General features: G+C 43.7%; 2 protein-coding genes, 1 long non-coding RNA gene and 6 pseudogenes across 5 annotated transcripts; 2 read left to right on the top strand and 7 right to left on the bottom strand.

Moving 5' to 3' along the window:
* Positions 1-16,964: 16,964 nt before the first annotated feature.
* Gm46679 lies at positions 16,965-18,827 on the bottom strand. The gene is made up of 3 exons (XR_001782766.1): positions 18,749-18,827; positions 18,239-18,365; positions 16,965-17,159 (listed from the first exon to the last, which is right to left on the bottom strand). It is a non-coding gene; the product is annotated as a predicted gene, 46679 (long non-coding RNA).
* On the top strand, positions 23,565-24,057 carry Gm14728 (predicted gene 14728; annotated as a pseudogene).
* Positions 41,789-42,616, bottom strand: Gm14725 (predicted gene 14725). The gene has a single exon (NM_001081476.1). It carries the CDS (start codon positions 42,559-42,561, stop codon positions 41,872-41,874), a length of 690 nt encoding a protein of 229 aa, NP_001074945.1. The 5' UTR covers positions 42,562-42,616; the 3' UTR covers positions 41,789-41,871.
* Gm14726 (predicted gene 14726) lies at positions 51,002-51,772 on the bottom strand (annotated as a pseudogene).
* Gm8401 (predicted gene 8401) lies at positions 68,662-70,397 on the bottom strand (annotated as a pseudogene).
* On the bottom strand, positions 73,911-78,641 carry Gm6038 (annotated as a pseudogene).
* On the bottom strand, positions 80,537-81,098 carry Gm14729 (predicted gene 14729; annotated as a pseudogene).
* Positions 84,349-90,763, bottom strand: Gm14727 (annotated as a pseudogene).
* Positions 90,764-110,993: 20,230 nt separating this feature from the next.
* Positions 110,994-128,421, top strand: Tmem185a (transmembrane protein 185A). 3 transcript variants are annotated; one of them, XM_017318471.2, is made up of 7 exons: positions 110,994-111,196; positions 117,880-118,056; positions 120,818-121,020; positions 123,088-123,171; positions 125,153-125,329; positions 125,860-125,983; positions 126,882-128,421. In XM_017318471.2, the coding sequence occupies exons 3-7, from the start codon at positions 120,847-120,849 to the stop codon at positions 127,124-127,126; spliced, it is 804 nt and encodes a 267-aa protein (XP_017173960.1). In that variant the 5' UTR covers positions 110,994-111,196; positions 117,880-118,056; positions 120,818-120,846; the 3' UTR covers positions 127,127-128,421. The 3 variants fall into 3 exon arrangements, with proteins under 3 accessions (XP_017173960.1, NP_001344679.1, NP_001028500.1); NM_001357750.1 differs by having other exon boundaries at positions 120,813-121,020; NM_001033328.3 differs by lacking the exon at positions 123,088-123,171 and having other exon boundaries at positions 120,813-121,020.
* The last annotated feature ends 15,758 nt before the right edge of the window (positions 128,422-144,179 follow it).

Genomic DNA, 144,179 nt, shown 5'->3' with positions numbered 1-144,179 from the left:
ATTGGGGGCCAATATATCAAAATTAGCATTAACTGTGGTCCCAAGTAGTGGGCTACAGGTGATTTGCTTATTTGCATATTTCTGAATTTTACACATTTTTCTATGGTACACTTTTTAAATTTTTTTTACATTCTATATTTTATTCCCCCATCCACACTCCATCTGCTCTGCATCCCACACCTCCTCCCCACCCCACCCTCTTTTCCACGTGGTTGCCCCCACTCCCTACCCCACCTGACCTCTAAACTCCCTGGGGTCTCCAGTCTCTTGAGGGTTAGGTGCATCATCTCTGAATGAACACAGACCTGGAAGTTCTCTGCTGTATGTGTGTTGGGGGCCTCATATCAGCTGGTGCATGCTGCATGATTGGTGGTCCAGTATTTGAGAGATCTCGGAGGTCCAGATTAATTGAGACTGCTGGTCCTCCTACAGGGACACCCTCCTCCTCAGCTTCTTTCAGCCTTCCCTAAGTCAACTTTTTAAAAACCTACTTTATAAATTTGCTTTTAAAATTAGAAAATAAAGCAATAGTTGTTCTTCTACTGCCTATCTCTCTTCCCTACCACTTAGACCCTTCCCCAAGCCTGCCCCACCCATCTCTTTTCCTCGGTCATGTTTCATGTTGTCTACATTTCCAATTCTGTTGCGATGATTTAAAAGTAATTTAAGGCAGAAGGGTTTATTTGGTTCACAGTTCCAGGTTCTAGTCCTTCATTGCTAGGAAGTCAAAGTGGCTGGAACTTGGAGCAGCCAATAGCAGAGGGCAATGCATGAACACCCTCAGCTACCTCTTTCCTCTTATACAATCCAGGCTCTGTCTTCTCACCGAACATGAATGAACATGTTCACAGCGGTACCTAATCTAGACAATCCCTTGTTGGGCTTTCCTTCTCAGGTGATTTTTAGATGGCATCAAATTGACAACTAGCGTTTACCATCATGCATATACTCAATACATATTCAAGATCTAGAATTTTAGGCTTGCATTTTTGAGGAAAGACTAAAAACAGAGACGAACATATTAAATTTGCTGACATTGTGCTGTGAGGTATTTTGGTCAGAGCATTATGCTCCCTATAAGTAAGCCCAAGAGTTGGTCCTAGATGAATGGGAAAGCATAGATTAAAACAAGCCCCCAAAGAAGCAATATTGTGTTGTGTGTTTCTGAATTCTAAAAAAGATTTATTTTTCTTTCTTTTTCTTATTAGATATTTTCTGCATTTACATTTCAAATGCTATCCCCAAAGCCCCCTATACCTTTCCCCCCCGTCCTGTCCCCCAACCCACTCACTCCTGCTTCCTAGCCCTGGCATTCCCCTGTAATGGGGCATATGATCTTCACATGACCAAGGGTTTCTCCTCCCATTGATGGCTGAATAGGACATCCTCTGCTACTTATACAGCTAGAGACACGAGTTCAGGGATATTGGTTAGTTCATATTGTTGTTCCTCCTATAGGGTTGCAGACCCCTTTAGCTCCTTGGGTACTTTCTCTAGCTCCTTCATTAGGGGCCCTGTGTTCCATCCAATAGATGATTGGGAGGATCCACTTCTGTATTTGCCAGGTGCTGGCATAGCCTCACAAGAGAGAGCTATATCAGGGTCCTGTCAGCAAAATCTTTCTGGAATATGCAATAGTGTCTGGGTTGTATATGGGATGTATCCCCGGGTGGGGCAATGTCTGGATGGTCCTTTCTTCTGTCTCAGCTCTGGAACTTTGTCTCTGTAACTCCTTCCATGGGTATTTTGTCCCTCATTCTAAAAAGGAATGAAGTATCCACACTTTGGTCTTCCTTCTTCTTCAGTTTCATGTGTTTTGCAAATTGTATCTTGGATAGTCTAAGTTTCTGGGCTAATATGCACTTATCAGTGAGTGCATATCATGTTAGATGCTGAGAAAGCATTTGACAAAATCCAACACCCATTCATGATAAAAGTCCTGGAAAGATCAGAAATTCAAGGCCCATACCTAAACATAATAAAAGCAATATACAGCAAACCAGTAGCCAACATCAAATTAAATGGAGAGAAGCTGGAAGCAATCCCACTAAAATCAGGGACTAGACAAGGCTGTCCACTCTCTCCCTACCTATTCAACATTGTACTTGAAGTCCTAGCCAGAGCAATTAGACAACAAAAGGAGATCAAGGGGATACACATTGGAAAGGAAGACGTCAAATATCACTATTTGCAGATGATATGATAGTATATATAAGTGACCCTAAAAATTCTACCAGAGAACTCCTAAACCTGATAAACAGCTTCAGTGAAGTAGCTGGATATAAAATTAACTCAAACATATCAGTGGCCTTTCTCTACAGAAAGGATAAACAGGCTGAGAAAGAAATTGGGGAAACAACACCCTTCACAATAGTCACAAATAACATAAAATACCTTGGTGTGACTCTAACTAAGGAAGTGAAAGATCTGTATGATAAGAACTTCAAGTCTCTGAAAAAAAGAAATCGAAGACGATCTCAAAAGATGGAAAGATCTCCCATGCTCATGTATTGGCAGGATTAATATAGTAAAAATGGCTATCTTGCCGAAAGCAATCTACAGATTCAATGCAATCCCCATCAAAATTCCAACTCAATTCTTCACAGAGTTAGAAAGAGCAATTTTGAAATTCATCTGGAATAAAAAAAAAGCAACAACAACAACAACAACAAAAAAACAATTAGGATAGCAAAAGCTATTCTCAAGATAAAAGATCCTCTGGTGGAATCACCATGCCTGACCTTAAGCTGTACTACAGAGCAATTGTGATAAAACTTCATGGTACTGGTACAGGGACAGATAGGTAGACCAATGGAATAGAATTGAAGACCCAGAAATGAACCCACACACCTATGGTCACTTGATCTTTGAAAAGGGAGCTAAAACCATCCAGTGGAGAAAAGACAGCATTTTCAACAAATGTTCCTGGTACAACTGGCGGTTATCATGTAGAAGAATGTGAATTGATCCATTCTTATCTCCTTGTACAAACCTCAAGTCTAAGTAGATCAAGGAACTCCATATAAAACCAGAGACACTGAAACTTATAGAGGAGAAAGTGGTGAAAAGCCTCGAAGATATGGGCACAGGAGAAAAATTCCTGAATAGAACAGCAATGGCTTGTGCTGTAAGATCGAGAATTGACAAATAGGACCTCATAAAATTGCAAACCTTCCTTAAGGCAAAAGACACTGTCAATAAGACAAAAAGGCCCCCGTCAAATTGGGAAAGGATCTTTACCTATCCTAAATCAGATAGGGGACTAATATCATATATATATATATATATATATATATATATATATATATATATATATATATATATATAAAACTTAAGATGTTGGACTCCAGAAAATCAAATAACCCCATTAAAAATGGTGTACAGAGCTAAACAAAGAATTCTCAACTGAGGAATACTGATGGCTGAGAAGCACCTGAAAAAAAATGTTCAACATCCTTAATCATCAGGGAAATGCAAATCAAAACAACCCTGAGATTCCACCTCACACCAGTCAGAATGGCTAAGATCAAAAAATTCAGGTGACAGCAGATGCTGGCAAGAATGTGGAGAAAGAGGGACACTCCTCCATTGTTGGTGGGATTGCAAACTTGTACAACCACTCTGGAAATCAGTCTGGCGGTTCCTCAGAAAATTGGACATAGTACTACCGGAGGATCCAGCAATTCCTCTCCGGGGCATATATCCAGAAGATGACCCAACCGGTAAGAACACATGCTCCACTATGTTCATAGCAGCCTTATTTATAATAGCCAGAAGCTGGAAAGAACCTAGATATCCCCCAACAGAAGAATGGATACAGAAAATGTGGTACATTTACACAATGGAGTACTACTCAGCAATTAAAAACATTAAAATGAATTCATGAAATTCTTAGAGAAATGGATGGATCTGGAGGATATCATCCTGAGTGAGGTATCCCAATCACAAAGAACACACATGATATTTTTCTTTTATATGTCTGTCTGTTCTCCCTGCATGTATATCTATGTACCACATGTATGACTGGCACCCATGCAAGCGAGAAGAGAGCACTAGATCTCCTAGACCTAGAGGTACAGATGACTGTGAGGTACAGTGGGGATTGGGGGATGGAACCTGGGTCCTCTGCAAGAGCAGAAGTACTCCCAACCATTGAACAATTTCTCCCTGCCCCCATGCATGATTTTTTAAAGTCTCAAAAGAAAAGTCTGGAAACAAGCATACCAAGAGATTAAGAATGAGCAGCCTGGCCGGACGTGGTGGCGCACACCTTTAATCCCAGCACTCTGGAGGCAGAGGCAGGCGGATTTCTGAGTTCGAGGCCAGCCTGGTCTACAGAGTGAGTTCCAGGACAGCCAGGGCTACACAGAGAAACCCTGTCTCAAAAAAAAAAAAAAAAAAAAAAGGATCGGCAACCTGTTGATAGGAACATGGGTAATACACTTTTATATGTATGGTTTTCTGTACATGTTGATATCATCCAAAAATTGACAAAAATCCAATGAAACAGATACAATAAATATTTTTCCTCTTTAGTGTTCAGGTGCGTTTGGTCGCTCAGACCACGGGAGAACCACGGGAGAACATAACAAGCTGGTTTGAAGCCAGCATGTACCACTCCTTTCTTCCCGATCTCCAGAGCTGAGAGCATCAAGGAACTACTAGTGCAGTAATGCAAATGATGCTGTTCTTTCTATTCAGTGTACACCTGAGAAGCCTCACGAACCAAGGCAAGAAGCTCTAACCCTTCTGAGTCTCTGATCATGCAGAGTCAACCATCCAAAGCTTTTTCTTCCCCTTCTCCATGGCGCTCGCTTATGTTACATACCATCTCTGCCACTCTACTGTGTGCTCCTAAGGGCCTAGCCTGGTTTTAACTCAAAGCTAATCTCTGTGCCCACTATAGTACCTTACTCAGTCAATAGATATTTATGAGACTTTTAAAAACAAGTAAGTATAAAACAGTGCCTGACTTGGGAGGAGAGAGACATGGATACCAATATTTCAGACCTGTCAGCCTTTTTTTTTAAATATTTTTATTAGGTATTTTCCTCATTTACATTTCAAATGCTATCCCAAAAGTCCCCCATACCCTCCCCCCAACTCCCCTACCCACCCATTCCCACTTCTTGGCCCTGGCATTCCCCTGTACTGGGGCATATAAAGTTTGCAAGTCCAATGGGCCTTTCTTTCCAGTGATGGCCGACTAGGCCATCTTTTGATACATATGCAGCTAGAGTCAAGAGCTCCGGGGTACTAGTTAGTACATATTGTTGTTCCACCTATAGGGTTGCAGTTCCCTTTAGCTCCTTGGGTACTTTCTCTAGCTCCTCCATTGGGGGCCCTGTGCTCCATCCAATAGCTGACTGTGAGCATCCACTTATGTGTTTGCTAGGCCCCGGCATAGCCTCACAAGAGACAGCTATATCTGGGTCCTTTCAATAAAATCTTGCTAGTGTATGCAATGGTGTCATCGTTTGGAAGCTGATTATGGGATGGATCCCCGGATATGGCAGTCTCTAGATGGTCCATCCTTTCATCTCAGCTCCAAACATTGTCAGCCTTTATGGTAAGCACAAACCTGTCTTCAGCTTGTTTGCTTCTTAAAACTCTGCATGGCTGTAGTAGTCTCAGAGGTAAGATCTCCCTCTAGTGGATGAAGGTGGGCATAGGCAGTGACAAAAACAGCAAAGAAATAAAAGCTGGTTCAAGCAGATCTTTAATATCAAAGTGTGCAAGCTATCATCATAAGTGGAATGGTGAAGACCAGACAAACTAAGGCCACAAATACAATAAGTTCAATGTGGCAGAAATATATAAACTTATCTGTGACACAACAGCTTTCTTCATTTTAAACTAAACGAACATACCGCATCTAATTGCAAGAGCCTTACAAATTAACTCCAATGGTCAGGATTCACGGTACTTCCTTCAAGTTGCTATGGTTAGTGTTATAGCTGTGAAATGATTCTGACATTCCTAGCAGCATTTTCTCACTTAATGTAAGAATGATAAGCATTTTTTTTCAATTGTGAGAAAAAAATCGGGGAGAAAACTCCTTTCTTGAAGGGTCACATAATAGAAAACATTTTGCATTACAAATACTTAAATGTCTGGGTGGTGGTAGCACATGCCTTTAGTCCCAGCAATCAGGGGGCAGAAGCAGGTGGATCTCTGAGCCAGCCTGCTTTCTAGAGCATGTTCCAGGACATCCAGGACTACACAGAGAAACCCTGTCTCAAAAAGAACTGAGCAAACAAAACCCCCAAATAAGAAAATAATAATAAATAACAATTTAAAACTTTTGTCCAGATTGGGAGTATCCTCAGATGCCCTTCAAACAAGACATTATATTTGGAAAAACAAATCCATTGAGGAGAACTCAGGAATTTGTACCTCTCAGCACCTGATGTGGGCTACTTCAATGTTTACTTTTGTACTGACTAGTCAGTCTACTCTCTTTAAAGTTTCTGGAGCTTTGATATTTCATAAGTTCTACTCAAGATTATTTTTGGAAAATTCGCCCAATCTATCCCCAGAATGCTGCAACTTTTCCAATAATAATAATAATAATAATAATAATAATAATAATAATAATAATCACTTAAGCTGATTTATATACAAAAACTGTAAGGGCCAGAAGAAAGAGAGTAGTGCTGCAAAATGCCATTTTCTAAGCAGTTAGAACCACAGCAGCCCTTCCTACTAGCACTGAGATCATACCACCTGAACCTTGTTAACTGAGAAGTGATTCATCCAGCCCTAACACTGACTCCAAATCTATTGGTGGCTGACAGATTCCCAGTCTCTGATGCTCAGTTCCAAACCTGGGTCATTCAGACTGCTCTAGTTAAACTCTGTTCATCACAAAACAAAACCTAGTAAATATGGGAAAGAGATATGCCAGGGAGATGTAAGGCTAGCAAAAGGTAGGCGGGAACTAAGGTAGGAGAAAACTAAAGGATGGTAGGGGAGAATAACCACAAAGCATCATATACATGTATGAAACTGACAAAGCAAGATTTATTAGTTTTTTAAAAAGACAAGATTTTTTTTGGAACAGATTTTTTTTTCACATAATTTGTCCTATTTTACTACATTTATACCATACTGTGAGCAACCATGGCTTCACCATTACAGATTCAATCAAAATCAACTAACAATTTTGTGAATCATTTAAAGATTCTGTAAGATACTCTGGAATGTCTAAAGATGAGCTTGATGTTCATCCTTGGCCAATATGTTCCCCTCTGCTTAAGTGTATCCACCTACAAAATAAAGATGAATTCTGTGCCTATTCTATCCCAAGTCTCTCAGCCTGGATACTATGAGAGCACATGATATCTATAGAAAAAAAAAACCCTCTATTGATTTCCCCCCCAAAAAAAAAGTTCTATGTAACAAAGATTAAATAATTTAACTAACTCTAAAATCCTCTTTTCCTAGTAAACATTCTAAATATTACCATCAAAATACAAAATACAATTATATTATCTTATAATACAGACATGTAAAATTACTTTAGGTAACAGAAATAAATGCATATTGCTAAACTTACATTTGTAGATTGCAATGCTTGGTAAAGTATAAATCCAACATCCAAACATAATTGCCTTTGGAAAATATTGAAGGAACTGGCCTTCAAAAAAAAAAAACTATCTTTAGTTTCTTTGAACAAAGAAGCCCTTTTGAGGTACTGCTGTGAGTTAAGGAGTTTGAGAAGATAATGTTATAATTTCTATTTGATTCCTGGCTGCAGTGTTTCCTTCTGCAGCAAGATTAGAAGTAGAGCAGTGGGAGGAGGAAACAGAAGGCTCTCTTGTTGGGAGTACAGCTTGTCCCTACAAAGCTATTTCATTTGCAATCACAATTCAGTGGATTCCTTTTGATAGAATTCATTTATTGCAACTGTCTTTATGAAAGCTTTAACTATTTGAAGCAAGACTCAAAGGAGAATCTCAGTGTTAACTCTAACTACAAATTACAGTTCTGTGAGTCGTCAGACTCCCTGACCAAAGGGAAGGTGAGCAAACATCTGGCTACTGTTTTGCCTGTAGGTTGAAAAGAACATCCAAAATATACTCAGAAAGATTTGAAGGGTTAGAAAATAATTCTAGAACAGTATTTGAATGATTGCATCCCACACAAAATTTATATTTTGAAATCCCAGCTCCTAATGGTGTCAGAAGAGGTGGAGTCTCTGTGGGAAATTACAAGGATAGTGCTCTTATGAATGGGATTTAATAGCTTATCTGAAACAGGAGAGAGAACTAGTTAATTCTTTCTGCTATGAGAGGAGAACACAGCAAAATGACAGCAATGAGAATTCCCAAATGAGCTGTCATCAGGATTTGAATATTGTGATATCTAGATTATTTCCATTATTTATAAATGCATTATATGAATATACACTTAAGAGTTTCATGTGTTTAAAACTGTGCTCAGTGAAACAAAGTTGGAAGCTATGACCTACTGGAAAAGTATAGTTTATGAAGGCTCCACTAAGGGATTCTTGCTTTAAAAACCTCTCCTTCACGCAACCTCTACAGTTTTTCTGACCCTTTAATATTTTCCCATTTTTCAACACAGTAAACTACATGCCAGCATCATGAGTGTGGACTTCTCAGACTCCAAAATTCTTTTAAAAATTCACTCAGTTTATAATTCTGTTACAGCAGATATAATATGCTAAGACAGTAATCCACCCAGTTACTTTGTACATTTAGAATTTATGTATGTACATGTCTGGCTGGAGTATATGCCATGTGTGTGCAAAGGAGGCCAAAGGAAAGCATTAGATCCCCTGCAGCTAAAGTGATGGAGAATTGTGAGCTTCCTGACTTAACTGGGAACCTAACTCAGAAGCAAGAGAAGAGCAGCAAGTACTTTTAACTACTAAGTCACCTCTCCCCAACTTGCTCTTTTATTATAGTATCTACAACTGAATAAGGCAGAACCCAAAATTTGAAGACGTGATAACTGGAAAAGACCTCTGGAGAGCTTTATTGTAGTCTTTTACAAATAACAGAAGCATTTTGCTAATTTTCTGTTGACTTGTATTAGTTTCTTTTCTTGTGACTAAGACCAAATGTCTGACATGAAGCAACTTAAGAAAAGGTTTGTGTTGCCTCACAGTTCATGCTATATGATCTATTATGGTAGGAAGGCATGGATGATTGCTCACATCTCAAGAGAATGGTGGCATTCAACTGACTTTTTCCCTTTCCTCTTTTTATTCAGCTAGGGATCCTAGACCATGAAATGATGACACTCACCACAGTATTATAGCCTAAAGTGTGTCTCACCAATACCATAGGTATTTCATAGTTTGATCAAGTTGATAATTAAAATTAAAGTATCACTTTTCAACTTACATGCTGAAAATAAGTAGTGTAAATAAGCTGCACACATTTTATTTTATTTGCAAAACGAAATAATTCAAGATCCTATGACTAGACAGGTATGTGCACCACTCCTGAAAAACCAACACATAAGAGACTAAGGCAGTAGAATTGTAAGTCTAAGACTAGTCTGGGCTAGATGTAAGATCCAGGCTCAAAAGAAACTCATGGACTATTTTCCCCATATAATAAGGTTAGGTAAGGTGGTGGTGGCCCACATCTTTCATCTCTGCACACAGGAGGTAGAGGCAGGAAGATCTCTGTGTGTTTGAGGTTAGCCTGATCTATAGAGTGAGTTCCAGGAAAACCAGGAATATGCAGAGAAATTCTGTCTCAAAAAAGGGGGTTGGTATAAATATATTTTAACTAATGTGACAGTGCTAAACTGTTCTTCCCACTACATAAATATTTCTTCTTCTTCATCCTGTTGTGTAACTTCTTAAATTGCTAGGTACTTTGGCTTCCTCAGAACCATCGGTCACTTTGATCTTTGAATGGAAGCATCTGTTTGTTTTTACAGTGCAAAGTAGTGAATATAAATAGTCAGAATGCTAGACTAATAGTGTACAACTGAGATGCCTCTACAGATCTTGATCTTTTAGAGTCTTCTTTAAAAGACTCCAAAGAAAGCCTGAAGGAAGATGGACTGACACTAGGCATCCCTTAGGAATTTCAGGGGATTTAGCTATAGAGCATTCTATACTAAACTAAGACAATATTCAAAGCTGACTAGACATACAAATAGGATGTCACATAGTTCACAGACCAAAAGATAGACAGAACCAATCATGAACCAGAGTTCTTGTATTATGAAATCTTTCACTCCTCAAACACGGAAGTTCAGAAGTCCAGATATTACTTTACAGTACCAATGAACTGGCAGATAGGCACTGGCAGAGAGATGACTCAGTAGATAAAGGCACTTGTTGGTTAGCCTGACCTGAGTATGATTCCCAGAACCTACATGGTAAAGGGAGAGAATACATTCCTACAAGTTATCCTCTATCCTCTGACCTCTACATGCACATCATGCCATGCCATGTGCTTTCTCTCTCTCTCTCTCTCTCTCTCTCTCTCTCTCTCTCTCTCTCCAAATAAATGTATTTTTTTTTAAAAAAATAATACTCCCCTAACTCTAAAAGGGCTCTTCATGCTGAAGTTGTTAAGGAATAAAGGCATATGTATGGAATATTTAGAAGATCTTTGCATTGAATGATACATGAGATCTGGCTTACATCCTGGGACCTAGAAGCATTACTACTAATAAAATGCTGGTCACAATAGTCCCTGCCCAGATGCTACGCTTTGAAATTCATTAATTACTTTGCTCTGCCTATTACAGTTGATCCTCCCATGCATCATATAAAGCCAACATTGTTGGGATGATATTAGGTCTTACGGAATTTATATATTAAAAAGTAAGTGGCCCATGTCAGGAAACTGGTGAACTCCAAATACTCCTTTTCATAGTAATACAAAGACTGAGACAAAAGACAGTATTTACTTTTTCTCTGTGGCCCTCTCACACTGTCTAGTGAATCCCTAGTGTACAGACATTGCAGAAAGCACAATGTAATTCCTTGAAAATTTTTATGTATACCTGTGGAAGATAGAGGTATTTTGGCATTGTGATAAAAAGCATGATAATCAATAGAGTTAACTGTTCTCTTGAGAGACATCCTCTTCTATGGTTGATTCCCCAAAGAACATTATTTCTTAATGTGCCGAGAAAGCCTAAGTTTGAATCTTTAAAGTAAATGTATGATCATTTGTGTGTTAATAGAACAATAAACCTCCCAAGAGGAAATAATTCTGAGTGACAGCCTGCTTTCATCAGGATTTTTATGCACAAAACGACCATAGGGTAGTAGAGTTCCATTCATTCAGACTATGTGTGTACAGAAATTAGGACTAATCTATTTTTGAAGTGTCTATAAAAACTGATTTAAAGGCCCAATTAATTTAGTTTTATATTTTGTTTTTACCTTTCACACCATAATACAGAGTTAAGAGAAGCAATCTATACTGTAACATAGTCTTCCTCATTCTTGGTTATATTTGTTCCCCATAAAAGTCACTTTTCCTGAAGAGTTATCATGATTTTATATGAAAAGGAATTTCTATTTTTAGATGCATTGCTTCATGTTTGTATACAAATTAAGGGATTTTATCAGGGCATCTTCATGTGTTTTGTCATTCTACCTTGTTCTCCTATTTGTTCTTTCTTTGTGTTATTGTACTTTGTTCTCATGTGTTTCCTTCCCCACTGCCCTTTCTTCCTGCAGTAGTCTATTTTCACTCTTTTGTTATTTATTAATTGAAATTTAATCTTTACTATATTCATGCTGAAGTAGTTTGAATGAAAATGGCCCACATAGATTCATAGAGGGTGACACTGTTGGGAGGTGTGGCCTTGTTGGTGGAAGTGTATCATTGTGGGTTCTGAGCACCTTTTGCAAGGAACATGGAGCAGAGGACAAAATGCTACCTAGCTGAGAGACAAAAATGCCTAAATATTTTGGTTAAGACACTAAAGATGACATTCAGCTGTGTTTTTTTAATCTTATAATAATATTTATTTATATTTTCACTTGTTTTTCATTTTTATTAGGTACTTCAGCTGTGCTTTTAAGGAAAAGGGCAGCTCAGACATGCACAGGGCAGGCATGGTGGAGTATAGCTACTATATAGTCAAAGGGAATTCTCTCAGAAGGTCAGAGACAAGACAGCACATAGCACAGCAGAACCCTGAGCCATGATACACCATAAAGATAGAACTATCTTTGAAGTATGGCCTTGACATCTGAACACAAGAAGGCTTGGTAGTTGAAATGCTTCGGATGGGGATCAACAGGGGAGGTTTTGCTATGTTCAAAGTGAGCCTGTGGATAGAAGAGGCAGTATATCCAGCATGTAGGCAGTCTCAACCAGATTCACAGGAAGAAGGTCAGGCAGAAGATAAGAACTGTCCTCTCAGGAAGTAGCTAGGCTTCATGGTCTGGAGGAGGGGCCCATTTTCTCCTAGGCATTGCAGGGTTTGAGATCCATACCTTGACTCCCACAGTATTGAGCGCACACTGTAAGGGAGCACAGGAACAGAGCACAGTGGTCCTGAAGGAAGACTGGGTCCCCAACTGCAATGTGGAAGGCTGGAAATGCAGGCATGGGGGAAGCTGGACGGTGCTTGGGCCAACTTTGATCTAAGGAGTGAAAACTAGATGAGTAGAGATTTGCTTCCCCTTTGCAAAATAGGTCTTAACAAGATTAGAGCCACTGGACAATAAGGACAGTAGACCGAAAAGAAAGGCTTGCTGGCTTAGAGAGCTCAGCCTTGTACTGAAAGACTCGGCCTTGAACTGCGTGGATCTCAGGCTAGAGTTTCTGCCCTTCTTGCAGCCCCTATGACCTCTGTAGTGCCCTCTTGGAAAGCATGCTCGGGACTTAGGTTAGGTACTAGTGGCACTGTCTTTGCCTCTTTGTATCTTACACTTAGTATTGGGCTGTGGGGAGACTTGGGGGTCAGGCTATAGAGTAGCAGCATGGAACCAGACGTTCTTGGAGTAGGGAAGATTTCATGGAAAGAACATAGCAGAACCTGTGGTGTGCACTCAGAGCTTGTGAACCACGTCCCTAGGTACTAGATGCCCAATTTCCAGGAACTGCCTTGTACAGTGACAGTCACCTTCCTCAAGGTCATATCTGTACACAGGAAGCCTTCATCCAATGCTTTAACTTGAAGCCAAAACTGTCCAACTGCAGATCCCAAATTGGGACATTTCTGAAAGACCATCTTGCCTCAGAACTTCTTTAAAGTTGACTGGCAGATAGGCACTGGCAGAGAGATGACTCAGTAGATAAAGGCACTTGTTGGTTAGCCTGACCTGAGTATGATTCCCAGAACCTACATGGTAAAGGGAGAGAATACATTCCTACAAGTTATCCTCTATCCTCTTCCCGAAAGGTGCATGTGGAGCCCCAAGGAATGCTGGGAACAGAACAGGGGATGCAATCCTCACCAGTCCTGACCTCTGCGGAGCTACTGCCCTGAGTTACACGTGGCAACAAATACAAAGTCAGGCACACCTTGCTTGCTTCCTTCACGTGTTCCACATCACCTTCTCGATGGTCCTGGTTTTCATTCCCCTCAAGTTCTGTCTAGGTCTCCCCCACGTTCCTCTCTCTATCTTTCTGAGCCCAGACTTTTCCCTCAGGCTATTGATTGGTAACCCAGCTCAGCTCCTGATGGGCAGAAGGTAGTAAGTAGTATCTGGAGCACACAAGACCAGGGTTAACTGCTAGCAGTGGGCTAAAGCAGAGATTCTAAAAGTATCCACCAGGGGACGCCAACGCGCAGGTGTTCAAGTACTCACACTGAAAGGCAACAGATTTCCCCACTTAAAACATAAGCTAAAAACCAAATATTTAAACCGCAAATGCCTAATCAGATCTTTGGAAGTATGTCACCACTGTCACTAAGTGAGCAGGCTCCCTCTGTCACCATCGCACTTACTGCACTTGCTGTTTTCTCAGAATGAAGGGGGCTTTTCTGGTCACAACCCTTGGCTCTCTAACACTGACCACGGAAGGGTTTCTGACTTTTCAACCTGACCTATCCTTCTGTTCTAAACCCTCTCAGGGAAGCGCAGGAGTGAAAAAAGCGCTGGTAAATGCTGTCCTCTGGACATAGCATTGTTGTTACCCATTGTTACCACTGTAGCTCTACTGGTTTGCCTAAACCATACTCTCCAAAGGCTAGGCTTATTGACATTCAGTCACAGGAGAGGGGACTGAGGACATCTGATTCTCACCTCACACTATAGACACTCCCCCTTGTCACACTTCCCAGCTGCCTGTGGTCTCAGGAGGTGTTGGAGCATGGGGGAGGAAGAGAGGAGAGACTCTATCTTTGAAGCTTTGGAGAAGTGGCCATCTTAGCTGGGGTAAGACTTTTAATGGTACAGCTGCTTGAAGTCACTCATACTCCTGTAAGGAGATCTAGTAAAGGCACTGCACTCTAGTGATGTCCCCGGAGAGCAACCACTAGTGTACCAGAGTCTCATCTTCCAGAATGCCTATGCCCAGGTATACTGAGAGATGTGTGTCTCCACTAGCAAGTGAGAATGGAGGCTCTCCAGCTAATTCCTGGTGGCACTCACTGCTCTGGACACCTCCTTGAAAGAGGGAAGCATAATATACAGAAAACGGTAGCGTGGGAAAGCCTCTTGTCCAGTCATAAGAGACTTGCACTGGAACTGAAGAGATGGCACAAGAGTTGGGTGCTTCCTGCCCTTGCAGAAGACCTGGGTTCGGTTCCCAGCACCCACATCAGACAGGTCACAGCCAACAGATGTACATCCCGCTTCAGGGAATCACCCACCATCTTGCTGACTCCGACAGAACGAGTACACACGTGCCATATACCCACGAAGCCACAGACACAGAAGCATGCACACATGTAAAATAAACATTGAAAATAAAGAAAATATGTGTCTATGAGCTTTCCTCTCTTCCTCAAGTGGAGGACGTGGCCTGACCCTAGCATGTTCATGATGGGCCTGTGCAGGTTTCTCTCAGAAACAGGAACTGCCTTGACCTTCAGAAGACCACCTGTGGGTTTTCTGCCTGACCTGGGGATGAGTCAAGAGAGTCAGCTGGCCATGGCGACCTGCCCTGCTCAGCCCAGCTCAGAGTAGTCTCGCAAGACCACTGCCCTCTGAGGGCACCTTGGCATAGATGGCATGCCTTAGAAGGGCACAGCATGTGCTGGTGGGAGGGACTGATTTCTGCTTCCCCTTGCAATATCCAGCATGTGGCATAAGCCCATAGCCCTCCATTTGGCTTTAATATCCCCGTGGCTCGGCTGCCAGGCTGTTGCTGAGGACCTGTGAAGGTTGCTTGGTTGCATTTGAGGCTACAGCTGTATTGATCTTTGGTGACATTCCCCTCTGCGACTCTTCCCTAACAACAAGGGCTGTGTACACTAGCCAGGTATCCCTCCTGGCCCAGAGGCAGCCTGAGACCACCTGCCGGCTATGACATCAGCTCCTCCTGGAAGTGCAAACAATGTTTTCAGCCACCTCTTCCAGCCAGCCTTTCTAAACAAAAAAGCAAAGAACAAAAATAGATGCCACACACACACCCCCAAAAAACAAACACAAACCCCAAATCCACCACTTTTCAACCGATTTTGTGTTTGCAGGGGTTGGGGGGGGGGCTGTTTCCTTTAGAAGCTGCTGGTGGTTCTTGGACTCCTTGGGGGAGGGGAGGAGACTAGCTGTGGGGCAGCAATGCTGTATGAAGTTAAGTTTGGGGCCCGATTCTCTGCCACATTGATGATCTCTCTGTAAAGTATGGGTGGGGTGCACACCTCATGAGCAGATCAGAGATGTTGTACTGAAAGGGCTGTTTGAGGTCTACTGTCTGCCCTGTGAATAAGATCAGAAATTGCAGTGTGTGTGTGTGTGTGTGTGTGTGTGTGTGTGTGTGTATGTGTGGTGTATATTGCATGTACACACTCAGGTAATTACAAAGCTAGGCACAAAGTGTATACCCTTAAACAATTGCATGCAGTAGCTCTAACTGCCTAATCTCTAGCACTCTATCTTTTACTTCCTTCGCCATCTTGGGCTGCCTACCCCTTAGTCTATGTCTGGGGCAGGAGCTAGCAAACTATGGAGCTCCCTGCCAAGGACTTCCAGCTTTCACCCTTCCTCCTCTCAAGACAGACCCTTTAGGATCTCAGAACCCTGGGATCCTGCTCACATTTTTGCTCCCAGCTCCAGAAGCCCACACTGAACAGTGAGTGGGTGAATGTCTTTCTGCAGCCAGGAGCTGTGAACAAGCAGCCAGGCACTAAATGTTTGTTGGGTGCCAGCATGTATGTTGTACCCAGGATTTGGTTTTTCATGGTACCAGGTAGGCCACCAGGACTGGCCAAGTCATGCAGCCTCAGAGTGGTGCAGAGAACCTGGCTGATGTACTTTAAGGTCTGTACATGCACCTTACTCATGCAAGGCAGTAGGGAATCCTATGGTTCCCACAGCTGGATTGTCATTTGTTCCTGTACCCTGGCTTTCCCTACCCACAGCCTCTTAGCCTCATGCCACATGAGGTTTGTAAAATGAAGCATTTGCTAATTAATGCCCTGGGAGAGCACACACGGAGCTCCCCCACTTTTCAATGTTGCCTTGTTCTCCTGCATAGAGATAGAGATACAGGGCTGCCCCTCAGCCAGTCAGCTAGACTACTCTTTACAAACTGCCTCACTTCCCACCTTTTCCAAACACAGTTTACAAGAACCCTCAGAGATCCACAATGTCCTGAACTCTGATCACGGAGTGTTCAGAAGGTCACTTCAGTCTGGGGTCTTCAGAGGAGAGCTGTGTCAACCATGATCAGGCTCTTGTCCTGTTTGAGACCATCACTCCTTGCCCCCTTACCCATCCATATGATGTCAAGTTTACCAGACAGCTGGTATCTGACCGAGTGGGAATGAGAACAATCCTCCATGATGTTGTATCAGGCTACATGGGAGAGGGTGGTAAAGAGGCACCACTTACCTTCCCAGGCCAGAAGGCAACAATGCAGTCCTGCTCAGAATCCCACGTTCCATCCTTGATGAGAAATCACATGAAGTTTCCCTGTGACCGAGGCATTTGTGGAAATCAAGCAAGGCAGATGAAGATGGAGACTCTCCATTCACTCGGGGATTAGCGCCTCTCCTCTTCCCTCTGATGTGGTGGTGTCACAGGATTCCAGCTACAGCACAGTTTAAATAAGGCACTGAGACAGACAATAAGAGCATGTGCAGACTTCAACGTAAAAATCACTTACTATCCAAAGACCTGCAGTGTCTACACTGAAGATGCTCATTTCCATCACCTGTCAATTAACCTTCATAACATTACTTCACTGAGCAATAAAAAAGGAAACTCTCTAAAGACACTGAAACTTGTGGTCAGACACATGGCTCCGTGGTTGACAGTACTCGCTGCTCTTGCAAAAGACTCTGTTTTGCTTCCCAGCAGCCACTTGGCAGCTCACACAGTCTGGAAGAGCAGTTGCAAGGAATCTGACACCCTCTTCTTGCCTCTGAGGGCACTGCATGCATGTGCTGAATACACATACATGCAGGCCAAGCACACATACACAGAAAGGTAAGTAAATCCGCAGCAGAGATTAGTGAGCATGGCAAGGAACCAGGGGAAAGCATGTGGTGAGAACAAGGACCAGTTTGAAAACAGTTTGGCAGTACCTTAAAAATCAAAGGCTTGCCTAATAACACTAGTCATTCCACACAGAGCGATTTACCCTGAGAGAGAGAGACAGAAAGAGGCACACACAGAGAGAGAGAGACAGAGACAGAGACAGAGACAAAGACAGAGACAGACAGACACAGAGACACAGACAGAGAAAGAGCGCTCACATACACCATAAAACAGAACAGCACCTCAGAGGCCTGAGAAACTAAAGAGAAAATTCCAGTGTCTCTGGTATAGTGTTTCCAAAAGCTGAGGGCAGAAGCACTAAACTCACTACAAGGAACAAGAAGAGGAAAGTTACAAATTTTGTCAAAAGACACGAGTTGACACATTTCAGAATCAGAAGATTAAATCCAAATAAATGTACAGGCAAATGACATCAAAGGTCTGAGAACAAAGGAAGAATGCCTTAGAAGCAGTCAAAGAGAAAGGATTCTATATCGATAGGCCTAAAACACTTAGAAAGATGGGGGCTTCTCATCAGAGACCTGGGAGCCCAGGAGGAAGAGGGAAGAACCTGAGGGAAAGGTGAAGAAGCCTCCCAAGTTATCTGCCCAGAAGGCAAAACATCCTCACCCCCACTCCTGCTCCCTCAGCAGGACAGAACTTCCACCATGGAAGGTGCTTGCTTACCGCCCCTGCTTCTGATCACCTTTCATCTTCAGTTCCCAGTGAAGTTGGAGGAATGGGCCAGCAGATGGCACTGTGAGCAAATGCACTGCTAAAGACCATGGGAAAACACTGCCTAGTGGCATGTCATCCTGCAGGAGGGCCTTTCTCCTAAAGCTTTCTGGAAGCATCATTTGCAGCCCCTTCAAGACCACCCTCCCTCATCACCTTAAACCCACCACCACCCTGTCCTTCTCCTGCTCCCTCTGTTCACGTTTCATCATTGAATGATCAAGGGGACAATACATCCAGCAGCCCTATCAGCAAAGTACGCACCTGCAGGGGGCATCTAACAGGATCCTGCAGCCTGCTGATCTCACACTGCTGTGTGTCTTTATGCTGGAAGACAAGCTCTCCTGAATCAGGTTGTGTACGCACCGGTGCCAACAGATCTCAAGATGCCCTCTAAGTACTTACCATGGATGGGGGTAATTACCATCCAGACAGGAGACTAATGCACAAGGGGCCAGTGGAAGCATCGCCTAGGAAGTGCACTGTGGGGAACGACATACCACAGGGTTAAAGATGAATCTGCTGTGTGAAGGCAGCCACGGGGGCATCCTAGTGCTTCTCAGCTGACACCCACTTTCTGCTTTCCAAAGTACCCATCATTCATACGTTCCTGTCAGTCAGTCAGCCAGCCAGTCAGTCAGTCTATCATTATGACCCCCATGGCCCACTGTGTTTCAGGTACTAGAAGGATGTGACATGGACACTGAGGCTCAACAGAGTACAAATGTTAGAGAAAGCTTTTTTCTCCTGCCTGACTCACTGATCAAGACTGTCAGGTTGTATCCCACCCTTCCAACCCTGCTTCCCTTCTCCTATATCCAGGTGAAGTGGATCTAATAAAATACTTTGCTCTACTAACTTCTGTGTCTTCTTGGATGACCCAAGATGATACAGTTGCTTCTGTAAGCTCTAGGAAAGGTCGGGGTCAATTAAGGCTTGGTACAGTATTACATTGATGCTACGGAGAAAGAAAGCAATATAAAGTCACATGCAGCCAGCTACAGGCACAAGCTGACTGTCTGGTTGCTACAACTCCCACATTAGAGATTTGTTGGAATAGCTATCCTGTGGAGAAGTGGGCCATTAGCATTTGCTCCCAGGATTTGCCATTCCTGTGACACAGGCTGAAAGAGAGCCTCTGGGGATTAAGATCAGGGGCTGGAAGATCCCACTGTGAAACAGGATTTCCTGCTCTGAGGGCATAATGCAAAATTGCTGGTAGTGATGGCCTGGAAGAGTAGAGGCCAAAATGGTTCATAATTAGTATACTTGAAAGGCTCACATGGCCTTGGCAGACAGGAATGTTGGGAGAGCATCACAGCTAAGGGGTAAGATGTGTTGGAAAACAGTTTGATTAGTTGAAGCCAGAAAAGGGCTATGAAGTAAAGTCCTAAAGGAAGCCTTAAAGGAAGTAGGACGTCAGAGCTATGCATGAGAAAGGACATTAACCTCATTCAGCGTCTTACCATGGGAACTTTGTTGGCCTAGAGTGACCATAGGCAATCTGATCTCACTGTGTACAAAGAAAGTTTGTGATGTTTTCTTTTCCTCCTCTTCCAGTTTCCTGTTTCTCCTTCTCACCTCCTACTTCTTTCTCATCTTCTTCTTCCTCCTTCTCTTTCTCCTGAGCTTCCTCTGACTTCTATTCTTCCTCTTCCTGCATGTCCTCATCTTCACTTGTAGCACTAACAATATAACAATATAACAATAATATAACAAAAATATAACAATATAACAGTACTTGAGCTACCAGTATTGAGAGTGTGGTTGAGAGTAGAAACAGTTGGGAGAAGAAACCCTCCACCATAGTCTTCCAAAAGACCTATATCCAACATAAGTCAATATGAGTGGCCACTTAGAGGAGGAAGTATTCACGCACAGGGGGTTGGTGAGCACTGTCACCCTGCCCCCAACAAAGCAGTGACTATCTCTGCTTAGGGTGTGCTCTCTAGTCAGATTTAGAAACTCCTTGACTCCAGAGGTAGCATTAAGATCACCAGGGAGTATAAAGCTGCAGCATCAAAGCCATGAAACCTGCAAAGGGCCCTATGGTTGGGCAGAGGGGGTCATTGAAATCAAGGAAACCAGAATAACTAGCAAGGCTGTTGCAAACAATGTCCTAGAAATCATGGTAATGGACTGACAACTTGTCCTTTATATCCTCCCACCACCAGCCCTAAGTCATGTAAACAGACGAGTGGAACCACGGCAACACTAGACCACTTCATATTATTTGAAGGCCTTCTTCTGACAAGCTACAGAGATGGTGGCTTATTTAAATAATGATAGAAGTATCAGAAGAATGAAGATGGAGATACAGGTAGACCAAAGAGCCTGAAAAGATTTCAATCAATATATTTGGCCCCCAAATTCAACAGAATAGTTGAACTTTTGCCTCCTCAGTTTGTGTCCTGGGTACCACAAACGACCATATGGAGTGCAAGTAGCATGCCATGTCTGGAAGATCACTGGAATGCCACTGCATTCCACATATACACACATTCCACATTCCACCCATACACAAGCAGTGTGCCCTGAAAACCATAGCAGCTCTAAGTGGTGGCCTTGGAGTAGTATCACTGATCTGAGTGTCCTAGAAATATATCTCCTAAACACAATTAGTAAGAAAGGTAAAAAATGTAGAAGAGCTGGGAAAGAGAAACAAAGCTCACCATCATCATAGAGATTACCAATGACTCAGGACATCTCCAGCTTGTGTGGGATGTGAGGTCATGTGTTCCTAATGGCCTAAAGAAAAAAATGTAAGGATGCAGGACCAGCAAGACAGTGCAATGGATAAGGACATTTACTGCCAAGCCTGATGAACGGAGTTAAAGCCCCATAGCCCCCATGATAGAAGAAAGCAGACTCCTCTAAGTTGTTCTCTAACATGGGTTCTGTGACCCACACTTATACATAGATATGCACAATAAATACATTATTGAAAAATGCAAAAGAAAAAGGAATCATGTCTAACTGGTGGGTTTAGTTGTCTATGGGATCACTAAGCTCATTCTGTGGCATGAACAAAGATCTGAAGCACAGGAAAAAGAGCAGATAAAATCATAGAGAAAGGGAAAGGGACAGCTTTACCCATTTAGGATGAGTGAGGTTGGCTTGGCTGTTTAAAGGGCATACTGAGTCCTCCCCTTTCTCCCACTGGCCCTGTCTACATATATGTCCCTGTGCATTCCAGTAGTTTTTCAGAGTCTTCTGGAAACAAGAAGCTACCATCTCAGGGAGCCTGCCTTCACGTCCTCTGTCCGCTTACATTTCACTAACTTTCCTTCAACACAGACCAGTACAGGAAGTTCACAGCTGGTTAGAATGCATAGAACAACTTTCTGTGGAGTGCCCTAACTAACACATCTAAAATACAACCCTACAACTAAGTCTCAGTTAACAGAGGGGCTTGAAAGTATGTAAGAGCGAGAGGAACAAGATACCTTTTGCAGGACGACATTTTCTATATATGATGTGGGCTCTACACACCAGTGAAATATCAGTCACCTACACAAGTTCAGCACAATGACAACACCAGGGGAAATCTCACAAGGCACTATATTTCTATGAAAGCTACAGGTAATTAATGGCTACTGAGAGAGGAAGATTCAGTCTTCTCTAGGGATGAGCTCCCTGATAGATTATCTAATATCCCAGTCATCCATAAACCCATACACATATGAGAAACATCAAAGGAACTCAGCAGGTTGTATTTTAATGTGTGTGTATAACTAATTCTAAATATAAATATATACTTACATATAACATTTATATTTCATATATTTAAACAAGTATATATATATATATATATATATGAAGAAATTCACCTTCTAGCACAGATGAGACACCATGAATGTGTAGATGCTTTTCAAATGCACACTAGGCCCTATCAGCTTGACCTATGTTAGTTGTCTGTAGCTAAACAGATAGAAGCTTTCCTTAGAACAGATCCCATGAAAGCCAAGCTACAAAGATCTGAACAAGGACAATACCAATAGACATGCTAACATGAAAGTTGGAAATTTCCCCAGGACCCTACCCCTAGACAAAGAACTATAGGCAACTAAGGAATGCTAAGAGTGGGAGTTACCATTCCCTAGGGATGAGCTCCCAATTGGTTTTCCAATGCCAATACCCCAAAACATATATGCAAGCAACACAAAATGGAATCATCAAGTTGTACTTGTATATATATGCATATATATGCATAATAACAATAACAATCAACGAGAATGAGGCCGTAAATTTGAGAGGAAACAATGGGAGCCACATAGGAGAGGTTGGAGGAAGTAAAGGCAATAGAGAAACAATGCGATTTCATAAAAATAAAAATCACTGTCATGAGCCCTAAGAATGATTTTTAGAGGGAATAAATGGAAATGAGTGACAATTTCTGTTTTGATCCACAGAACAAAGAGATTTATTTGGTGGCAAGCTGAAGTGTACATGGAAACTGAAAGCACCACTGAGGATGTGGCCATATAATCACACAACAGTGTTTAGAATAATCCTACCATCAAGTAACTAGAGGAATGTGGCCATCTTATCCTACTTGGGCATAGTAATGCTCAGTAGACAAGCTGAACAGATTATAGGGGAACCCATTCCTAATTAGTATCTACACGAAGAGACACTATCAAACAGAGAAGCTGTTAGAAGAAACCAATGCAAGACTTAGAGAGGGGTGGGTGAACAAGTAGAGGGTAAATGCAAGGGTAGACCACTATGCCTAAGAGGTACTGTAATCTAGCAATCTATATATCAGGAGGACTCATGCTAAGACCCAAGCTTGTTGTAACTAAGGGCTAGTCTTTGAGCTCTGAGTTAGGGAAAGAGTAACAGTAACTATTCCTCCTATTGAGGAACATAAGGGGCAAAGATGTTTCTCAACTCATACAGGATCCATGGTAAGATATATATTATTAAAAGGAGAGTTTTCAGCATATATTTGCATAAAAATAGAAGATCTGGGGTCTTCCCAGCTACCTATCCACTCACCACATATGCTTGGCCTGGCTTCCCTCTCCAGACTGGCTCTGAGCCATCTTGTTGACATCACATAACAAAGTAAGGGAATGATGGCTTCAACAGATGTATACTGAGAATCTAGAACTTTATAGTCACTATTATTGGGTATTCCTACTAGAACCAAAGGCACATTGTCTTGATAGGACAGGGACTTGTGGTCTGCTGTCCAGAGCACCCCTGATGGAGCATCATGTCTAGTCAGAATGTGGAAAAGGATTGTGAAGCCAACAAGATCCCAGTTGTTGATCAACAGCATGAGAACAAGGTTATCCCTAGTACTTTACCTGATTCAGAGGCACATTCAAGAGTAAGTTTGATGAAGCAAGATTACCAAGATGTGTTACAATGTCAAGCCTTAGAAGAAAACCCCCCAGCTGAAGAACAAAGCCAACCTATAGACAAAGAGGAAGGCAACATTGACCTTCCCAATCTGCCCTTCCCCAGGAAGCTATGGACCATAGTGCAGAATGAGTCGTTCAAGTCAGTGAATTGGACTGAGGAAGAAGACACCATCATAATTGAAATAGACCTTTTCCAGAGAGAAGTCCTTCACCACAAGGGGGCAAAGATTTTTGAAACAGATAGCTTAAAGGGTTTTATTCACCAGCTCAAACTGCATGGATTCAGGAAGATATGCCCTGGGAGCCATGTGGTTTCCTCTGGAGAGAACAGGAGAGTAATGGTAAAGTACAAAGAACTTTTGTGTTACACTTTTAATGACAGAAACATACACATCCCCTCCTCATGACACAAAGAATATCAGTTCTTTACTTCCAAGGATAACTGTTTCAGCAGTAGATATTACTTACTGAAAAGTGAAAACAAGACTTTGAATGTCATGGCTTTGTTCTTAAATTACATAGGTCCCACCTAAAAGTCTACAGACAAAATGAATGGCTATAAGAGGGTAGTAAATGGCCAGGCATGGTGGTGCACACCTTTAATCCCAGCACTCTGGAGGCAGAGGCAGGAGATTTCTGAGTTTGAGGCCAGCCTGGTCTACAAAGTGAGTTCCAGGACAGCCAGAGCTATACAGAGAAACCCTGTCTCGAAAAACAAAAAACCCAAAAAACAAAAAAGGACGGTAGTAAATGGTGTATGCGTGCATGTGTGTGTGTGTGTGTGTGTGTGTGTGTGAGAGAGAGAGAGAGAGAGAGAGAGAGAGAGAGAGAGAGAGAGCATTACAAGCCAAACTTAGAAATCATTTATCCTTAATGAGGTAATGCCATAAGACACAAGGGTACTTGCCAACTCAAGTTATTTTTTTTTCATCACAAATTAAGACACTGTGGCAGGTGCATGTAATGTTGTTGGGGATCAATGCATGTTTCATCTCAGTATAGCTAAAATATTCATTTTGTTTCAGATGTACCGCAACTTCAACTTTCAAAGGGATAAGCCTGTACTCCTTCAATATATCTGGGGAAAAGAAGACCAGGGAAATCTCAGCCACCAAGCAATCTGCGTACCAATTCCACTTAGTGCTTATCAAGACCCAACTTAAAAAAAAAAGATGTTACCTACCAGATGTTCTCCACGATTCCACCATAAGCCTGAGGAAGAAGATGATGAAGAGTCCAAGAACAAAAGGTCCAAAGTCCAGGGACCCAAAGGAAATCAAGGCTTTGTGTTTTCTAATGTATGGGCTATGAAAACAATTCCTGGATGTTCACTAGGAAAGCAGTCTCTTGGGGAGTCAAGCAACCCAATTGGGGAGGACAACTCAGGGAATATTACATGTGTGCCTCAAACTGCTCCTGAAATCCAAGGTACAGAAGAAATGCCCCGTGCCAACTCCTCATAGAACTCCTTTTGGGTTCTATGATGTCTCTGTATAACAACTGCTGTTCTGTCATATTGTCTGCCATCTCAGAGAGACCACCAAATGAGACCCCTGATGAAGAAGAACAGGAAGGGTCCTCAGATTATAAGTGTGTAATCTGCCAGTCCGTAAAGAATAGTCATCATTTATGAACTCACGGGCCCCAAGAGATCAGTAGAAAAACATTTGTAATGGTTAATCCATTTCTTGGTATCAAAAAGATGAATCTCATGGTGGTAAATAAATGATCTAAATGACAATCTAGAATCTGTGCACTATGTGACCCCCCCAGTGAAATTCTGTTGCCTTGTCTTCTACATCCTTGCATTTGCACTGCTGGTTCCTGAGTAGCAGCAGTGATTTACATGTTCAGCAAAACATTTTGGCTACTGAGGTGGAGAGCAAGTCTAGCAAGATCTGCTCCCTGACACTTATCTACTGGCTGTGGATCTGGGCATGTCTCCTCACACTACTGACATGGATTAAAGCAGGAGACTCCATTCCCCAGGGCTCCTGCCTCCAGAAAGTTACTGGGCAGCAGCTAAGGGTGCCTACCAAGCATCCATTAGCCCTGTATAAGCAAACTTCAAACTAGCTGACTGTCTGCTAAGGTATGAACAGTACTACACCCTGACACCTGAGATATAGGCCCCTTTTCTCAGCACTTGGGGGTGGGAAATTGCCTGTCATGTGAAGAAGAGAGACTTTAGAAGTATATCAAAAGAACCTGCAAAATGTTATTTAAAAATGTCTACCACCTAAAACTTCTTAACCAGTCTCAAGGAGTCATAGTTATACTTAAGAGTTTTAAGATAAATACCTGGATGAGGCTCCTCCCTCCTTGCCTGGGGGAACCTCTACATAGGGATCTTGCACTGCAAAACGATGGGACATGGTTGGGTTTCTCAATGAATTCTTCTTTTCACCACAGATTTGCCAGAATATTGATGTCTACTCAGTGCCTGAGCCCGGACTGGACTATCAACATGGAGAAACACACATGGTGTGTGTCTGTGTGGACAGAATACATGGGCAGACAGGCAACTCTATATATCTCTACCATCCAGACAACAGTAGACCAAAGTAAGCTTGAGCACAAAGGTCATTTTCTGGTAGGTTTCCATTTCTGTAGATGCCAAGGTGCTTGGGTGTGTGTCCTCAAAGTCAGAGAGGCGAAACAGGAGGGAAGTCCCCCCCCCCCCATCATCCTCTGCATGAGAGCATAGCAGTCTGGTGGGTCTGGGAACACAAACAGTGTGCTGTGCTCTACAAGCCAAAGGCAGCTCAGTGCTGCCTTGGATTTAGAGTCTGCACTGCAATACTGAGTTGACAGGGCTGTCATTTAGCTGCTGACTTTGCACCATATCTGCCACCTCCTCCATGCCCACAATGGTCACACCCTCCTCTCCAGGGCACCAAGCTCTAAAAGCCACTCCAGTAACTCAGTGTCCTTGCTGCCTGTCACAGGCATTGAAGTATGCACACACAGACCAATGCCATGAGCAGACTCTTTCCAGACTTTAGCTCTAGGAACACAAACAGGAAATAAGGCCTAGAATGGAGTAGTAACTACTCCATGAATGTTTTAGGAGGATACAAGACACATTCTGCAGGTCACACTAAAAGATATCCTAAGGACTCCTTCCTAAGCTGTCAGCAGCATGCCCTTCTCACTTGCAGGGAGCATCTGTCACCATGCTGTCAAATCTGCACCCTAGCCAGGGCAAGGACTCAATCCCCTTACAGGCCATTGTCCACTTCTCTATTTTATGGTGTTGCCATCTCTATGAGCATTGTGATTGCTGACAGTACCATCCTGGTAGGGACTCAGCATGGAACAGCAACACAACTCGCAGTCTGATTCATTTGAGGGCAAACCCAACCTAAAGCTGTTGGGAGGAGGAACTAGCAATGCTGCCCTTCCTCAGACCCCTGGGTCAGGACAGAAACACATCACAGCCCATCTCTTCAGACTCAAAGCCATGTTCCATGTTACCTGACACTCCATTGAACTTGACGATGCAATGTCTCTCCTTGCACAGGACAAATGTATACCCACTTGGTGACATGATTAATGCAAAGGGCTGACACTGAGATAACTGGTACCTATCTACGGGATTCTGGGGGAGCTAGCAGGACAGGATAGACCCTTGTAGACAATAACACTGAGAGGACAATGAGTGGTCAGTGATGACAGAGGTCACCATTCCCTAGGGGAATACACAGGAGAGAGAGACCCCTAGGCCTACTAGGCAGGGGGCTTTAGAGCTTCATGAATTGGCACTAGCACAGAGGGACATTCTTTGTGCCTCTGATTTTCATGCTTGTGTCTGCTTTTCATGCTTGTCTATGTCACTGCTACCAGTATTCTTAGCTCACTAGAAGAGATATGAAAAGAGATGTCTTGAGAAACAGTCATGATTGCCTCAACCATGACTTGCTTCTGGAACACATGAGGCATCTGTCAGCAGGTGAGAAAATATCTTCAGTTAATGGATTGAGATATTCTCCCAGGAAGGCAGGATCTAACTTGAGAAAAACGACCTCTAGCCAGACTGAAGACATCTCTTCAGATACAGGAGCAGAAAGGGTTTGGTGCATTGACTCGTGTTGACAATAATGTAATTGGCAAAACACATGAGGTATTATGTCACAGGCCACACAGACCAGCAGTCCTCAAATCTTGTGTCTTGGTGAGCTCACAACCTCATGGAAAATATGGCCTCGTTCATGTGAAGAACCAAGGAGGCTTTCAGCCTGTGTGGACTCACACTTAGAAGGATACTGGGTGTAAAGATCTGGCATGAAGCATGGGCTGGCAAGGGTGGCTTCTGGCCAGTCCTGCATGGACCCTGAGTCACACAAGAGGGAAAACTACAGGTAGAGGTGGGTTTGTGGAGGTTCAAGGTCACAGGCTCTAGGCCAAAGGTTCCTCTTTCTCAGAAAGAGTGTGTCCCAGAAACTTAACTCGAGGGATCACTCAGTCTTTAACCATGGGCAAGCAGTCTACCATTTCCATGCTTCGCAGACAGATTTCCAATCCAAGGGTGAATGGCTCTTATACTCAGGTGAATGAATGTCTAGAGCCAGGGATGAGCACACATGGTCAAGTTCCGGCCCACGTGGTATGACTGCTGATGTGGATTCCAATGCACACCCCATCCCCAGTTGACTGGAATATCCAGACATAAGCTTGGATGCTTTCATCCAAACTCGGACAGCTCTTATACAAGAGGTACAAAATGACACAGCAACACGTGTACCTGTACCTACACATAAGTATATATATACCTGAGGCCCCAGTGTGGGAAACCAAAACATACTCGGCTAAGCAGGCCCAAAGCCATCCCTTCCGCATCAAGACTGGAAAGTCATTTATATGAGCTTGCAGTAGTCTGAATTGGACTCTAGGAAAGTATGTTGGACATAACAGTCTGTGGGGAACTCTGATCATTCAGTGCTGGGGCAAGCTCTGTATGTAGTACGGAGCCAGGAAGAAAAGAGAATTGAGAAAATGCACAGAAGATCAAAAGAGACAGGATGTAGCCATGCAAGGGCAGTGCTGAGAGTGATGAGGCCTTGCTGAAAGGTCTGGAAAAGGTACAGAGGAGAGCTGTGGCCTGATGTAATGAGTTGAGAGGTGGGGCTGTGGAAGGAGTAAGACAGGACAATGAGTACTTGGAACAGCTGGGGTCCAACAGGAGCACTAGCCCTGGCTGGAGTGTTGAGGTAATGTGGGGGGTGAGGCTCTGAGTCTCGATATAGAGGTTAGGGTAGGACATTAGTGACATTGCTGGACAGGGATATGGGAATATGTTTGGGGCTGAGTGTAAGGATGGAGAACTGGAAGGGCTGAGGAAGGAAGAGAGCTGGGCTGTGAGGTCTGAGGTAGGAAGTAGAGGCACCACTGTGAATCCTGACCCAGGGAGGCAGACATATGGAGTACCAAAGAGAGGTTGTAGCTGGGGTGTGAGGTAGGAGTTGAAGACAGTCCATGAATACTGACCAAGTACACAAGATCCATGTATTGGCAGGAAGGGACCTAGGAAGTTTAAGGGAGTTTTGCTTTGAACCCTGATACAATGAGATCTCTGAGGGAGAGTTGAAGTCTCTACTGGAGGAGCTGGGCAGGCCTGGGAGTTCTGAGGAAGGAGTTGGAAGGAGTTTTCAGGGCTTCCAGATGAAGAAGGGCAAAGTCGATAGTGGTAGATTAGGCAGAAGTGCAGGGCAGAGCTGTGGATCCTGAGATAAGGAGTTTGGAGTGAGGCTGCAGACAGAGGAACAGATTTGGAATATTTGGGTTGAAAGAGGATTGTGGGCAGTCCATGTGCGTTGATGTCTAGGTGGGGAGAGGGCTTTTGGACCAGGTACAGGACTTTGCATTGTTAGATATACTGAAAGTGTCTTGTAGAACTGCTGGGTTGACTTGGAGGAAAACTTCATAAATGCTGACTTGACAAGGGACTGTTCTCTCCTTCCTAGTGGGATGCACCTCTCCTGCCCAAAAGCCTCCAGAAAACAAGGTTTATGGGATGGAATGAGAGGAGGAGTGAGGCAGAGAATACTTTCCTTAGGAGAGAATCCATGAATGTTGCCAGGGCCTTCCATGTCACTGGGTACTTTTTCTACCTCTGCTAGTCTCCTGCAAGGTTCCTCCTTCCTTTGATGGCTCCTTCCTTTTGCCTACCACTTGAACACCACTGGTCATCTGATCAGGAAGTAAAAGCTCAGTTCTCTCTTGTAGTTGTGGTTCCATGATGGGGGAATCAGTACACCACATTGCAGGCTGCAGATAGTGGCATTTGTGTGCCCTTGAGCAAAAGACCAGAGTACTCCCTCTGCCTTCATATTTATATAAAAGCGGTTTACAGCAATGATGTAAATGACCTTCTTGATGAAGCCCAAATCCCCTTCTCCTCAGGGGCTTCTTCCTTCATTCCACTGATGGGGTCCTGGCAGGGACTCCATACCATTCCCTCCACTCATCTCCCTAAGGTCAGCCTTTGTTTCACTTTGCTCTTCTGTAACTGAGAAAGCACTGACCAAAGGCAACTTTAGGAGAGGACTTACTTGGCTTAGATTTCTAGATCACAGTCCCATCAAGAAGGATAGCCAGGGAAGTAACTTTAAGGTAGTAACTCTGGCAAAGCTGGTTTAATGGCAGTCAACAACTAAAGCTACATAGCTATTGTTGTGATAATATTAAGTGTGTTTACAAAGCCTTCATTCAGGGGTCTGTTTCTTCTTAATCCTCTCCACATAGTGCTTAAGAAATGAGGTAGATGTCTAAGGTGTGACTCTGAAGGTGACTTGTGTTTTTTTCACTCACCTTTTCTCCTTCACTTACAGAATGCTACGCTCTCCAGTCGAGTCAGCTTGACAGGCGGAGGCTTGGAAGCTTCTCATGAGGAAAAAAAGAGTTTCATGAAAGCTCTCCTCCTGGAGTCTGGCGTTCTCTCTAACCCATATATTAATTTTCCATTATGTATGGATCCACATGCTCTCTATTAGTATTACCCTATTATAAGTGCCTTTTAAGATTGAATTCTGACATAGCTAAAGCCTCCCCCAGTGTTCCAAGATCCCAGAAAATCCTGTGAGAAAGCAGCAAGGAAGTTTAACCTATTCAGTAACTAAATAAGCATTACAATGGACGAAGCCAGTGGCTCAACTGGTCTGCAGAAAGAGCCTGGGAATCTCACTGAGATAGAAATCTTTAGTACAGGCTACATTCCATACCTAAAGCAAGCTGGTTTACTCTCCTGACAAATGGAGATTCTCCAGATAAGATAAGAATTAGCAAGGCCTAGAAATTTAGGGGTCTGTGACATTACATTATTCTTGAGGCCTGCCAAGAGTAAAACCCCCTGGTGCTATTAACACTAAAGTGTGAAATTCTTGCCTGTCACTAGGCTGATCCTAGGCAGGACTGCTAATCTCTATTGTAAACATTTACTTGGTTCCTGCAATTCCTTTAGAAGTCATTCCTTTGTATATGGTAAACTTCAATGTACCTTGCCTGATGTGACTTGCAATCCCTGGTATTCTCTGTACTATAAAAAAGTCTGATGCTCGACCTGACAATACATTTAGATTCAACACAACCTCTCCTGTGTGCATCTGTTTGTCAGTTCATCCGATGCTTTGCCCACCTGCCCGAGAGACTCGTTCCACACAGACACAGGGACCCAGAGGGTCTGCGGCAACAGAATAATTTAATTTCTCTTAGGCAAATTCTTAAGACTATGAATTACATTTAATATAACCTTTATTAGCAGTGCAAGCCACTTTCATGTCACCTCAATAAAATGTCTTTAAGAATGTTTAAAAGGAAAAGTGTTAGTTGGCTCCTGGCTCTGGAGATCCAAATTTGGTTGTCACATTTCTTCAAGTCTCTGGGGAACAGTACCACATAGGCATATGAATATGTGGTAGAGAAAACTGCTGTTATTCAAGCCAAGAAGCAGAACAAAGGGATATGGTGGGTGGAGAACCCCCAATTACTTTTCTAGGCATTCCAGGAGGCTTAAAGACATCTCACCATATCCCCCTCCTAGTAGTATTACCCTATGTGTCAGGGTTTTAATACATGAAACTTGGTAGAACATTCAACATTTCTTCTGGTCTTCCCATTGTGGAGGATTAGGTTTTACACAATGTTTACACTCTAGTTCCCTGTGCCTTAAAATACCTTTGTCAAAAATAAGCCAAGGGATAGCAGGCATCTCCATCTCCTTTTCAGTAGGCCATTTTTTGAGAAATGCTTCAGACAACCATTCAAACTTCTGACACATTTTCTTTTTTCTTTTTTCTTTTGCATGTTCTTTTTTTATTAGATATTTTCTTTATATACATTTCAAATGCTATCCCAAAAGTTCCCTATAACCTCCCCCGCCCTGCTTCCCTACCCACCCACTCCCACTTCTTGGCCCTGGCATTCCCCTGTTCTGGGGCATATAAAGTTTGCACTACCAAGTGCCTCTCTTCCCAGTGATAGCCGACTAGGCCATCTTCTGCTACATATGCAGCTAGAGACACGAGCTCTGGGGGTACTGGTTAGTTCATAATGTTGTTTCACCTATAGGGTTGCAGACCCCTTCAGCTCCTTGGGTGCTTTCTCTAGCTTCTCCATTGGGGGCCCTGTGTTCCATCTTATAGATGACTGTGAGCATCCACTTCTGTATTTGACAGACACTGGCATAGCCTCATACCAGACAACTATACTAGGGTCGTGTCTTAGTCAAGGTCTCTATTCCTGCACAAACATCATGACCAAGAAGCAAGTTGGGGAGGAAAGGGTTTATTCACCTTACACTTCCATACTGCTGTTCATCACCAAAGGAAGTCAGGTCTGGAACTCAAGCAGGTCAGGAAGCAGGAGCTGATGCAGAGGCCATGGAGGGATGTTTCTTACTAGCTTGCCTCCCCTGGCTTGCTCAGCCTGTTCTCTTATAGAACTAAGACTGCCAGTCCAGAGATGGTCCCACCCACAAGGAGCCTTTCCCACTTGATCACTAATTGAGAAAATGCCTTACAGTTGGATCTCATGGAGGCATTTTCTCAACTGAAACTCCTTTCTCTGTGGTAACTCCAGCTGTGTCAAGTTGACACAAAACTAGCCAGTACAGGTCGCTTCAGCAAAATCTTGCTGGCATATGCAATAGTGTCTGGGTTTGGTGGCTGATTATGGGATGGATACCCGGGTTGGGTAGTCTCTGGATACCCCATCCTTTCGTCTTAGCTCCAAACTTTGTCTCTGTAACTTCTTTCATGGGTATTTTGTTTCCTATTCTAAGGAGGAATGAAGTATCCACCCGTTGGTCTTCCCTCTTCTTGATTTTCTTGTGTTTTGCAAATTGTATCTTGGGTGTTCTATGTTTCTGGGCTAATATCCACTTATCAGTGAGTGCATATCTAATGACTTCTTTTGTGATTGGGTTACCTCACTAAGGATGATACCCTCCAGGTCCATCCATTTGCGTAGGAATTTCATAAATTCATTGTTTTTAATAGCTGAGTAGTACTCCATTGTGTAAATGTACCACATTTTTCTGTATCCATTCTTCTGTTGAGGGACATCTGGGTTCTTTCCAGCTTCTGGCTATTATATTAAGGCTGCTATGAACATAGTGGAGCATGCGTTCTTATTGCCAGTTGGAACTTCTTCTAGGTATATGCCCAGGAGAGGTATTGCTGGATCTTCCGGTAGTATTATGTCCAATTTTCTGAGGAACCTCCAGACTGACTTCCAGAGTGCAAGCTTGCAATCCCACCAGCAATGGAGGAGTGTTTCTCTTTCCCCACATCTTCGCCAGCATCTGCTGTCACCTGAATTTTTGATCTTAGCCATTCTGACTGATATGAGGTGGAATCTCAAGGTTGTTTTGATTTGCATTTTCCTGATGATTAAGGATGTTGAACATTTTTTCAGGTGCTTCTCAGCCATTCGGTATTCCTCAGTTGAGAATTCTTAGTTTAGCTCTGTACCCCATTTTTAATGGGGTTATTTGAATTTCTGGAGTCCAGCTTCTTGAGCTCTTTGTATATATTGGATATTAGTCCCCTATCAGATTTAGGATTGGTAAAAATCCTTTCCCGATCTGTTGATGGCCTTTTGGTCTTATTGACAGTATCTTTTGCCTTACAGAAGCTTTGCAATTTTATGAGGTCCCATTTATCGATTCTTGATCTTACAGCACCAGCCATTGCTGTTCTGTTTAGGAATTTTTTCCCCTATGCCCATATCTTCGAGGCTTTTCCCCACTTTCTCCTCTATTAATTTCAGAGTCTCTGGTTTTATCATGTAGAAGAATGCGAATTGATCCATTCTGACACATTTTCTTAACCGTGCAAGCTTCCATAGTAAACCTAGAATCTCCACTCAGAGTTTCTATGTCAATAAACTCAGCCTGATTTAATTTTTTGTTTCTCCCACCATTATCTCACACCTTATAGATCCATTCCTGCACATGTTCCCCAGACTTCTGCTTGAATGAATTAGCAAACTCATTAAGATCCTTAGTAGTGTAGTGCATTTCCTCATGGAGTACACTTTCTACCTTCCCTCTAGGGGCCCGTGTTGCATTGAGTCTGGTTATAGGTCTAGAAGAAACTATTGGTGGACCTTTAGGAACATCAGTATTTTCTTGCCTGGCATTTTCTTCAGCAAAAGTCACTCTGGTTTATCAGACTTAGAGGGATTAATTTCTTCATGTGGAAGAGGCTAATATCTTCTTATCAGTGAGTGTATATCATGTTAGATGCTGAGAAAGCATTTGACAAAATCCAACACCCATTCATGATAAAAGTCTTGGAAAGATCAGGAAATCAAGGCCCATATTTAAATATAAAAAAAGCAATATACAACAAACCAATAGCCAACACCAAAGTAAATGGAGAGAAGGTGGAAGCAATCCCACTAAAATCAGAGACTAGACATGGCTGCCCACTTTCTCCCTACCTTTTCAATATAGTACTCGAAGTCCTAGCCAGAGCAATTGGACAACAAAATGAGGTCAAGGGGATACAAATTGGAAAGGAAGAAGTCAAAATATCACTATTTGCAGATGATATCATAGTATATATAAGTGATACTAAAAATTCCACCAGAGAACTCCTAAACTAGATAAACAGCTTCAGTGAAGTAGCTGGATATAAAATTAACTCAAATAAATCAGTGGCCTTTCTCTACACAAAGGATAAACAGGATGAGAAAGAAATTAGGGAAATAATACCCTTCACAATAGTCACAAATAATATAAAATACCTTGGTGTGACTCTAACTAAGGAAGTGAAAGATCTGTATGATAAGAACTTCAAGTCTCTGGAGAAAGAAATCAAAGAAGATCTCAGAAGATAGGGCTGGTAAATTATTAAGCTAATACCAGGTTCTTAAAAGAGTCATCCTTACATTTCTGCTCCTCTAGAACCACTTCTGGCACCAACTTCTGTATTAGCCGGGTTCCTCTAGAGTCACAGAACTTATGGATAGTCTCTTTATATTAAGGGGATTCATTGTAATGACTTATAGTCAGCAGTCCATCTAACCCAACAATGGTCAGTGAATGGGAAGTCCAAGAATCTAGTAGTTACTCAGTCTCATGAGGCTAGTTGTTTCAGCTGGTCTTTTGTAGAAGTAGGTTCCAACACATGTTCTGGCAAATAAATGCAAGCAGGTGAGAACAGTGAATCTTGTTTCTTCCAAAGTCCTTATATAGGTCTCCAGCAGAAGGTGTGACCCAAATTAAAGGTGTGTACCGCCACTCCTGGATCTGGGATTTGCTTTGTTCCAGGCTGACCTTGAACTCACATATCTCCTTGCCTTAGTCTCCTCAGATTAAAGGTGTGTACTATCTTGCCTGGGCCTAAACTTTTCATGGACTCTGTGTCTCAAGATCTCCATGCCAAGATTCAGGTCAGAAACTTGTGTCTTCCAGACTCAAGATCTGGATCATAGGTGAGCCCTCCAATTATGGATTGTAGTTCATTCCAGATATAGTCAAATTAACTACCAGGAATAGCCATTACATGGGTCTTAAGGTGGAACTATTCCTGGTGTTTGAAGGAACTGCTAAATTGATTTTCTGAGTGGTTGTATCAGTTTGCACTCCACCAGCAATGGAGGAGTGTTCCTCAGGCTCACAGTTAGCAGAAGGATGTGGGCCCTCAGATTTCAACAGGTGTCCAACAAGCTGGGGGATTTATGATGTTTGTTTCTGAAGTTTACCTGAGGCCAGTTAGCTATTCTGTGTCCTGTTGCACTACATATCCTCTGGTATGTCCTGGAGAACTGTAATAGTAACACCACCCCAGGGTCAAGAGGACTGGTAGAGCATTGTAATGGAAATAACAGCCCCCTCTTTTGCTCTGGTTCCCCTCACATGAAGTACTGCACCAGGACCTTGACATGTCTGACATGTTCCAGTAGTCCTGATGGGTAGCCTATCAGACCCTCTCCCCAGGTAAAAAGCGCTGAGGCTCCCAGCATGGGGATTTCCCCATCTGTGCCTTACTGGTTATGGGGCTGTGGGGAGCCCAGGCTTTCTCATCCTCCCAGCCCAACACCAACCCACCAGCTCTCAGCACATCCACCAGAGCCAAGTCTGGTCTCACAGGTACCTCTGATTTCCCAGATGTGCTGGAATAGCCTTGGGGAAAGATCCTCTCAGGATCCCTAAAGGTGACAGTTACACTCACAAGATGAGTAGAATCAGGGAGGATGGGGGATTCCTCAATGTGAGGAAAGAATGGGAGTATCAGGGACAGAGATGTTCACAGAATGTTTTGGGGACAGAGCCAGGAGACCAGGAATTCCCAGCCGAGGGACTGTCATATGTTAGCTGCTGCTGAAGGGGTAGTCTGAAGTAGATCACCAAGTGTGACAGGAGAAGGATGGGAAAGGCAAGCCTAGGACAGACAGCATAAGAATTATGTACTTATTATCCATGACAAGTCCTGAGCTAAGTGTGTAATAACCTATCTTCATGGGTATAGGTTGTGGTAGGCAGACACCTACAGAGCTCACTGTCTTATACAGAACTGAAAGCAATGACTGCTCCCCCTCCCCCAAACAGGAACCTGTAATTTCAGCATAGAACAGTAGAGTCCCCTTCTGACAAGTTTTATCTCAACTTGGCAAAGATTATTGTTGTCTGAGAGATGGGAATCTCTAATGAGAAAATGCCTCTATAAGATCCTGAGGCAGGCTATCCTGTAGGCATTTGCTTAATTAGTGAATAAATGGTAAGGCCTATCCATTGTGGGTGGAGCCTCATCTGGCTTGGGGACCTGGGTTACATATGACAGCAGACTGAGCAAGCCATGGAAAGCAGGCAATTAAGCAGAACCCCTCCACAGCCTCTGCATCAGCTCCTGTCTCCAATTTCCTGCCCTGTTTGAACGCCAGTCCTGATTTTCTTCAATGATAGACTATGATGTGGAAGCGTAAGCACTTTCCTCCCCAAGTGGTTTGTGGTCATAGTATTTCAACTCAGCAGTAGCAACACTAACCAAAACAGAAATTGGCACCACAAGTGGTGCACAGCTGTGACAGACCTGACTATGTTGTTTAGGGGAGGGTTGTGGGACATGAGAAATTTGGCTAGAAAAAAAAAATCTATTGAGCTGCCTAAGTTTGGTGAGCTGTTCTGTGGTAGCTTGGAAGATAAGAAAGCTGAGAACAATGCAGAGGATGGAGGCCTGGCTTGTGAGGTGCCAGAGAGCAGTCACAGGATCACTGAAAGACTCTATGGAGGCCTGGTATATTTTAAGAATCTGTGGTACTGATGATCTGGGACAGACTGATTGGCTGTGAATAACAGGGAGCAAGCAGCACTCAAATGAAACGTTTCCTATACTGGGATACTCAATGCTGGTTGGCTGGAACTGATAATTTAGTGGGGATCACCAGCATCACGGAGGTGAAACCCTCTGTGAAGTATGCCCTCAGCATTAGCACTCAGAAACTCTGCTCCAGAGGTGGCCAAGGCGCCACCTTGTCCTGGCAGCTGAACTTGGTAGTCAGCCAGGTGGCACTAGATTTCATGGCATGGATTGGTGAGTCTGGAGGGCTTTGGGGGCTTGGTAGCATATGACAGGACTGGAGACCCTGAAGAGAGGCCAAAATTTGTTCTCCACAGCTTTAGATGGGATGGGATGAATGGCCTGTTTAAGGCTGAGCATTCAACCAACCATTATTTACTCTGGGCATCTTGATCAGCCGAACCTCTATATTCTTGATTAAGGAAGAGAGTGCATTTACATATGGGTACAATCATAAGTATTTAGACTGAACTTTGGTACAGTCCTTATGTTTTTAAAGCATGAGAATTTTAGAGAGGTTGTGGGACTCCAGCCCACTGTGTCTCCTTTCCTTCATGCTTTGAATCATGCATGGTTAGTTCTGTCAGAACATGTAAGCCTCACCAAAGACCCCAATCATACAAAAAACATGGCACTGAGACTCTGTCTCAGGCCTTTCCTTACAGGAACACAAAGTAGAATAGTTCAGGTGGTAAGGCCAAAACAGAGTTCCCAGCCTAGGAATTCCCAACCCAGGAACTGTCATAGAATAGGGGCTGCTGAAGGGGTAGTCTGAAGTTGATCACCAAGTGTCTTAGTCAGGATTTCTACTCCTGCACAAACATCATGAACAAGAAGCAAGTTGGGGAGGAAAGGGTTTATTCAGCTTACATTTTCCACATTGCTCTTAGTCACCAAAGGAAGTCAGGACTGGAACTCAAGCAGGTCAGGAAGCAGGAGCTGATGCAGAAGCCATGGAGGGATGTTCTTTACTGGCTTGCTTCCCCTGGCTTGCTCAGACTTCTCTCTTATAGAACCAAGACTACCAGCCCAGAGATGGCACCAGCCACAAGGAGACCTCATCCTTTGGTCACTAATTGAGAAAATGCCTTACAGCTGGATCTCATGGAGGCATTTCCTCAACTGAAGCTCCTTTTTCTGTGATAACCCCAGCCTGTGTCAAATTGACACAAAACTAGCCAGTACAATTTCTTTCTTCAGACTTGAAGTTCTTATCATACAGATCTTTCAATTCCTTAGTTAGAGTCACACCAAGGTACACGTGTTGCTATGTGTCATTTTGTACCTCTTGTATAAGAGCTGTCCGAGTTTGGATGAAAGCATCCGAGCTTATGTCTGGAAATTCCAGTCAACTGGGGATGGGGTGTGCACTGGATTCCACATCAGCAGGCATACCGTGTGGGCCGGAACTTGGCCATGTGTGCTCATCCCTGGCCCTAGACATTCATTCACCTGAATATAAGAGCCATTCACCCTTGGATTGGAAGTCTGTCTGCGAAGCATGGAGATGGTAGATGTCTGGCTCATAGTTAAAGACTGAGTGATCCCTAGAGTTAAGTTTCTGGGACACACTCTTTCTGAGAAAGAGGAACCTTTGGCCGAGAGCCTGTGAGCTTGAACCTCCACAAACCCACCTCTACCTGTAGTTTTCCCTCTTGTGTGACTCAGGGTCCATGCAGGACTGGCCAGAAGCCACCCTTGCCAGCCCATGCCTCATGCCAGATCTTTACACCCAGTATCCTTCTAAGTGTGAGTCCACACAGGCTGAAAGCCACCTTGGTTCTTCACATGAACGAGGCCATATTTCCCATGAGGTTGTGAGCTCACCAAGACACAAGATTTGAGGACTGCCCGTCTGTGTGGCCTGTGACATAATACCTCATGTGTTTTGCCAACTACATTATCATCAACACGAGTCAATGCACCAAACCCTTTCTGCTCCTGTATCTGAAGAGATGTCTTCAGTCTGGCTAGAGGTCGTTTTTCTCAAGTTAGATCCTGCCTTCCTGGGAGAATATCTCAATCCACTAACTGAAGATATTTTCTGACCTGCTGACAGATGCCTCATGTGTTCCAGAAGCAAGTCATGGTTGAGGCAATCATGACTATTTCTCAAGACATCTGTTTTCATATCTCTTCTGGTGAGCTAAGAATACTGGTAGCAGTGACATAGACAAGCATGAAAAGCAGACACAAGCATGAAAATCAGAGGCACAAAGAATGTCCCTCTGTGCTAGTGCCAATTCATGAAGCTCTAAAGCCCCCTGCCTAGTAGGCCTAGGGGTCTCTCTCTCCTGTGTATTCCCCTAGGGAATGGTGACCTCTGTCATCACTGACCACTCATTGTCCTCTCAGTGTTATTGTCTACAAGGGCCTATCCTGTCCTGCTAGCTCCCCCAGAATCCCATAGATAGGTACCAGTTAATTCAGTGTCAGCCCTTTGCATTAATCATGTCACCAAGCAGATGAACATTTGTCCTGTGCAAGGAGAGGCATTGTATCGTCAAGTTCAATGGAGTGTCAGGTAACATGGAACATGGCTTTGAGTCTGAAGAGATGGGCTGTGATGTGTTTCTGTCCTGACCCAGGGGTCTGAGGAAGGGCAGCATTGCTAGTTCCTCCTCCCAACAGCTTTAGGTTGGGTTTGCCCTCAAATGAATCAGACTGCGAGTTGTGTTGCTGTTCCATGCTGAGTCCCTACCAGGATGGTACTGTCAGCAATCACAATGCTCATAGAGATGGCAACACCATAAAACAGGGAAGTGGACAATGGCCTGTAAGGGGATTGAGTCCTTGCCCTGGCTAGGGTGCAGATTTGACAGCGTGGTGACAGATGCTCCCTGCAAGTGTGAAGGGCATGCTGCTGACAGCTTAGGAAGGAGTCCTTAGGATATCTTTTAGTGTGACCTGCAGAATGTGTCTTGAACCTTCCTGAAACAGCCATCTTAAGGCCTACCAGAGGAGCTGGGCAGGGTTCCACAGACTGGAATAATTCCTGCTCAATCCTGAGCCTTTGTCACTGTTTGTGGTCCTAGAGCTAAAGTGTGTAAACTAAAGTCAACTCATGGCCTTTTATTGTGTGTACATGACTGTGTCACACTCCAATGTATGTGACAGGCAACAAGGACACAGCATGGCTAGAGTGGTTTTTAAAGCTTGATCCCTTGCCGATGAGAGAGAGTCCACTGTGGGCATGGAGGAGGTGGTATATCTGGTGCAAATTCAGCTGCTAAATGACAACCCTGCCAACTCAGTATTGCAGTGCAGACTCTAAAGCCAAGGCAATATTGAGTCACATTTTGTTTGCAGAGAACCACCCACTGTGTTTTTTCCCAGATCCATCCAGACTGCTATGCTCTCATGCAGGGGATGACAATAAGTACTTCCCTCCTGCTTTGCCCCTCTGGCCTTGAGAACACAGACCCAAGTATATTGGCACTCATGGAAATGGAAAACTACCAGGAAATGACTTCTGTGCTCAAGCTGACTTTGGTCCTACTGTTGTCTGGGTATTCGAGATATATAATGTTGCCTGTCTTTCCCTGAACCTCACAGAGACACTCCATGCATGCTTACCCATGTTGACATTTCAGTCCAGAACCAGGAACTGAGCTGACATCCCTACCCTGGGAAACTTATGGTGAAGAGAAAAACCCATGGAGAAACCCAACCATATCCAGTCTTTTTACAGTGTAAGAGCTCTACTTAGAGGATCGCCCAGGCAAGGAGGAGTGAGTCTCACCCAGATATTTCTTAAAAATCCAAAGTACAGCTCTGGTTCCTTGGGGTGAGTTAAGAAGTTTTAGGTGGTGGACATTATGTAGTAATATTTTGCAGATTCTTTGCAATGTTTCTAAAGTCTGTCTTTCTCATGCATCAGGCAATTTTCCACCCCCAAGAGGAGGGGCTGACATCTCAGGGGCCAGGGTATAGTACTCTTCATCCCTTAGCAGATAGGCACCTAGTTTGAAGTATGCTTATTCAGGACTAATAGATGCTGGGTAGGCACCCTCAGCTACTGCCCTGAAACTTCCTGGTAATATCTACTGAAAGTAGGGACCCAGGAGAATGGACTCTCCTGTTCTGAGACACCTCAGTAGTGTGAGATGACACCACTAGGTCAGTAACCACACCCTTCTGCACCATGATGCTAAGGGCATAAAATGCTGCTGCTGTCCATGAAAGGGCTAGGCTGACCCAAGTGTGTGGCAGGCTCGGCTTGGGAACAGTGTCCAGGCTTAGAATCACACACAGACTCTAGGCTCAAATTTAAGATCTTAATTTACTGCCACAGGGTTTATTTTTTGAAGTAAGAATTAAACATTTTCTGTTACAGAGAAAAAGGTAGTTATTCTCAGGCAGTACCTCTCCCTGGGCTGAAGAGCATACGGATGAATTTGAATAGAGCACAGATTATACAGTTGTTTTCCGTGTAATGATCATCATCGTCTTCACACTCCTCCTCGTACTCCTCATACTCCTCATATTCCTCTTCCTCCATTGTATAATACTCTTCTTCCTCATCCTCTCCTTCCTTGTCTTCTTCTTCCTCATCCTCCTCCATCTCCTCCTCCTCATCCTCATCTTCCTCCTCCATTTCCTCATCTTCCTCATCCTCATCTTCCTCCTCCATCTCCTCCTCCTCCTCCTCTTCCTCCTCCTCCTCCAGAGTGTTCTCCCATGCAGTTATGACTGAAAGGGCAGCGTTCAGGATGTATCTGCATGGGTCGTATGAAGACAACGTCCGGCCATATCTAAGGTAACATGAGTGGCTGGTGCGCTCATACCCAGGTACGTCCATATCAATAGTAGCTGAAGGATATTCTGTGTCATTATACGAGGAGACAAGTTTACATGGTTTATGTGTAGCCTGAGTTGGACTTTCGGCTGGGGCACTTACAGGTATGTTGCTCCTTTTATGTGGTCTCAGAGGCCCCATGGAGGGGTTGCCTGCAGCTGTTGTTTGGTTGGTAAATGCCTGCTCTGGTGTGATGCCGTCTTCCATGGCCATCCGGTCTATTCTGGATTGTGCAGCATTAAACATAAATCAAGACATTCTAGACTGCCTGACTTTCTAAGACAGTTGTTCGACCAGTAGTGGCCACTGAGTGCTAGCTAGCATCAGGAGTGTGGCAACCATCTGATGAAGTCATCATCCTCTTTGTTTGTCACATGATGTCACAATGTGGCCCAAGGGCAGTCTGGAGAGGGAGCCATGTCTCAGTGTAGGGGAGTTGTCAAAAAGTGAATAAAATTGAGCAGATTTCCAAAATAGTTTCAGTGTTCTAACAGGCACATGAACTGACCCACATGCAGTTCCTTCATGAACTGACCAACAGATACTATTTCTTCTTCCATTCCTCAAGAGGTGGAGATCAGGGGGCCACAGGGATCAGTTTCTTTCAACTCTGTTTTGCCAAAGGGCCAGTGTGAAATTAGTCCAAACTTCAGCAATACTGAGACTACTCAGCTAAGATAGGTTGCTAGAGGACTCTACCTTCCAGTTCACATGGTCTAGCCTTGCTTTCACCACCTACCTGTCCCAACACACACTCCTTTCTTTGTTAGCATTGGTCTCTTCCAACTGCTCCTGCTGGCTGGCTGTGTCTGTTCACATAGGTCCTAGTAAGGAATGGTTTTCACTACAAGTTGGAGTAGTGCTATGCCCAAGTAGGACAAACTGAGTATACTTTATTCTAAACACTTTTGTGATTAGAGGGGCACACATCCTTTGACTTTCCATGTACACTTCCGTTTGCTACCAAATCTTGTTCTGGGGAGCACAATAGAATTGGCACTGCCTTTCCTCTCTTCTCCATAGATGACATTTTGCTATTCAGTGGCCCACTAGATTTTGTGGCCTGACTTAACCATATTCAATGACCCTGAGGAAAGTTGCTACTTGCTTAGCTAAAAGGAACTATGGAAATTCAAATGTGAAAGGTACCAGGGTGCCAGATGAGTGTGTGTGTGTGTGTGTGTGTGTGTGTGTGTGTGTGTGTGTGTGGTAGAGTGAGAGGACCAAAAGACAGTCACCCTCCACCACAGGTGAGTGACTGAGACTTAAGTCATCTCATCTTTAGTATCAGTATATGTAGGGAGATACAGGCCTATATCAGAAAGCCACAACCCAGACCTAAAGGATCTTTTCTCTTTATTATGTGGTACACTTTGGTGTATCTCAGGGGCAGCCCTTTGTTTCAAGCTGGTGTGGTGGGGGTAAGGGAGTAGTACAAAGAAGGATTTTCATCCTTTATCTCAAAGAAGGAAATGAGGACTGGAGGAAAATGTTGTACCCAGGTCTTTCAGCCCAAGGTCAGTCTAGAACAGTAGGTTTAGCCCAGGTCTAGACTCAGGCTTGCTCCATTGTGATGGAACTTTTACATACTTCTGAGCCTTCATTTAAGAACTTTGATCTGGGGCTGGTGAGCTGACTCAGCATGGACAGCCAAGCTTGACACAGCCCTGTGCTCTAGACTGAACCAATGTGGTGGTGGGAAGACTGTATGCATGCATTTCCTTTTAAGACCCTGCACTTACAAGGCAAGAAATGAAACAGAGCCCACTGGAACGATGTCCCTGGAGGTGGCTTAGATTTCTTAGATTTCCTAAATACAAACTTTGTCCCTTACTAACACAGCAACATCTCTTTTGTTTTAGAGATAGAGTTAATTTTCTTTTTAATAATGTTTTCACTTTGAATAGAATTACGTCACTCCTCTCTTCCCTGAGGTCCTTCCTGCTACCCTCCCTCCAGCCCCCCAGTTCCCTGCTCTCCAGCCCCTTGCAGTTACCTTCTTTGGAAACAGTTCCAGCCTCACTACTATCAGGTGGATAACCGCATTTGTTTAATGATAGTTCCTATGCCCACTCTTTCCTCTGTAACCCAGGACTGCCAAGCCAGATAAAGCTCCACCCACAATGGATTGGCCCTCCCCCATCATTCACCAGTCATACAAATGCCATATGAGCATTGCCTGCAGCAGGGTCCTATGGAGGCATTTCTCACTAGTAGTTCCCTCCTCTAAGACTTTGCCAAGTTGAGATAAAAAGACTCAGAACACTGCTCTACTGCTCTCTGCTGAACTGTTGGCAATTACTGGTTCCTGGTCAGGGGACCAGTTTTGTATAATAGAGTGAGCCCTGTTGGTGTTTGCCTACCACAACCTATACCCATGTAACCTTATTACACACTTGGAGGACTATTCTAACCATAGCTCAGGACTTGCCATGGGTAATAATAAGTACATAATTCTTGTGCTGTCCTAGGCCTGCCTTTCCCATCCTTCTCCTGTCACACTTGGTGATCTACTTCAGACTACCCCTTCAGCAGCAGCTAACATATGACAGTCCCTCGGCTGGGAATTCCTGGTCTCCTGGCTCTGTCCCCAAAACATTCTGTGAACATCTCTGTCCCTGATACTCCCATTCTTTCCTCACATTGAGGAATCCCCCATCCTCCCTGATTCTACTCATCTTGTGAGTGTAACTGTCAACTTTAGGGATCCTGAGAGGATCTTTCCCCAAGGCTATTCCAGCACATCTGGGAAATCAGAGGTACCTGTGAGACCAGACTTGGCTCTGGTGGATATGCTGAGAGTTGATGGGTTGGTGTTGGTCTGGAAAGATGAGAAAGCCTGGGCTCCCGACAACCCCATAACCTGTAAGGCACAAATGGGGAAATCCCCATGCTGGGAGCCTCAGCACTTTTCACCTGGGGAGAGGGTCTGATAGGCTACCCATCAGGACTACTGGAACATGTCAGACATGTCAAGGTCCTGGTGCAGTACTTCATGTGAGGGGAACCAGAGCAAAAGAGGGGGCTGTTATTTCCATTACAATGCTCTACCAGTCCTCTTGACCCTGGGGTGGTGTTACTATTACAGTTCTCCAGGACATACCAGAGGATATGTAGTGCAACAGGACACAGGATAGCTAACTGGCCTCAGGTAAACTTCAGAAACAAACACCATTAAATCCCTCAGCTTGTTGGACACCAGCTGAACTCTGAGGGCCCACATCCTTCTGTTAACTTGGCTTTAACATATGCTGGCTAGGATATGGAGCCTGGCAAACATTCCCCCATTGCTGGTGAAAGGACAAACTTGTAAAGCTACTCTGAAAATCAATTTTGCAGTTTCTTCGAACAGCAAGAATAGACCTACATCAAAACCCAGTTGTACAACTCCAGGGCACATACCCCAAAGATGGTCCACCCTCCTATAAGGATACTTTCTCAACTTTGCTCATAGCAGCCTTACAAAGTAATACCTAGAAACTGGAAACAATCCAGATTTTGCTCAACTGGTAATGGATGCACAAAATGTGGTACATCTAAACAATGAAATATACTAGTCAGCTCTTAAAAACCAAGATATAATGAACTTTGCAGGCAGGTGACAGAACTAGAAAATGTCATCCTGAGTGAGGTAACACATACCAGAAAGGACATACATGGTGTGTACTCAATTATAAGTGACAGCCATAAAGTACAGGATACACAGGCAACACTCCACAGAACCAAAAAAGCCAAATAACAAGGAGTAAAAAAGGATGATGGTGGAATCTTCCTCACAAGAGGAAATGAAATAGATGTTGGGCATGGATGTAGCAAAGGTATTGGGTGGCCAAAAAGATGGGAAGGAGAGAGGTGTGGGTCAGGATCAGATGCATGGGAGAGAGAATCAAAATTGGTCTTGGAGGGGCAATTGCTAGGATGTGACAAAGAACTCAGATAGAGGGAATCCCCTGGGCTCCTTAAGGGGTGACTCACACTGAGGCTTCTAGCAGTGGAGTATGTGGATCTTGAAGTGGTCATTTCCTGTAGCCAGGATGAACTCACAGTGGAAGGACAAGGACAGCATCCCACGCACAAAAACTTTGACTCAAAATGTGTGCTCCCTACAAGACATGAAAGGCAAACATGAATCAGAGACTGAGAGAATGGCCAACCAGTGACTGCTCCAAATTGAGACCCATCCCATGGGCAAGGACCAATCCCTGACACTACTAATGATGCTATGTTTGCACATAGGAGCCTAGCATAGTTGTCCTCTTAGCTGCTACACCCATTAGCTATTGGAAAGAGATCCAGAGACCCACAGCCAAACATAAGATGGACCTCGAGGAGTCTTGTGGAAGAGATGGGGGAATGACTGAGGAACTTGAAACAGATAGAGACTCCAGAGGAAGACTCACAGAATCAACTAGCCTGGATCCTAGAGGCTCCTAGAGCCTGAACTGTTAGGAAATATAACGCAGTACAATGAGTTGACAGCAGGAGAACCTGGCAGGCCCTGGCAGGGTTTCCCTCTAAGGAATCACACCATGTGACAGGCCTACTATGCAAAAGTTTTATTGAGGGAGAAGTGAGTGATGACCTGGAAAGGGGTAGAGGCAGAGAAGGAGGAGGGGAGAAGACAGAAAGAGAGGAAGAAAGGCTGGTCAAGAGCTCCTGAGAACAGGGAGAAATCCTAACCCCTGGAATAGGCAACAGGTGGGAAACTTAGGCTATTGATGGACAGGGGAACTTATTGGGATGTAATCCACTTGACCCATAAGAAATAGGTCTGAGTGGATTTCCTGAAGCTTAAAATGACCTTTCTAAATTTACAAAAAAAAAAAAGGAGATTTTTAAACACGTTAAGGGCTACTCTTTATTGAAGTCCATGATATAGAAAAAGGTACTGGAGATCATCTTTATCCTAATGGCTTGGTAGATATTTTTTTTTTCTTAAAAACATGAGTATTCCTTAAGGTGAGCTCAGCAAAGACAGAAAAATTCTGTGGAGCACAAGGGGTAAGAAGGGCTTTTCCATCGATCCAGAAGACTGGGTGTACATGATGAGAAACATATGAAGTCTATATTTAAAGGACAATCTAAGGAAACTTAAAATCTTGAATTTGTGACTATGATAGTTGGTCATGTATTGGAATGTTTATCAGCATTTGGCTAATAGTTTCTCAGATTCCATTGATTGTTGTTAAAACTCTGAACTCTCAAAGACTTAATACAACAGTAGTATAGCAAGCAGAAGAAATTTGAAGAATTTTTGTACCTAAAATTATTTTCCTATCACCACCCAAGATTTTTTTTAATATCCAATAACATTCATACTGCAATTACCAACCACAAAACACTGGGCTAGAGCCTCAAAGATTTTTTTCCTATCCAATTATTTACCACCAGACACATGTGGTTGGTCATTGGGAGCAGTCACTACAATATGAGTTCTTTGCACCACCAACCAAAGAGCAAGTAAAGGGTGGACCTAGGACCCTTGCACAAATATAACAGATGTACAGCTTGGTCTTTATGCAGGTCCCCCAGCACCTAGAGCAAGAGCTGCCCATTAATCTCTTGCCTGCCTGTGAATCCCCTTCCCCTAACTGGGCCACCTTGTCTGGCCTCCAATGGAGAGAATGTACCTTGTATTGTAGTGACAGCAGGTACCAGGGCATGGGGGTTCCTATTAGGGGTGAGGATGGAGGAATTGGGGCCACATCTGTGTGAAGGGGCACTATGAGAAGAGAAGATGATCCTGAGATATAAAGCCAATAAATAAATAATTAATTAAATGCTGACCTCAAAACCAAAGGAAAACAAATGCAACCATTGTACTTCTTGTACTTGCTGCAGAGCATGTGCTCTTTGAAGATTTCAAGAGAAACCTACAGCCCTCGTTCTAGAGTGCAGCGAGCTGGGCAGGAGCAAAGCGCAGAGTAATCAGCAGAACCGGCCTGGATCTCCCTGCAACTGGCAACTCAGATCCACGAAGCCCACCGAGCTCCCACCGCAGGTCTGGGCAGCATGAGAAGGACAGTGCTCTGGCTCTGGCTCTGGCTCTGTGCACTGGAGCTGTGCCTGCAGCCTGCCCTCCCGCAAATTGTGGCTGTAAATGTTCCTCCTGAAGATCAGGATGGCTCTGGGGATGACTCTGATAAAGTCTCTGGCTCCAGCACGGGTGCTTGCCAGATACTTTGTCAGGGCCACTCCCACAGCTCCAGAGCCCACCAGCAGCAACACGGAGACTGCTTTTGCCTCTGTTCGGCAAACCAGAGAGAAGCCCATGGAGCCTGTGCTCCATGTAGAAGCAGAGCCTGGCTTCACTACTCGGGACAAGGAAAAGGAGTGCACCACCAGGCCCAGGGAGACCATGCAGCTCCCCATCACCCAACAGGCCTCAACAGTCAGAATTACCACAGCCCAGTCAGCTGTCACATCTCATCCACAAGGGGGCATGCAACCTGGCGGAGGGACGAAGGCAGCTACTCCTTGGAGGAGCCCAAACAAGCCAATGGAGGTGCCTACCAGAAACCCACCAAGCAGGAGGAGTTCTATGCCTGATGGGGAAATAGTTCTTTCTCCGACCCCCCCCCCCCACCCCCCAACCCCTGCCACTCACTAGGCTCCCACTTGCCTCTTCTGTGAAAAACTTCAAGCCCTGGCCTCCCCATCACTGGGTCATCTCCTCTGCACCCAGACCCTTCCAGCTGTTCCTGCCTGAGCGGTCCCAGGGTGTGCTGGGAACTGATTCCCCTCCTTTGACTTCTGCCTAGAAGCTTGGGTGCAAAGGGTTTCTTGCATCTGATCTTTCTACCACAACCACACCTGTCGTCCACTCTTCTGACTTGGTTTCTCCAAATGGGAGTAGACCCAGCTCTGGACAGAAAGGGGACCCGACTGCTTTGGACCTAGATGGCGTATTGTGGGTGGAGGATCCTGAGGACAGGAGAGAGGCCTCTGCTGACAAGCCATAGCACTTACCCATAGAGACCGCTAGGGCTGGCCGTGCTGTGGTGGGGGATGGAGGCCTGGGCTCCTTGGAATCCAATCTTCATTGTGGGGAGGTCTACTTTAGACAACTTGGTTTTGCCCATATTTTCTCTAATTTCTCTGTTCAGAGCCCCAGCAGACCTTATTACTGGGGTAAGGCAAGTCTGTTGACTGGTGTCCCTCACCTCGCTTCCCTAATCTACATTCAGGAGACCGAATTGGGGTTTATAAGACTTTTTTTTGCTTTTTGTTTTTGTTTTTAACCTAGAAGAACCAAATCCGGATGCCAAAACGTAGGCTTAGTTTGTGTGTTGTCTCTGAGTTTGTTGCTCATGCTTACAACAGTATATGGACTATCTGTATGGTGCCCCATTTTTAGTGGCCCGTAAAGTAGGCTGGCTAGTCCAGGATACTGTGGAATAGCCACCTCTTGACCAGTCATGCCTGTGTGCATGGACTCAGGGCCATGGCCTTGGCCTGGGCCACCGTGACATTGGAAGAGACTGTGTGAGAACTTACTTGAAGTTCACAGTCTAGGAGTGGAGGGGAGGAGACTGTAGAGTTTTGGGGGAGGGGTGGCAAGGGTACCCAAGCGTCTCCCACCTTTGGTACCATCTCTAGTCACCCTTTCTCCCGGAAGTTGACAAGACACATCTTGAGTATGGCTGGCACTGGTTCCTCCATCAAGAACCAAGTTCACCTTCAGCTCCTGTGGCCCCGCCTCCAGGCTGGAGTCAGAAATGTTTCCCAAAGAGTGAGAGTCTTTTGCTTTTGGCAAAACGCTACTTAATCCAGTGGGTTATGTACAGTAGATTTTGCAGATGTAATAAACTTTAATATAAAGGAACAAAAAAAAAGAAGATTTCAAGTAGGGACAAAGGTTCTAATTCTATACTTATTGTCTTAGTTAGGGTTTTACTGCTGTGAACAGACACCATGACCAAGGCAAGTCTTATAAAAAACAACATTTAATTGGGGCTGGCTGACAGGTTCAGAAGTTCAGTACATTATCATCAAGGTGGGAGCATGGCAGTATCCAGGCAGGCATGGTGCAGGAGGAGCTGAGAGTTCTATGTCTTCATCCAAAGGCTGCTAGTGGAAGACTGACTTCCAGGCAACTAGGGTGAGGATCTTATACCGACACCCACAGTCACACACCCATTCCAACCAGGTCACACCTATTCCAACAAGGCCACACCTTCAGATGGTGCCACTCCCTGGTCCAAGGACATACAAACCATCACACTTATGTTTGGACTTGCTTAGTTAATGAGAATAGGAGATGATGACGATCATAAGGCAGAAAAAACTAACAATATTAGTGTATTCTTCATGAAAATGACAAGTTCTTTCCCACTACCCAAGAAAAACCTGTTTGAATGACCTGATGTCATGTAACATGCTACAATTTAGACTCTTTACTTATGTGTTTTCAAACGGATGATGGTCTACATCATAGAAAAGGAAATTGAGTGTCTCATTAATTGCATTAATAAGTGTAAAACATCTCCATCTAATGTACTTTACAAAGCAGCAACATTTTGGAAAACCAAGAAATCACAAGTTGTCCACTCAGTAGAGGAAGAATGAAAGGGTTCACAGTCTCTTTCCACCAGCTCCCAAATGAGGGCACAGCAGTGAGACCAATGACTCTGTCTGACCTGATGTTGGATGGCAATTGCCAGTGCACTAGAATGGGGCCCAGTCAGAGCACAAGTACCACCTGCTGGGCGAACCTGATCCAGGTTCTCTTTGTCTGATCTCTCAAAGCATCTCCATACCTGAAGGGATAGCCTCTAGGATTACTCCCAGTTGTGTTGGCAAAAAATTCCAAGATTTTCACTTTGATCATTTGGGTTTGTGCCCATGTGCCCCACAGAAACTCTTGGCTAGGAGCATCCCTGTCAGGTACCTGGATGTATGCCGGGTACCCTTCCTGCACAAAATTCCCAGTAGTGAGACTCCTGAGCTCTCCACATGGAAAGGACCCTCTTGAAATCCAGCCCCACAGTACATATCCCACGCCAGACTATCGCCTCACAGACGCAGGTGCCCTCAGTGAACATGATGAGCACTATGAGCAGGCCTGGCTTGGGTGTGCCCAGAACTCCATGCAGCTTCCTATCACAGGAGATCCCTATGGTAGAGACAAGACAGGAAGAGTGGACAATTGGGTCCACTTGTACCCTGTGCGAGCCAAAGGCCTGCCTCGTGGACTCAGAGGCCCTACTTGTGATCGCAGGATAGTAATCCTCATAATCTCTTAGGCCCCATCCAGCGTTTCCGCCCTAGTTTCTGCTGCTGCTTCCTCCTGTATGTGATGAGCAGGAACTGCACCAAACCCAAACTCTTTCAAGTCAGGTTGCCCTGCAGGGGTAAATCTGGGCAGGCACACCTCTTCATTTCCAGAGGCCCCTACAGATGGTGTCCTTACAATGGAGACTTTGGTAGTGGCAGGAGAGGAGGCTCTCAGAGAACTCAGGGAAAATTGGTGTTCCACCAGGAGACACATCCCTCCATCCTGCCCCAGGTTTCTGGATCTGGGCACCCACCCTCCAGGTCCCTTGCCTCCCTTTGGAACTGAGTGCTCTCCAGGAGGTTAAAGCACTGCTCTTCCCATTAGGATCTGTGCTTGTTTTCCTTGGGAAAAGGGGCAGGATTGTGTGCATGTGGGAAAGACTCCCAGGCCTGATGGAGAAAGGGTGAATGGACTCTGAGAGATGTACCTCAGGCAGCAATCAAAAATGCCTGTTCCACAATTATGCTTGTGTATGGCTCTAGGACCAAAGGACTCTGTGCTGCATGGGCCCACATGGAACGAGAGATGGCCCTTTGAGTAAAATTTTCTTCTTGCCTGTGGCAAAGTCTCATAAGATGTCTGTCTGTCTCTGAGATGGTACAGAATGCAGTGAGGGCACCTCACATTCCAGGCAGCCCCCTTCAGTGTGGCCCATTAGTTCAAGGATTGGAGACCAGACTGGTTCTCATCCTGATACATGGCCATATCTAGGATGTTTCTGGTTTTGCTGTGTTGCTCACCTTCATCAAGACAAATTCCAATTCTGAGAGACAGAAGCAAGGGGAAGGGAAAGGAATCCAACCAAAGTGTCAAGGCATTCCCATAGATAGCAGGAGGGCAGGGAGAGGTCTGGAATCCTAACTTTGTCCAATGAACCTCCCTCAGTTCTCACCTTGAGTCTTAACACACGTGATCTTTCCTCAGATGACCTGTGTTAAGGTGTTTTTAACAACCCTTCTGAACTAATGCCCGAGATCCAGGTATGAGGCTCAGGCTGACATCTCTGCACAGGACTCTTTGAGTGACAGGGAAGACTTTGGTGAGTCCCACCCTGTGCTTTGGACTGGAGTTTCCTTACACAGTCCATGGAGTTCTCACTAGAACATGTCCTGATTGGGAAACAGTGTGCCTCATTGAAATGTCCAGCTTAGATCTCTTTCATCGGCTCCCTGAGAAACACAACACTCCCAGAAGACTTGAGCTGGTATTGTATCCCATCAAAACCTGTGTGGGGTCTCAAGTGATGCCCACATGACCTAGAATCATCTCTACTAAGACAGGGTTTCCTGAAGCACAGCTTACATGCATTCATCTTATCTATCCTTCCTGACAACTTCCTTTTCCACTAGACCTCATCTGACCAAAGACACCCACCCCTTTCATCCCGAGGTACTGTGATGGTTTCTATATTCTTGGATCAGGGCATGGCACCATTTGGAGGTGTGGCCTTGTTGGTATAGGTTTGTCCTGGTTGGAGTAGGTGTGTCACTGTGGGTGTGGGCTTAAGATCCTCACCCTAGTTGCCTGGAAGTCAGTCTTCCACTAGCAGCCTTTGGATGAAGACATAGAACTCTCAGCTCTGCCTGCGCCATGCCTGCCAAGATGCTGCCATGCTTCCACCTTGATGACAATGGACTGAGCTTCTGAACCTGTAAGGAAGCCCCAGCTAAATGTTGTTTTTCCTAAGACTTGCCATGGTCATGGTGTCTGTTCACAGCAGTAAAACCCTAACTAAGACAGGAACCTTAGGTAAGAAAGGCACTTACTGCCTGTGAGGGTGGACTTTAGGACATGGCCAGGTTCTGCTGTCACTTCATTCATTCCTTTAAGCACCCACAGTCCTCAGGGGAGGTCCAAACCTTGAATCCCATTAACCCTATGAAGACGGACACAACTGCTGACATGAATTCAAACCTAGGTGTGAGCCATCTCCTCGAAGAGATGCCTCACACCAAATCAAGAAAGAAGCCCAAGAGGGCCTGTTTTAGTCAGGGTTTTTATTCCTGCACAAATGTCATGACCAAGAAGCCAGTTGGGGAGGAAAGGGTTTATTTGGCTTATATTTCCATACTGCTGTTCATCACTATGGAAGTCAAGACTGGAACTCAAGCAGGTCAGGAAGCAGGAGCTGATGCAGAAGCCATGGAGGGATGTTCTTTACTGGCTTGCTTCCCCTGGCTTGCTCAGCCTGCTCTCATATAGACCCCAAGACTACCAGATCAGAGATGGTCCCATCCACAAGGGGCCTTTCCCCCTTGATCACTAATTGAGAAAATGCCTTACAGTTGGATCTCATGGAGGCATTTCCTCAATTGACGCTCTTTTTTCTGTGATAATTCCAGCTGTGTCAAGTTGACACAAAACTAGCCAGTATAGGGCCCAACCACAGCAGCCATGCAGTCAGAATTCCAAAGGCATGAGAACAGGGTCATAGTGGCTCATGGTGGTCCCTAGCTTGTAGAGTAGGTTCAGTACCATCACAGATCCAATTCTACCATGGTGACTCACGTTGACATCTGGCAGATCCTAGATACCTCTTCTAGTAACTGCACATGGCCTCTTCTGCTGCTTGGAAGTGCTCTTCTCTGGACAGGTCAGCTTCCAGAAGAGGATACCAAAGTAAATATGGATGGCAGGGGATTCAGACAGACATCCATGCTCTGGACTTTCTGTGTGACCGTGCCTCAGGGACATCTCTTGGGGGATATGGGTGACCACTGTCTATGGTCTGAAGTAGAAACTCCTTTGCTCAACCCCTGGGATCCTTTCCTAATACTTCCCAGGAGTCAACTAGATAAAGAACTGTGTTCAAAAGAGGACTCCCACTCTTCTGCAGTTCCTTATTAGAGACCCTGTAGAGCTCTCGGGAGAACTGAGCCTGTGGCAGAGTAGGATCAGTCCCTGTGTGGGATCTGCAGTAAAGGCCATGGATCCTAGCTTTATCTCTGCTGATTTCAGAGTTCCCAGCATGCACTTGAAAGACACATTATCGTTCCTTCTTGGGATCTGAGCCTCGTATGCATAGCTTGGACAGTCCCCCACTCAGGGCTCTCCAGACACAGGAACAGGGGCATACTTGCTTTATGCACCCCTCAGTTTGAAGACAGGACCCTGTTCACATTTTTTTTAATATTTTTTATTATTACGTATTTTCCTCAATTACATTTAGAATGTTATCCCAAAAGTCCCCCATACCCTCCCCCCCCCACACTTTCCTACCCACCCATTCCCATTTTTTGGCCCTGGCGTTCCTCTGTCTTGGGGCATATAAAGTTTGCATGTCCAATGGGACTCTCTTTCCAGTGATGGCCGACTAGGCCATCTTTTGATACATATGCAGCTAGAGTCAAGAGCTCAGGGGTACTGGTCAGTTCATAATGTTGTTGCACCTACAGGGTTGCAGATCTCTTTAGCTCCTTGGATACTTTGTCTAGCTCCTCCATTGGGAGCCCTGTGATCCATCCATTAGCTGACTGTGAGCATCCACTTCTGTGTTTGCTAGGCCCCGGCCTAGTCTCACAAGGGACAGCTATATCTGGGTCCTTTCAGCAAAATCTTGCTAGTGTATGCAATGGTGTCATCGTTTGGAGGCTAATTATGGGATGGATCTCTGGATATGGCAGTCTCTAGATGGTCCATCCTTTTGTCTCAGCTCCAAACTTTGTCTCTATAACTCCTTTCATGGGTGATTGTTTCCAATTCTAAGAAGGGGCAAAGTGTCCACACTTTGGTCTTCGTTCTTCTTCAGTTTCATGTGTTTTGCAAATTGTATCTTATATCTTGGGTATCCTAGGTTTTGGGCTAATATCCACTTATCAGTGAGTACATATTGTGTGAGTTCCTTTGTGAATGTGTTACCTCACTCAGGATGATGCCCTCCAGGTCCATCCATTTGTCTAGGAATTTCATAAATTCATTCTTTTTAATAGCTGAGCAGTACTCCATTGTGTAAATGTACCACATTATCTGTATCCATTCCTCTGTTGAGGGGCATCTGGGTTCTTTCCAGCTTCTGGCTATTATAAATAAGGCTGCTATGAACATAGTGGAGCATGTGTCCTTCTTACCCGCAATACCTCTCCGGTTCACATTTTTTACCGTGACAGCTTCCCTCGATTTCTAGTCAAAATGGTTATCTCCTCTGGCACACAGGACTGCCAGTCTCTGTGCTCTGGTTGTACCCCAGACTTGGAAGGCTCACTTTCCTGAGAGAGGAGACAAAAGACAAATGTATCCTGCCGGACAGGGGCTATTCAGGATTGTCAAAATGGGCAGTACCCTACATTTTCTTGCAGATGCTGAAGATTTTCATCCTCCTCATTCCCCACCACTTCCTCCAGACTCAGAGATCCATCATTCAGGCCCAAGCCATCTCTGATCACCACCTTCCCACCTAAACCACAAATCAGAGATGGCATCTTTCATTTATAGTGGACCCCCACTAACATCCTGCTCTGCAGAGCAGACAGCTTTTACATCTCTTTTATCAAAGGTCTTATTGAGGAAGGCGTCCTAGTGGCCCTGGTTCCTTACCCCTATATATCTGAGGCCTTTCTCCCAGGATAAATCCCTGCTCCTTCTCACACATCAGTCTAAAGCAAAGGCACAGTGAGACAAATCAGACTCCTCAAGGAATTTCATGATATATGTAGTGTGTAGTGACCCACTTGTGCTCTGAATTACAAGGACAACATATCTTGAATTGGGCCATACTATGTGCCTGGCTGCATTAATTCCATATACACTCTCTAGAAATTGCCTCTTAGGTCAAGCATTTCATGTCATCTTGGCTCTGATAGGCTGACATTCTCCTCTAGGAACTTCTTTTGCATGTAAAAGGCTGAGGAAATGGTCCATCCCAGCAGGTGGGCACTTAGGTACATTATAAACAGAAAGAACCAAAAACCTTGGCTCTAGCAATGTTAAGTCCTAGGAGAGAGGTATGGAAACAAGGAGATGTAATACCTCAAGTAGTCTAGGTTTGTTCCTTTGAGTGTCAAAAGAATACAATGTAGCTTGATTATTCCAGTCTGTCTATCTATCTGTCTGGTTTCAGGCTTGGGACTCTATTCTTTCTCTAACCCAAAATTGTTTCCATGCCTGAGACCTGGGTGATGGTGTGGCATAGGCTCATTCTCTCAATTACACACTAATGGAAACATCATTCCATTGACTCCTAGATAGAGTATGGCTTCTGCTGTCCCCTTGGGCCCCACATATACCATAAATATGAAGCAACTGTCGGGAATAACCTCACTTCTAAAAAGGGAAACATCATTTTCTTTATCTCTATAGTAACTGGCTGGGCCAAGGTCTTGTTCTGGCAATGGGCTCCCGTATAGTTAGCTCGCTAACCTCTGTGGCTTCTTGGATGACCCAAGATGATACAGTTGCTCCTTATGCTCTAGGAGAGCTCACAGTCAATTAAAGCCTGGCACTGAATTGCATTTATGCTATACAGGAAGGAAGCAGGATAAAGTCACATGTAGCCAGCAACAGGCACAAGCTGGATGGCTTGTTGCTATACCTCCCACATTAGAGATTTGCTGGAATGGCTGCCCTGTAGAGAAGTGGGGCATTTGCATATGCTCCCAGGATTTGCCCTCCCCAGTTTCATAATTGGTAGTCAACACTGCATATTGGCTGCAGAACTTGCAATGCTAAAACCAGTAGAGTGGCCAGAAAAGAGGACCACCAGGTCATGATGGGTATTGCCAAGTCCTAACCAGAGCTCAACAAGTCTCAGGTCAACAAGAATCAAGCAGGTTACGAAGGATCTGCAAGACAAGCAAGGTGAGCCAGCCAAGGGGGCAACTGAAAAAGCATGCTCCTCCATCTGAAGAGGGGGATATGTTCTTTGGACATGGTCTGGAAGGGAGCCTCTGGGGATTAAGTTTGCTCAGGGGCTGGAAGATCCTGCTGAGAAACGGGACTTCCTGCTCTGAGGGTGTACTGGCTGGTTTTGGGTGTCACCTTGACACAAGGCTGGAGTTATCACAGAGAAAGGAGCATCAGTTGGGGAAGTGCCTCCACGAGATCCAGCTGCAAGGCATTTTCTCAATTAGTGATCAAGGGGGAAAGGCCCATTGTGGGTGGTACCATCTCTGGATTGGTAGTCTTGGGTTCTATAAGAAAGCAAGCTGAGCAAGCCAGTGGAAGCAAGCCAGTAAAGAATATCTCCCCATGGCTTCTGCATCTGTTCCTGCTTCCTGACCTGCTTGAGTTCCAGTCCTGACTTCCTTTGGTGATGAACAGCAGTATGGAAGTGTAAGCAGAATAAACCCTTTCCTCCCCAACTTGCTTCTTGTCATGATGTTTGTGCAGGAATACAACCCTGACTAAGAGGGCATGATGCAATGTTGCTGGTAGTGATGGCCTGGAAGAGTGAAGGCCAAAATAGTTCATAATTAGTATACTTGAAAGGCATGCATGGCCTTGGCAGACAGTAATGATGGGAGAGCATCAAACCTAAGGGATATGGTATGCTTGAAGGTGATGCAGAAGTTAAATAGAGAAGCATCAGCATTGGAAATGGTTTTGTGGGTTCAACGACATGGCATCAGGACAAGGGAAGACATCAGGACTATGCAAAACAGAGGACACTGATATCACTCAATATTTCACCTCAGCTGATCTATAGACCTGGCATGACCATAAGGGATCCTGTTACAGATCTTACTACAAGTGAACAATGAGAGGTCAGAATTTTGTTGACTCTCCTAGAATCCTGTTGGCTAATTATCTGGCTTCTGCTGTCCCTTTTGACATGTAAACGGATTTCTTAGACCAGTCCCTGAGCTACAGCAAGAAAATATCTTGAGAGGTCCCTTCCACTCATAAGGGGTAAAGAGGTTCGGTTGAAGCTGGTACCAGTCCTGCTATCTGAGGTCAGCAGAAGAGTTTGAAATATTGGCCCCAGGAGATCAATCATGGTCCAGGGCATCTCTGAATACAAGGGTATGGTGTTCAAAATCAAAAAGTTAGTACTTACCCGTGGCTCTTAACAAAAGACAGAGGATCAGTGCTGGCTGCACGTACCTTTCTTTGCTCAATTAATGAGGACCTTGGCTCTGTTGGATCCCCATTATTATTGCTTTCGATAATTAGGCTGGGTGGTAGAAGAGAAATGTTGTCACAGGAGTTCCATGCGCTGGGACTGTGGTGGAGACAATATGGCTGGTAGAAACATGCAAATAAAGGGGTAGTGTTGTCACTGAGCCCTGAGCTAGGGCGGTTATGGAGCAATGGGCTTATGGGGAGGCAGAAAGTGTCTTTGGCTATTCTTCCTTGTCTCCTAGGAAGAGTGGCTTGGTTGGACTCTTGCTGGTCTTGTCACCCTAGGCTAAAAAAGGTCCTACACTGTACATGTCTCTTAGAGCAAAAATGAACCAATAGGCTCAGTAGATGGGCAGTATAAGATCAGGAGTCGATGGTAGGATTGATTATTATATCCTGGGGAACACTCCACACACACACACATACGCACACACGATCGGGAACACACACACATAAAAAGACACACCCACAGAAACACCACACAGAGTGAGAGAGAGACAGGGAGAGAGACACAGAGACAGAGAGAGAGAGACAGAGAGACAGGGAGAGAGAGAGAGAGACAGAGACACAGAGAGGGAGACAGAGAGAGGGAGGGAGGGAGATAGGGAGCAAGAGAGCTGTATTTGGGAAGCCTACAGTTTCTACAGAGAGCTGGCCCACATTGAAAGCAGGCCATTTTGCCCTTATAAACTCCCTAGTCTTCCTGGCATCATCTTAAGCCCAGAGTCACTACAGGAGCCCTTAACATGCAACCAAAAATGGTTAGCTTCTATTACTTCATGCCCACAGCACTACCACTTGTTACATATTTTGTTGATGTCTTCACTGCTCAAAGGCCTAGAGATCCCACTGAGCTTGGGCCTCCTGTGGCTAGAAGTAAGCATGAGCAGCCAGCACCATCAGTTAGGGTTGTTTTCAGGCCAATGTTCAAAACTTAACAGTGCCCTCGTGGCTCCCAAAATGGAGGAGGCTCTTGCCCCCAATGTATCACGTTTTAGGTCTCCATCAGACCAAGGTATCTGTTCCCATACTCCACAGGGGTGTGTAAGTGACATAGGCCCCTCATTCTCATGATGTCCAATGTCTGCCTTTTGCATCCTTGAGGGTTCCTGTGTTCTTCTTGGAGCAAAAGCAGGTGTCAGTCAGGGGGCACTATCTCACCTCCTACCCTTGCTAGCTCCTCAGAGCTAGTTGTATTACAGGTGTTTTTGGCAGCCCGGTCCTGTCATCTCACCCTTCTGAGAGCTAGGCCAGCCCTGACATTTCTGCTGATTTCCCCTCGTAGGTGAATGCTCTGCTTTAGCCAGCAGCTGCTCAGCCTGTGAGGGACTGTGTTTCTCTTCACAGTCTTGGCATTTAGGAGGCTCCAAGCCTAGGACTGATGGTCCAAAGCTCTCAAAGGATGACTGGATGCTGGATGGAGTTCAGGTTTCTTGAGGGACTGTCATTCCTGTGGAATAAGATGTCCCTGAGGACAGAAGAGACCTTGGTCTGAAGGAGGCCCACAAATGTAGGCATGATCTCAAGAAATTCCTCCATGTTGGGACTCACAAATGATATATATATATTTTTTTACATTTTTCAAAGTAACACAGTATAACTGGTTTCCTTAGGCATTTTCACACGTACTTTGTGTTTGCTAATGTTTCCCCTCCACTATGCTTTTTTTATTACATATTTTCCTCAATTACATTTCCACTGCTATCCCAAAAGTCCCCCATACCCTTCCCCCCACTTCCCTACCCACCCATTCCCATTTTTTTGGCCCTGGCGTTCCCCTGTACTGGGGCATATAAAGTTTGTGTGTCCAATGGGCCTCTCTTTCCAGTGATGGCCGAATAGGCCATCTTTTGATACATATGCAGCTACAGTCCAGAGCTCCGGGGTACTGGTTAGTTCATAATGTTCCACCTATAGGGTTGCAGATCCCTTTAGCTCCTTGGGTACTTTCTCTAGTTCCTCCATTGGGAGCCCTGTGATCCATCACTATGTTCATAGCAGCCTTATTTATAATAGCCAGAAGCTGGAAAGAACCCAGATGCCCCTCAACAGAGGAATGGATACAGAAAATGTGGTACATCTACACAATGGAGTACTGCTCAGCTGTTAAAAAGAATGAATTTATGAAATTCCTAGCCAAATGAATGGACCTGGAGGGCATCATCCTGAGTGAGGTAACACATTCACAAAGAAACTCACACAATATGTACTCACTGATAAGTGGATATTAGCCCAAAACCTAGGATACCCAAGATATAAGATACAATTTGCTAAACACATGAAACTCAAGAAAAATGAAGACTGAAGTGTGGACACTATGCCCCTCCTTAGAAGTGGGAACAAAACACCCATGGAAGGAGTTACAGAGACTGAGCCCCATTTTTAATGGGATTATTTGATATTCTGGAGTCCACCTTCTTGAGTTCTTTATATATATTGGATATTAGTCCCCTATCTAATTTAGGATAGGTAAAGATCCTTTCCCAATCTGTTGGTGGTCTTTTTGTCTTATTGACGGTGTCTTTTGACTTGCAGAAGCTTTGCAGTTTCAAGAGGTCCCATTTTTCAATTCTCGATCTTACAGCACAAGCCATTGCTGTTCTATTCAGGAATTTTTCCCCTGTGCCCATATCTTGAAGGCGTTTCCCCACTTTCTCCTCTATAAGTTTCAGTCTCTGGTTTTATGTGAAGTTCCTTGATCCACTTAGATTTGAAATTAGTAGAAGGAGATAGAAATGGATCAATTCACATTCTTCTACATGATAACAACCAGTTGTGCCAGCACCATTTGTTGAAAATGCTGTCTTTCTTCCACTGGATGGTTTTAGCTCCCTTGTCGAAGATCAAGTGACCATAGGTGTGTGGGTTCATTACTGGGTCAATTCTATTCCATTGGTCTACTTGTCTGTCACTATACCAGTACCATGCAGTTTTTATCACAATTGCTCTGTAGTAAAGCTTTAGGTCAGGCGTGGTGATTCCACCAGAGGTTCTTTTATCCTTGAAAAGAGTTTTTGCTATTCTAGGTTTTTTGTTATTCCAGATGAATTTGCAGATTGCTCTTTCTAATTCATTGAAGAATTGAGTTGGAATTTTGATGGGGATTGCATTGAATCTGTAGATTGCTTTTGGCAAGATAGACATTTTTACAATGTTGATCCTGCCAATCCATGAGCATGGGAGATCTTTCCATTTTCTGAGATCTTCTTTAATTTCTTTCTTCAGAGACTTGAAGTTTTTATCATACAGATCTTTCACTTCTTTAGAGTCACGCCAAGATATTTTATATTATTTGTGACTATTGAGAAGGGTGTTGTTTCCCTAATTTCTTTCTCAGCCTGTTTATTCTTTGTGTAGAGAAAGGCCATTGACTTGTTTGAGTTAATTTTATATCCAGGTAATTCACTGAAGCTGTTTATCGGGTTTAGGAGTTCCCTGGTGGAATTTTTAGGGTCACTTATATATACTATCATATCATCTGCAAAAAGTGATATTTTGACTTCCTCTTTTCCAATTTGTATCGCCTTGATCTCCGTTTGTTGTCTAATTGCTCTGGCTAGGACTTCAAGTACAATGTTGAATAGGTATGAAGAGAGTGGACAGCCTTGTCTAGTCACTGATTTTAGTGGGATTGCTTCCAGCTTCTCACCATTTACTTTGATGTTGGCTCCTGGTTTGCTATAGATTGCTTTTATCATGTTTAGGTATGGGCCTTGAATTCCTGATCTTTCCAAGACTTTTATCATGACTGGGTTTGGATCTCGTCGAATGCTTTTTCTTCATCTTTTGAGATGATCATGTGGTTTTTGTCTTTGAGTTTGTTTATATAATGGATTATGTTGATGGATTTCCATATATTAAACCATCCCTGCACCCTGGAATGAAACCTACTTGGTCAGGATGGATATTGCTTTAATGTGTTCTTGGATTCTGTTAGCAAGGATTTTATTGAGGATTTTTGCATCTATATTCATAAGGGAAATTGGTCTGAAGTTCTCTATCTTTGTTGGATCTTTCTGTGGTTTAGGTATCAGAGTACTTGTGGCTTCATAGAATGAGATGGGTAGAGTTCCTTCTGCTTCTATTTTGTGGAATAGTTTGTGCAGGACTGGAATTAGATCTTCTTTGAAGGTCTGGTAGAATTCTGCACTAAACCCATCTGGTCCTGGCCTTTTTTTTGGCTGGGAGACTATTAATGACTGCTTCTATTTCTTTAGGGGATATGGGACTGTTTAGATAGTTAACTTAATCCTGATTCAACTTTGGTACCTGATATCTGTCCAGAAATTTGTCCATTTCGTCCAGGTTTTCCAGTTTTGTTGAGTATAGCCTTTTGTAGAAGGATCTGATGGTGTTTTGGATTTCTTCAGGATCTGTTGTTATGTCTCCCTTTTCATTTCTGATTTTGTTAATTAGGATGCTTTCCCTGTGCCCTCTAGTGAGTCTGGCTAAGGGTTTATCAATCTTGTTGATTTTCTCAAAGAACCAGCTCCTTGATTGGTTGATTCTTTGAATATTTCTTTTTGTTTCCACTAGGTTGATTTCACCCCTGAGTTTGATTATTTCCTGCCATCTACTCCTCTTGGGTGAATTTTCTTCCTTTTTTTCTAGAACTTTTAGATATGTTGTCAAGCTGCTAGTGTGTGCTCTTTCCAGTTTCTTTTTGGAGGCACTCAGAGCTATGAGTTTCCCTCTTAGAAATGCTTTCATTGTGTCCCATAGGTTTGGGTACGTTGTGGCTTCATTTTCATTAAACTCTAAAAAGTCTTTAATTTCTTTCTTTATTCCTTCCTTGACCAAGGTATCATTGAGAAGAGTGTTGTTCAGTTTCCACGTGAATGTTGGCTTTCCATTATTTATGTTGTTATTGAAGATCAGCCTTATTCCATGGTGGTCTGATAGGATGCATGGGACAATTTCAATATTTTTGTATCTGTTGACGCCTGTTTTGTGACCAATTATATGGTCAGTTTTGGAGAAGGTACCATGAGGTGCTGAGAAGAAGGTATATCCTTTTGTTTTAGGATAAAATGTTCTGTAGATATCTGTTAAGTCCATTTGTTTCATGACATCTGTTAGTTTCACTGTGTCCCTGTTTAGTTTCTGTTTCCACGATCTGTCTTTTGATGAAAGTGGTGTGTTGAAGTCTCCCACTATTATTGTGTGAGGTGCAATGTGTGCTTTGAGCTTTACTAAAGTGTCTTTAATGAATGTGGCTGCCCTTGCATTTGGAGCATAGATATTCAGAATTGAGAGTTCCTCTTGGAGGATTTTACCTTTGATGAGTATGAAGTGTCCCTCCTTGTCTTTTTTGATAACTTTGGGTTAGAAGTCAATTTTATTCGATATTAGAATGGCTACTCCAGGTTGTTTCTTCAGATCATTTACTTGGAAAATTGTTTTCCAGCCTTTCACTCTGAGGTACTGTCTGTCTTTTTCCCTGAGATGGGTTTCCTATAAGCTGCAGAATGTTGGGTCATGTTTGTGTAGCCAGTCTGTTAGTCTATGTCTTTTTATTGGGGAATTGAGTCCATTGATATTAAGAGATTTTAAGGAAAAGTAAATCTTGTTTCCTTTTATTTTTGTTGTTAGAGTTGGCATTCTTTTCTTGTGGTGTCTTCTTTTTGGTTTGTTGAGGGATTACTTTCTTGCTTTTTCTAGGGCGTGATTTCCATCCTTGTATTGTTTTTTTTTTTTTTTTCTGTTATTATCCTTTGAAGGGCTGGATTCGTGGAAAGATAATGTGTGAATTTGGTTTTGTCGTGGAATACTTTGTTTTCTCTATCTATGGTAATTGAGAGTTTGGTTGGGCATAGTAGCCTGGGCTGGCATTTGTGTTCTCTTAGTGTCTGTATAACATCTGTCCAGGCTCTTCTGGCTTTCATAGTCTCTGGTGAAAAGTCTGGTGTAATTCTGATAGGCCTTCCTTTATATGTTACTTGACCTTTCTCCCTTACTGCTTTTAATATTCTATCTTTATTTAGTGCATTTGTTGTTCTGATTATTATGTGTTGGGAGGAATTTCTTTTCTGGTCCAGTCTATTTGGAGTTCTTTAGGCTTCTTTATGTTCATGGGCATCTCTTTCTTTAGGTTTGGGAAGTTTTCTCTATAATTTTGTTGAAGATATTTGCTGGCCCTTTAAGTTGAAAATCTTCATTCTCATCAACTCCTATTATCCGTAGGTTTGGTCTTCTCATTGTGTCCTGTATTTCCTGGATGTTTTGAGTTAGGATCCTTTTGTGTTTTGTATTTTCTTTGATTGTTGTGTCGATGTTCTCTATGGAATCACCTGCACCTGAGATTCTCTCTTCCATCTCTTGTATTCTGTTGCTGATGCTGGCATCTATGGTTCCAGATTTCTTTCCTAGGGTTTCTATCTACAGCGTTGCCTCACTTTGGGTTTTCTTTATTGTGTCTACTTCCCTTTTTAGGTCTAGAATGGTTTTGTTCATTTCCATCACCTGTTTGGATGTGTTTTCCTGTTTTTCTATAAGGACTTCTACCTGTTTGGTTGTGTTTTCCTGTTTTTCTTTAAGGACTTGTAACTCTTTAGCAGTGTTTTCCTGTATTTCTTTAAGTGAGTTATTAAAGTCCTTCTTGATGTCCTCTACCATCATCATGAGATATGCTTTTAAATCCGGGTCTAGCTTTTCGTTTGTGTTGGGGTGCCCAGGACTAGGTGGGGTGGGTGTGCTGCGTTCTCATGATGGAGAGTGGTCTTGATTTCTGTTAGTAGGATTCTTATGTTTGCCTTTGCCATCTAGTCTCTGGAGTTAGTTGTTATAGTTGTCTCTGGTTAGAGCTTGTTCCTCAGGTGATTCTGTTAGCCTCTATCAGCAGACCTGGGAGACTAGCTCTCTCCTCTGAGTTTCAGTGGTCAGAGCACTCTCTACAGGCAAGCTCTCCTCTTACAGGAAAGGTGCACAGATATCTGGCCTTAGGACCTCCCTCCTGGCCGAAGATGAAGGTCCAAAACAGAACCTGTCTCGAAACTGAGTTGCTTTGGCCTGTCCCAGAACCTGTTAGCTTCTGTATTCTACACTCTCACCTATGCAGAATACTCTCAGAGGAGTCCTGGTACCAAGATGTCTGCAGCCGATGCTCAGGCCAAGTGTTTCCGGCCCAGGCAGACTCCTATCCTCTGGCTGGGAAAGTGGCCAGGTGTCTGGGGCCCGAAAAGGGGGCTGCCTTAGAAGCTCTGTGGCTCCTGCCTGTCCCAGAAGCTTTTAGCTTCTGTATTCCGTATTCTCACCTGTGCAGAATACACTCGGCGTCGTCCCGGAACCAAGATGTCTGCTGCCGATGCTCAGGAAAAGCACTCCCGGGCCGGGGAGACCCCTTTCCTCTGGCCGGGAAAGTGGCCAGATGTCTGGGGCCTGTGCAGAATACTCTTGGCTGGGTCCCGGAACCAAGATGTCTGCTGCCGATGCTCAGGAAAAGCACTCCCGGGCCGGGCAGACCCCTTTTCTCTGGCCGGGAAAGTCCCCCCTCCACTATGCTACACAGGACCCTGTCTCCTGCCTCCCCCCAGACAATTTCTTTCCCTTTTATGGCACATGTCCTATATTGCCACTGCTGCCCATTCTTCTAGCCCCTTTTCTGGCTGCCCTTAGTACATTTAACACACACAGACACACACACACACCACACAAACATACACACTTGAAATGTAAGAATCACAAATAGGTGGGAAAAGATAGTATTAATATTCTAGGGTCTGGGTTAATAGCCTAAACATAGTAGGAGAATAGTCATTTTCTTTATCAATGCAAGAGACTGGGTCTTAACCACACATAGCTTGTTGCTCTGTAATCCTCCTCTGTCTCTGTCAGAGGGGTTGCTAACCTCTCCTTTCATGCAGTATGTGTTTGCTACCTCAGGTTGTATCTGCATCCATACAGATGGGTGAGAGGGCCCTTATGGAGCAGGATCTCACACTGCACAGGACTGTGGAGTGCTCTTCTGTTCTGTGGCCTGCACTCTGCACAGTGGACCCTTAGGCAGGTGGTAAGAAGGAGCCTATCCCTGGAAAGGGCCAACAGCAGCTTTTGAGAGCTGAAAGTAGGGCCCACATTGTTGAGTGAGGACACTAGATACCCAGCATCACCTCCGTGTTGTACCTTCAAGAGAAATCCTTGATAAGGAAAGCCTTTCTGTCAACTTGTCAGCATGCCAGAAGTGGGATTTTCTTCATGATGTGGCAAATGAGGCAAATTGGGATCTTCCTCTTCTGGCCGGGCTTCATTTATATTTGTGGAGTTCAAGTTGAGGGGCAGTGGGAAGCTCACAACATTCTGAAGCAGAAAATGTGCCAAGTGTGCTGAAGGACAGAGCTATGATACGACTAGGGACACAGTAGCTGGCTCCTAGTTGTGGTCTCAGAGCCAAGCAGAACGAAAAAGCCGGAAACGTTGAAGGTTGTCTGGATAGGTGCAGCAGTGTCACACGAGGGTGAAAGAAGAGGAACAAACAAAAGGCAGGGTGGTGCTTTGAGAATATACCAGGGACAAGGAACAGAAAGCAAGAGAGGGGCTAGAGAAATGACTCAGTGTTTACGACCCCCTGCTATTCTTGTAGGTGAGCTGGGTTTGGTTCTCAGCACCTACATGGAGCCTCACAACCACTTGCAGGTCCAGTTCTAGAGCATCTGGTGCCCCCTTGTGGCCTTTGTTGGGACCTGAATGCATGAGGTATGGATGTGTACAAACAGAAGCATTCAAAAATTCAAAATGTAAAAGAATTACTTAAAAAAGAAAAAAAAACAGAGCGGTATAAGAAAGAAGCAGAAGAGATTAAAATGTAGAGGGAATCAACATGCAAAGGAATCGTTGTCTATTTCTTTCTTTCTATATATGCCTGTCATATCCTGACATGATTTGAGAGCAATGCACATCAAACTGGCATGACAAAGATCCCCCACTTTCAGCAAGAGGACACAAGGGACTGTTCCAAGTTTCATAAAAGGGAGAGTGGTTCCCACCCACCTGACTATGACTACCTGGATTCCAGCACCGAAGCTCCTGCAGGATTCATCATGGTCTGTATAGCTTGGAGAACCCGAGGCAGAGGTGCCATGCTCCAGGCTTCAGACTAGGCCATGACAGAGTCACAGGCACCGTGGAGTGAAAGACCACTGAACTCACAATGACAGAACCTTCTTTTTTTTTTAATGCTCGACAGGCTTTCCCGTTTATTGAGAAGTGATTAATGGGAAAAAGAAAGGCAATACCCTTTCCTCGTTGGCTGAACAAGAAACTGAAGAAACATTCACTACATGTTTTACAAGGTTTTCTCTTCCAAAATGCATTTCTGAAAACAAGTTTTTACCACTGTTCTAATCCTGACTTAATCAGTATAATACACAAGAACAGAACATTTCTTAGGACTCCTAGTACTTTACTTTGAGTACAAAGGGTCAGAGAAAATGCGCCACCCTTACAGTCACAACCTTGGTTAACACTGTTATTAAACTTTCCTGGACAAAAATTCTTCATAAATATTTTCTTCCAGTTCGGAAGGGAAAAATCAAATTCCCACTTTCTGGGGTGGACACCCAAAATCTGCACAACTCAAGTGTTCTCCAAGTGCAGATGTCAAAATGGGGGAGGAAAGGGTTTAAAAATTAGAGAAAATTGTATGCACTTATGGACTTAAAAATTCGAAAAATAGAGTAAAAAGATGAAAAACAAAACAAAACAAAACAAAAAACCAAAGCATTATGCTCTGAATCACAACCAAAGCCAAAATAAAAGGGACATTTTTTTGTCTAAACTACCTAGAGGGAATTTTTGTTTAGGTTTTTTCTTTTTCTTTTTTTCCTTTTTTTCCCCTTTTTCCACATAAGTCCTATGTCTTTTGTGAAATTCCAATACATAAACTGCAAGTTTGCAATTGTCTCTGAAGTCAATGAAACTAAGAAAAAAAAAAAGTCCTAATTTTCTTGCAGGTCATCGTGTCCTCTTAGCTTAAGCAGATGAAGCCATTGCTGCAGTCTATGCAGAACCACTTTCTATTTCCCACGACCTTGACGTTCCTTTTTAACACTTTCTTCTTCCTCTTGGCATTTCTCATAGTGTGAGAAGTCATCAAAAATGGAAGTGGTGTGCTTGTAGCTGGCTATGATTTTCAACACCTGCTTAGCTTTTTCCAGAGGCACTTCCTGAGTGTCCCTAGAGTTGGTCACTGGTTTATTTTCGTTGTTCTCTAGACGAATGTGTTGCAGTTGGCTATTGGGAATGTCCTTCACAAAAATCCATCTGACATTGAAACGACCCTTCCATTTGTCCTGGGACCACAAACCTGCACACGTGTTGTAGTCCACAGCAGATTTCATCTCTGCAACTCCACAGAAGTGTCCACTGCCGTTGACACTGAAAAGTAAGTACGCAGGGCCCTTCCCATTCATGGACCGATAGGTGGCATCCAGTATCTTGTTACCTTGCTCTGTGCTGCACCAGATATTATACTTAATGGAAAGGTGGATATCATCCTCAGAGTAGCTCTTAATGATGAAAACCCGACCATGTTTCAGATTCCAGTCGAAATCTTTAGTGTTATAGTTATTAATGGACCGAAGTTTCTCCAACACTGGGTGAGGCTCTGAAGGAGTAGATCAGAACCTGCCTGAGACTGTCCTACTCCATTACCAGCCACCCCATTATGACCGAAACCACTGCCACGGTTCCGAGGTGCTACCCAGCAAGTTGGCTGAGCTGCCTGTTGCTGGACTGAGATCTGAGCAGGCTGTGGTGGAGGTGGAGGCAAAGGCTGTGTCTGTTGCCCTACTGATGTCTGAGCCACTGGTGGGCTATTATTGACCTGCTGTCTGACAGGCTGAGGAGATCCCTGGGTTGGCTGGCCTATATTTTGAACCAAAGCCTGTGAGGGGGCTTTTGACATGGGACCCTTGTTATCTCAAGTTCCAATATCCATGTTATGCTTTATTGGGGGTGGTGGAAGACTTGATCCTGCAATGCCATTCTTGTTCTTCAGTTTAGGTTGTTATTCTGCAGGCTTGCTAGCAATATCAGCCCAAGTTGCTGGTTTTGGAAGAGCAATAGTAGCTGGAGGCAAACTGCTAGAAGCCACAATGTTACTAGTGATGGACCCACTACCAACAGCAGAGCCTACACCTTTTGGAACACTGCTTGAAACTTCTGTGCTACCTAGTTTCAGTGCTGCCATCCTTTGGTCTGTAGTATTCATGCCAGGAGCTTTATTGAGGGTCTCATTGGCAAAAGCTGACTGTCCATCAATCATGGCTCCACCTAAGGAGCTGGGTGCATAAGCATAATTGCTACTATATCCAGAGCTTTGAGTAGACTGTCCCTGAGAACTGTTATTTCCCCATGCAGAGAAGTCAATCCCACTGGGAAAAAAATTAAAACTATGCTGACCAAGAAATGGGATGCTACCTAGGGCTCCTGGTTGCCCAAACATTGCATCTGGTAGAAAGTGGGGCTCTCCGTTGCTCAGTTGTCCATAAGAAGTTAGATAGGGCATGGCTGTGTTGCCTTCAGTAGACCAAGCCGCTTAACCCAAAGAATAGGAAAAGCCAGTGGAGGGGCTGTAGTAACTGGGTAAGTAGGAGTCTGACATGGCAGTATATGCATTATTCGGCCTTGCCTGTAGGCTCAAGTAACGTTCAAAATCATCATCATTTAGTCCATCCTTTTGATGCACAGAACCATTTTGTACTTTGTTTACTTGTCCTTTTGGTCTCTGCTCCAAGAGGCTGCTGGCTGACATGGCTCTCAAATCCTGGCCGGGAATGACTGCTGTAGACTCCTCTCCAGGACAGAGGTGGTGGCAGATGAGCCCCTATGACAATGATGGGAGCAGAGGGTGCAGCAGCCACTTTTGTCCCTGACAATCCGAGCCGAGGCTCTGCGGACTCACACAAGACACAGTGGGAAACTCTGGCTCAGACTCTGAATAGACAATGCTCTAGGCCTCTGAGCTCAAAGCACCCCTCTCTATGCTCCAGTACCCACGCTCACACCCTCGCAGCCCGAATGGGGGAGGCCAAGCAGCAGAGCCTGGCTGTGTGAGCACTGACACTCACAGTCGCTGACCCACGCCCAGAGCATTCTTTTTAAAAAAGATTTAGTTTTAGTACTAATCATATGGGTCTTGGGTCTTTGTTGGAGCACATGAGTGCAGTTGCCCTTGGAAGACACTAGAGGATATCTGACCCTTGAACATGGATTGACTGTGAGCTACCTTAACTGGTAAATGAAAGTGTAAAAGGGAAAACTCAAAGACTGCCAGGTAAGCAAACTGAACCCATCCATGCACCCATACTGTAGCCCCAGGGAAATGAAAGTAAATGGCAGGTGCTATCCCATACCTAGGCTGTCTTCCTGAAATGGTTAAGTGCCTGTAGGGAAAAGTAACAGTTCTTGTGTGTATTATTTAACTGTGTCAGTGGAATCTTGATTTGACATCTCTAGAGTTTTCTTGCCTTCGTGTTCCTCTGGGTACCATGTGTGTTCAGTGTCCATGGAGACCAGAAGACAGAGCCTGATCCCTAGGACTTGGACTCACGGGTAGTTGCTGGTGAGCTGCTTGGTTGGTGGCTGGGGAACTGTACCTGGAAGCTCTGCAAGGAGAGACATGGCCCTGCACTGCTGAGGAATCTCCTCAGCCCCATGAGGCAATGACATTCTTTACCTCTTGGCGATGATTCTGCTAACACCAGAGTTGCATGTATTCTAAAGCGCCTAGACAGGGAGAACCTCTTAAGTCCCCTAGTAGCTCTGTCACAGGAAAGGATTCTGGGGGATATCTAAGATGAAGGGTTTTCTGGTTTTCACCACTGTCAGATTCCTCCACTGCTCTGGATGATTTTATCTTTATCTTGGGGCGGGGGGGGGGGGGTTCTACAGTCATCTCTTTCCTTTAGACCAGCAGTGATTCTTTACCCATGAGTCTGGGCTGTGACACCCCTGACCACTCTCAAAACAAACTCCTCAACAGGTACCTTGGTCACAGTGAAGACAGTCACAGGGGAAGGCAGGGGCTCCTTTCGTCTCTACAGAGGATACATGAAGACCACAGGAAATGGACCATTGAGCACACGGGGCATGACCACCAGAGAGTCCTGGGAATGGCCAGAAACTTCCATACTGAGACCCTCAGGATGCACTAAGGGACAAGCCCCCAGTCCCGAGTGACTCGGACACTGATACCTTTCATTAGAAGGCTTTTCAGTAAATGGTACTGGCCTCCTGGAGGGCCCTTTGGTTTGAAGCCTGATAAGACATTATGAAGAGCTAAGAAGCACCCTGTTCTTAAGAGCAGGAGGGTCAGCCCTGCTGCCACAAGTGTTGGAACTGTCTGAGCCATGGGTGCATGCAGACTCCTGCCCTGTGACCTGGGACAGGAATCAGGGAGATTTCCAATGCTGTGTACCTCAGAGCTCTTCACCTGGGAAATGTTTGTGATAAAGCAGGTCCATTAGGAGTTTCTGGGATACATGCAAACGCCTGTGGTGAGGAGAGCTATCCTGAAAGGTTGGGAATGAGATGGCTAATGAGCCCAAGTGAAATCTCATGGGGAAACTAAATTGTCCCTCTTGTGAGACACATGTTGACATCTGGGTGTTTCCCTCACAGGGAAACTCCTAGCTTGCTAGTCACAGACCAGCTCCAACCCACCCTAATGCTACATTTCCAGCCAAACCACTAGCCACTGCTGTTCACCAAAGTCTCAAAGCCATTATCACCTTAGAGTCCCCCGAATTACAATGGAGATGAGGAGGTCGTCTTAGGAACAAGGACATGGGTCAGAACATGGACACTCAGGCTGCTAAACCCTCTGGATCTACTGGAGCTCCCTGGAACCTGAAAACCTGGAGGGCATTATCAGTGGCCATCTGCAATCCATTCACATGCTTGGTGAGGTGTTAGGTGACAGGCAGGGGGATGAGCCACAATCTCTCAGGCCAGCCAGCCTGGATTATCATTGAGGGCAGCTGGAGAAAGAGCAGTGTTCCTACCTGGAGGAGGAGGCATTAAAACCAGCAGAGATTCTGCCTTGACCCTGAGGAAGTGGAGGATCGATTGGAAAGCTGTTCTCTTATGTCCACAATTCCACCGAGGCCTGCAGACATATGCCCTCACACTTAATAACACACACACACACACACACACACACACACACACACACACACCAATGTTTGTTAAATTTAAAGGCATCTGGGGCTAGCGTTTCTGTTCAGTGGCTTAGTATTAGTAGCACTTCCTGCTCTGGCAGAGGACCGGGGTTTGTCTTCCAACACTCACATGGAGGATTACAACCTTTCAAACTCCAGCTCCTTGAAATCTATCACCCTGTCCTGACCTCTGGGGACACCAGTGCCGTATGTAGTTCACAGTCATATGTGCAGGTCAAACACTTGTCCAAGTGAGAAACAATAAAGTTATCTTCATAGTCAGCTCTGCCTCTCCTGACCAAGGAGACAGAAGAGGAGGAGACCCAAGATCCACTTTCCCATAATTCCACCATGACTCACAAACCTGTTCCAGCGGTTAGGGGTCAGCCCTGCAGTGAATGTAGTGTGCTCAGTTCTAATTCCAGATCCTGTACCAGGACAGTATTCTCTGACTATTCTGTTTGTTGTTTGGACAGTTTGTTTCAGTGCAGGGGTTTGCACATGCTGTCCTGATGTTTAATCCCTGAAGGACAGTCCAGGCTGACTCCTCCCTGCCAAGTTCCTCAAGAGCAGGGGCTGCTCAGAGATGTTTCCCCTTCTCTCTGCCCTAAGTTCATCACCCTTGAAAGGTCTGCTGTCAGCTTCTTTCTCATTTTCCACACTTACAACTGCCTTCTTTATGGCACTGGCACGTGGCTGCTCTTGCTGGCAGAGCACATGGCACCCTTTCTGTGCTTGGACTTCTGGTCTAAGGCATTTCTCAATGGCTTCCTTGAAAGTCAGTTCCTTCTGCACTCTCACATCCTGTGGGTAGTAACAGATCTGACTTCTCCCACATCCCACTAACACGGAGCCTTAGAGAGACCACGTGCTCACTAAACATTTGGCAGCAATTCCATTTAGCTTTAGTTCTTGGAGTAAGAAGTTAAACAGAAAGAGACTAAACAAACATCTGAGAAATCAAGAAATTTATTTTGTTATTCAAAATGATGTGAAGTTCCTTGCATTGTCAAGGAATTTCCATTTCCAATGCCATGAAAACCAGTGACATTGTACAAGCTAGACAGAAGAAGGCAATCTCCTTTTTTCCCCAAAAAATATTAAGACTCTCCTAGTGTGGATCAAGAATACATGCTTTAGTAATTGGGATCATAAAGGTGAAACATCTACAGCTACAGAACCCTGTACTAAAAGCAACAACATTTTGGTACTGCAAGAAACCCCAAGACACCCAGTCAGAGAAGGAGAAATAGAATGGAACTCTTCCCACTAGCTCTGAAATGAGGGTGTAGTTCTTAAACCAATGACTCTGCCTGATCTGATATCGGATGGGAATTGCCAGTGCACTACAATGGGCAATGGTCAGAGCAGAGGTACCATTTGCAAGGTGCTCTTGGACTAGGGCCTCAGTAGCTCTTCTATCAGAGCCTCTGCATACCTGAAGGGATTGGATGCGGGATGCTGCCTAACTATGCTGGCATAAAACATCCAGATTTTCATCTTGGTGGTTTCAGCACAAGCCCGTGGGCCCCACAGGAAGTCATGTCTAGGAGGGAGGCTACCAGGCACCACCCTGTATTCCAGGTACCCTTCCTCTACAAAATGCTCAGTGATGAGTCTCCTGGGCTCCCCATACAGGAAATGATCCGTCCCTGCATACAGCCCTATGTTGTTCAATATGCGCCACAACTCCTCCTCACTCATGCAGTTGTCATACAAAAAGATGATGCATAGCACGATGATTACCAGGCCTGTCCAGGGTATGCCAGGAACGCCATGCTGCATCCCAGCATAGGTGATCCCCAGTGCAGGGACAAAAGAGTAGGAGTTGACAAGGTGGTGCACTTCTGTAACGTCAATGCCAAACAATAGCCACATGCAATCAGAGGCCTTAGTAAATATCACATGGTAGGACACCTCATAAGCTCTAGTGATCTTAGCCAGCATTTCTGCCTTAGTTACTATTTGTTTGTCTCGATACTTGAGAAGCAGGAAGTGCACCAGACTAACTACTTTTCTATTTATTGCTTCCTGTGTAGGGAACACTGCACTGGCCCCTGCCATGGATGGGTTATGAGAACCCTCAGCAGATGGTGCCCCTGCAATGACGCCCGTGGCAGTAGGAGGATCAGAGGCTCTCTGAGAACTCTGGGATGAACCCAGCATTCCTCCCACAGACACATCCCCTGAGGTAGCTGCAACGGTCTCCTCCTCCCTTGCCCCTGCTATGGGGACCTGTGTACCCTCTTGTTCCCCTGCCTTGCTTTGGGACTGAGTGTTGTCTAAGACACTGGAGTTCTGGCTGTTCTCAGGAGGATCCATGCTGAGTATTCTTGAGATCACAGGCAAGACATCTTGGAGGTCACAGGGATGAAGACTCACAGGACTGAGGGAGAAAGGAAGAAGGTGAGTGGACTCTGACAGGTGAACCTTGGGCAGCTCTCACAGCCCCGTTACAGGATTCTGCTTGGGGAATGCTCTATGGTCAGCGCATACTGGCACTGAATATGTCCTGGCCCTAAGAAGAGTACACGTGGCTTCACTGTGCATGCCCTGTTCTTGCCTGAGGTAAATTCTCAAAACAAATTTCTTTGTCTCTGGAGTGGAAGAGAAGGCAGTAAGGGGGCCTTCCACATACTGATCCCTGGTCAAGGCTTACTGAAAGAGAGAACCCAATTCAGTGTGGTTCATTTATGCTAAAACAGTACAGTATACTGAGTCTCACCTTGAAGAATGGCTAGGTCTAGCCTGTTCTAGGTGATCCTGCTGTCCAACACTTTAAGGCAAGATGCTAATCTGTGAGCAAGGCAGAAGAACAAGAGAGGGGAAGGAATTACTCCAAGGGCCTCAGGTTTCCCACAGCCCTCAGGCAGGCAGGTCGGTTGTGAGGACTCTGTATGAGGAAGGGACTCTCTCAGCTCTCACCCTGTGTACTCACAGACCCGATCTTTCCTCTGATGACCCAGGTCCAGGTGCTCTCAGCAGGCCCTTCAGTTCCTTTACACTTCTGCCTGGAACCAGGCAGTTCAGGGGACTCAGACTAGTATCCTTGTCCTGGACTCTTTGTATGTTGGTGCCTCAGAAAAGTCTCTTGTGGGGCCACTCTTCTGTGGTGTAGAGTGCAGCCTCCTTTGCTAGTCCCCTGAGTTCCTTTCCCTAAACTTCCCATGTGTCTACTTAACCAAGCACTGATTCCAAGAGAGGCCTCCCACTCTGGTGCAGTTCCTCATTTGAGTACCCTATAATCCTCCCCAGAGAACTGGGACCCCTGTGTGAGATACCCTGTAATGGCTAACTGTCCTGTGCTCATCTTTTAGGAGATAGGAGTTCCCTAAATCCATCTGCAGAGCATCTTAGCTCACTCACTCTCTTAGATCCCTGTTTTCCATGGAAGGCATGACAGCCCCCTAGTCAGGTCTCCCATTCAGTGCAACATGCTTTATGCAGTCTTCTATTTGGGGAAGGGGGCCCTCTTCACATGTTCATTTTTGACCATGACTACGTACCTGGATTCCCGGTCAAAATGGATATCTACTCTGGCACAGATGCCTGGCACACCAAACTTAACAGGCACTCCTTCCTGAGAAAGGAGAGAGAAATCAAGATTATCACTTCTAGATATTCCTGGGCAGGGGCTTCTCCAAAACTGGCAAAGTGGACAAGTTCCCTTATTTTCTTTCAGATTCTGAAGATTTTCTGCCTCCTCATTCTCCAGAGAGCACTTCTTGACAGCCCCCACACTTCCATCTTTCCTAGCCAAGCCTCCTGTGAATACCACCTTAGCAACTAATCCACAAGTCAGAGATCATTATCTTTGTATACCGTGGGCCTCCACTAGCATTGTGTGCAGCAGAGCAGGCAGCTTTCCATGTCCTTTGTCAGGGGTCTCATGCTCCTCCTGGTGCTCCTGGTTCCTTACCCTTACATATCTGAGGCCTGACTCCCAAGAAAAAAGTCCCTGTTCATTCTCACACCAGAGTCTGAAGCAAAGGCACAGTGAAGCAGCTTGGCATCCTCAAGGACTCCCAGAGGACAGGGGTGTGTAGTGATCACCCAACTGTGATCTGAATGGCAGGGGTGTCATTATCTTTTTTAACATGGACCATACTTGGTGCCAGGCTCCATTAATTCAGAACCTACTATCTGACACTTTTCTCTTAGGTCAAGCTTATGCTGTCTCTCTGCTTCAGCCAAAGTGACCTTCCTGACCAATAACGTCTTTTGTATGTAAAAGAGTGCAGGAAGTGGCTCATTGCAGCAAGTGGATACTTGGGCTTTCTGTAAGAAAAAAAAAAAAAAAAAAAAAAAACCACATTAAACCTTGGCTTTGATACTGTTGAATCCTAGGAGAGAGAGATGGAAGCCCTAGTAGTGGTAATACCCCAGTCCCCCTAGGTTTGTTTCTTTGACTGTCAAAATGAATACAATGCAGCTTGATTGCATCTCTACAAAGTGCTCAAGACAGCTGGCAGTTCTGTCTGTCTCCCTTGGGGACATGCTAACCAAAGTGTCAACAAGGGTCTATTGGAAAAATTTCTATTCTCAAAGGGGTCTTTGCAAACCTGGACACAGTCACATACTCTAAGAACGCATGCTGTCGGTGTCACGCTGTAGTCAGCTCACAATATGGCTCCCATCTATCTGCCTATGTGTGTAGCCTGGTAGGACCTACCCCCTGGCTCATCAGAAAATTGCTATGGGCCCACCAAGTGCGTGGATGAAGAATGCCTTGTGTGACTGTCTTTCTTTCAGGAACAACACAAATAGCTTCAAACCCCACGAGGTCTCTTATGTAAGAAACACAGTATGGCCTCCACTGTTGAAGGTATGTCAGAAACTGACTGTGTGTCCCTCCTTTGCCTACAGTCTAAAGAGTGCCATAATCCACTCCCTTCCAGGCACCACAGAAAATCACTCTGTGTTGCCACCACCAAGGCCTGGATATAGAATCCTGAGGGCGAAGGTCTCCATTCCAGGAACCTCACACTTCCAATTGTGTCAGAAAATAGCTCTGAGCTCCTCCTCTTCCCAGTTAAGGAAGGCCTGACACACAATGCTGATGACAGGTTCCAGGCTTCCAGGCTTCCAGGCACTTCTGAGAGTCTTTCTGGGCCCCTTGAGTGTCTGAATCAGTAGAATGCAGTGCGTTCTTGAAGGTCTCCTTTCAGGAACCTCACAAAATGGCTTGGGTCCCTTAAGGATCCAGATGCAAGAAGCTTGCTATGCCTTCAGACTTGCAGGTCCTTCAGTAAATGGCCCCAAGCCTCCTTCACAAATCCCCAAACACCTGAAACGCTGAGTTACTGACGCCCTTCGAGGCACAGCAGGAAAATTCTCTGAACCTCTCAAGTACCTGGAATCCATGTGTGAAGGTCTCTGTTCCAGGACCCTCACAAAATGGTCTCAACGCCCCCAATTTCCCAGAGTCAAGAAGCCAAGCGAGGCCTTCACGCTTCTGGAGCCCGCAGAAAATGGCTCCGAGTCCCAACGCCCCTATTCTCACAGACCTGAGTCAATACTTTAAAGATTTCCTTCCACAGAAAATGACTCTGAACCTCTCAAGTACCTGGAACCCATGTGTGAAGTTCTCTGTCCCAGGAGACTCACAAAATGGTCTCGACGCCCCCAATTTCCCAGAGTCAAGAAGCCGAGCGAGGCCTTCACGCTTCTGGACCCCTCAGAAAATGGCTCTGAGTCCCCACGCCCCTATTCCCCGAGACCTGTGTCACTACATTAAAGATGCCCTTCCACAGAAAATGACTCTGAACCTCTCAAGTACCTGGAACCCGTGTGTGAAGGTCTCTGTCCCAGGACACCCACAAAATGGTCTCGACGCCCCCAATTTCCCAGAGTCAAGAAGCCGAGCGAGGCCTTCACACTTCCGGACCCCTCAGAAAATGGCTCCGAGTCCCCACGCCCCTATTCCCTGAGACCTGAGTCACTACGTTAAAGATGCCCTTCCACAGAAAATGACTCCGAACCCCTCAAGTACCTAGAACCCCTTTGATGTAGGTCTCTGTTCCAGGAGACCCACAAAATGGTCTCGACGCCCCCAATTTCCCAGAGTCAAGAAGCTCCGGAGCGCGGCCCTCACACTTCCGGACCCCTCAGAAAATGGCTCCGAGTCCCCACGCCCCTATTCCCCCCAGATCTGAGTCACTACGTTAAAGATGCCCTTCCACAGAAAATGACTCTGAACCCCTCAAGTACCTGGAACCCGTGTGTGAAGATCTCTGTCCCAGGAAACCCACAAAATGGCTTTGAATACTGGAAGTCACAGATGCAGGGAACTCATGAAGCCTTGACACTTCCGGACACCTCAGAAAATGGCTATGAGCGTCCACCATATCCCCATTCCATTAACCTATTTTTAATGAGACTTTAGGGCTTTACATATTTTCCTTTACTTTAAATTAGGATTGATAGGAACCTTCAAAAACTAGTATTTTGAATAGGAATTTACTGATACAATAGCTTTATTTTTTAATGATATAAATACAGAATAGACTATGTTAAAATGTTAGATGTTAGTTATTACTTTTAATGACTTAATGACATACCATTTTTTTATTCCATACTGAGTAATTTTACCTCGAATGAGGATGTTATTATTTCTTGAGAGTATATTTCCTGCAATTTTCAAAATAAAAATTTGCCTGCAAAGTGAATTCCTATGAACCTCCAAGAAAAGAGTGTGCACGGGCTGGACCTAGGCCCGTTGCACATATACAAGAGATGTGCAGCTTCATCTACATGCAAATCCCCTACAACTAGTGCAGAGGCTGTTCCTTAAACATGTTGCTTGCCAGCTTGTGGATCCCCCCTCCCCTAACTGTGCCACCTTGTCTGGCCTCACCTGGAGAGAATGCACCTTGTATTGTAGTGACTTGAGGTGCCTTGGAGTGGGTGAGAGTGTGTGTACAGATGAAGATGGAGGAATGGGGGGGGGAAGAACTGTGTGAGGGGGTACTGTGAGAAGAGCAGATGATATTGGCATGTAAAATGAATGAATGGATTGTTTGAGGTGTTTATTTGATATAAAAAGTGACCTCAAAAAGAAAAAACAAGAAATAAAACAAATACCAACATTGTAGTTACTGTACTTGCTGCAGAGCATGTGCTCTTTGAAGATTTCAAGAAGGGGCAAAGAGGGAGGAGGTATAGAACGTGGAACAGTCAGTAGATGGACAGGAAGGGGAATCAAATCTGGAGTGTAAATAAATAAATAAAAGATTAAATTCAAAAAGAAGGGGCAAGGATTGTAGTTCCATACTTATGTTTGGACTTAGTTAATGAGAATAGGAGATGATAAAGATCATAAGGCAGAAAAAATAACAATATTAGTGTATTGTTCATGAAAATGACAGTTCTTTCCAGCTACCCAGGAAATTCAGGTTCCAATGCCCTAGTATCCTGAAGAGCATTGCAATTTTGAATACATTCCTATCAGGTTTCAAACTGGTAATGTTCTTCAATCCTGGAGTAACCACACTGCATACCTTAATTCCACTCATGGATGTAAAACATCTCCAGCAAATGAGCCATGTAGTAAAAGTAGCAACCTCATGGAATAACAAGAAATCACAAGTCCCCCAGTCAGTAGAGGAAGAATGGAAGGGTTCACAGTCTCCTCCCACCAGCTCCCAAATGAGGGCACAGCAGTGAGACCAATGGCTCTGTCTGACCTGATGTTGGATGGCAATTGCCAGTGCACTAGAATGGGGCCCAGTCAGAGCACAAGTACCACCTGCTGGGCGATCCTGATCCAGGTTCTCTTTGTCTGGTCTCTCAAAGCATCTCCATACCTGAAGGGATAGCCTCTAGGATTACTCCCAGTTGTGTTGGCAAAAAATTCCAAGATTTTCACTTTGGTCATTTGGGTTTGTGCCCATGTGCCCCACAGAAACTCTTGGCTAGGAGCATCCCTGTCAGGGACCTGGATGTATGCCGGGTACCCTTCCTGCACAAAATTCCCAGTAGTGAGACTCCTGAGCTCTCCACATGGAAAGGACCCTCTTGAAATCCAGCCCCACAGTACATATCCCACGCCAGACTATCGCCTCACAGACGCAGGTGCCCTCAGTGAACATGATGAGCACTATGAGCAGGCCTGGCTTGGGTGTGCCCAGAACTCCATGCAGCTTCCTATCACAGGAGATCCCTATGGTAGAGACAAGACAGGAAGAGTGGACAATTGGGTCCACTTGTACCCTGTGGGAGCCAAAGGCCTGCCTCGTGGACTCAGAGGCCCTACTTGTGATCGCAGGATAGTAATCCTCATAATCTCTTAGGCTCCATCCAGTGTTTCTGCCACTGCTTCCTCCTGTATGTGATGAGCAGGAACTGCACCAAACCCAAACTCTTTCAAGTCAGGTTGTCCTGCAGGGGTAAATCTGGGCAGGCACACCTCTTGCTTGATTTCCAGAGGCCCCTACAGACAATGTCCTTTCAAATGAGTCCACAGTATTGGGAAGAGAATAGGCACTCTAAAAACTCAGGGAGAACAGGATGCATGACCATGGGACCACAACTCTCAAAGGGACCTGTAATGTCTTCCCCAAGGGCCTACCTTAAAATTTTCAGAAGGTTCAGAGAGGATGTCTTTCTTTCAGAAATCTCACAAAATGGCTCTCAGTCCAAACCCCACCCCAGACCACTGTATGTGGAGTTACAGGTAGAAATGTGCAGAGGTTCACTTTTCAAATTAGAACTGAGGTATCCTCTGACCTCCAGACTCCCCACAATTTTATTGTGGTTCCCTTGGGAGCCTGAAAATCCTCACCTTCCTTTAGACCTACCAGTGAACCTCTTTACCTCTGAGTCTCTGTTGTGCCACAAGTGACCACTCTCACCAAACAACTCAACAGGTACATCGGTCAGTGTGAAAGACAGTCTCAGGTGAGGGCAGGGTCTCCTTTGTAGCCTGCAGAGGGGGGCATCAGAAACATCATAAAATATCGGCCAAGATGCAGGGATGGAACTGCCAGCACATGGGGGCACAGTCAATTTTAGGGGGCATTGGAATATGCTGGGAATGGACAGAAACTCCCACACTGGGACACTCAGCTGGAGGCACTCAGGGGAAACCTCTAAATATACTTGACTCATTCACTCATCTTTACTCTGAGACTGTTCTCAGAAGCGAACATAGGCCTCCTGCAAGGTCCTTCTACTTTTGGTCTGCTAAGATATTACAAAGAGCGGGGAAGAGCCCTGCGTTTGTCAGAGGGAAAGCCTTGGTCTGGTATGGGTGAGAACTTCCTGGGTTACAGGTTCATACAGGATCTTGGTCTCCCTCTCAGGCCTGTCATTTTTAGGCAGGAATCAGGGACATTCCCAATGCCAGGAGCCTCAAGGTTCTTCCCCTGGAAATGGGACTTCCACAGGAAAGGCTGGAGTATGTTTGCTGCATGTGAAAATCCTGGTGCACTTCCTTGAGTGAGCAGAGCTATAGAGAAATATGGGACTGGGGAGAGCTAAGAAGACAGATGAAACTTCACAAAGAAACTTCACTACATCCACCCAGTCGTTAGATCAATGTTGACTATGGGTCAAAACTTCACTAGAGGTAAGTGAGCTAAAAAGCTATCCTATCATTGGGGGCTGGATCCTGGGATAAAATTGGGAGCTGTTCATGCCTGAGAATCTGATTTACTTCCCTGCACCATGAATACACAGTGGGATGCAGCAGTGTATGCCTGTAATCCTAGTTCTCCCTTGGCAGCATGGGAGAAGGGCAGGAGAAGATGCCAGCATCTTGCAGGCCAGCCAGCCTGGAGTACAGACTGCAGCAGTAGAAACAGGGGAAGCAAGATGGATAGCATTTGAAATGTAAATAAAGAAAATATCTAATAAAAAATTCTTTCTTCAAAAAAATTATGTACTTCAAATTACATTGAATGCAGTTCACCGTTTTTTGCCTGAGTTCAGGCTTGCAATTCACTTTGCAAGTGTTATTTTTTATTAGACTAGCCAAGAAAGGCTCTGAGCTTTTTCGGACATGTAAATTTCTTTATTTTAAGTTACATAGTCCATGATTTTGTTACAGTTGCTTAAACAAATCAGATTCCCCCTAGATCTTTATTGCTTATTTCTCTTTATGTGTTATAATTTTGTTTATATGCTAAAAAAATAAAACAATATTCCTTAACCTGGAAAAAATATAGCACCTCATTGAAAGATATTCTCTTGTCAACTCCAAACAACATGCAGGGCTCCAAGCTCACACTCATATATACATACACAAATGATTTCTTTTCAGACTTCAATTGGTCTGGGGCTAGAACTTTGTCTAACTACTTCCTGCTCTTGCAGAGGAGTTTCAGTTTCAGGCACTCACATGGACATGCTCAACCATCTGTAACTCTGGCTCCTTGAATTTGGCAACCTCTTCTGTTCTCTGGGGACACCTGGGTCATGTGTAGTACACTTCACACTCAGGAAGCACACACTACACACAGTGATGTTAGTAGGCTGGTGGGTCTCACTTGACCAGGGAGGCAGAAGAACACCAGAGGAGGAGTTCCAGGCCTCACATTCCCATGATCCTACCCTATCCGTGAGGAAGCCCTTGCAGAGGGTGGGGAAAACCATGCCCTACATGGGCTGAGTTCATCTGTAACTCTAGCACCAGGACGTGATTCCTCTCTGCACATTTCAGTTTCCTGTTTTTAGGTGATGGGGATACAATCTTCCTGACTGTATGTGTTATCCAAGTGACACCCCAGCTTGGGTCCTCTATGTCACCAACAGTGACAGCTCAGAGCAATTTTTCTTTCTATCAGCCCTGAGTCACTTACACCTGCCTAAGGCCTCTACTTGGTTAGTATTTCTGAGACCTGTTACTGCCTTGGTTTATACCACTGACAAGAGACTCCCTGCTCCAGGGGATCCCTCTGAATCCTTCTTGTACTTATATTTGTGATAAAAAGCAAATTCTCACGTGTGTTTCTGACAGGGATGCTGCAGTTAAACTTCACCTTTTCACAGAAAAGGATAGGTAAGCCTTTTCTTCAAGTTCCATGCTAACAGGAACCTCTCACAGAGCAGCTGGTGCTTAGTGAAGGTCTGGGAAAGAGATTGCTTTCACCTTACATTAGCATGCATTTTAATTAGCTAAGAACAGGAGATTAAAACCATTTAGCCAAAATATATCATTTTATTTTGTTTTTCAGGAAAATGCCAAGTTCTTTCCCAATTCCTGTGTAGTTCCTATTAGAATGCCATGGTATGTTGAAACATATAATGAATTAGACATAAGTCATTCTCATTTGTTTATAAAACACTAAGATTGTCCTAAAATGAAGCTACAGTAGGAGGTGTGTTAGTAACTCCATTCATACACTTTAGAAATCTCCAGCTAATGAGCCTTGTAGTAAAAGAAGCAACATTTTGTAATAATTAGAACCCCCAAGTCACCCAGTATGTAGAGAAAGAATGGAATGGTTCGCTTCACACTCTCCTCCCACCAGCTCTCAAATGAGGGTACAGTACTTAGACCAATGAGTCAGCCGGACCTGATGTTGGATGGGAACTGCCAGTGCACTAGAAGGGGTGCTGGTGAGAGCACAGAACCATCTGCAGGGCGATCCTGGTCAAGGCTCTCTGTAAATCATCCGTCAAAGCATCTCCATACCTACTGGGGTGGGATCTAGGATCCTGCTTAACAAGTCTGGCAAAAACCAAACCAAACCAAACCAAACCAATATTTTCACCTTCATGGTTTCTGCATGTGCCTTGGGGCCCCCACAGAAGCTCCTGGCGAGAGTGAACTCTGTCTAGCACCTGCCTGCATTCCAGGAACCCTTCTTGCACAAAATGTTCACTAATGAGGCTTCTGTCCTAGCATGCATGATATGATCCCTCCCTGCATACAACTCCATGTTGTTCAATATGTGCCACAAGTCCTCCTCACTGACAAAATAGTCCTCTATGAAGATGATGCATAGCACGATGATTACAAGACCTGTCTTGGATGTGCCTGGAACACCATGCTGCATCCCACCACAGGTGATCCCCAGTGCAGGGACAAATGAGTAGCATTAACAAAGGGGATTCCTTTTCATTATGCCAAGGCCAAACATCAGCCTTGTGCAGTCAATGGACTTAGTAAAGCTCACAGGGCAGTGTTCATCGTAATCTTAGATGACCATATTCTCTGCCATGGGTGTCAGCTGCTTCCTCCTGTATTTGACAAGTAGGAACGGAATCAAATCAGCTATCTTTGTATTGCAGAATGGCTAGGTCTAGCCTGTTCTGGGTGATCCTGCTGTCCAACTCCTTAAGGCAAGATGCTAATCTGTGAGCAAGGCAGAAGAACAGGAGAGGGGAAGGAATTACTCCAAGGTCCTCAGGTTCCCCACAGCCCTCAGGTAGGCAGGTCGGTTGTGAGGACTCTGTATGAGGAAGGGACTCTCTCAGCTCTCACCCTGTGTACTCACAGACCCAATCTTTCCTCTGATGACCCAGGTCGAGGTGCTCTCAGCAGGCCCTTCAGTTCCTTTACACTTCTGCCTGGAACCAGGCAGCGCTTGGGACTCAGACTAGTTTCCTTGTCCTGGACTCTTTGTGTGATGGTGCCTCAGAAAAGTCTCTTGTGGGGCTGATCTCCATGGTGTGGAGTGCAGACACCTTTGTTCATCCCCTGTGTTCCTTTCCCTGAACTTCCCATGTGTCTACTTAACCAAGGACTGATTCCAAGGGAGGACTCCCACTCTGGTGAAGGTGCATTCCCTGAGACCCTGTAAACCTCTCAGGAGAGCTGAGCCTCTCCTGTGTTCATCTCCCCCTGGTATGGGATCTGTAGTTATGGCTACCTCTCTTGGGCTCATCTCTGCCAAGACAGGTATTCCAATATTCTACCTGAAGCCCACTAGCACACTTAGCTCTCCTCCTTGAGATCCCTGCTTTGCATGAATGGCATACCAGCCTCACCCCCACCCCCACCCCACTCCTTGCTCCCCAATCACCAGTAGAGGGGCATATATGCTTTATGCAGGCTTCTGTCCTGGGGATGGTTCCTCTTCATGTGTCCCTTTTTGACCATGATTACCTGGGATTCCTGGTGAAAATGGATACCTCCTCAGGCACAGATCATTGTCATATTCTGGGCTCTGGTGGTACCCCAAACGTGAGAGGCACAACTTTCTGAGAGAGGAGACAGAAGTCAGAAAGAATCACCTCTGGATATGCCTGGTCATGGCCTTCTCAAGACTGGCAAAAGGGGCAGAGCCCTGTCTTCTGTTCCAGATTCTGAAGATTTACTTCCTCCTCATTCCCCACAAAGCCCTGCCCCAATCCCACTTCCATCTTTCAGGCCAACGCCACATCTGAACATCACCTTACCACCTGATCCACAAGTCAGAGATGACAACTGTGGTGCACAGTGAATGTCCGCTCATATTCTCTGCTGCGGTTCAGGCAGCTTTTGCATGTCTTTAGTCAGGGGTCTTCTGTTCCTCCGGGGTGGTCCTGGTTCCTTACTGTTATATGTCTGAGGCCTTACTCCCAGGATAAATCTCCCCACTCATTCGCACACCACACTCTGAGTCAAAGTCACAGTGAAGCAGTTTGGCCTCCTCAAGGCATCCCAAGATGCACAGGTGTGTAGAGGCGCACCTGTGCTCTGAATGGCAAGGATGCCATTTAAAAAGAAAGCAAGCAAGCAAGCAAACAAACAAACAAACAAACTTGGATCATACTAGGGCCAGGCTGCATTAATTCAGAATGCACTATCTAGAAATGGTCACTTAGGTCAATCTTGTGTTGTCACCTTGCCTCTGATAGACTGGCCTTCCCCTCCAGGAACTTCTTTAGCATGTAAAAGAGTGGGTAAGGGGCTCCTCTCAGCAAGTAGGCACTTTAGGCATCCTGTAAGTAGCAGGAACCTAAAATCTTGGCTCTAACAGTTTTGAGTCCTAGGAGAGAGATATAGGAGCCCCAAGAGGGGTAATAACTCAAGCCATACAAGGTTTGTTTTTCTGATGACCAAACCACTACAATTTGGCTTTATTTTTCCAGCTGTTCTAACTTTCTGGGGTATGGATTGGGGTCCCTAGTCCTTTTTTTTTTCTTTTTGGTTCAGGTTTCAGTGCAGATTTATTTCAGTTGTGTATTTTATTCCAGGCAAGTGCTTATTACATGGATAGTATTCATGGCTCAATACCTAAACTGAGAGCATGAACAGCCACTAGAGTACAGTTCAATAGTAAAAATACAATATGTACAAAATTAGGGTTTATGTAGGGTTTTTTTGTTTGTTTGTTTGTTTGTTTTTGTTTTTTTCCCACACAGCAGATGTACCCAAACATAATAAAAAATCACTACATTCTGGGGTCACTACAATACATATTTCAGGAAACAGAGACACACTGACCAAGTCCTCACTGTAAACAAGGGCCACCTCTTTGGGGATTGGGAGTAGGACCCTGGGATTGGTGTGGGGGGAGAAGCAGCTGTTCCTAGAGAGAGACTTTGGTGACCCAAGTCCCTTCCAGGCATCCCCTACCCTTCTTTGGCCCCCAGGGAACCACTCTCCTCTTTTCCTCCCCAAGGTAAAGATCCCAGGCAGTGAGCCACTCCAAAGAGCACAGGTAAAACAGGCATGAGAGGTAAGGTGTGTGCATGTGTGTGTGTGTGTGTCCCATTCTGACTCTGGGGGCCACCTCCACGCTCTGCTCTGTGTTGTGACAAGGGGCAGAGTCTGCTGCTGGCTGGGTCAGACCACTTGTCCCATTAACTCTTCTCTGTGTCTCAAAGCCAGTTGCAGAGTTGGCAGCATTGTGTTGGCCCCGAGCCCTGCAAGATACCTCATCATCCACCCAGCCATCCCCCCAACACCCCTGCAAGGGTTCCTCCAGATCTAGTGCCAAATGAATATGTCCAGATTGGTGGTGATGGGTGTTGTCGCTGTTTTTGTTGTTTGTGACTGCTGTGTGCCCATGTGGGCAGCCACCTCCCAGCCTTTTCTTGGGCATCTCCCCTTTGAGAGCTGTTAGGACCACATCTGTCCTCACGCTGTGGGACCGCCTAGCCTGTCCCTAGTCTTTCTAACACCCAAAATTGTTTGCATGCCTGAGTCCAAGTTGAGTGTATAGAATAGGACTTTCCTACCAACATCTCTGTGATGAAATAATCATGTGTTTGCATCCTAGATAGAGCAGAGCTTTTGCTGCCCTCTTGGGTCCCTCTTACACCACAAATATGAAGCCACTGTCAGAAACAACCTCACTTCTAAAAAACGTTCCTTGTTTTGTCTGCACAGTAACTGGTTGGCCAAAAGGCTGATTCTTGCAAACGGGCCCCATTTGGTGCTTTCTTCTATCCCTAGTTACAGACAAAACTTTGTGAGACTCTCTGAAACCTCTCCCCCACCCCAGTGGCAGTTGGACTTGTGCAATTGGCTCCCAGCAAGTCACTTATCCTACCTATCAGGTCCCTCTTGGTAACACTCTAACCAGTAGCAGCACTGTACAATGTGGCTGGGCTAAGGGTCACAACCTCATTCCAGGCTTACCTCAGGGGAGTAGCTTCATTGGTTTTTGTCCCTGTGTGGGGATCAGACTATCTGCAGACCTCAGCATGGCCTCTCCTCTACTGCAGGTGACTCATACTGTCTAATCATGGAAGCCCTGAGCCTGTCTCCTTCAGATTGCCTTAACCCAGAAGAGCCACAAGTGTGATTCATACAACTCAGTCGTCAAGGAGAGGAGCAAAGTTGAGAGGAAGAGGTAGAGACTCAGGATGGTTTAATGAGATTGTATATCAAGTGTCAAATTCTCAGTTAATGAGGCCTGTGTCACTGGGCCTCCAATACTGGAAGCAGAAGCCACTGTGACATTTATAAGGAATTGCAGGAAACGCAGATACGTAGGTTCATAGAGACAGGGCTACTAAGGAGGCAAATGGAATCAGCTGACACATTCCAGTGGGAAACCATTACCACCATTGTTTATACCAGACCCAGTTTAGAGCCTTGTCAGTGCATATGAGCCATTCTGAGATTCTCAAGGAGAAGGCCAGGCCTCCTTGTGAGTTAAGGTGAGATCTCAGAATGTGTCATGGAAGATGCAACATATAGGAAGATTATTCCCCAAGTGCTCCAACTGATAGTCCTTCAGCAAAAGAGTTCCCCGATTGTGTGACAGTCAGTCCCTCCCCACTCTTGCACATCCAAATGTGAGAAATTGGGGACAGAAAGACACTTCTTAAAGTTCTTGGAAAGGAGATGGCCATGCATGCCCCTTTCTGAAGTTGGACTACTGATTCTTTCTTGAGGTTTCCCGATGAAGAACTGCGCTCTGGTACTGAGTGGGACCCATCTAGGAATCACAATCTTAGATTTGAGATTACACTAGGACCTCTGCTCTTCTGCTAGACCTTGGTGGAGGGTAACCAGACTCAGTGCAACTTTCTATCGTCCTGTAGTATGTCAGGGAGGACGTGGCCCTTCCTGGGGAGTAAGACTTAAAATCTGGAGAGGTATGGGACCAGAGCCCTCTAGGAGAAGCAAGGAGACCTCTGATCTAAGACCTGAAAGCTATTTTTGCTGTCATCCCTAGTTCTGGGGAAATCTGTGAGCCAAAGCTGTCATCTCTGACCCCCTGTTCAAGGGGACAGGTGGGAATCTGGAGGTGCCTTGTGAGGATTTGATACAGTGCTCTTCAGAATCTCCAAGACAAATGTGGATCCCTGTTCTCCCTGCCAATTTTGAGATACTTGACAAGTTGTGTCCAGGTGTGTTCCATCCTTATTTTGTCTGCTCTGTCAGGAAGATGAGTTATTGTGTGAAATGTGCTCTGCAGATCCCACTCGTGATGTGGAAACTTAAGGGTTCTTTGGAAAGTCTGTAGGATAGTGTTTTGTTGGGGCAAACATGTGAAGGAGTGCTTTGCTGAAGTAGACACAGGAGAGAGAAAGTATGTTTTTGTAAAGCAAGCACGTGAAAGAAAACATGATGAAGGATTCTTTGGTAAAGACATGCATGTATTGGTCTGCTTTACATTGATTCGTTGAGCAGCATTTGTCGGGATGCCATAGAGAGAAAGGCACCAAAAAAACTACTTGTGGTGGAGTGTAGTTTGTTGCTGCTTCCAAGGACTTGCGCTGATTGGATGCACGTGCTGACACAAGACACATGCTGAGGAAAGGGGCCTTGATGAGGTAAGGCACATGGAGGACAAGTCCTGATGAGAGGGTATGCATAGGACTCCATGGAGTGTGGAGATGGAGCTTGGCTTGCTAGTACAGCTAGCTGTGCAGTACTTGTAGCTCTCACATGTTCTCTGATCTTCAGTACCCTGAGAGAGGCACAGCTAAAAATTTCTCCTAGAGTTCCTGTTGGCCCCTCCTGCTAGTTCCAGCCTAGGCTGAGGTCTGGCTATCTCTGCTAGGTCTTGTCACCTGTTGTGGCTGCATTTCCTTTCTGCCTCAAGACTGGGGATAGGAGGTCTGAGGGATGTGAAGACCTTGGTAGTAAGGTCTTCATATGTCAAATAAAGAGGAGAGCCGCAGATGAGCCAGACCCCAGGCATGGGCCTCTCGTGATGACTGCATGTTTCTGCAGCCAGAAAGAAGGGACTGTGCTGTCTGCCTGTGTCCTGGGACCAGCTCTTGGGGAAGCTGAATGACCAGCTTGCTTAAACTAATTCAGGTGGGAAAGAGGGACATAGCTGGGAAGAGGAGAACTAGTATAAAGTGAGCCTGTTGGGAAGGACAGATCAGATGAAGATGCTGCACTCAGCAAGGGAAAAATCGCTAATAGTTTGGAGGCAACTCTTACTAAACTGTTCTATAATCAGTTTACCTAAGTGAACTGTGACTTTCCTAAGATGTCCTGAGAAACACACACTAACTTTCCACGGATGCAGGAACTACTAGAACCGCTCAAGCATCTCTAACTATCCAGTATATCACTTACCTTGTCAGGTGTTCTAATGCATTTGTACGCTGGACCTTCCATCCAGATAAAAATGCCCGCAAGACTATTTACACATAGAAAAGCAACTGCGTCACAGGGATTTTAGAAAACTACCAGGATTCCTGCCCAGTAAATGGCAAAACCCAGGACTAGGTTCCTGTGTGCATTTATGAATGCTATAATTTTCCCATTCTTCCCTGCTCAGGTCAGACCTCTGTCTGTTAATTTAATTCTCTCTCGAGCACTGTCTGCTGCCTCTCATGAAAGAAAGTGATCCATTCTAAATCTATTGTAGTATAAGGCAACCTGAAGACAGAAAGTGCTGTGGATAGCCCTGGGGCTAATTATATTTGATGTTAATTCCATTCTCAGTAAGTGATTGTGAACAAGGAAGGAGTCAGCACTCAGGTGATTTCCTGTAAACCTGCTTCCCACCCTAATTTGTAAAATAAAGGAAAGCTGATGATTGGGCAGATAAAGAGAAGGTGGAGTGGAAGGTGGGGAGAGAGACAGAGAAGGAGAAAATGGAAGAGGGACAGGACACAAAGAGGAGGAAGAAGGAGAAAGCAGAGCAGAAGCACATGGCTTAGAGAAGTTCTAAGCTGTGGAAGATGGTAGTGTAGCAGTAGATCTTCCCAATCTAGATGCACAGCATGTAATCATATTAACTGTGTTGTGTTTTCATTGCCGGGGCATATTTGGGAGGAGATTTAAGGAAACAAGAAAGAAGGTGAAAAGAGCCTGGTTCACTGTACTCTACTCCCAATAAAACCATCCAGAATTACTGCCTTCCCCTTGACACTCATGCTTCCTTTTTGGGAGTGGTGGTGGTGGTGGTGAGGGGTCATTCACTATGGTATCTACTAGTAGCAATAGGACTTTTGACATAGAGTTTGCTTCAGAGCACCACATTGTTATATGTGTTGATATACCCTCTAAACATTTGTCTTGACCGGAAGGGAATGTGAGGGTCAGAGGTGAACTGGAGCCATGGAGGAGAATAAATGAAGTGATGATACAAAAATCAGGGCAGCCCCTATGTGACACTGCAGGTTGGAAGCAAGAACCCTGGTAGGAACAAATATATCATGATATGTAGAGGACAAGTGCAGAAAATATCGATAAGTAGGAGAGCGATTCCAGAGCTGGAACAGCCAAGATGCCCATTGTGTCTTACTATATTTTGGGGTATAATGCTAATTGTTCCTCAAAACCTACTTTGAATGATGTTTCTTAAATGTTTTAACCTGCCCATGTAGGCCACCACCCACCAGAAGTAGTGAGAAAAGAAAGGATATGGGGTAAGTGGACCTGTTTAGAGAGGTCTTTTGAGTGCAACAACCAGCTATGTGGTCTGGAAATCAGCAGTTCAGTCCACAGGTTAGCAGGCACTAGATCCACTCACAAACACTTCATGGATACACCAGCAGTCTAGTTCGTTAGAGTCCTGATATCAACCATGAATCAGCAGTGGTAGCACTACCTAGCAGAGACAGCCAGGCCTCAGCCTTGGCACAAATCAACAGGAGGGACCAGGTTGAACACCAGAGTTCTAGGCTGTGCCTCTCTCAGGGGATCAAAGATCAGAGAAGAGGTGAGACCCACAAGCACTACACAGCTAGCTCTATAAGCAAGCCGCACTCAGTCTCCACCATTGTCCTTCGAGTCCTAATTGTAACCTGCACACATCTCGTGTCCTCCACAGCTCTTGCCTCAGCATGTGCATCTGTCTCAGCTGACATCACTCTGTCAATCAGCCCAAGTCCTTGGAAGCTGCAAGAAACTGCAACACACCACCAGGTTTTTGATGCATTGCTCTCTATGGGGTCCAGGCAAATGCAGCTCAACCATGCAGTGTAAGGCAGACCAATACATGTGTGTTGTTAGTAGAAATCCTTCATCAAGTGTCCTCTCATGTGCTTGTTTTAGCAGAAATCCTTTCTCCTGTGTCTGCTCCTCCTCCTCGTTCTTCCCCGAGTTCCCCTTAGTCTTTTTTTCCCTGTGTCCACTGCAGGGAAACCTTCCTTCACAGGTTTGCCCCAGGAAAACACAATCCAACAGACTTTACAAAGAACCCTTACGTTTCTACTTCACTGCAGGTACATTTTCAGCATCTGCTGCTTTTATCAGCTTCCTGGGTAGACCTGTGTCATCCAGGGACTGACTTGTGCAAGCCAGAGCAGGTGAGAGCCTCCTTCCTTCATGGCCACCACAGGAAACTGGTGAGGTTTCCTGGGGGCTTCTGCGAGGCCTTGAAACCATAATCATGTGCCCCCAAGAAGTATATAGATGATTCCCCATTGTGTATGTGTCTAGATTTTCCTTTTCTTGTAAGAACATTGTCATATTGCATTAACAACCCATTCTAATTATCTCATCTGAACTACTAAGTCCCTATTATCAAATAAAGTTGCTCTCACAAGTACTGTAACTTGGAAATAAGGTTTCAATTCATTTTTGAAGGAATATTTTCAAATAACTGTATTATCTAAGTTCATACAAAGTAGGTTGCTAATACCAAATATAAGCCTCTTCAAGACTGTAACATGAGTGATGCTGACTCAGTATGTATCATACAATCCATATGTACATTAATTGAATCAAAGACCAGTTTTCACCAGTAGGGTAAACCGAGGCAGGCAGCCTTTGAGGGTCAGTACTTAGAGTGGCTAATGGGGTAGATCCACATGCCTACTGGGGCTGCAGCCCATGGCAGCCAGCAGTTAGAGAAGCTACCCTGAAGACTTTTTCTCTAAGGGAACAAAGTTTGATTCATTGCAGCAGGCACTCCCTGTGGCCAGCAGAAAACATTGAACTCTTTTAACTCTTTGGGGCAGGCAGGCGACAGACAAGAGAGAAGGAAAGAGAGAAAATTCGTGAGCACACACACACACACAAAGTGGGAAAAACCAAAAGCAGAGTCCAAATAACTTCATACACACACACACATACATACATACATACATACATACATATTTACATGCATACAGACTTACCGACAGGCATATACCCTTTTACACATTAAATCATTAGAGCAAAGGTCCAGCAAGCAGGCTCCAGGAATTTCACACATACACATGTATATACACACAGTTGGTGGATGGAGCAAGCCCCAACCCACACCCAGAACTTAACATATGTATGGACATACACTTAGTTGATGGGTGGAAGGAACAGTGTTCTAATTCCCACTCACACTGATCTTACTTACACACGCGCACATGTGCGTGCACACACACACACACTCACACACACACACACACACACACATATATACCAGAAACAATGTTCCAACCCCCACACTTTATTTTTTCTTTCATAGCTTTTATATCCCAACATAATCTTTCAAGCAGTATAAAATTACAATGTGATTACATTTTAGTTTTCTTCTAGTAAAGAATTTTGAAAAAAACCAGTCTGTTCCCTAGTACCTTTACAAAAAATAACATCAAGTAGTACAGGTAAAAAAATGAATAAATAAAAACCAAAAAAACCACAAAGGAAAGCACAAAAACTAAATTATTCCCAAGAAAACACATACATTCATAAGTAAGCAACTTGTTATAGATCAACAAAGCATAAGCAAGCAAGGTGGTTTTCTTCTGACAGGTTCTTTTACTGGCAGGCAGCAAATTGCATGTACAAAGAAAGGAGTAATTATTTTATTATTTATCCTTAAAAGCAATCTTGTAAGAATCTTAAAAGTATCACAAATCTAAACTCTTACATAACAATCAGTCATATCTACTTTAGATCCTCAGAATGCATATGTACTCACTAGCAATTCTTATTAAATCATATTAGGAAGCTGAACCAAAAGGGGCATAAGAAATCAATTATCACCAGTCCAGCCTCAGTGAGAGTCGCCTCAGCCAGTGTTGCCATTGTTCTTGTTCCTGACTATGAAAAGTCCCTAGCTTAAATAAGAAGAGTGTATCTCTCTAAACTTCAAATTGTTCAAATTGATTTTCTACATCAGAGCCAGTTGTAAAAACATCTCAGCCTAGCTTCACCAACAATTTTATTTTTCCAAATGCTTTCTAAGGGTGGTGTTGGCTGTTGACAATCTACATCTCTAAGTTCTTCTCTAGGTTGATGATTCATTGATTAATCTGCTCCAGCAGCAATGCCTGAAAGAGATCAAGCATTAGTACTGGGAGTGCCAGAGATACTGCCCAGTGAGGGACTTGAAACCCCCTTAAAGTTCCCATAGAATTCCTAGATTAAGAGGGCTGTGTGTGCAGCAAGTAGAGCAGAGCTCCAGAGCAGCATGATGAGAGATGAGACAGAGAGGGCCAAGTCAGGTTCACACAGTAGATGGTAGTATGCTCTGACCATCACACATTTTAGTGTATTAGCAGTTCCCATGCAACATTAGATCAGGCAGAGTATTTGGTCTAAGTACTTAGAGTTCATTTGAGAGCTTATGGGAGGAGAGTTGAATCATTCTATCATTCCTGTTGTGAGCAGGTGACTTGGGGTTTCTTTTTGTTATAAAATGTTGCTGGTTTTTTACAAGGTGCATTAGCTGGAGAATTTTAAGTTGCAGATTATATTCTTATTATGTCTATTAGTGTTTATTATGCTAAGAGAGTATACTATCTCATAAAAACAAACTAAGATGCTTTCCATTCTATTCTAACCTGTCACAAGTGACCATAGCATTTGAATTGATATTCCCTCAGCAATAAAATTTTAGTTCAGTTATCTCCAGTGAAATTTGGCCAACTGTAAGAAGGCATTGGGTTTGGGGAGTTGGTGAAAAAATGAACAGTTATTTCGGTTGAAAAACAGCTGAGAGGGATGGAGGGAAGGAGGGAGGGAGGAAGGGAGGGAGGGTGGGAGGGAAGGAGAGAGGGAGTGGAGGACCTGGTCCTTAACTCATTCTAGAAGTTTTTCTGCAGAATAGATTAATCTACATCCACAATTTTAAGTGTGTCCAAGAAAAGAAAGATTTCATTAATTTTATTCCTGAAATTTCTTTGTGGCCTGTTAGCTATTCTGTGTCCTGCTAGGCTACATATTTTCTGATATGTCCTAGAGGAATGATAGCAGCACCACCTGTGTTGGTTTGAGTAAGAATGGCTTCCATAGCTTCATATACTGGAATGCTTAGTCACTAGGAGTGGGACTCTTTTTGATAAGATTAGAAGAGTTAGAGGAATATGACTTTGTTGGAGGAAGTGTATCACTATGGGTGAGCTTTAAGGTTCCAAAAGCCCATGCCAGGCCCAGTGTCCGCCTGCCTGTCTGCCTGCCTCTCTGTCTGCCCACGTCCCATCTTCTTTCTGTCTCACCTTTGTCTATCTCTGTCTCTCTACCTATGGATCAGGATATAGCTCTCAACCACTTCTTCATCACCATGCCAGGCATGCCTACTGCCATGCTACCTGCTAATATGATAATAAACTGACTTTCTGAAACTGTTGGCATAAGACACCACCCCAGGGTGTAAAGAGCTACAAGCCATCTACCTTTCACTACAGTCCCTCTCACTCAAGGCATTCTAGCAGGGTTTGTACATGTAAGACATGTGTTATAGCAATCCAAATGAACAGGCTATCATACCCTTCCCAGGTGAAGGGCCCTGAAGCTTCCAGCATTGGGAATTTCCCAGATCCCTGTCTACTAAGTGACAAGGCTGGGAGGATAGCAGGTACCTGCCTAGACCTATGGTCCAGGCTATCCAAGATGTTCATAATGCTATTAAAATGGAGGATCATTCAGAAGTAATTTGGCTTCGAGAGCAGAACTATCATGAGAATTAATGTACTTATAAAAGTGACACCAAAAACCTTAGTTACTCTTGGAGCTATGAAAGGAATAGTTAGATCTGCTTTCTTTGGCTTTTAATCCATTCTTTAATTAAGCTCTGTTTGATAACATTTTCTTTTAAGAAATCAGAAGAGGGCCAAGTGTGGTAGAATAAATCTTTAGTCCCAGCAATAGGAGGCAAAGGTAGGTTTAATCCTAGCAGTCTAGAGGCAGAGGCAAAGAAATCTCTCTCTGAGTTTGAAACAAGCCGTGTCTGTGTGTGTGTGTGTGTGTGTGTGTGTGTGTGTGTGTGTATTATATGTATATGTATTATGAGTTCCTGATCAGCCAAGTCTATATAGTGGAGACCCTGTCTCAAAACAAAACAAATAAATAAATAAATAAAAACAAAAACATTTGCTTAGAAAAATCTCTAGCATAATACAATATTTGTCATTCACTAAGTCAATTTTCCACAAAAACATAGGATACAAATCATCAATTTCTTGTCCATTTATAGCAGAATAGCACATTTTCCAAAATCGGGTTCTCTATCCATCTGAGACTTTACCAGAATGACTTTCTGTTGTGTTTTATAAAAAAGAAGCCAGGGATACGTTTGGTGGAGGTACTGTATGGTGAGGTGTAAGGGGGTGCCTCTGTGGGCCCATGCTGAGACATCCCTTCCCTGAGGTACCAGCCACAGGATGGGTATAATATAGAGTGGAGTTTATATAAGCCATAGGAAAGGGAGTTGAGGGGATAGTAGACACAGAAAGGAAGAGAGAAAGAGAAGAGGAGTAGAGGCTGCCCATGAACACTTGGGGAGAGAGGGAGAGGGGAATGGGGAGAAAAAGGTCAAAGGGGGAAGAGGGGAAGAGAGCAAGAGAGAGAGAGGAGGAGGCAAGCAGCCCCTTTTACAGTGTGTCAGGCACACCTGACTATTGCTAGGTAACTGTGGGGTGGAGACTAGAAGAAATGCTAACATTTTCAACATTCCATTCATGATATAATGTGTATTTTCTTAGATGATAAGATTTCAATAGATTCCTCTCTTCTTTTAAACCAGAATAATTTAAATTTCTATCAATTACTTTAAGAGAATGCTACACATACTCCAGTGAAGTTTGCTTGGCAGGCCGAGAGGCCTGGGAGCACTCACAAGGCAAAGAGTTTCGTGGAAAGTCACCTCCTGGAACTTTGACGTTCTCATAACCCGTATACTTAAACCCTATCCCCGCGTTAGTTTGGTGTATGGATCCACGTGCTCTCTGTTAGTATTGTTTTATTATAAGTGCCTTTTAAGATTGAATTCTGACATAGCTAAGCCTCCACCAATGTTCCAATGCTTGAAGTCGAGGAGCTTGGAATAGCTCAGGGCTGGTCTGCAGAGTGTTTACTTGGGACAGCAGCCAGTCTCATCAAAACAAAGGAATACACATTGGCCTAGCTAATAGGTAGGTTTACCATGAAAGAGCTAGGGAATCCCACTGAGACAGGAATCTTCACTACAGCCAGGTATAGCAGGCTACATTGCATATTAGAAGCAAGTTGGTGAATTCTTCTGACAAATGGAGATTCTCCACAGATACTTAAAAGAACAGCAAAGTTACACTCATACAAGAATTTATCAAGGCCTAGGAAATAGGGGGGTTGTGGTATTGCACTATTCATGAGAAGGTCTGCTAGAGCAGAACCCCCTGGTGCTAGCTTTCACAAGGCTCAAAGGAGTAGCACAAATTGCGACTAGGGTGTGAAATCCTTAGCTGTCATTAAGCTGACCCTAGGCAGGACTGCTTTTTCTTTACTGTAAACATTTACCTGGTTCCTGTAAGTCCTTCTGAAGTCATTCCTTTGTTTTGTGTCAGTAACTTCAATGTACTTTGCCTGCTGTGACATCCTACCCTTTGTTTTCTATATTATATAAGACTGGTGTTCACTTTGTGACAATACATTCAGATTCTACACAATCTCCTGTGTGTGTCATTCACAGACTCCTTGCCCATCTGCACCCAGAGACCCGTCCTAAGCAGACAAGGGGCCCAAGAGGGTTGGCGGCAAGAGAATAATCTTTTTCTAGCATATACCTCATAACTCTTCTAGTTTGTTCTCATCATCCAGTTCCAAAGCCAATCTTATGGTGGGTGTGGGTGCGCTCAGGCATGTGTGTCTATATCAGCACCACACTCCTGGCACCATATCTGTCTTACATTAGATTTATATAACAAAACACCATACACTGAGTTAGATCCAAAGCAGACCCCCCCCCAATGGCATTGCTGCCAACAATGTTCTAAGATGTCACCTTGGATTTAACCCAGGCAGGACTATGACTGGGTAAGCAGAAGGGTTGTTATTGAGTAAACAGAAAACTAAACTCAACATTCCTCAGCAATCTCTTGTGAGTTTCTGTTTACCGGGAAAGCCACTACTTCCATCCTCCTTCTCAATAGTCAACCACCTAGGACATCTAGTTCCCAATTAATCTAAACATCATACAAAACAGATCAAAGACCCCATGCTAACCCCCAAGCTGTTCTGGTCCTCACCCTATCTTCAAGACTTTTCCTACTGGACACAGCCTGAGGCAGCCCAGCAATTTGCTTCCCCAATATACTTTTCTTTCTATCTATGGAGCAATGTAGTGATGTAGTTTAACTCTGTTTGGCTTACACATTTAATATTTAAAATAATCAGAAATTTACTTTTTTTGTCTTCCAATTCTGGGTGTTAGAAGTTCCTTGTCAATGGCTAATTGTATGAGGTGAGGGCTCTTTTCATGGCTTGTAGTGATCATCTGGTTGCTATTAAGTAGTCCAATGACCTTTTTCAGTACACATGCATAACAAACTCTCTAGTTATACTTCGTATAAAACACACTACCATGATAGGATCAAGGCCCTACATTTATAATCTCATTTAATCTTAGTTACTTCTATAGAGGCACCATTCCCAAGCCTAGCCTCATTAGCATTTAAGGCTTTAACAAATGAACTTTGTAGGTACACAAATCTTGCTTCATAAAAACAGTTTCTTAAGCAGGATAAAAAACATAATAAATTAATGAGTAATTATGAATATATTCATTACATCAAAATGTAATATGTCTGTCCTTTTAAAACCATGTTTAACGAAGAGGAAAGATAAGGTAAAGAACAGTAGAAAATAATCTGATGCATTGGCTCCAGTCTATGCTGATAAACATCTGTAGCTACCCTTGTGGCTATTCATTATGATTATGGTGTTATAGAAGATAAGGAAGGCACTAGAACAGAATAGCAATTATGAGTAGCTCATGCATAGAACATAATTGCTTCACATGTTGTCTAATAAAATAACTACATACATATATATAACACATTTATACAAATATAGACACATAAACTGTGTGTATATATTACAAAGATCTTTACATTGTGCAAATCACTAGACTATAAAATGTTGAAAGGCTCTCCTAACACTGTGATCCATCTACTTCCCTCACACTTGTGCCATCTCAGTAGACTCTGGAGTTCTAGGAAGAATACACAGGGGTTCATGGAGAAAATAAACCAAGGGGAAGATGCTGAGAGAGAGGTCAGGGTTTTCCATATAAGTTTATTCTGTCCTTGCTGACAGCACTGGGAGAACCTTGGACATGGTTCTGGACATGACAACCATTGAGTTCTGCCCAATTAAACAGAGTGAAATGAAAACCTATTCTGTGGTCTCTGAAGCAGGTCTGTAGAGAAGAGATGTACTGGGTCCTGAAAAGGATAAAAGCCAATGCTGACTTAAGTAGAACTACCCCAAATAATGAGAATCTAAATAATCTATTATTATTGTCAGACCTATACCAAATATGGGCAAACTTGTTGGCAGAGGACTTTCTCTATCTACCGCAGGAGCTCTGGATCATAAAGTCTTTGTGGTGAGAATTATAGAGAACACATACACAGACCTATGCCCTTCTAAGGTGCTGTTGGCAAACCAGAGTATCATTCCACTATAGTTTGCTCTGGTGAGCCAGTGAGTTTATTAGGTTTACTTACAGAATACGGATTAGGGACTCTGTGCAGGCAGGAATGTGGGTGCCCATAAAGCAGCCTTACTGGAAGGTATGGAGTCAGCATAGATGATTGGTTTCCCTTTGCCACAGAGATAAGGCCTCCCTGTCCTAGTCTTTTCCAGCCTGTGTACTCTAGCACCTCCTACAGGCCCACAAACTACATTCAATAAGAATAGACATTTGCATACAAATGGCTAGAAGGAATGGCTAGGTGCTCAGGTAAGGATCCACTGACCCTCCCCACCCCTTCATTCTATTTAGCCTATAGGCTCAATCATAGCTGATGCTTGCAAGCTAGCACAGCTGATCTGATAAGGGTAGAGTCTGTTTTAGTCAGAGTATAGTAGTCTTTCCTCCAGCTTGGCTCTTATATTCTTTTTGTCAACCTCTAAGATCTAGGGCAGACATTCAAGTCCCTAAGAGTTAGTACCTTGAGAGGAATGAATGTCTTGGCAATGGAGTACAGAAGCATCCTAATTTCTGATACACGTAGTATGAAATATATCTGAGGCCAAGATGGCTTCCCCAAGAGAGGAGCTGTAATAGAAAAATTAGATATAGGGACATCCATTATGTTAGCCTCTGAATTTTCAAGAATATTGGTAAATGAGAGGATGAGATGAAGATGTTGGCTTGCCACTTCTCATGGCAGTGGGGAAGAGTCAGGTAAAGGTAAAGTTGGATCTGTTTTAATCAGCCCTGCCCAAAACTCTAAAAAAAAAAAAAAAGGAAGCTATGGCAGGAGTCAGGTAGCAAAGAGAAAGAGAGAGAAATAGAGGTTACAGAAGATCACCACAGCTTCAACAATTTGATAGAAAGGGAAAAGCAGCCAGGCATAGGAGCACACACTTTTAAAAAAATTAAATTGGATATTTTCTTTATTTACATTTCAAATGGTTTCCCCTTTCCAAGTCTCCCCTTCAAAAACCCCCTATCCCATCCCCACCCTGTCTCTATGAGGGTGCTCCCCCACTCACTCACTCCTGTCTTCCTGTCCTGGCATTCTTCTACACTGGGGCATCCAACACCCTCAGGCCCAAAGGCCACTCCTCCCACTGATGTCCAACAAGGCCATCCTCTGCCACATATGTGGCCAGAGTCATGGGTCCCACCATATGTACTCTTTGGTTAGTGGTCCAGTCCCTGGGAGCTCCAGGGGGTCTGGTCTGTTGACACTGTTGCTCCTCCCATGGGGCTGCAAACTCCCTCAGAGGAGCACACATCTTTTGTTTGTTTGGTTGGTTGGTTGGTTGGTTTTGTTTTGTTTTTCGAGTCAGGGTTTCTCTGTGTAGCCCTGGCTGTCCTGGAACTCACTCTGTAGACCAGGCTGGACTTGAACTCAGAAATCTGACTGCCTCTGCCTCCCAGGTGCTATGGTTAAAGGCGTGCGCCATCACTGCCCTTTAATCTCAGCGCTCTGAAGGTAGAGGCAGGCAGATCTCTATGAATTTGAGACCAGCCTAGTCTACAGAGCTAGTTCCAGGACAGTCAGAGCTATATAGTGCTCTTAATAATGCAAAGACTATGGAGATCAAAGATTATTCAGCAGTAGAATGCTGAAATTAGGGGAATACTTTAAACAAGTAGTGAAGGAGCCTCTTACCACCTGCCTTGCGAGCTTGTGGGACATGGGAACAGATGGGATCAGGTTGAGTGCTGTAGAAGCAGAGGGATTAAGCAATATATCCTTCCTTGAGACCCATGCTTCATAACTTGAGGCAGTATGAGTAGAATGAGGGAAACACCCTGGTGGAGTGGTTCATATGAGACATTAGAGATAGGTGCTTATCACTGGTACAAGTTCCCACAGATATCAGGGGCTGGAGGACAATAGAGGAAGGAGGGGCACTACTGAGGGAATTGGGAATGAGAAGAGCAATGGATGATGCCAAGTTCACTAGGAATAATGGAACTCTATTCAACAGAGTTCAAAGACAAGTTCATTCAGCAGGGACCTGGAGATTGCTATGAGGCTCTCATGGCTTTGCTGAGCCCTTTACTGGGACAGGAGCTGTACAAAATTGGAGAGGTTTTGGCAGACCTAAGTGACTTCTACAAATGTAAACATTGTGCCTGTGAAGTAGACTAACCTAGAGGAGATTAGAAAAAGGCAAAGCAAAGCACTCAAGACGTTAAATTTCAAAAAATCCAAATAACCCAATTGAAAAATGGGGTACAGAGCTAAACAGAAAATTCTCAACAAGGAATCTCAAATAGTGAGAAGCACTTAAAGAAATGTTCAACATCCTTAGTCATCAGGGAGATGCAAATAAAAACAACCTGAGATTCTACCTCACACCAGTCAGAATGGCTAAGATCAGAAACTCAAGTGACAGCAGATGCTGGTGAGGATGTGGAGAAAGAGGAACACTCCTCCATTGCTGGTGGGATTGCAAGCTGGTACAACCACTCTGCAAATTAATCTAGTGGTTTCTCAGAAAATTGGAAATAGTTCTTCCTGAAGACCTGGGCACATACCCAAAAGATGCTCCAACATATAACAAGGACACATGCTCCACTATGTTTATAGCAGCTTTATTTATAATAGCCAGAAGCTGGAAACAATCCAGATGTCCCTCGACTGTAGAATGGATACAGAAAATATGGTTCATTTAAATAATGGCGTACTATTCAGCTATTAGAAAAGAGAACATCATGAATTTTGCAGGCAAATGGATGGAACTAGAAAATATCATCCCGAGTGAGGTAACCCAGACACAAAAGGACATGCATGGTACATGCTCACTGATAAGTGGGTATTAGCCAAAAAGTATAGAATACTCATGACAGAACTCACAGACCCTATGAAGTTTAACAAGAAGGAAGGCCCAAGTGAAGGTGCTTCAATCCCACTTAGAAGGGGTAACAAAATAATCTGGGAGACATGGGGAGGGAGGGACCTAGGTCGGGGAGGAAAAAGGGGGCAGGATCAGGTATGGGGGGAGTCAGGAGAAAAGCCCAGAGGACCAGGAGAATAAATGGAAATATGCAGCAGTGTGGGGTAGGGGTGGGGGAACCTCTAGAAAGCCTCAGAGACTTTACAAAGAACCCTTACGTTTCTACTTCACTGCAGGTACATTTTCAGCATCTGCTGCTTTTATCAGCTTCCTGGTAGACCTGTGTCATCCAGGGACTGACTTGTGCAAGCCAGAGCAGGTGAGAGCCTCCTTCCTTCATGGCCACCACAGGAAACTGGGGGCTTCTGCGAGGCCTTGAAACCATAATCATGTGCCCCCAAGAAGCATATAGATGATTCCCCTTTGTGTATGTGTCCAGATTTTCCTTTTCTCGTAAGAACATTGTCATATTGCATTAACAACCCATTCTAATTATCTCATCTAACTACTAAGTCCCTATTGTCAAATGAAGTTGCTTTCACAAGTACTGTAACTTGGAAATAAGGTTTCAATTCATTTTTGAAGGAATATTTTCAAATAACTGTATTATCTAAGTTCATACAAAGTAGGTTGCTAATACCGAATATAAGCCTCTCCAAGACTGTAACATGAGTGATGCTGACTCAGTATGTATCATACAATCCATATGTACATTAATTGAGGCTGTTGAAGACCAGTTTTCACCAGTAGGGTAAACTGAGGCAGGCAGCCTTTGAGGGTCAGTACTTAGAGTGGCTGATGGGGTAGATCCACATGCCTACTGGGGCTGCAGCCCATGGCAGCCAGCAGTTAGAGAAGCTACCTGAAGACTTTTTCTCTAAGGGAACAAAGTTTGATTCATTGCAGCAGGCACTCCCTGTGGCCAGCAGAAAAACATTGAACTCTTTTAACTCTTTGGGGCAGGCAGGCGACAGACAAGAGAGAAGGAAAGAGAGAAAATTGGAGAGCACACACACACAAAGTGGGAAAAACCAAAAGCAGAGTCCAAATAACTTCATACACACAAATACATACATACATACATACATACAAACAAACAAACATACGTACATGCATATATACATGCATACAGACCTAGCAACAGACATATACCCTTTTACACATTAAATCATTAGAGCAAAGGTCCAGCAAGCAGACTCTAGGAATTTCACACATACACACATATATACACACAGTTGGTGGATGGAGCAAGCCCCAACCCACACCCAGAGCTTAACATATGTATGGACATACACTTAGTTGATGGGTGGAAGGAACAGTGTTCTAATTCCCACTCACACTGATCTTACTTACACACGCGCACATGTGCGTGCACACACACACACACACACACATATATACCAGAAACAATGTTCCAACCCCCACACTTTATTTTTTCTTTCATAGCTTTTATATCCCAACATAATCTTTCAAGCAGTATAAAATTACAATGTGATTACATTTTAGTTTTCTTCTAGTAAAGAATTTTGAAAAAAACCAGTCTGTTCCCTAGTACCTTTACAAAAAAAATAACATCAAGTAGTACAGGTAAAAAATGAATAAATAAAACCCAAAAAAACACAAATGAAAGCACAAAAACTAAATTATTCCCAAGAAAACACATACATTCGTAAGTAAGCAACTTGTTATAGATCAACAAAGCATAAGCAAGCAAGGTGGTTTTCTTCTGACAGGTTCTTTTACTGGCAGGCAGCAAATTGCATGTACAAAGAAAGGAGTAATTATTTTATTATTTATCCTTAAAAGCAATCTTGTAAGAATCTTAAAAGTATCACAAATCTAAACTCTTACATAACAATCAGTCATATCTACTTTAGATCCTCAGAATGCATATGTACTCACTAGCAATTCTTATTAAATCATATTAGGAAGCTGAACCAAAAGGGGCATAAGAAATCAATTATCACCAGTTCAGCCTCAGTGAGAGTCGCCTCAGCCAGTGTTGCCATTGTTCTTGTTCCTGACTATGAAAAGTCCCTAGCTTAAATAAGAAGAGTGTGTCTCTCTAAACTTCAAATTGTTCAAATTGATTTTCTACATCAGAGCCAGTAGTAAAAACATCTCAGCCTAGCTTCACCAACAATTTTATTTTTCCAAATGCTCTCTAAGGGAGGTGTTGGCTGCTGACAATCTACATCTCTAAGTTCTTCTCTAGTTTGGTGATTCATTGATTAATCTGCTCCAGCAGCAATGCCTGAAAGAGATCAAGCATTAGTACTGGGAGTGCCAGAGATACTGCCCAGCGAGGGACTTGAAACCCCCTTAAAGTTCCCATAGAATTCCTAGATTAAGAGGGCTATGTGTGCAGCAAGCAGAGCAGAACTCCAGATCAGCATGATGTCCTAAGGACATGTAGTTCCTGGGGCCATGCTTGCACTGAGGCCACCCCTACCCCCACCCCTGAGGCTGTGGTAACCTGTGGGATGCATTCCAAGGAGTTTTAAAGCCCTTTGTCATTCATTCTGTATGGCCCTAGGCATCAAAGACAGGGCTGTCAGTAAAATGCTTGCTGCAAAACCATCATGACCTGGGTTTAGATCCCCTGCACCAGATGGATGTGATGATGCATGCTTACAATGCTCCTTTTACTGAGGCGGAGATTGGAGGAGCCCTGAAATTTGCTGGCCAGATAGTCTTGTTTGTTTGTTTGTTTGTTTGTTTGTTTTGTTTTGTTGCGGCAGGGTTTCTCTCTATAGCTCTGGCTGTCCTGAAACTCACTTTGTAGACCAGGCCTTGAACTCAGAAATTCAGAAATTTCGAACTCAGAAATCCTCCTGCCTGTCCCTCCAGAGGGCTGGGATTAAAGGTGTGCACCACCATGCCCGGCTCAGATATAGTTTTGAGTATTCAGTGAACTCCAGGTTCAGTGAGATAACCTATATAAAAAACTAAGGTTGGGAATGAGAGAGGAAGACATCCACTATATTGACCTTTAACTTCCATATGCATGACCCACATCCATGGATACACTCATACACATGTGTACTTACGAAATGAACATTTGCACATTTATACGCTATGCACACTCAGTTAAAAGTAAGCTATTCTATAATAAGAACAAAAATCTTCTTGGGTCCATGATCTGAAAGTCCGTAATAGGAAAACAGAACTTGGGTATCACACAATTTCTTCCTAGCATAGTATAAGAACGACTTCATGTGAGTTATTTTGAGGCAGATCTGGCAGCTCTAGTGGATAGAAAAACAAAATAAGGAAAAAATCCACAAAAAATAACTATGGGCTATCATAGGTCTCCAGTATCCTTTCAATGGAAACAGTGTTTAAATGATTTACCTGTATTACAAATTCTTCTGAGCTTTTTGTTTGTATACTGGATTTAGCATTGCTTAGTCAATGCTAATAAGAGTAAGAACTGGTAAAACAATTTGGTGATAAGCTCTCAGACGCCAACCTATCTGATGGTTTGCCAGAAAAGAGGGTGTTTCTGATACCCTTCTCCAAGATCATTTCCTCCAGCTGTTTGGGAACTGCTCAGGTTTGTGGCTAGAGACTGATTCAATTGTTCCTGGCCATGTGGCTGCCTTTCAGCTATTGCTGCTCAGATTTGTTTTCTGACCTAGTGAGCCTAGAGAAGCTAAGGGTAGGTGCAGACACTCGGAGTATTGTTTTCTCTGCTTGTAATTTTGTTTTCACAGCTTGAAATTTGTCCTTTAAGATCTAGCTCTTCAGTTCTCAAGTCCTGGACTTAGTCACAATGCTGCGTTTGACTATGCATTTCTGGTTGTTCTTAGCACCTCCTACTGCATCTGGCACAATGCAGGGTGTTTAGAATCCATAGTTTGGATGAAGTAGACTGAAGAACTAAAGGTTATATGTTAAGTCTGCTTAAATAATCCTTAGAGAAAATAATTTGGGGCCAGAAGAACATGACAGAAACACAAAGTAGGGAAGGAAAGTGAAGAGGAGACTAAGAAATTAGAGCAAGATGGGATCGAGAACAAAATCAAGTTCTATACGAATCTAGTCAGTGACCTCTTGTAGGCTTATCATATCTAAGAAACTTCCAATCACAAGTTCTAAAAGAAGCTTCCCTGAGTTGGTTGTTACTTATAGTCTCTGGGAAAAGACATAGGAAAGGTTGCAGATCCCAGCATCCCTTTCACTAGCCTTCCAACTTCTCTAGATCATCAACTTCCCAAACAGAGCTCTGTAGTCTATCAAACTCCTGTCCAGGAGATCTCAGGGCAAGAAAACTCACAGGTTTATGAAAATCACACTAAAGTGAGGAACAATAGATTTTCTTAGGAAAACACAAGTTGCATTTTTCGAGACAGTCTTTTTATACAACTGTTGGTGTCTTAGAACTTGATATGCAGACCAGACTGGCCTAGAACTCACAGAGATCCACCTGCCTCTGCCTCCTGAGTGCTGAGATTAAAGGCATGTGCCACTATACCTGGCCCAACTTGCTTTTTGTAAGTGGACAAAATCCTGGGGTTCGAAGCAATTCTCTAGTTGGTAGCACTTAAGGTTGGACTTTTGGGAACTTAGGGCAAGTCAGTTTTGAGCAGGGGCATCTCTGTGTCACCTGTCTAAAGAATTGTCAATCTCTCCCCTGGGTGCAGGCTGACTATCTTTAATAGGTCCAAGAATACATGCCTGCTGTCGTTTTTGACACTGGATTTAGTGATAAAACTAATGTTTAATTCTATACCCTTTCCACTTTATTAATGAAGCCCAGGGAAGAAGTCCTAGTAGCATGACGATCTGGACTGTAAAGAACCACTTCCTTCCCCTGATCTAGGTCTCCTAATTTAAATGTCATAATGAACTATGATTCTCTCCTCTGGGTCTCTGCTCTTCAGAAGTCCGTCACAGAGACCAGTGTGAATACTGAATACAAGTAGAGCTCATGGCTGGGTATCTAGCACATTTGAGGCACTCAAGGTAATTCCCTCTTTTGAAGATTAAATACAGAACTTTGAGATAGCAATTATTTTGGTATATTCAGTACTTTTCATGGCAACATGACTTATCAAAGAACATGATAATAGTATATTTTTGTCATTGTATTCAGAATAAGAATTTCCACATGGTCATGTCATCCCTAGAGAGAACTGCTAAAATTGCAATAGTGGGCCCATAGAGAAGTGTCTCAGTTACAGAAATACACAAGAGCTCACCATAAGTAGCATTTGGACTCTGAGCAACTTGCCTGGCCACTCTCCATGGAGCTTTTACGAAAACCATATTACATGTTATTCAAGTTGGAGCTGACAAGCAAGCTGTCTTCTTGACGTCTGCTTGGGGTGAAACCTCCAGAAAATAAAATGGTGCTGGCTACTCTGTCCAATGGCAGTTAACTTTTGGGAAGTATTTTAGAACTGGCATGTTCCTGCGCTTGTGCCATGAACTAGGGGCAATGGCTGGCCTGTTTTTATCTCGTGTAGTCTGACTCAGAACTCCACAATCTCTCCACCCACCTCTCTAGGTTCCCACAGATGGTTGCTACCATGCCAACCCGGTGCTTCAAATCCCCCATGGCCTCTGTGGTGCACATCTGGCAAAAACATGCTTTGCCGCCATACCTTTCTCTCTTGAACCCAGACGAGCCAGCACATGAAGGAAAACACAACACAAATTCAGTTCAGAAACAATGGTAACTCAATCTCTGGGTGCAACAACTAAAACCTAATCTTGTAAGCCTTATTAAAATCTACTTCCTCCGGTGGAGAATCCTTGTGGATCCGCCATAATACCAGAAAACTCTAGCAGCTACATCTTTTCCCTCTGCTATCCCCATTCCCAAAAGGACTTAATCCCCTCCTGCTTCCTTGCTTCCTCGCTTCCTCTGTCCAACCTGGAAGTCCCACCTCCTCACCCAGTGATTGGCCCTTTTATTCATTAGGGGATGGGTTCACAAGAAGCCACCTGAGCACGTGAGTGACTCATTCCTCATTCCAGACAGCCTCTCCCGGGAGAGCAAGCAGTATAGAGCCATCCACAACATTCTAGTTTGCTAGAGTGTTAAGTTGCATCTTTGTTCTTCAGCCTTCACTAGCTAGATCCCACAGTGCACATTATGCAAGCTTCTCTGTGCTTTGGCTCTTCTGTACTTTACTATCTATTGGGAGAGTCCGCAGGGCAAGACACTGTGCATCAACTGGAGGATGGTCAGAGAAAGTGGATCAACATTTCTGAGAGAGGGTCATGGTGCTTCAGTAGCTGAATGCTTCATCCAAGTTACTCATCCATAAACCAGCTCATATAATAATATCCATTTCTCAGTGGGTGTTAGGGAACATAATTACCACTTGTGAAATGTTTTCAAGTTTCCAAAAGAAAGATGATACATCACAGCAAAGTATGATTCTCCCAATTGTGATCTTCTTAAGCTCCCCCTGGGGCTCACTAACATAAAATTGCATGAAACTGCTATTGTAACAACCTATGACTCTTACCCGTAATGATTCCAGATTAATGTTTAAGGTTTTGCTGTATTATTCATAAAAACAACAGTTCAAACTGGCTGGAATTGAAAATGGTAAACTAAGTCCTCTGCTATGAGGTTGTTCCACTCTTAGATTTGAAAAGCAAATAGAATCCTTAGAGCATTCTTTAAGAATTTACGGATTTGGCAAAAAGAACAACTAGCAACCTTCTTTGTGCATCTAACATACAATGCTATGCATGATCTCTCTGAATTTTCTTAACCAGATAGAAAAGTATATATATATATTTTTTTCGAGACAGGGTTTCTCTGTGTCGCCCTGGCTGTCCTGGAACTCACTTTGTAGACCAGGCTGGCCTCGAACTCAGAGATCCACCTGCCTCTGCCTCCCGGGTGCTGGGATTAAAGGCGTGCGCCACCACGCCCGGCTGTATATTTTTTTAAAACAAACTCTTTTATAGAGGAGAAAATCTGAGCCTTGAAGATATTAACTTGCCCAATAAGACAAACCTGGCAATTCTAAATAGTATGTCTGGGAGTGGAGGAAGCCAGATCTGAAGCGACCACCAAGTCTAGGCAGGAGTCAAGGAGACTCTGAACTAGATTAGGATGCTTAAGGATGAGTTCCATCTCTCCAGATTAGGCATTCTGACAAATAGACCTGCTGTTAAGGACAGTGGGAACCCAAGATGAGAAGATGGCTGAGAGAGTAGATGACTGGTGCAGGGTAATGTGAGGTTTGGATGGTCAGGAAATCTGTGTAGCTTGGGGCACAGGAAGGAAGTTGATATGCAGGCTGGATTTACTGGAAACTCTGGTAGGCATAGGCCAAGATTCAGTCAATTTGGGGGGAAACCTTCAATTTCTGGTATGGGTCTGGGTGACAGGTGGCCAAGGTGACAGGTGTCTGTGATGATCTCACTGAGGTACTCCCGTTTGGCGTTCTCCCTCCTTATGACATCCACCCAGTCAGTGTTCCCCTCCCCGGACGTTCCCCTCTTCTTTTTGTAGAGATTCTGTCCCAGAGGCAGGCAGGCTGGTACCCCGGAGCAAAAAGATCCACTATCAATGTAACCTCCTGCTTCTGACGAGCTGGGGCGGAGGGGGTGTGGGGGTGGGGGAAGCAGGGAGCGGGTCTCAGAGCGCATGCGCATCCTAGCTACGGAAGCCGGAAGGAGTGTGGGAGACAGTTGGTTGCTCTGGTTTCTCCTGGCGGCGGCGTTAGCGACGAAGCTGCCTTTGGCAGCATGAACCCGCTGTGAGGCGCAGGCTTCGCGGCGCGGGGGGCGGGGGGAAGAGGAGGACGCCTCGGCGAAGTTCTCCGCCATGAACCTGAGGGGCCTCTTTCAGGACTTCAACCCGAGGTGAGGCGGTTATCCCGGCGACGCCAGGTTGGGGCTTGGGTTCGGGTAGCGGCTGGGAGCGGCGCGGCGGCCAAGGCACTGCAGTCTGAGCACCCAGGCACCAGCCTGAGGCTCCTTATGGCTGCCAGCTGCTCTCGGGAAAGCTGTGTTGGCCTCAGAGTCTGTCCATCCGCTTCTTCCTCCGCAACTGGTACCAACCCGCCGTGGCCCAAGTTGTCGAGGTTGGAGAAGTGTCCTCCCAGAGGGAAGCCCATTGATCTCCACTCGTCCTTTTTCATTGGTATTTCAACTTCTCTGTCTCGATTTATTTTTTCTTATTTTTCTTCTCACCGCTCCGCCTGCCCCCGTTTTCTATGCCAGGGCCATCTCACTTGACCCTGACACCCCCAGCCACCTTCGCACATGTTTCCTCTAGTTTCAGCATTTGGGATTTTCCTTGGATTTATGCCTGTCTGCCGTTCTTCGCTTATTTGTCAAACTGATGTCTGAGATACTGAAATTTTAGAGTCGTTGCCAGGGTATGGTAAATCTTACATAATGCCTTTGGGGGTGAACCTGATCGCCTCCAACGCATTTTCTTAGCCTTCTCTATGTAAGTTTATTCGCAGGAAGTAGATATTGCCCTGCTTATTTTCCAGACTTGAAATACCTAGTGGGCAGTGTGGAGAAAACACTGGCTAAAGTATATAAATCTCGGTCCTTGCACTTGTCAAACTGTTGTAAAAGTGTTCCCTCTGCGGCCTGTGAGCTCCCAAAGCAGAAACCACTTCCTGGTTGTTCCCTTGCACATCACCTCCCACCCATCTGTCATATAGTAGACACTTATAAAACGTCTTTGGAACTAAACTGAGTCAAGACTGAGGTTGGGCAGTCAAGTGATTCTCTACTTTAGTAAGCTGCAAGAGGAGTTCATTTCACTGATATTTTTCAAGTCCATTACTATTTAAAAGGAATATCTGCTCATTTTATTTCTAAGTGGTAAGACACGCACTCAAGTAAGCTAGCCTTCCTCCGTACGTGAGGTCCTAGGCTAGGCGCTTGCAATGCTTGGCCGTCCTAGCCTGGAAGCAATGGGAATATGAACAGATAAGTAGCTGTATTGTGCACTCCTGAGGATGCCACTTTCTTGGCTGTTTGTTGGAGACAAAGGAACTGGGGAGAGAAGAGGGGACTATTTAGAGTGCAGTCTCCTTAAGAATGGTAAAATTTTAAAATTTAAAGCCTCCTCTGGCCTGGGTGCTCTTACTGTCTTTGTGTTTATAGTCTGGCCTTGTTCCGTGGTCATCATCAATGGCATTGAGCCTTCTTAACGGAGAGGAGTTCATTTAGAGGAACTACCACAGAGCCAACCATAGCTTTTCTTCTACTGCTCCTGGATTAGGGTTTGTCTATAGGACAACTGTGTTGGTACTGAAGCTGGACAGGTCTTGTGTATTTTCATTGTTTGGAGAGAGTGACAAGAAACAGAAATAGAGGCTGAATTTTTTGTGTTCTTGGGTAACTCACTTATCTGTTTCATCTGTAGAATGAGTATAATTGCTCACAAGGCTATTGAACCTGAATTAATGGCTGATTGCACAATGTGTTACAAATAGAAATCGTTTATTATGGGACAGATAGTCCAGAAGCTGCAAGGTGATCTCCCAGTTATCTAAGAGTTGTGAAAGCAAAAATAGTGGTCCTCTGATAACACCCTTAGCCAGTTTTTCCTTTACTTTTTTTCCCTTCCAAATACTAAAGTCTAAAATTTATAATGAGATACTTCGAAGAGATTTATAATGATCATCAACACATTTATTTGTGCTTAAATTCTAAGTGGAATAAAATGCATCTTTCCCTGAAAAAATTAAAAGTCTTTTGTACCCCACCATTGTCCTGGTTCAATGTCATTAGTGGGAAGGAAGAGTGTTACCTTCTAGATGTTCCAGGGATACAATGGCCAGGTGATATTAAGAAGTAGATTTTTCTTAGCTGGCGATGTTTCATAAACTGTGGATGATCTAGTTTATAACACTGTATCTTAATCTTGCACCATGCTGACGAAAGCCTTTCAGACATCTGGAGAGCAAACTTGGGGGGGGGTGTTGACAGGAAAGCACCCTGTGCTAAGACCTCAGATCTGTGCTTTTGTCTAATTATCTGTTTCTAATTCTGAACCAGTTCACACATGGCCCTCTTACTTCAGGACTTTATCATGCTCTGCTCATTTAATAGGACAGCTCCTTCTCTCCTTGATTCAGGTCCCATTTATCATTGAAATATCTGTTCATTTGGTAGTTGCTGAAGTAAGTTGTTCTGGCTTCCTCAACCTGGTCCATTCCTCCCTGCATGTACAATCTCTGTAGAATATCATAGTCTTCTTTAGAGGCCTTATCTGTGCTCTTGCTCTTTTTCTCTGTTTATTTAATTGATATTTCTCTCTCCTACTGAAATTCAAACCATGTGAGGCTAAACCCATAGCTTTTATTGTCAAAATTTATATCCATGAGATAATGGCTGGCACAGTATTAGTGAAATGAATGATAACTCACCCTAGCCTGTAAGAACCGTCTAGAGCTCCTTCTTGTCAATGACTGCTTTCTTGCTGGTGTATGAACTATTTATTTTCCCTCTCTCTTCCTGTGCCCCTTCAGAGTGTAACTGTTGTATTGACAAGCTGGGAAAGACCTTAACAGTACGCACAGGGCAATGTGCTTTCTTGACTCTGGGGACCATTACAGCAACAGCCATTGGTATTGTCTGCTGGCTCCCACACCATGCACTGTGACTCCAGGCCTCCTCTCATACCTTGCAAATCTTAGTCACTGAGAATTCACTGCAGTTTGTCAGTTTTCTAGAAATAGTAGTGACACAGAATGATTGAAAAGTGTTTAGCACCCAGCTGTGAAGGGCTGATAGCTGACCCTATACCTATTTCCATCTACCACAGATCTGGTTGATCACGAACTTCTTTTCAGAATTGCCTTTTAGTTACAAAGTTAAACTTATTAAAACATACTGTGTCTACCAAGAATCCTTCTTGACTGCCTGAAGCCTCTAATAGCTTGATTGACTAAACAGACTATTAGAATTGACTAAACAGAATTGGAAAACTGATTCCAGAATGTCCCTAGGAGGTGGAGATCTCCTCCACCTTTAATACACGGCTTTAATAGGCAACCTGACTATATCACAAGGCCTTGGATAAAGTTGTTATTTGTTAGAGAAGGCCCTTCAGCCGTTGGTAGCCATACTGCATTGGAAGACTGTGAGAACTCTGTTTAGTCTACCAGCTCATTAGCAGTGGACTCCTGATGGGAGGGTGGTCCATCTCTTGGGTATTCTAGACTGGAACAATGAGTAAGAAATGCCTTACTGGGCTTGTGTATGTGGACATGTAATACTAATGAAGTAAATTATGTTTGCAGAGTTCCTGTATGCTCCATCTTAAGCCATTCTTTAGTCTTTGTAAGCTGTGTTTTATTTTAATTTTTTGGGGAAATACTAATCTGATTGCTGGTAACCTTTCACTAAAGGCCTCTGCAGGCACCAGGTACATATGTGGTATATAGACATACAGGCAAAATACCCATTCATATAAAATAAAGTAAAAAATCCTGAAAATAATTATTTAAAAAGAAGGATGGGTATGTACTGCAGAAAATGTGTGTAGTGTTTTAAAGATAAATGATGTTGAGCTTAGGGTATAGTTCAGTGCTATGGCACTTGTACAGGGCATTAGGTTTGAGTCTCCAGCAGAGTAAAAATGACATCGTGTTGATTACTCCAAGTACTCCTTAAAGATTGTATTTTTCAAAGCAGGCCACTGATCTGTCAGTATGAGTGTAGTGTCAGTATTGATAATGAATTACTGTGTGATTGATTGTACATCTGTTGTTGGGAAATATAGAGCTACTGGTTGTCAGAATATTGTCTTGACTTTTACTGATTAATTGTTGTTAATGGCTATGGCTTATTTGCATTCACCATGTGTCAACCCTCACTTGGCAGTTTGGTTTTCAGTATCCTTACTCTTAACAATAGCCCTACAAATAAGATTGCAGCCACATTTTATTTTATTTTCTAATTTAAACACATTTTAATTTATTGATTGTGGAGATACATATGACACACTGTGCTTATGGAGGTCAGAAAACAGCTTTCAGGAGTCAGTTCTCTTCTTCCTGCATGTGGGTCCTCAAGTTATCCATTAGGCCAGTGGCAAGCGCCTCTAGCTACTGACCCATCTCTCTGGCCTCAGTTTCATTTTAGAGAGTCTTGGAGTTCTCTAAAGTCATACAGGCAGTTATGAACCACTCCAGGATTCTAATCCAGGTCAGGTTCCTTCTGAAGTTTTTTGCTTCATCCTTCATGCCCCTTCCTCCTGTGACAGAGTAAATCCAGTATACTGAGGAGCCATTCTAGCTAGTTTTTGGTCACATTGACATCAGATAGTCATTTGGGAAGAGGGAATTACAAATGAGAAAATGCCCCTCAGCAGATTGCCTATGGGCAAGCTGGTGGAGCAGTTTCTTGATAAACAATCCATATAACAGGGCTCGGCCCATTATGTGCCACTTTCTGCCCTGCCCTGGCTATGACTTTCTATGATTGCTTTGCTTAGTGATGGTTCATAAGTGTACATGGTGAGTAAATTTTCAGATAAAAGTACTGAATTCTAGGTGTAGGTGCTGTAGAACTGATACTATATGATCCAGTAGTGAGAAAAGTGATCACCAAATAAACGTCTCTCTTTAATAATCCTACAGAAATAATCGGTAGAACACTTATTATTTCCATCATGTTTCCACTTACCGTTATCTTAATGAATCAGTATACGAAATCAGATGAGATAAATGCTGTAAGGATGGTTGAGTGTCCATCTTCTTTACAATGATTTGTTTCCTCTGCATTTTGTGCATTTGTATATATTTTTTAGTCAGATGCTCTTAAACATTTGTACCTTAATAAAACAAGTTAAAATTTTTACTAAAACATTTTTCTGTATGGTAATAAAGTTTTATTTAGCCTAAGAGGTGCAGTCCTTTTAATAATTTGTGAAAATATCCATAGTTTGTCAGCTGGAGCCAGTCTCTAAAGTCATAAACAGAAGTATGTCACTTAAAGTATGGTATATGTGTACGGGGCTAGCTTACTTGCATTCATATAGACCTATATCTATACTCTAGGCAATAGATTTTACTGGAGAAACCCAATGGCTCTAAAAAGAGTCCAGCTGTATTCATGTAATTTAGAACTTTTATATAATTTATATATAGTTTTTAAACATTATTTAGAACAGTTTAGAACTTTTATAGTTAGAGTTTTCTCTTTGGTGAGTATCCATATGTATATGTATACACACACACACACACACACACACACACACACACATATATATATATTTTAGAAAGGACAGTAGCTTTTATGCCTGGCCCATGGCACATTGCCCAGTGGTAATGCACTTATGCTGTGAAGTCAGATGTGGATGATATAACTCCATTTTAAAGATACATCTATGGTTTGAATATAGAATCAAAATTTTGTGTTTTGGAAACATAATTCTCACATTAGTATTTTTAGAAAAATTACTATTTTAATTTTGTATGAGTCTCTTGCCTTCATGTATGTCTGTGTACCACTTTGCATTCAATACACACAGATGAAAGAAGAGGGCATAGGAGAACTGGAGTCATAGAAGGCTGTCAGTTGCCATGTGAGTTCTGGGAACTTAAGCTGAGGCCTCTGCAAGAACAAAAGGTATTCTTCACTAGTGAGGCATCTTTTCAGCCCTTTAAATTAAAATCCTAATGGCAGGAGAGGCAACTTGAGAGATTATTAGGATACCATATACTTGTATTTTAAAATGTCAGCTTCAGAAGCAGGAAAAAACACAGTAATTTCATATATCTTGACATCTGGGTACAAAATTATTTCATACTCCATGTGATGAATTGGGAAGAAGAGCCAGTCTACAGTAGATTGGTAAAGCAGTGGTCAAGTGGAGGAAAAAGCACTGCTGTGCCCAATTTTCATGGGATTGGAATAATTTAGGAGAACTAACAGGTGAGCCTGATTATTTGTTTTAGGGTCTCTGTTTCTCCAATTGCCTCTGGAACCAGTTCCATGGTCACCACTTCTCTTTTTCCTACTGCCTCAGGCAGATCCCATACTTTCTTTTCCTAGCTCCCATCTCACTTTGTCCATACTACCATTTATACAAATGTTACACCACATTATAACTGTGGCTTTCTGTGTAGACTTCTATCAGAAAACCCTTGGAAGCAGGAGACTTAATTACTCACTTTTGTTTTCTCAACCCCAATACAGTATGTGTTCTACATGGAACTTTTAAATAAATTGTTATGGAATTAGTGAGTGTAAAATGTATTTTTACCTTATCTTATGTGAGTATTTTGCCAGCATGTGTGTCTGTGCATCCAGTCTGTACAGGATCCCTGCAATCCAGAAGATGTTGTACCATCTCGAACTGAAGCTGTAGTCAATCATTAACTGCCTTTTAGGTCCTGAAAACTGCACCCATGTCCTCTAGAAAAGCAGCTAGTGATCTTAACTGTTCTCATCTCTCCAGCCTAGAATTCATGACAAGTCTATGAACTAAAATGTTTCTGTTATTTCTCCTCATTTCACTATCAGATATTTGTTTAAAATGAACTCTTTTTCACATTTTGCTTTCCTTCTAGTAAATTCCTCATCTATGCCTGTCTGCTGCTGTTCTCTGTGCTACTGGCCCTTCGTTTGGATGGCATCATTCAATGGAGCTACTGGGCTGTCTTTGCTCCAATATGGTTGTGGAAGTTAATGGTCATTGTTGGCGCATCAGTTGGAACTGGAGTTTGGGCACGAAATCCTCAGTATCGGTAATGCTGCTTTATAAAACCCACTGGTCTATATCTTAAGAGAACAAAATCTTGATGGTTCTCACTAGAGATAACATAAAGTCAATTTCTTTCTATTTGAACTTTTATGAGAACTGCAGTCCAACAAATATTCCTCATCAGGATTTTGAAAACATAGACACTTGTTATGTATTTTCTTACAGAACAGTGTTAATCTGGATGGTTTAATGCCTAGAAAGCCTACAGGCGTAGCACCAGACACCCAAATATAGAATTGTTTTGCCATAACAGACTAAAAAGCACAGAAACACTCTGTATCTATAGTTCTCTGGCCATGTCTACCAGGCATCTGACTTGGGTAGTTTACATTTAGAACTAGGCTTTCCTTTCTCCTGCTCCTCTATTCCTGTTAGTTATGCCAGGGAGTGAACTCGGGCCAAAGGCTATGAGTCCCTCAGGAACTGGAGACTGAGGTAAACTAAGAACCAGATGTTAAAAACCAAGGTAGAGCTTTGGGAGTCATGGAAGTTGTGACAACCTAGTGTGGCTGGATTCTGTGGGAGTTGCATCATTTCCTTTCTCAAAGATAAGGGACGAGAGAAAAGGAGTGGAAAGAGTGAGAGCCATTAGACATCTACAGCAGGAAGATGAGTGCAGGTATTCCTAATAGGACAGTGAGATACAAACAGCTGTTCATGTGAAAGAATATAAAAGATGGGGATACTTCAGCTTTAAAAATTCTTGATTTAACAACTTTTAAAAGATGCTATAGTTTATAGACTGTATAAAGTGCATATCTCATAAGCATGTAGAACTTTCAAAGAGCTCCACACAACAAATACTAGCAAATGAAGGACATTAATGTGTGAATATGTCTTTTCTTTTTCCCTCTGAGATCATAATATGCCAGGCAGTAGTGGCATACACATTTAATCCCAACACTTCGGAGGCAGACAGAAGCAGATAAATTCTGAGTTCAAGGCCAACCTGGATAATAGAGCCAGTTCTAGGATGGCCAGGGCTACACAGTGAAACTCTGTCTCTAAACACAGAGAGAGGGTGGGAATGAATAAATGAATAAATATAATATTTGAATACTTATTTTTATTATTATTCATATGAATGTATATCTTATGTATGAGGATACCCATGGAGGCAAGAAAAGGGTGATGAATCCCTGGGGCTGAGTTATAGGTGGCTGTGAGCCACCCTAATGTGGGTGTTGAGCACTAAATTCAAGTGTTCTACAAGAATAGCAAGCAGTCTTTACCACTGCACCATTTCTCCAGCCCTTATCTGTGGTTTTATATCTCTTGTATATATCTCTCTTTTTCCTCCCCTCCCCTCCCCCTCCCCTCCTCCTCCTCCTCTTCCTCCTCCTCCTCCTCCTCCTCCTCCTCCTCCTCCTCCTCCTCCTCCTCCTCCTCCTCCTTCTTCTTCTTCTTCTTCTTCTTCTTCTGTGTTTTGTTTGTTTTGTTTGGTTGGTTTTTTTGTTGTTGTTTTGGTTTGGTTTTTTTGGTTTATCAAGACAAGGTTTCTCTGTGTAACAGGCCCAGCTGTCCTGAAATTCACTTTGTAGACCAGGTTGGCCTCGAATGCATAAATACCCACTTGCCTCTATCTCCCAAGTGCTAGGATTAAAGGTGAGCGCCACCATGCCTAGGTTTTATAGCTCTTTTTTTATGGGAAAAATTCAGATATCTAGTTCTTGTTTCTCAAAAAAACATTCACTAATTGATTCTTAAAAGTTATATGTACCTTTTCCTCGGTTTTGACATTTTTCAAGTAAGAAAAACAGTTGTGTTTGTGGCTGGCTGGTTGTATGGTGTGCACAAACACAGTTATTCCCTTGTGTGTGGTATTCAGCAGGATGCTAGTGAAGTCTACAGGAATTGCCTGTAACCTTCTTTTCTCTTTGTTCTAGTCTCTAGAATATTTATCACCCATAGGGCAAGCGGGTCACAAATCTTTATCTGTATTTTTTAAAAGGTTTATTTATTTATTATATGTAAGTACACTGTAGCTGTCTTCAGACACTCCAGAAGAGGGCGTCAGATCTCGTTACAGATGGTTGTGAACCACCATGTGGTTGCTGGGATTTGAACTCTGGACCTTCGGAAGAGCAGTTGGGTGCTCTTACCCACTGAGCCATCTCTCCAGCCCCCCTTTATCTGTATTTTGAATGAACATTATAGGCCTTTCAAATACATTGTAAACATTTTTCATTTTAGTTTATTAATAGTTTATATTTATATTTATACAGCTAATTAAACTAATATTTGAGCAAAACTTTTAACTTTCTTTTTAATTTACAGGTTTTAATTCATTATCATACTAAAATAAAGATTAATAAAAGTTATTTTATTTTATTTGCATTTAAAGTAGCACCTAAGAAGATTGCCATATCTTATTGAATGTAACCTACACTTGCAGGTGAAGCGAGAATTATATTTATAGAATTGCATGAAATATGATTTGTCTAGTTTTTAATTCAGTGAGAAGTGAGGATCTTGAGATGTGGCAGAAGTAATTAATACAATAATCTTAGAAGTAACTGATAGTTGATTAAAGTTAGGAACCTAAGTGTTCCTGAATATTTGCAAGATTATTAAAGATAGGTTTAATTTAGCTTTTTACTTCATCTTTTGTTTTGCATATTTACAGTTGAAAGTCAGAATGGGAATTGACTTGGCATTTGCTGTGCACTATTGTGGGCACTTGGACTGAGGATTCTGAATGTGTTTTTTTCTTTCTCTTCTTCTTCCATCCCCCTTTAGAGCAGAAGGAGAAACATGTGTGGAGTTTAAAGCCATGTTAATTGCTGTGGGCATCCATTTGCTCCTGCTGATGTTTGAAGTTCTGGTCTGTGACAGGATTGAGAGAGGAAGCCATTTCTGGCTTCTGGTCTTCATGCCATTGTTCTTTGTTTCCCCAGTGTCTGTTGCAGCATGTGTCTGGGGCTTTCGACATGACAGGTCACTAGAGGTGAGATTTGTGTTTTACTATAATGTCAGTCCCTTACCCTTCATCAGGAACAGACTAATCATTAACTCTAGATTGTGGTTTACAAGAGAACAAAGACCTTCAGCTTTCTCCCAGTGTCCTGTCTAATAAGCTACCTGTGTTTGTCAATCCTGTTAAGCAACCATTAGCATAGATAGAAACATAGCTACAAAGAGAGAGACTTTAGGGAATGTATCCACATGGTTGTGAAGCTGGCAGCCTACATCTATAGAATAGATAGGCAGCCTGGGGACTCAGCAGGAGTTGACCCTCTAGGTTGCCTAAATTTCCTCCTTTCCATGATAAAGCCTCCAACTGTTTGAATGAGGGCTACTTACCCTACAGTATTTAAAAACTTGATGCTGTCAAAGTAACACATACCCTAGTATTTAATTCGATATCTTGGTAAAATAGTCCACCTGAATTGATACATAAAATTTAATTGTCTCACTACCTCATACCCTATGCTGTCACTCCTTAGCTGACCTCTAGTTGCCTTATCCTGATTTACCCATATATTTATTTTTTAATCAAGTATCTATATATGTAAGCTCTTTAGGCCCAAGAAGAGAACATATAGAATTAAATTAAAATGCTAAGACTAGTAATGGTAATAAAGAAATCAATTGTGGATAATATTTATAGTATCCTTAATCTGTGTCAAACATTTGGATGTTCACCTCACAAATAGCAGCAACTTAGTAAATATTTACAACAGCCTGTGAGAGAGGTGCAGTTCTTTTTCCAGGCAGACAATTTATTCATGACCACACATTAAGGAAAAAGGCCAGAATTCCATTTTAGTCAGACCAAATCCAAAGCCAGAGCAATTAACTAGAAAGGAACTGAAGCCACAAAGCAATATACTAGTAGATTTAGAGGAGAATGGGAAGCAGTAGAGGGACCTCATTCAGGAGATAGTGAGCTCACTTGGCGATCAGTTCAATGCCAGGTGCTTCTAGGAGAGCCATGTGGCAACTGCACACTGGACCTGTTATTCAGCAGTACGGCTAGCTTGCAGGCACATTTCAGAACTAATCACTAGGCAATATGTTAATCTGCAGTGTTGCTGAAACTTTCCTCCACCCCAGGGAGTGTGAATGAGTGTGTGTGATTCAGTGAAAGGGATGTCTGTCTGAAATGCTACAAGTATAGCCATTTACGGAGTGGATAGAACGGGAGCCCAAGAAGAACTTCTCTGAGTGCTCACAGCATGCCAAGACTGGACAATATGACTCTTGAAACTCAGTTATTAGTACAAGAAGGAAGGAGATCCACCTTAAAATGCTCTCAAAATAGCCTAGTAAGATGTAGATAAAAGTATTCTGCTGCCTATTAGTATTGAGGGCCTTGGTAAATAGGAGTTGTTGGTAGCTTAGAATGGAAGATGTGGCAATAGGGCCTTATGCAGTTATTCTTGCCTCACAAAGCTGGAATGTACCCAAAAAGTGGGTTAGGCCAGGAGTGCTGAATCACAGGAGATGTGAACTTACTTGTATTTGGACATTTTGGGTTTAATGGGAAATTGGCAATTAGTTTCTGATTGGGAAAGGGCAGGAGCACAGTCAGGATTAATGCTGCAACACCGAATCTACAACTGTTGGCTTAAGCTGACTAGGCCCTCAAAGAGCTAGAAAAGAAGGCGTGGGATTTACGGCAGAGTCCTGGTTAGAAGTAGAAGCAAGTTTTAGGGTACCTATAAATCAGCTGTATACTGATTATTAGCAGAAGCAGAAAGGAGGCTTGGAGGAAATCTATTATAGATTGCCCCTTTTGTCTTTCTTCTTTCAAAAGAAGGTCATTATCCGGCCAACATTCAGGTCTTAACAAAACAGCCAAGGCACCAACCAGCCTTAAGAATGAAACAAGACACATGTGTGCAATTCCCCTCATCAAGACCCCACTGTGCATTTCCGTTGCTAGAACAGTCAGAAGCTTCCAGCATCATATCATTCAAGTTTTACAGTATTCATTGCTTAGGAGTATGTTAAACGAACAACCACTATGTTCAATGCAGCTTGTTTAACTGATTCTTTCCTTTATCTTTAGCTAGAAATCCTGTGTTCGGTCAACATTCTTCAGTTTATATTCATTGCCTTAAGACTGGACAAGATTATCCACTGGCCCTGGCTTGTACGTAGCCTTTTAAAAATCTTAAACAAATCTTTTATTATAAAAGTAATTCATATTTGTGTCAAAAAATTTGGAAAAAAAAGACAAGCAAGCATGAGCAGCAGCTACTGATCACAGTACCAACCCTGGGAGCTGACATAGTAGTGGCCTTTACTCCCTTGTACATGGATAGTTGACATTCATTTCTATCCAGCTTTTTTATTTTAATATAACTTAAGCATTTGTTCTTAACAAATATCATTGTAAAGATGACACATAAGGCTTCATTGACTCATAAGTTGCATTTATGAAACATGTCTAAATGTTTCAGTTGCTGCTCATATTTGTGATTTTTAAATGTGCCCGTTTGTATATCTGTGTTTAAGTTTTCTAAATTTGTAACGATACCCTACTTATATATGTTTATGAAGAACAGTAGAACCTTTCATTTTGTGTTTTGAATATGTAATAATCAAATCAGTTTCATTACCATATTACCTCAGATGTTTATCATTTATTCATGCATGGAATTTTCAAAATGCTATTCTCTTTTAGCTATTTTGAACCATTTAATTATTATCAATCATAATTATTCTGATGTTCTAAAAACATTACAAGATTTTATTTTTGTCTCCAACCTCTGGTGTATTTTTGTGTATAAAAAAAAAATCCTTGTTTACTATTTTAATGTTTTCTTAGAAAGTATTCAAGAAAATGTATTACTGAGTTATAGATAATTTTTAAGTTTTTGATATTTTATTATTTTTATGTGTATGGATGTTTTCCTGAATGCATGTCATTAAAACCTGCAAATCAGTGAAACATTCTTTATACATGGCACCAATAATATGAGCCATGAGATGAAATTATAAAGTTAGACTTCATAAAATAAAATAAAATAAAATAAAGGAAAAGACAGGTCACTGACTGAGGAATAGGTTTTGCAAATATGTATTAAAACTTTGACTTCTGGCAAATAGCACAGAGTCAATAAAAAATAAGGACTTACTCATGTGCTCAGACCCACACAGACACACACATACACATAGATAATTGAGGGAGTCAGTAACTGGTGTTCAATAACTCCGAGTGAGAATAAACATACAGAAGTGAGTGCTTGAGTAAGTCTGAGTAAAGGATATGAGAGCATATGTGAGCAACTGAATGAGAGGGAGGAGGGCGTCTACAAGGGAATGCCAGAATAGGGCTGTGGGAGGAAGTGTGAGGGAAAGTTGACAGAATGAGAATGTAGCAGCGAAGAATAATTCTTAGAGGAGCAGCTAGACAGAGTGAGCACGAGGACTATTTGAGTAAGGAAGTGTGTGAATGAGGGCCATGAAGAGGTGAGGATGGATATGAGAGTAAGTGTGAAGAACTGAGTGTATGAGAGCGAGGAGTGAGGAAGATGCAAGGGAGGAAAAGGGGATTCCACTCTTCTGGATTACATACGTGGGGACTCAGTGGGGGTAGGAGAGAGGAGTACATGGGCGATCATGGGTGAGGGAGTGAGCGGGGTGACATGAGTATGTGAGGGGCAGTGAGGACATGAGTGAGCAGGTAAGTAAGACGTGTGTATGTGTGAGAGTGAACATGTCAGTAACTGAGTTAGGGAGCAAGACACTGCGAGTAAGGGAGTAGGAACTGAGAATGAAGGAGTGTGTGAGTGACTGAGAGGCAGGAAGCATGGGAATGAGTAGATGACAAAATGGGGGGCTTGAGACTGAGGGAGTATATTCAGAAGAAACTTAAAATATGCCGTGTTGGAGGACCAGATGGCAGGTTGTTGCTTGAATGGAAGACAGCCTAATGACATTATTTCCTGCATGGAAGTCCTCTGGTGAATGTGGTGTTTCCCATGCTATCTCCATGACAGTCCTGGACAGTAGGACTGTCTGTAGTCCTGCTTCCCCTTGACTACCTGAACAGAGCCAGCAAAATGATAAAGGCAGCTGCCAGAGCTGCAGGGAAGCTCTCAAGACATCGTGTTTCTACTCCTCTCCAGGTTGTGTGTGTCCCTCTGTGGATTCTCATGTCCTTCTTGTGCCTGGTGGTCCTCTATTACATCGTTTGGTCGGTTCTGTTCCTGCGCTCTATGGATGTGATTGCAGAACAACGCAGAACACATATAACCATGGCACTGAGCTGGATGACCATTGTCGTGCCTCTTCTTACTTTTGAGGTAAGCTTTCTACAGGAAATCTCTTGTGCTCCCACATTCTACCTTTATCTGGGACAGCATCTACCATAGCTAGATAGGTACACTGCTGTCCTTCTGGGAGAGAGACAGAGGGAACTTGGAACAATGAGAATGTACTTGCAGGACTCACAGAGAGCAGTATGCCTCTCTACCCATGAGGCATTTGGCCACATCCAGCTTCTACTCTAAAAGGATGTTGGACTACCCGGTTTTGTATTGAGTTCAGTAGGGAATACTAGATATAATTGAACAAATTTGACTCCTTTGAACAAATCCTGGGAAGGATTTCTCATAAAACTGGCAGTGGGGATCTTTCAGCTTGTAGACTTTAGTTTGACCCTGGGGGAGGATGCAATATTTCCCATGGTCTTTTTTTTTCCCCTGGATGGATACTATGGTGGCCTTCCCTCTTCTCAGATATGACAGAGGGAGGGATTATAATGGGAACAGTTACACATTTGGTTCATTTTATGATGATGGATTAATACCACCTTAACTTTGTCTTTCTCTAGATCCTGCTGGTTCACAAACTGGATGGCCACAATGCTTTCTCCTGTATTCCAATATTTGTTCCCCTGTGGCTCTCATTGATCACACTGATGGCAACAACATTTGGACAGAAAGGAGGAAACCACTGTACGTCCACAAACTAAGAAACCCTGTGTGTGTGTGGTCTGCACATGTGCTGCTCTTTACAAAATGCTAAGACTCAGGGTCCTGAATGCTCCTCAATGGAATGGAATCTTTCCAATTTGGTAGAGCTAGAGTACTGTGTCTAGATTACTCTGTTCTATGGCATGTGCTTTGGCGGTGGTCTTTGAGGAAGATACCATTCTCATAAGGCTGTGAGCGCCACTTCATATAACCCAGAGAACTGCCCACCTTCCCGCCTTGGAAGTGGGGAGTGTACAGTGCAGTGCAGGCTGAGCTGTTGTTTTTATCCTGGGAGAGCCAGCACTAAGCTGACAGCTTATTGAAGCAGCACAGCTCAGTGACCTAGTTTGAGGGGTTCCCATGAGGTCAGACTCAACTTTGGCCAATTCCTTCTTGTGTCTACTCAGATTTCAGATGGTTCCAGGAGTCCTTAGCTTAAATATCACTGCATCACCAGTTAGTTTAACCTGGGTCTAGAAAATGGGAAGAAGGTGCTATGCTCTAGGTTTTGCCAGTATTTGAGAATCCCTTTCCTAGTCAGTGGTTCTATAGCTCCAGCTTCTATCTGAATCAATGGCTAGCCAGGTAAAGCTGCACTCTCCAGCCTACCTCACCAATTTTTCAACCAGGAGCTCTGATTACAGGCTGGAGAATGACCACCTCTCACTGGTGATGCTGCCAGTGCTAGCCTGGGCTCTCACTCGGGGAGCTGTGGAGCTGGAGGTCTCCACTCCTGCTTATTGGGCAGTTAGAGCCTGGTCAAGCTTTACTTGTGAGGAACCTGGGTGAAGTGATACATAGTGCCAGTAGAGCTCCTTGTTCAGGAAAGCTGTGTGATATGAAAGCCTCGAGTTTGAAAGGGAAAATTCTTATTTTTCAGGGTGGTTTGGTATTCGCAAAGACTTCTGCCAGTTTCTGCTTGAAATATTCCCGTTTTTGAGAGAGTATGGAAACATTTCATATGATCTCCACCATGAAGATAGTGAGGAAACAGAAGAAACCCCAGTTCCAGAACCTCCTAAAATTGCACCTATGTTCCGCAAGAAGGCCAGGGTAGTCATCACCCAGAGCCCTGGCAAGTATGTCCTTCCTCCACCCAAACTAAATATTGAAATGCCAGACTAAAGGACGCCACCAGGGCCGCCGGAGTGTGTGTGCACTGAGACACACACTCCTACTTCCCTTGCCCCCAACCTAGACCTGGAACCTCGGACCACCATCTGAAGCCTCGTTTGCATCCAGTGTCAACCAGCCACTCAGAACAGAACATAGGTGGCAGGGACTAAGGGTATCTTATCAATGTGGATGCCAGTGACACATGAGCAAAGAACCTATTTCTTTCGTATGGGTACCTGAAATGTGTTCTCATTCCTGTGATACCCACCCAGGGATGACTGCTGCCTAGGCCCACAGAAAGCACATCTGTGGTCTGGGCAGATTTTCTAGTGCTAAAATTCCTATCAAAGTATTGAATGATGTGGTTCCTCTGGGACCACTTCCATCTGTGGCTCAGCTGTGCTGCTTATGGGTAGCCAGTAGGGACTATAAGTAGGTCTGTACACACCTGCTGTGTTCAGATACAGCCCGGCCCTGCTTTCCTTGTCTCTGCTGTACAGAAATTTAGCTTTAGCCAGGATGACAGCAGGTTTGCAGGGCCTCATCAGTGAGCCCTTCCCAATGGCATGATTCCATGCCTATATAGTATTTATACAGCTATTTTAGCACTGTAATATACAGTGTCAAATCCTAGTTCTGTACAGCATATTCTCTGTTAAAGTATTTTTTTACAAGCTTGTGCTGGAGATGGATGGGTTAAGCCATGGGAGAAGCAGATAGCTCAGACTGCTGTATCTCAGTCAGATGCCCCACCTCACTTACCATGCCCACTGATACCCTGGAATTTCTGCCAGCACAGCTACTACAATCAAGGAAAGCTCTGTGCTTTTCCAACATGGGGTGTGGGAGAAATGGCTTAAAAGCCCAAGAAATGCCCCCTTGAGACCAGGACACTAGAGAAGGTTGCCAAGGCAGGCCAGAATCAGCCAGGAACTCCTGCAAAGTCGAGAGCATTCTGCCTACCTGCAAGAAGAACACTGCATACTGGGCATGCAGGTACCACCACCTGTCAGCAGTTTCTCCAGGCTCTGCTGGTATAGCCAGCCCAGAACCCATCATACCAGAAAATAACCTTCAGTCTAAATCAAATGATTCATTCATGGTCACCTGATCAGTGGCTTCAGTCACACATAATTGAAGTCTCTAACCCTAGTCCTACCCTTGGCACAGGCCTCCAGTGAGCCTGTTCTGTTTCAGAAGAAAGGGGAAGCAGTGTAGCATTTTTTGTTTGGTCTCTTAAAAATGTGGTTAAATCCACTATTTTTTGCTCCTGTAGTTCAATAAAGTGGTTCATTTTACATGTATACTGTGTGTATTTTATTCTGTAGAAAAACCTGAATTAATCTCACCTAATGACAAGGACACCCTCCGGCTACCACAGGCAAGTAAAGCAGGCAGGTAGGGTGAGCATCCTTTGCTGTTTCTTCAAGCAGCAGTAGAGGGAAGAAACTCTTGCCACCCATCCCCAGTGCTTGCTTGATGGCCTTCTGCCATTGTGAGAGCTTTGGGGGCTTTCTAGACTTTCTGAGGTTCTAGAGCATGCCTGCAGTTGCACTACACAGTTTTATCTAGCTCTCTTAACTGTTTCTGAAGCTTAGGAGGAATTTTACTGGGAGGTCTTTCAGGTTGAAAGAATCTGTAAGGAATCCTGTGGCTGTTGATAAGAAATACCCTGCATGTAGCCAGAGATCAGGCATAAATTCTTTCTTGAGCTCCTTGGATTTCATAAAAAACTTTGTTAAGTCAAGGCAGTTGCTGGTACTCAGCTGCCAGGAGCTTTGCTTCTGTTTGAGGTACCACTGGTTCTCAGTCTTGGCACTTGGATGCCACAACTCTTTTCCCTTTGAAGAAATGAAGAGGTGTCTGCCACTACTGCTCCCAAAGGCCCAGGACTTTGGTGTCACTATGTCTCCAGTGTGGAGATTTTGTTTATTCATGGAAATGGGAAGTAGAAAGAAGTAGTCCTATGTAGGCAGGCAATGGGATACCAGAGCTGCTTTTGAGTAGATGGCTATCCTCATTTCTGAGCACCATACCCCAGATGAATGGTTGCATAGAACATATATGCAGGTACAAAACCCAACCCACATCTCGATTGCTGTTTCCTGGTCAAATTAATTGAAGTTATCTGTGAAAGCCAACTGCCAGATTTCTTGTTCTTTGCATTACTTCAAAGACCCAGTAGTAGTCTATGTTTAGGAAGAGCACATATGAAGGCTGAAGAGATACCAGAAGCAGGGTGTCCTCTACTTTTCTATGTGCTGCTACACTAATAGGTAGCTGACCAGCTTTCATAGGAGGGTCTTTAGATTTCATGCTATCCCTTATTTGTATCAGAAGAAGCACATAGCTGTAGCTCCATCATTGTTCATCATTCTTGAATTAACTATGTTTTGATGAGAATCAAGGTTGTACAAGTACATATAGTCTATGGGTTCTCACCGGGAGCCTCATGTTTCTTAGCTACTACATCCTGTGACACTGCCAGTCCTGAAGAGTGTTAAAACAAGGAGGCATCACATGGCTTGGGCTAAAAGTTTGATAGATCACCTTAAACAGAAAAGGGCAACAATGTTGTTTTTATGGAGCAGAAAGTTGACATGCTGACACATCACTTGTCTAGCTAGCATGTTTAGGAGATGGCCAACTGGATGTGTTGTGATGCTCCTCTCTCAGGGGACCTGAGTCATGTATGATGTCTTTGGCAGCATCCTGATCAAAGGGTGCTACTGCCCACATTCTCAGGTCTACATCACTAGGCGTAGCTAGACATGAAGATGACCTGAGAGGCTGGGAACTCATTTTAGGTTTGGAAAGGTACCTTTTCCTCTAGACACAAGGGATTCCCTGGATGAACATAAAAATACTGCTCCAGAGGAGAAAGACCTCTCTCCGGCAAGGCTTTCACTGTTGCAGAATAACTGATGTCTTTGCTGCATAGAGTGTTGCAGAAGTACCTATTAGATCCATTTCTGTATGAAATAGCACTCCCCATGATTCCTTGGCGAATTTCTGTCTGGATTGAGTTTAAATGGCTGAAAGTTGGACATTAAAGTCCTGTATTAGCAGGGCTGGAGACATGACTTAGCAGCTAAGAATGAGTACTGCTCTTGCAGAGGAACTGGGCTTGTTTTCCAGCACCCACATAAACTTCTGCAACTCTAGTTTTAGATTTAATGTCCTCTTCTAGCCTCCTTGGGCTCTTGTACATGAAGTCATTCAAATACAAACGTGTGCATGCGCATGCACGCGCGCGCGCGCACACACACACACACACACACACACACACCCTCCACTAGTATGACATTACACATTAGAGCCCATCTTGTTAAGCCTATTTATATTTTATGTATATATTTTGGTGATCCAACATTGGGTGTTCCTATATTTAGATGAGAGGGTGGAGGTTGCCCTGAGTTCCTCCATTTCTTACCTTCACTGCCCGGGACCTTGGCCCTCCTCTTGGCAGGGGCAATGCTCTTTGTAGGAAAACCCCTAAGCTCTCTCAGACCTGAATATGGAAATTAGGAACCACTTGCATGTCGCCTCTGCACAGTGTTTGTCTGGGTTCAGAGCAGGGGTATTACTGGATCCTATCCAACATACTCCCAGTCCAAACATAGTGGGAAGGTTAGGATGCTTTAGAACGCTTAGGATAGGGGTGTGTTGCCTGAGAAATCTCCCTTGTGGTACGGGACTGACAAAGGAGGACATGCTGGATTACTTGGCATCTTTTATTGTGGTACTTCCTCAGTCTGTACTCAGGATATTATCATTTCTACTAAGTGAACCAGAGCCGTGGCTCTTCAGATTCTAAGACAAAGCATACCTCCCAGAATCTTTTGAAGTAGAAGTGAGCTGAGTGCCTTCCTACAAGTCTGTCTCCCTTGTAAGCATGGCTGCATTATTGGGGATATCTCTTTCTGGGATGAGGCTTAAACCTAACCTCAATTGATCCCTCACAAATCGATATTCTCTCTCTCTCTCTCTCTCTCTCTCTCTCTCTCTCTCTCTCTCTCTCTCTCTCTCTCTCTCCTCCCCCTCCCCTCTCTCTCTTCTTCCCCCCTCACTCTCTGATCCTCATTAAAAGGGAGCTATGAGAATTCCTTTCAGAGTGAGATGCAAAGGAAGTTTACTCCGTCTTCATAAGGTTCTAATAATGAATCATAACATGAGTCTACCATAGTTCACCCTGGGGCTCCAATGTATTTATGATGCATGGGTAGAGTCTGGGAACTGGGTAGGGGAGGGCCAAGCAGCTATAATGGAAAGTATGTAGGCAGCATGGAGTCTCTGCATTTTTCTACCTCCAATATACTTGGTGGGGCTGACCCATTCTCCCCCACCTAAGGCCAAGGGGAAACTGGGCTCCATTCTCATTTGCTGCTTAGGCTGATTCCCTGATACAAGAGGTTGGTACAAGGTTAGCACTGTGGCTGTAGTTGCATCTGTTGCTTCTCCATTCACCATGCTGTGAGATACCTTGACTTTTCAAACCGTCCCCAATCCTAGCATAAATCTTTGCCACAGGGAACTAACTATACCCTGCATAGTCTATGGGGGGGATAATGACTCACTTTGGGACAGTCTTAATCATATTCAGCTATATTTCTTATTTGGATGCTTTCTTTCAACTAATTGCTTTTCAGACTTTAGTCTCCCAGAAGCTCATTAGCATAGAATTTGGCTGTCAGTTTTTCCTTAGGCACTTGGGCTCTGCACAAATCTTGCCACATTTGCCTTTAAGTAACACAGACAGAGCTCCTCTTCTGTTTTGCCTTTTTCTTTTCTTTTTTGTTTCTTATTTTTAAAAATTATTTTATCTACATTGTAAATGTTACTCCCCTTTTCAGTTCCCCTCCCAGAGTTCTTCACCCCATGCCCCTTTCCTTTGCCTCTGAGAGGATGCTCCACCACCCGCCCACCCACGTGGCCCCCTCACATCCCCACCCACTCTCACCTCACATCCCTCACCCCAGCATCCCCTTTCCTGGGGCATCAAGTCTCTACAGGATTGCACACATCCACTCCCACTGAGGCCAGACAAGGCAGTCTGTGCTACATATGTGCCAGGGGCCATGGACCAGCTCTTTGGTTGGTGGCTTAGTCTCTGGGAGATCTGAGGGGTGAGGGTTAGTTGATACTGTTGTTTTTCCTATGGGGTTGCAATCCGCTTCAGCTCTTTCAATTCTTCCTGTAACTCTTCCTGACCTCAATTCAGTGGTTGGCTATAAGTATCTACATCTGTCTCAGTCAGCTGCTGGTAGAGCCTCTCAGAGGACGGTCATGTTAGGCTCCTGTCTGCAAGCACAACACTGCATCAGTAATAGTGTCAGGGTTTGGTGTCTGTGCATGGGATGAATCCCAAGTTGGACTGGTCCCAGGATGGCCATTCTTCAGTCTCTGCTCCATTTATGTCCCTGCATTTCCTTTATACAGGAACAATCATGGGTTGGTGACCCCATTCCTCCACTGGGGGCCTGTCTATCTACTGGAGGTGGTCTCTTCAGGTTCCATCTCCACACTGTTGGGCATTTCAGCTGAGGTCCTCTCCATTGTGTCCTGGGAGCCTCTCACAACCCAGGTCTCTGAGGCTTTCTAGAGGTTCCCCCACCCCTACCCCACACTGCTGCATATTTCCATTTATTCTCCTGGTCCTCTGGGCTTTTCTCCTGACTCCCCCCATACCTGATCCTGCCCCCTTTTTCCTCCCCGACCTAGGTCCCTCCCTCCCCATGTCTCCCAGATTATTTTGTTACCCCTTCTAAGTGGGATTGAAGCACCTTCACTTGGGCCTTCCTTCTTGTTAAACTTCATAGGGTCTGTGAGTTCTGTCATGAGTATTCTATACTTTTTGGCTAATACCCACTTATCAGTGAGCATGTACCATGCATGTCCTTTTGTGTCTGGGTTACCTCACTCGGGATGATATTTTCTAGTTCCATCCATTTGCCTGCAAAATTCATGATGTTCTCTTTTCTAATAGCTGAATAGTACGCCATTATTTAAATGAACCATATTTTCTGTATCCATTCTACAGTCGAGGGACATCTGGATTGTTTCCAGCTTCTGGCTATTATAAATAAAGCTGCTATAAACATAGTGGAGCATGTGTCCTTGTTATATGTTGGAGCATCTTTTGGGTATGTGCCCAGGTCTTCAGGAAGAACTATTTCCAATTTTCTGAGAAACCACTAGATTAATTTGCAGAGTGGTTGTACCAGCTTGCAATCCCACCAGCAATGGAGGAGTGTTCCTCTTTCTCCACATCCTCACCAGCATCTGCTGTCACTTGAGTTTCTGATCTTAGCCATTCTGACTGGTGTGAGGTAGAATCTCAGGTTGTTTTTATTTGCATCTCCCTGATGACTAAGGATGTTGAACATTTCTTTAAGTGCTTCTCACTATTTGAGATTCCTTGTTGAGAATTTTCTGTTTAGCTCTGTAACCCATTTTTCAATTGGGTTATTTGGATTTTTTGAAATTTAACGTCTTGAGTGCTTTGCTTTGCCTTTTTCTAATCTCCTCTAGGTTAGTCTACTTCACAGGCACAATGTTTACATTTGTAGAAGTCACTTAGGTCTGCCAAAACCTCTCCAATTTTGTACAGCTCCTGTCCCAGTAAAGGGCTCAGCAAAGCCATGAGAGCCTCATAGCAATCTCCAGGTCCCTGCTGAATGAACTTGTCTTTGAACTCTGTTGAATAGAGTTCCATTATTCCTAGTGAACTTGGCATCATCCATTGCTCTTCTCATTCCCAATTCCCTCAGTAGTGCCCCTCCTTCCTCTATTGTCCTCCAGCCCCTGATATCTGTGGGAACTTGTACCAGTGATAAGCACCTATCTCTAATGTCTCATATGAACCACTCCACCAGGGTGTTTCCCTCATTCTACTCATACTGCCTCAAGTTATGAAGCATGGGTCTCAAGGAAGGATATATTGCTTAATCCCTCTGCTTCTACAGCACTCAACCTGATCCCATCTGTTCCCATGTCCCACAAGCTCGCAAGGCAGGTGGTAAGAGGCTCCTTCACTACTTGTTTAAAGTATTCCCCTAATTTCAGCATTCTACTGCTGAATAATCTTTGATCTCCATAGTCTTTGCATTATTAAGAGCACTATATAGCTCTGACTGTCCTGGAACTAGCTCTGTAGACTAGGCTGGTCTCAAATTCATAGAGATCTGCCTGCCTCTACCTTCAGAGCGCTGAGATTAAAGGGCAGTGATGGCGCACGCCTTTAACCATAGCACCTGGGAGGCAGAGGCAGTCAGATTTCTGAGTTCAAGTCCAGCCTGGTCTACAGAGTGAGTTCCAGGACAGCCAGGGCTACACAGAGAAACCCTGACTCGAAAAACAAAACAAAACCAACCAACCAAACAAACAAACAAACAAAAGATGTGTGCTCCTCTGAGGGAGTTTGCAGCCCCATTGGAGGAGCAACAGTGTCAACAGACCAGACCCCCTGGAGCTCCCAGGGACTGGACCACTAACCAAAGAGTACATATGGTGGGACCCATGACTCTGGCCACATATGTGGCAGAGGATGGCCTTGTTGGACATCAGTGGGAGGAGTGGCCTTTGGGCCTGAGGGTGTTGGATGCCCCAGTGTAGAAGAATGCCAGGACAGGAAGACAGGAGTGAGTGAGTGGGGGAGCACCCTCATAGAGACAGGGTGGGGATGGGATAGGGGGTTTTTGAAGGGGAGACTTGGAAAGGGGAAACCATTTGAAATGTAAATAAAGAAAATATCCAATTTAATTTTTTTAAAAGTGTGTGCTCCTATGCCTGGCTGCTTTTCCCTTTCTATCAAATTGTTGAAGCTGTGGTGATCTTCTGTAACCTCTATTTCTCTCTCTTTCTCTTTGCTACCTGACTCCTGCCATAGCTTCCTTTTTTTTTTTTTTTAGAGTTTTGGGCAGGGCTGATTAAAACAGATCCAACTTTACCTTTACCTGACTCTTCCCCACTGCCATGAGAAGTGGCAAGCCAACATCTTCATCTCATCCTCTCATTTACCAATATTCTTGAAAATTCAGAGGCTAACATAATGGATGTCCCTATATCTAATTTTTCTATTACAGCTCCTCTCTTGGGGAAGCCATCTTGGCCTCAGATATATTTCATACTACGTGTATCAGAAATTAGGATGCTTCTGTACTCCATTGCCAAGACATTCATTCCTCTCAAGGTACTAACTCTTAGGGACTTGAATGTCTGCCCTAGATCTTAGAGGTTGACAAAAAGAATATAAGAGCCAAGCTGGAGGAAAGACTACTATACTCTGACTAAAACAGACTCTACCCTTATCAGATCAGCTGTGCTAGCTTGCAAGCATCAGCTATGATTGAGCCTATAGGCTAAATAGAATGAAGGGGTGGGGAGGGTCAGTGGATCCTTACCTGAGCACCTAGCCATTCCTTCTAGCCATTTGTATGCAAATGTCTATTCTTATTGAATGTAGTTTGTGGGCCTGTAGGAGGTGCTAGAGTACACAGGCTGGAAAAGACTAGGACAGGGAGGCCTTATCTCTGTGGCAAAGGGAAACCAATCATCTATGCTGACTCCATACCTTCCAGTAAGGCTGCTTTATGGGCACCCACATTCCTGCCTGCACAGAGTCCCTAATCCGTATTCTGTAAGTAAACCTAATAAACTCACTGGCTCACCAGAGCAAACTATAGTGGAATGATACTCTGGTTTGCCAACAGCACCTTAGAAGGGCATAGGTCTGTGTATGTGTTCTCTATAATTCTCACCACAAAGACTTTATGATCCAGAGCTCCTGCGGTAGATAGAGAAAGTCCTCTGCCAACAAGTTTGCCCATATTTGGTATAGGTCTGACAATAATAATAGATTATTTAGATTCTCATTATTTGGGGTAGTTCTACTTAAGTCAGCATTGGCTTTTATCCTTTTCAGGACCCAGTACATCTCTTCTCTACAGACCTGCTCCAGAGACCACAGAATAGGTTTTCATTTCACTCTGTTTAATTGGGCAGAACTCAATGGTTGTCATGTCCAGAACCATGTCCAAGGTTCTCCCAGTGCTGTCAGCAAGGACAGAATAAACTTATATGGAAAACCCTGACCTCTCTCTCAGCATCTTCCCCTTGGTTTATTTTCTCCATGAACCCCTGTGTATTCTTCCTAGAACTCCAGAGTCTACTGAGATGGCACAAGTGTGAGGGAAGTAGATGGATCACAGTGTTAGGAGAGCCTTTCAACATTTTATAGTCTAGTGATTTGCACAATGTAAAGATCTTTGTAATATATACACACAGTTTATGTGTCTATATTTGTATAAATGTGTTATATATATGTATGTAGTTATTTTATTAGACAACATGTGAAGCAATTATGTTCTATGCATGAGCTACTCATAATTGCTATTCTGTTCTAGTGCCTTCCTTATCTTCTATAACACCATAATCATAATGAATAGCCACAAGGGTAGCTACAGATGTTTATCAGCATAGACTGGAGCCAATGCATCAGATTATTTTCTACTGTTCTTTACCTTATCTTTCCTCTTCGTTAAACATGGTTTTAAAAGGACAGACATATTACATTTTGATGTAATGAATATATTCATAATTACTCATTAATTTATTATGTTTTTTATCCTGCTTAAGAAACTGTTTTTATGAAGCAAGATTTGTGTACCTACAAAGTTCATTTGTTAAAGCCTTAAATGCTAATGAGGCTAGGCTTGGGAATGGTGCCTCTATAGAAGTAACTAAGATTAAATGAGATTATAAATGTAGGGCCTTGATCCTATCATGGTAGTGTGTTTTATACGAAGTATAACTAGAGAGTTTGTTATGCATGTGTACTGAAAAAGGTCATTGGACTACTTAATAGCAACCAGATGATCACTACAAGCCATGAAAAGAGCCCTCACCTCATACAATTAGCCATTGACAAGGAACTTCTAACACCCAGAATTGGAAGACAAAAAAAGTAAATTTCTGATTATTTTAAATATTAAATGTGTAAGCCAAACAGAGTTAAACTACATCACTACATTGCTCCATAGATAGAAAGAAAAGTATATTGGGGAAGCAAATTGCTGGGCTGCCTCAGGCTGTGTCCAGTAGGAAAAGTCTTGAAGATAGGGTGAGGACCAGAACAGCTTGGGGGTTAGCATGGGGTCTTTGATCTGTTTTGTATGATGTTTAGATTAATTGGGAACTAGATGTCCTAGGTGGTTGACTATTGAGGAGGAGGATGGAAGTAGTGGCTTTCCCGGTAAACAGAAACTCACAAGAGATTGCTGAGGAATGTTGAGTTTAGTTTTCTGTTTACTCAATAACAACCCTTCTGCTTACCCAGTCATAGTCCTGCCTGGGTTAAATCCAAGGTGACATCTTAGAACATTGTTGGCAGCAATGCCATTGGGGGGGGGGTCTGCTTTGGATCTAACTCAGTGTATGGTGTTTTGTTATATAAATCTAATGTAAGACAGATATGGTGCCAGGAGTGTGGTGCTGATATAGACACACATGCCTGAGCGCACCCACACCCACCATAAGATTGGCTTTGGAACTGGATGATGAGAACAAACTAGAAGAGTTATGAGGTATATGCTAGAAAAAGATTATTCTCTTGCCGCCAACCCTCTTGGGCCCCTTGTCTGCTTAGGACGGGTCTCTGGGTGCAGATGGGCAAGGAGTCTGTGAATGACACACACAGGAGATTGTGTAGAATCTGAATGTATTGTCACAAAGTGAACACCAGTCTTATATAATATAGAAAACAAAGGGTAGGATGTCACAGCAGGCAAAGTACATTGAAGTTACTGACACAAAACAAAGGAATGACTTCAGAAGGACTTACAGGAACCAGGTAAATGTTTACAGTAAAGAAAAAGCAGTCCTGCCTAGGGTCAGCTTAATGACAGCTAAGGATTTCACACCCTAGTCACAATTTGTGCTACTCCTTTGAGCCTTGTGAAAGCTAGCACCAGGGGGTTCTGCTCTAGCAGACCTTCTCATGAATAGTGCAATACCACAACCCCCCTATTTCCTAGGCCTTGATAAATTCTTGTATGAGTGTAACTTTGCTGTTCTTTTAAGTATCTGTGGAGAATCTCCATTTGTCAGAAGAATTCACCAACTTGCTTCTAATATGCAATGTAGCCTGCTATACCTGGCTGTAGTGAAGATTCCTGTCTCAGTGGGATTCCCTAGCTCTTTCATGGTAAACCTACCTATTAGCTAGGCCAATGTGTATTCCTTTGTTTTGATGAGACTGGCTGCTGTCCCAAGTAAACACTCTGCAGACCAGCCCTGAGCTATTCCAAGCTCCTCGACTTCAAGCATTGGAACATTGGTGGAGGCTTAGCTATGTCAGAATTCAATCTTAAAAGGCACTTATAATAAAACAATACTAACAGAGAGCACGTGGATCCATACACCAAACTAACGCGGGGATAGGGTTTAAGTATACGGGTTATGAGAACGTCAAAGTTCCAGGAGGTGACTTTCCACGAAACTCTTTGCCTTGTGAGTGCTCCCAGGCCTCTCGGCCTGCCAAGCAAACTTCACTGGAGTATGTGTAGCATTCTCTTAAAGTAATTGATAGAAATTTAAATTATTCTGGTTTAAAAGAAGAGAGGAATCTATTGAAATCTTATCATCTAAGAAAATACACATTATATCATGAATGGAATGTTGAAAATGTTAGCATTTCTTCTAGTCTCCACCCCACAGTTACCTAGCAATAGTCAGGTGTGCCTGACACACTGTAAAAGGGGCTGCTTGCCTCCTCCTCTCTCTCTCTTGCTCTCTTCCCCTCTTCCCCCTTTGACCTTTTTCTCCCCATTCCCCTCTCCCTCTCTCCCCAAGTGTTCATGGGCAGCCTCTACTCCTCTTCTCTTTCTCTCTTCCTTTCTGTGTCTACTATCCCCTCAACTCCCTTTCCTATGGCTTATATAAACTCCACTCTATATTATACCCATCCTGTGGCTGGTACCTCAGGGAAGGGATGTCTCAGCATGGGCCCACAGAGGCACCCCCTTACACCTCACCATACAGTACCTCCACCAAACGTATCCCTGGCTTCTTTTTTATAAAACACAACAGAAAGTCATTCTGGTAAAGTCTCAGATGGATAGAGAACCCGATTTTGGAAAATGTGCTATTCTGCTATAAATGGACAAGAAATTGATGATTTGTATCCTATGTTTTTGTGGAAAATTGACTTAGTGAATGACAAATATTGTATTATGCTAGAGATTTTTCTAAGCAAATGTTTTTGTTTTTATTTATTTATTTATTTGTTTTGTTTTGAGACAGGGTCTCCACTATATAGACTTGGCTGATCAGGAACTCATAATACATATACATATAATACACACACACACACACACACACACACACACACACACACACACACACACACAGACACGGCTTGTTTCAAACTCAGAGAGAGATTTCTTTGCCTCTGCCTCTAGACTGCTAGGATTAAACCTACCTTTGCCTCCTATTGCTGGGACTAAAGATTTATTCTACCACACTTGGCCCTCTTCTGATTTCTTAAAAGAAAATGTTATCAAACAGAGCTTAATTAAAGAATGGATTAAAAGCCAAAGAAAGCAGATCTAACTATTCCTTTCATAGCTCCAAGAGTAACTAAGGTTTTTGGTGTCACTTTTATAAGTACATTAATTCTCATGATAGTTCTGCTCTCGAAGCCAAATTACTTCTGAATGATCCTCCATTTTAATAGCATTATGAACATCTTGGATAGCCTGGACCATAGGTCTAGGCAGGTACCTGCTATCCTCCCAGCCTTGTCACTTAGTAGACAGGGATCTGGGAAATTCCCAATGCTGGAAGCTTCAGGGCCCTTCACCTGGGAAGGGTATGATAGCCTGTTCATTTGGATTGCTATAACACATGTCTTACATGTACAAACCCTGCTAGAATGCCTTGAGTGAGAGGGACTGTAGTGAAAGGTAGATGGCTTGTAGCTCTTTACACCCTGGGGTGGTGTCTTATGCCAACAGTTTCAGAAAGTCAGTTTATTATCATATTAGCAGGTAGCATGGCAGTAGGCATGCCTGGCATGGTGATGAAGAAGTGGTTGAGAGCTATATCCTGATCCATAGGTAGAGAGACAGAGATAGACAAAGGTGAGACAGAAAGAAGATGGGACGTGGGCAGACAGAGAGGCAGGCAGACAGGCAGGCGGACACTGGGCCTGGCATGGGCTTTTGGAACCTTAAAGCTCACCCATAGTGATACACTTCCTCCAACAAAGTCATATTCCTCTAACTCTTCTAATCTTATCAAAAAGAGTCCCACTCCTAGTGACTAAGCATTCCAGTATATGAAGCTATGGAAGCCATTCTTACTCAAACCAACACAGGTGGTGCTGCTATCATTCCTCTAGGACATATCAGAAAATATGTAGCCTAGCAGGACACAGAATAGCTAACAGGCCACAAAGAAATTTCAGGAATAAAATTAATGAAATCTTTCTTTTCTTGGACACACTTAAAATTGTGGATGTAGATTAATCTATTCTGCAGAAAAACTTCTAGAATGAGTTAAGGACCAGGTCCTCCACTCCCTCTCTCCTTCCCTCCCACCCTCCCTCCCTTCCTCCCTCCCTCCTTCCCTCCATCCCTCTCAGCTGTTTTTCAACCGAAATAACTGTTCATTTTTTCACCAACTCCCCAAACCCAATGCCTTCTTACAGTTGGCCAAATTTCACTGGAGATAACTGAACTAAAATTTTATTGCTGAGGGAATATCAATTCAAATGCTATGGTCACTTGTGACAGGTTAGAATAGAATGGAAAGCATCTTAGTTTGTTTTTATGAGATAGTATACTCTCTTAGCATAATAAACACTAATAGACATAATAAGAATATAATCTGCAACTTAAAATTCTCCAGCTAATGCACCTTGTAAAAAACCAGCAACATTTTATAACAAAAAGAAACCCCAAGTCACCTGCTCACAACAGGAATGATAGAATGATTCAACTCTCCTCCCATAAGCTCTCAAATGAACTCTAAGTACTTAGACCAAATACTCTGCCTGATCTAATGTTGCATGGGAACTGCTAATACACTAAAATGTGTGATGGTCAGAGCATACTACCATCTACTGTGTGAACCTGACTTGGCCCTCTCTGTCTCATCTCTCATCATGCTGCTCTGGAGCTCTGCTCTACTTGCTGCACACACAGCCCTCTTAATCTAGGAATTCTATGGGAACTTTAAGGGGGTTTCAAGTCCCTCACTGGGCAGTATCTCTGGCACTCCCAGTACTAATGCTTGATCTCTTTCAGGCATTGCTGCTGGAGCAGATTAATCAATGAATCATCAACCTAGAGAAGAACTTAGAGATGTAGATTGTCAACAGCCAACACCACCCTTAGAAAGCATTTGGAAAAATAAAATTGTTGGTGAAGCTAGGCTGAGATGTTTTTACAACTGGCTCTGATGTAGAAAATCAATTTGAACAATTTGAAGTTTAGAGAGATACACTCTTCTTATTTAAGCTAGGGACTTTTCATAGTCAGGAACAAGAACAATGGCAACACTGGCTGAGGCGACTCTCACTGAGGCTGGACTGGTGATAATTGATTTCTTATGCCCCTTTTGGTTCAGCTTCCTAATATGATTTAATAAGAATTGCTAGTGAGTACATATGCATTCTGAGGATCTAAAGTAGATATGACTGATTGTTATGTAAGAGTTTAGATTTGTGATACTTTTAAGATTCTTACAAGATTGCTTTTAAGGATAAATAATAAAATAATTACTCCTTTCTTTGTACATGCAATTTGCTGCCTGCCAGTAAAAGAACCTGTCAGAAGAAAACCACCTTGCTTGCTTATGCTTTGTTGATCTATAACAAGTTGCTTACTTATGAATGTATGTGTTTTCTTGGGAATAATTTAGTTTTTGTGCTTTCCTTTGTGGTTTTTTTGGTTTTTATTTATTCATTTTTTTACCTGTACTACTTGATGTTATTTTTTGTGAAGGTACTAGGGAACAGACTGGTTTTTTTCAAAATTCTTTACTAGAAGAAAACTAAAATGTAATCACATTGTAATTTTATACTGCTTGAAAGATTATGTTGGGATATAAAAGCTATGAAAGAAAAAATAAAGTGTGGGGGTTGGAACATTGTTTCTGGTATATATGTGTGTGTGTGTGTGTGTGTGTGAGTGTGTGTGTGTGTGCACGCACATGTGCGCGTGTGTAAGTAAGATCAGTGTGAGTGGGAATTAGAACACTGTTCCTTCCACCCATCAACTAAGTGTATGTCCATACATATGTTAAGTTCTGGGTGTGGGTTGGGGCTTGCTCCATCCACCAACTGTGTGTATATACATGTGTATGTGTGAAATTCCTGGAGCCTGCTTGCTGGACCTTTGCTCTAATGATTTAATGTGTAAAAGGGTATATGCCTGTCGGTAAGTCTGTATGCATGTAAATATGTATGTATGTATGTATGTATGTATGTGTGTGTGTGTATGAAGTTATTTGGACTCTGCTTTTGGTTTTTCCCACTTTGTGTGTGTGTGTGTGCTCACGAATTTTCTCTCTTTCCTTCTCTCTTGTCTGTCGCCTGCCTGCCCCAAAGAGTTAAAAGAGTTCAATGTTTTCTGCTGGCCACAGGGAGTGCCTGCTGCAATGAATCAAACTTTGTTCCCTTAGAGAAAAAGTCTTCAGGGTAGCTTCTCTAACTGCTGGCTGCCATGGGCTGCAGCCCCAGTAGGCATGTGGATCTACCCCATTAGCCACTCTAAGTACTGACCCTCAAAGGCTGCCTGCCTCGGTTTACCCTACTGGTGAAAACTGGTCTTTGATTCAATTAATGTACATATGGATTGTATGATACATACTGAGTCAGCATCACTCATGTTACAGTCTTGAAGAGGCTTATATTTGGTATTAGCAACCTACTTTGTATGAACTTAGATAATACAGTTATTTGAAAATATTCCTTCAAAAATGAATTGAAACCTTATTTCCAAGTTACAGTACTTGTGAGAGCAACTTTATTTGATAATAGGGACTTAGTAGTTCAGATGAGATAATTAGAATGGGTTGTTAATGCAATATGACAATGTTCTTACAAGAAAAGGAAAATCTAGACACATACACAATGGGGAATCATCTATATACTTCTTGGGGGCACATGATTATGGTTTCAAGGCCTCGCAGAAGCCCCCAGGAAACCTCACCAGTTTCCTGTGGTGGCCATGAAGGAAGGAGGCTCTCACCTGCTCTGGCTTGCACAAGTCAGTCCCTGGATGACACAGGTCTACCCAGGAAGCTGATAAAAGCAGCAGATGCTGAAAATGTACCTGCAGTGAAGTAGAAACGTAAGGGTTCTTTGTAAAGTCTGTTGGATTGTGTTTTCCTGGGGCAAACCTGTGAAGGAAGGTTTCCCTGCAGTGGACACAGGGAAAAAAAGACTAAGGGGAACTCGGGGAAGAACGAGGAGGAGGAGCAGACACAGGAGAAAGGATTTCTGCTAAAACAAGCACATGAGAGGACACTTGATGAAGGATTTCTACTAACAACACACATGTATTGGTCTGCCTTACACTGCATGGTTGAGCTGCATTTGCCTGGACCCCATAGAGAGCAATGCATCAAAAACCTGGTGGTGTGTTGCAGTTTCTTGCAGCTTCCAAGGACTTGGGCTGATTGACAGAGTGATGTCAGCTGAGACAGATGCACATGCTGAGGCAAGAGCTGTGGAGGACACGAGATGTGTGCAGGTTACAATTAGGACTCGAAGGACAATGGTGGAGACTGAGTGCGGCTTGCTTATAGAGCTAGCTGTGTAGTGCTTGTGGGTCTCACCTCTTCTCTGATCTTTGATCCCCTGAGAGAGGCACAGCCTAGAACTCTGGTGTTCAACCTGGTCCCTCCTGTTGATTTGTGCCAAGGCTGAGGCCTGGCTGTCTCTGCTAGGTAGTGCTACCACTGCTGATTCATGGTTGATATCAGGACTCTAACGAACTAGACTGCTGGTGTATCCATGAAGTGTTTGTGAGTGGATCTAGTGCCTGCTAACCTGTGG

Source organism: Mus musculus, chromosome X (genome assembly GCF_000001635.26).
Source record: "Mus musculus strain C57BL/6J chromosome X, GRCm38.p6 C57BL/6J".
Classification (NCBI taxonomy): Eukaryota; Metazoa; Chordata; class Mammalia; order Rodentia; family Muridae; genus Mus; species Mus musculus.
This window is presented reverse-complemented; position numbering and strand designations above follow the sequence as displayed.

Bases quoted from the DNA above. Each gene is read 5' to 3' on its own strand.
- Gm14725 (NM_001081476.1), bottom strand. From the start codon at position 42,561: ATGTTTAATGCTGCACAATCCAGAATAGACCGGATGGCCATGGAAGAC.
- Tmem185a (NM_001357750.1), top strand. From the start codon at position 111,159: ATGAACCTGAGGGGCCTCTTTCAGGACTTCAACCCGAG. The intron at 125,330-125,859 runs GTAAGCTTTCTA...GTCTTTCTCTAG, and splicing joins TGCCTCTTCTTACTTTTGAG to ATCCTGCTGGTTCACAAACT. The intron at 125,984-126,881 runs GTACGTCCACAA...CTTATTTTTCAG, and splicing joins ACAGAAAGGAGGAAACCACT to GGTGGTTTGGTATTCGCAAA.